At 38.7% G+C, this 122,686-nt stretch overlaps 3 protein-coding genes across 4 annotated transcripts; 2 read left to right on the forward strand and 1 right to left on the reverse strand.

Annotated features, from left to right (window-relative positions):
* Positions 1-9,386: 9,386 nt before the first annotated feature.
* Positions 9,387-32,492, forward strand: lhx6 (LIM homeobox 6). Its single transcript, XM_036595506.1, has 6 exons — positions 9,387-9,488; positions 23,446-23,663; positions 25,315-25,415; positions 26,404-26,499; positions 29,813-29,987; positions 30,595-32,492. Exons 1-6 carry the CDS (start codon positions 9,475-9,477, stop codon positions 30,672-30,674), a joined length of 684 nt encoding a protein of 227 aa, XP_036451399.1. The 5' UTR covers positions 9,387-9,474; the 3' UTR covers positions 30,675-32,492.
* A 2,542-nt stretch (positions 32,493-35,034) lies between these two features.
* Positions 35,035-65,817, reverse strand: morn5 (MORN repeat containing 5). 2 transcript variants are annotated; one of them, XM_036595351.1, is made up of 5 exons: positions 65,747-65,817; positions 63,850-63,997; positions 62,429-62,540; positions 60,524-60,655; positions 35,035-35,884 (listed from the first exon to the last, which is right to left on the reverse strand). In XM_036595351.1, exons 2-5 carry the CDS (start codon positions 63,994-63,996, stop codon positions 35,757-35,759), a joined length of 519 nt encoding a protein of 172 aa, XP_036451244.1. In that variant the 5' UTR covers position 63,997; positions 65,747-65,817; the 3' UTR covers positions 35,035-35,756. The 2 variants fall into 2 exon arrangements, with proteins under 2 accessions (XP_036451244.1, XP_036451243.1); XM_036595350.1 differs by lacking the exon at positions 65,747-65,817 and adding an exon at positions 64,307-64,393.
* On the forward strand, positions 65,030-71,940 carry ndufa8 (NADH:ubiquinone oxidoreductase subunit A8). The gene is made up of 4 exons (XM_036595352.1): positions 65,030-65,196; positions 66,466-66,629; positions 69,860-70,025; positions 71,618-71,940. The coding sequence occupies exons 1-4, from the start codon at positions 65,146-65,148 to the stop codon at positions 71,753-71,755; spliced, it is 519 nt and encodes a 172-aa protein (XP_036451245.1). The 5' UTR covers positions 65,030-65,145; the 3' UTR covers positions 71,756-71,940.
* Positions 71,941-122,686: the final 50,746 nt, after the last annotated feature.

Genomic DNA, 122,686 nt, shown 5'->3' on the forward strand with positions numbered 1-122,686 from the left:
AGGCAAGAACAGAGTCCCTCCATCTCCCACAAATTTGTTTGTAAATGCCCGCTCTTCCAGCTTTCCTTCTCAAACAAGGGCATTAATAGGCCTCTACTTTTCTGGGAAGGCTTTACACTAGACTTTCGAACATTGCTGTGAGCATTTGATTGCATTCAGCCACAAGAGCATGAGTGAGGCTGATCAGCTCTGGATCAGCCAGGTCATCCCAAAGGTGTCCATCACTCCAGAGAACACAGCTCCACAGCCCAATACTGGGGGCTTTAAACCGTTCTAGCCCACGCTGGGCACTGGGACTGGCATTAGACTCACGTGCTGCTGCACCCATTTCTTTGGTCAGTGCTTTCCTATGGAGATTATATGCAGTGTGAACGCCGCAACGGCTGCACCTTAAAGTCTCTAAATTCTCTATTTTTTTTCACTACTAAACTCATAATGTGCGTAAATAAAGGGGGTAAACGTGGCCCCAACTGGCTGGGGGTTATAAACGCCACCCCAAGCAGCACAATGGGAACAAACAGGGCTCCTAATAGCTGGTTTGAGGCTTCAACAAAAAGCCCCCCAGAAAAGCGACACGGTGGCATTAAAATGAGATGCTAATGGAATCTTTGACCCAAATGGGTTTATAAAGGAGGCGCTAACTGGATGGGTTGTTATTACACCTTAAACTACAGATTAATCAGAGACCACACTAGCAGCAGACAGGCACAGATGTAATAATAATAATAATAATAATAATAATAATAATATTTTGTTATTATACTTTTTATTGTTTTGTTATTCGTATCATTTGTGCTTTTATTAGGTCTGAGTTCGTGGACACGTTTAATTCTGCATCTCCACACAAGAGACAAAAAGTAGTTTAAAATGTTAAATTATTATTTTTAGTCGCTCTCAGTCTCTCAGTCTGATTCCCAGAGCGCATTTATTTCCTCTTTTATATTTTACGCGCAGAAATTAAGCTCAGGTTTACGCGCATGTTAATAATGTAGTAAACTTAGATGTGAGACGAGCTGAAGGAAAAAACAGCTCTGTTTTTGCCGTCATCACCTCAAAGATCAAAACTACGGCTCAGATTAAACTCTGTTAGAGTCTCCTTATTTAACCCGTTCGTGTCCGACCTCTGAGTTTACTCTGATGAGGAGGAATGAAACAGTGTTTATGCCTTTTAGGCACATCTTATTAAAATCTGTTATCCATAGGTTTGAAATGTCCATTGTTTTGTTTAAAAATCAGCAGTCCTTTGACAAAAACTGAATTTGTGATGATAAAATAGGGGATATAACGTACAATTTTGCCAAGTGATTTGATCGATTTTGAAAATTGCTACAGATTTGCACCAGCCAGATTTGCACAGTTAGTACCATAATGTACCATCATGGACACTATTACAATAAAACAGAATCAGAAAGAGTCTATTAGAGCTGATTCCTTGACTGTTCACTCGATCATCCATTACCCCCCTGTTAGCTCAAAACTAATCTATAATATAATATAATATAATATAATATAATATAGAATAAAATAGAATAATAATATAGATAAAATAGAATCAGAGTCGATTAGAGCTGATTCTCTGACTGTTCACGCCATCACCCATCATCCCCCTGTTGGCACAAAACTTATCAATATCATAAAATAGAATAGAATGAATATAGTAGAAATAAAATAATATAGAATAGAGTGGAATAGTATAATGTAGATAGTATAATACTATAAAATGAAATAGAATAGAATAGAACAGAATAGAATAGAATAGAATAGAATAGAATAGAATAGAATAGAATAGTGTAATATAAAAATGAAATAGAATAATAAAAACAGAATAATGGAATAGAATATAAATACTATAATACTATAACATAACAGAATAGATATATAACAGCGTAATATAAAACTAAATACAATAATATAGAACAGTAGAGAACAGAGTAGAATATAGATAACATAACAGTATAATATAAAATGAAATAGAATAATACAGAACAGAATAGAATAATGTAATTGAAAATGGATAATATAATACTATGACATGATACAGAATAGAATAGAATAGAATAAAATAAAAAATATAGATAATACAATAGTATAATATAAAAATCAATAGAATAGTATAATATAAAAATCAATAGAACAGAATAGAATAACAATATTACAGAGTATAGATAATAGACTATAACATGATACAGAATAGAACAGAATAGAATAGAAAAATACAGATAACAAAATAATATAATATAACATGATATAGAATAACTGAATGTTCACTCCATTACCCATCATCCTCTTCGTCAGTATCATCCTGTCTTGTATTTAGTGGTATTGTGACTCTTACTGTGTTTTTGTTTATTTGTTTCTTTCTTTGTTGTTGTTTTTTTCCAGCAGTCTCTCTGTACGTGTTAATGCACTTCCCTCTGTATTATTGTTCCTGTCATCTCTACTGTATTCAGTAACCTCAGATATGGACATTAATGTGTTATAAACGCCACTGAAGCGATGTGAAATTGTTTGAATTTTTGCAATCATCCTCACAGAATCACAGAAGCTGGAATGAAACTGTGCAGGTTTCCTTTCTGAACGTACAGCTTCAGTTAGCGAGCTGATGAGCGCAGATCTGCTGCTGCGGGGCCTCTGACTGCACTGCTGTGTGTTGTTTTCTCTGCTCCTTCGCACTTTTAGGCTTCTTCTGATTATTTCACTCGGTGTTTTATAGTTAATTTACATGCATATCTGCACAAATTTTACACTTCATTCGCCTGCGCTTATTTAATGTAGCTTTCCTTTAATTCACAAGCTGCTCATGCATTTATTTTGCATCCCATCCTTACGCATGTATGCACTTTTTTGCATTATATTCATCCACAAAACAGTCACTCTTCCCATTTATGTTGTTTTGTTCGTCCTAATCGCTTCATCCTAAATAAATGAGATGAACATGATAAATAAATGCATTTGGTTTTAATTAAAGGGAATGGAAAGACTGTCGGTAACCCACTTAAAAACATTTTAAATGCATTTTAGCTGCTCTGTGTGTTTAGCAGCCTCTCTCTATCCACGTTTACACACAACATGTCCCACCCTCACACTCCTCCGCCGAGCTCGCGGGACAAGAAGAGACGGAGAGCGAAAAAAGTAAAGGGAAAAAAAAAGAAAAAGCCTACCAGCCCCTCCATCTCATCCACTTCCTGCAGTCAGCAATTCCAGCCCTCCGCGAGAAAAAAGAAAGCAAGAAAGAAAAGAGAGGGGAAAAAGTGCACGAGAGTTTTTTTTTCCTCCACCGGCTCCGAACAAGCTCGCGCAGCTTCGCCCCCAGCCGGACGGACTGCACCCAGTTTGGGGCTTTTAAAGCCGATTTGAACGCTTTTACAGCTGTTTTTGGAGCACAGAAAGTCCCCATAGGAGTGGATCGTGAGGCAGAGGAGGAGAGGAGCGGCTGGAGGAGAAAGAGAAGCAGAAAAATGATGAAACTCTTCATCGGGGTGATCGGGTTTTGATCAGGGTTTGATCGGGTCTGGATGAGTGGGATCAGCTGTGTCGCTCCAGCAGGACCCCTACAAAGTCTCTGATCTTCTTCTGGACCTTTTCATGTTCTGGAAAAATGAGCTTTTGGCCCCGCTGGTGGAGGGAAATCAGTTTGTGTCCGAAGGAATCTCCTCTAAACAGGTAAGAAATCGACACTACAGACATTTAGCCTTTTATTAACCCCAGGAACCACTGATAAAGCTGATGGAGAAGTGATGTTCATCTGTACCATCATTTAACACCTATTTACTCCAATGCAGAGCTAATAATGAGCAGCACTGCTACTTTACAGCCATTTAGCCGTTTAACATTCACTTACTTCAATACAAACTGATAGAGAACTAATATTAAACTGTATAACTATCAATCACATTAATACAAACTAAGAGAGAACTATAACTGAACTGTATAATTCAATAACATCAATGCTAACTGATATAAAACTAATATTAAACTCCATGTAACTCAATAACATCAATACAAACTGATGATATTAAACTGTATATTACTTAGTCACAACAATACAAACCTAAAACTAATATTAAACTGTATAACTATAAATCACATCAATACTAACTGATAGATAACTACAGTTAAACTGTATAACTCAATCACAGCAATACAAACTGACAGAGAACTAATATTAAACTGTATAACTCAGTGATAACAATACAAATTGATAGAGAGCTAACATTAAACTGTATAACTATCAATCACATCAATGCAAACTAAGAGAGAACTATAATTGGACTGTATAACTCATTAACATCAATACAAACTGACAGAGAACTAATATTAAACTGTATAACTATCAATAACATCAATACTAACTAAAAGAGAACTAGTATTAAATTGTACAACTATCAATCACATTGATAAAACTGATAAAGAACTAATATTAAACTGTATTTAACTCATTAACATCAATATAAACTGCTAGAAAACGAACATTAAACAGCAGTGCTACTCTACGGTGATTTACTTCACCACAATCTGCAGGAACTAATACTAAACTGCATTTAACACCCAATTCAATAGAATTAAATAGATACTGCCAGAGAATTAGTATTAATCTGCACTGCTGCTTTACAGCCATTTAGCCGTGTAGCATTTATGTACTTCATTACAAACTAATACAGAACAAATGCTAAATTGCACTTAACTTTCACTGACCTCAGTACAAACTGCCTGGGCGCTACTATTGAACTGCAATGCTGCTAAATACTCATATACTTCAATCTATGCTGATCTAAAGCTATTTAGCCAAATAACATTCGATTAATTGATACCAACTGCTAGGCAGCTATTGTTAAACTGCATTTGACACTTATATTATTCAGTACAAACGGCTAGAACCCTGATAATAAACTGCATCGCTGCTTTGCTGCCATTTACGCTTTACATGAACTTATCCATTAACGCAATACAAACTGCTGCTGAACTGCGCTGCTGCTCTCCATCCATGCCTCAGCCATTTGTTTCTAAAGTAGCTGCTAAAAAACCTACAGTTAAATCAGTGTAAACCTCTTCACCCTCAGTGCCAGTGCGTCTCAATCTCAGTTGCCACCTGTGCCAACCTGCATAAAGCCTAAACCTCTCGAGTTAACGCTTTAAAGCCTTGTTGAAGTGTTTATCTGAGTGTCTGCTGGTATTTCTCAGCCTGCAGTGATGTGATCGGACTTGGTCTCGCGCTTATGAACGCTCTCGCGCGCATAGAGGCAGAGAGAGGGAGAGAGAGAGAATTAGATTTTAATTACTGCCATTAAAAAATCAAATTTGCAATTCTTTTAAAGGGAACGAGAAAAGGGGGGGGGGGGGGGGGGTCTCTGGCTCTTTTCTCTGACTGACAGCTGAAATTGACACTCCGAGCTCCTCTTATAGGAGCATTTGCGAGCTATTTGTAATTGCAGGTAGTTTATTCTTTTTATTTACCTCCACCACCTCCCCCGACTCTCTGCATCTTTTCAGCTCACTTTGGATTGCGTGGAAATGCGATTATCCAAAGAGGCATTGGGGGTTAAGTGTGTAAGTGTGTGTTGGAGGGGAGGGGGGTGCTGGGGTGGTGGGGTGAGATGAGGGGAAAAAAGAGGGAGAAGAAGAAGAAGACGACGACGACGAAGAAGAAGAAGAGGGAGGAAAAAAAAATCAGAGCTAGATTGATGTGGCTTGATGATGATCAGCTCTCCAGCGTGCGGTTTAAACGAGTTTTGGGGGGCTTTTATTGTTTTGAGCCGCTATAAAGCCCCTGCCATGGACTCACCAGCTCCCATCCTGTGGCTTTTTTTCTAGGTGATCTGCGCCCGCACACACGCACGCGCGCGCGCGCGCACGCACCCCCGCACACGCACCCACACACGCACACGCAGGAGGCGCGCGCACACGCACTCTCCGGCTCGGAGCGGAGGACGCGGCGCGGACTGGACATGGTAAGAGCCGATGGAGCGCGTTCCTGCATGCGGAGGGAACGTTAGCTCTCCTTCTTTCTCTCCTTCTGCTGTTTCTTTTCTTTTCCTTCCTTTTGTTAACGCAGTCTCGCGAATGCAGTGTGCACGTGCGTGTTCGGGACTTTTCGTCCTTCTTAAATGAACGCAGCGCTTTATTTTTTACAGTTTTGTGCTCATTAATACTTGATATTTTCTTCTTCTTTCGTGCAGCTCTTTTACTTCTTCAGCTGGACTTTCAGCGACAGACTCGTAGCGCTGATTTAGCGCACTTTTTGCACAGTCTATTCAAAACAGCGCTTTATTTTGCACTTCAGCTTGTTCGTGTTTTAAACGGGTTTTTAAAATTAAGCCTCCAAACTGAATAACTTTTTCAAGTTTAAAGATCCTCCACATTTCAAAACAACAAAGTTCAAATTATCTTTACTTACTTTTAAAAAGATGGTTCTTCAATAACTGCAATGGTTCTATTTAGAACCATGAGTTCTATCATGCTTTTTTGCTCGGTGAAATGGTTCTATATAGCACCAAAAAGGGTTCTGCTGCTGTTACGATGTCAAGCTTGTATACAATAGCAGAACCCTTTTTGGTGCCATGGTGCTATAGAACCATACACAACACATTCTCCTTCAATCTGAAGAACGATTTCACCGCGCAAAGAACCATTTAAGCAGGGAAATAGTTCTAATAGACTTCATGGTTCTAAGTAGAACCAATGCCTTTACCAAATAATTTTTTAATATAATTTTTAAAAAATATTTTTATATTTTTAATCGTGCAGCGGGCGAATAAGCGCAGTTTGAAGCTGGCTGTAAGTGTTTAAATCGTTGTTGGTAAATGTTTTAGAGTAGTTCAGATCTGTATCTGCATCGTGCGGAGCTGATTCTAGCCCCCCAGACCTCCAGCACGCGCGAGGGGCTTTACTCTCACTATTTTTTACCCGTGCAAGCAAATTTTGCGTTTTTGAGCCGCAATCTGCTACAGTAACACTCTGCTCTGTACCGCAGCTCGCACTTATCCCGCTAATATTGAGTGAGTTTAAAAGAGAGAAAGTTATGTTAATGTACAGATGTGTAAATTAGAACAGCTGCAAAACGTTCAGAACATTTGTTGTCTGTCATCTGTTCCTAAAGTAGTGGCTTTGAGCGTTTCAGACGTGCATCAGCTGCTGATCTAGTAAATCTGAGGTGCAGTTAAAAAGGTAATCGTGGTTTGCAAGATGTCTTTACTGTCTCATTCAAGGCGATCACGTTTACTGTCTTTTTGCGCCTTTTCGCTCCAGTCTGTAGTGGCGCTTTATTTGGCGCTATCCTTTGTATTTTGTTGTCGTTTTCAGTGGAATGAAATGTAACAGGCCCTTACTGGGGGCTCCATCTCCTGCTGTAGTGGCCGGTCTGATGATCACTGAAATGTTCTAAATCTGCAGAAGTACATCTGTTCACTGAACTGCGATCGATCCGAAAGTGACTCTTTTACACACTCACTAATTTGTATTTCTGAGGAGGGCTTTAATCTCACCCTGCGTTGCTGGTGATCGCCCCTCTCTCACTCTGGAGCTTTAGCCTTTTATTTTAACCTAAAACACAGAAGAGCAGACAGAGCTGCTGATCTTCAGCTCCTCTGCTGATGGATGCTGCCTTTAACTCAGTCCGTCCTTCATTACGTTGTAAAAATCAGTTTTTATGTTTTTTTTATATTTTGTGTCGATTTAGGCTTCACTATCCCCCCTTTATTATTATTATTATTATTATTATTATTATTATTATCGTCTCCACTTAAGATTTTCTTTTAAAGTGTAAAAAAAAAAGTGCATTAAACTGCATGAATGCCAAACAAGCGCGAGACTCTTTTTTTATTAGATTTCATCTCAACACAGAGCGCGAGCTTCTAACACACGCGCACACGTTTCCTTTTATATTTGCTATTTTTGTTATTATTTCTTATGTTATTCTTATGTTTATTTTTTAACAATTTTTTCAATGCCCATATCTATATCTCTATATGTATATCTATCTTTCTCTCTCTCTCTCTCTCTCTCTCTCTCTCTCTCTCTCTCTCTCTCTATATATATATATATATATATATATATATATGTGTGTAAATAAATATATATATATATATATATATATATATAGAGAGAGGAGAGAGAGAGAGAGAGAGAGATTTGTGTGTGTGTGAGCGTGATGGCTGCTTAATATTGTATTATAATACACTGTCAGAGTATGTGTACGTTATGTACATATAAAATATGATATGTGTGTATTTTGTTTTGTGCCGCCCTGCAGTCCCGTTGTGACAGTGATTCTCAGAGGGAGCCCCCCCGCTCCCCCTCCCCATCCTCCTCCCCCTCCTCTCCTCCCTCCAGCGCCTCCTCCTCCAGCAGGAACGTGTGCGCGAGCTGCGGCCTCGAGATTCTGGACAGATACCTGCTGAAGGTAAATAACGGCTCGCGCTGATCTGTGGAGCGTGCGCAAACAGCTCTCAGACTTTCCGCACTTTATTTACACATTTATACATTCGTTTAACGGGTGCGTGCTGATTTACAGGACAATTACACACAATTATTATATAGTATTATATCATTATTATATTTCGTTGTATATCATTATTTATTATGTATTATTATCATTATTTTATGTGTTATTTATCATATATTATTTTTTGACGTGCTGATTTGTACAGGACAGTTATTATTATTATTATTTATTATTATTATTATTATTATTATCAGTACTATTATTATTATTATCTATAACTACAAACACAAACATGAACTCCACATTTACACAATTTATTATATATGCATGTTATTCACTGACGCGCTGATGACGGTTAAAGAGATGTTTAACATATTTAACAGCTGCGCTCCTTTAAATACGAGCAGCTCAATAAAGTCAAATAAATGATAAAATAATAAATTATAAAAATATTATTAGAGAGAAGATTCGTTTTGGACTGAGCATCTCTGCTGCTACAGTAAGTAAGTAAATAAATAAATTAAATAAATAAGTAAATGGCTAAACTGTAAAATATTTTATGTTCGAAATAAAACGAGAGACAAAGCTGAAACGAATTAAACGTATGAAAAATAACTGCAGTCACTCGAAGCTCGAACGAAAAAACGAGGAACATAATTTTACTGAAATACAGCTCAATAAACGCGAATAAAAAAAGAAGGAGATAAAAATAAAGCTGTGAAAAAACTACTTTCAATAGTAAAAATTACAAATGGGTTTTGGAAATCGGAATATATACAATTAGCCAAGTATATAATAATAACAACAACAACAACAACAACAATAATAATAATAATAATAATAATAATAATAATAAAAGTATTATTATTATTATTATTATTATTATTATTAAGCTTTTTTCTTATTTGTTGTTTTTTCCCCCTCAGGTGAATAATCTAATCTGGCACGTGAGGTGTCTGGAGTGTTCTGTGTGCAGAACCTCTCTGCGTCAGCACAGCAGCTGCTACATCAAAAATAAGGAAATCTTCTGTAAGATGGATTATTTCAGGTAGGGTAAGTTTTTCACTTCATCTAAAACGCAGAACTGGGAAACTAACAGCTTTACTGTCTCTCATAAAGACACTGCAGCTCAGTGAGACGCTGATGGAGCATCTCTCCATCTCCTCCACTGGCTTTTGTTTTCATCTTTACTCCTCATTCTATCCTGCAGTGTGTGAGTTAAAAAGGCTGCTGGGAGGTGTGTCAGAGTGGTGTAGATGTGCTTCAGATGTTGCTTTAGTGAATCTGAGGTGCAGATTTGCTGAAACTGGAGTGCAGTGTCTGTGTTGTATGTGTAAAATTGGTGTTTGTTATTTCATATATGAAAGTAGGTGTGTTTTTGAGGCTTCTCTGAAGGCACTGCAGAAAGCACTTGCAGGATTCTTGCGGCTGTCGCTGCATAAACAGCCGGATTTTTACTGTTTATCTGGTTGCTGCAGATTGTGGCCTTGCTCGTTGACACTGCTAGGACTAAAGCTGATGTTCTGCATTGTTGTTTTTGCTCCAAAATGCAGTAAATGAGGTGTGGGGCCAAAGCTGAGCCTTCTCCTCTTGCTTATATGCTTATATGTGGAGGAATGCTGTTTGGAGTAGACTAATCACCTCACATATATACAGAATTAAGGTATAATAGCTTGCAAACGTGTACATAAATGCAGAATATGCCCCTATTTATGTACAAAGGCCCTTGTCACTGTAAAAAAAAGACTTATTTTAACTTAATAAAGTAAGAAACCTGTCTGCTTCAAAAAGTACTTCAAGTAATACCTAACCCTTTAAATGGCCAGAGCCCACCGGCAGGCCCAACATTTTATTACACACTTATATAACCTAAGAATAGCTCAAGCAGTTTGCATTGAGGTCCCTGTAGTTGCTAAATAATAAACCTTAGTGTGTAATAAACCTGGGATTTTTAGAAGTTAACAGAATATAAGACCTAGGCCAGTTACTAACCTCTTCAAGTGAACATATTTTTATTGTCGTACATCAATATCTCCACGAAGGTGTTAATATCGTAATAGTTATGGTTCATATATGTTGCTCGTTGACTTAATTAAAGTAATAAATGGCTTATAATAATGTAAAAAAAATGTATGAGAGCTTCTATAAACATTAACGCTCCGTAACAGAGACTGCACCCTAACAGTGATCTTTATAAAGCCTGAAAGTAATAAATGACTTGAAACAATGCAAATAAATGCAAAATGTGATCTAAATGGGCCTCTATAAACATCAATATCTCATGAAGGACATTGTACTCTAACAGTATTCGTTCATACAGCTCACTCTTTATCTGAACTGAAGTAATAAATAGTTTGTAGAAATGCAGCAGTCTGATAGACGTTAGTGCACCTTGGCACTGATTATATAATAATAATAATAATAATAATAATAATAATAATAATAAAAAGATTAGACTTGGATGTGTACATCAAATAACTGTGTTTGAGTTGGTTTACTTTTAGATTAGTGTGGTTTAGAAAACTGCAAATAAATGCAAAACATCACCCTGCTTATAAATATCAACATCCCATAATGGAGATTATGTCCTAATAGCAATGGTTCCTAGTAGCAATGCTTACTTTTCTTGTAATTTTATAAATTTATTAGTAATTGGCTTACAAAAATGCAAAATATGTCAGTGACTTTATTTAAGGCGGTTTATAAATATCAGAATCCCATTAAGGAAGTTATATCCTAATAATAATGGTATATATTTCACTTATTATCAGTGTTCAGATCATAAATGGCTTACAAAAAGGCAAATAAATGCAATGACCCTGTCTATGTTTGAGGGTCTTAACAGTATCAGTATCCTGTAAAGAAGAATATACCCTAATACCATTACTCATGCAGCTTGCATGTTTGTAAACTGAAGCAATAAAAGGCTTCCAAAAATGAAATGTAAATATGACCCTGTTTATCTGGAAAGGCCTTTAGCAATACAAGTGTCTCATAATGAAGACTGTATCTGAATTGTTTATGCAGCTTCAATTGTTACCTGTAAAATACATGCAAAATATGTAAAGGAATATGTATATGCCTTCTTGAATATCAGTATCCTATTTGTGCACCTTGATTGTTACCTAAAAAAATGCAAATAAGTGCAACATTTGTATGCATAAAAATAGCTTTCCATTATAGTATCAGTATCCCATAAAAGAGACTGTATCCTAATAGTAATTGCTCACATAGCTTGCTTATAATCTGATAAAGAAGATAAAGGTGATTTGTATTGTCGTTTATGCATGTTCCCCTCAGGCTCTTTGACACTGCTGTAATATGCGGGGTGCTGAGTGAAGGATGCGTGTGATCGTGTTCAGGATGCGAGGGTGTGATTGCAGGGCACTCAGCGCAGGCTCTGAATAGCAGAAGGATATTGGCCTGCCTTCCTCGTTCATTCACGGCGGCGTGAAGTGACTGGCCCCCTTTTTTTGTCGAGCTGATCCAGCGCTCGAGGAGGACGTTTGTTTTCGGCTTTAGGGGCCAATAATCTGAAGTGATGCTTCACATGATGGGGGTATCAATGCCGGGGCTCTGGGGCCGCTCTGGATGGCTCCTGCACACATCTGTGCAGATGTATTGTTGTGCGGAGAAAGGCAGAAGTGTCGGGGCGGATGGCAGCAGTCAAGGCCAGAGAGTTCTTGTCAGGGCATTTTGTTGCCGGATACGTATCACGTCTGGAGTAAAAGCTGCTCCCTTTCTTCATGTTTTGTGTCTAACCCAGGCTGCAAATATCCATCTCTTCTAAAGGAGACATGGGAAAAGGGAAAGCAGCAATTTTCTCTCAGTGTGTAAATACAAATTAGACATTATCAGGAAAGTGTTTACTGAGATAACAGTGAGACTGATAGCATTGTGTCTCCAGTGGGTTGTAGGTCATCTGATATCTACTTTAGTGCAGAAATACTCTTTAGAAAGTACATTTAGTCTTTACAGCATGCATTACACTTTGCTCTATAAATACAGTACTGTACAAAAGTCATTTATTTCATTTCCAATCAAAACGGGCATTCAGTACAAGCCATTCATTTTTCAGCATCTGCAACAAAAACAGAAAACATGTATTTAGCAGAAAATTACACCAAAGACTCGACAACTATTTATAATCACATTAACTAATTTTCAGTGTTCAGTGTGTCCACTCTTCGCTTACTTTTTCCTTTCAGTTTTTCAAAGAAATCTGCAGGGATGTTTTTCCACACCTCCAAAGTTCAGTCTTAGAAGTTGGTTTTGCATTTTCGGCTTCACATTCAGTGATGTTGCGGTCTGGGCTCTGGGGTGGTCAGTCCATTGTTCTGAGAACACCAGTAGCTTCTTTATTTGATTTGCAAATTTTCTTCCTTTTCTCAGTAAGAGCTTATTGACAGCTACACATCCTTTCAGACTCATAGCGCTGAGTTGTCTTCTCACAGTGGAAGGATGGTTGTGGATTTTGTAAGATCTGAAGCAGCTTGATGAAAGCTTTAAGTGCTGTTTATTTGATGGGGATGGTTTTCTTGGTCTACCAGGTCTTGCATGGTTGTTAGGAGGCCTGTTTTCTCTGTAGTTTTTAATCATTAACTCCAATCATAACTCCAATTTTGGAAACTTGTTTTCCTTTGACTTTTTCCTTCAAGGTGCATTGTTTTATACCTGATCTCCTCAGAGGTCTCTCCTGAAAATTTTTGCACAGTAATGCATGTTCATTCTGTTTGGGTGATTATATCATCTGTATTATTTTCACTATTTCTTCATAGACCTTGAATAATTAACAAAGATTTGTTTTACTTCTTTGCAAAAAAGTAGACAAGCAGGCATATTTTGTTTCTTAGGAAAAAAGAAAGCAGCCATGTTGACTTGTTAATATCATCATTGCCAAACAGAGCTCATAAGAAATGAGTGTACATATATATATATATATATGTACATATATATATATAGTACTTCGTGTGTATGGGGGCCTTGTATATTATAGCATCATGAGAACATTACCAGAGGCAAAACAGTGATTGACTGTATAAGATATTCATGCAGACAAGGCAAAAAGGGGTCTGTAATAGTTTCAAGTTGTCAAGGAGTCAGGAGCCTGGTAGCCCAGTAAACTTGCTGTAAGAGGCGTGTTTGTGTGTTTTGTCCAGTGGCAATGAAATCATACTGCAGCCTTTCTCTGTTCAGGTGATAAAGATCTTCTGATGAACAGATAAAGCAGCATGTATCCAAGACACTTCCAAAAAAAGACCATACTTAAAGAGGAATTTCACTTCATATTTGCCTTGATTGTCTGACTTAGTAACAGTAAAAGGCTGCATATGCCAGCATAGAAACTGCTTCATGGATTTGCCTCACCAAAGTGGACGATTCAGTGGTCTGAAAAGCTTTTCTCTCATTATGTCACTTGCAAATTTAAAATTGTGACTTTTCTGGTGAAAGAACACTTTTAGAGCACGGCTGGCTCAGAGAGCAACCCGATACGACGAGACCGTGCCGAGATTTATAATTAGCACAGTCCAAGATGGCCGTTATGAGCATAATTTTTGAAGGCAAATTCTGTTACATTGAAGTCGTATAGAGGGCTCTCTGTATGTGCGCTGGGTTCAAAAATCAAAGCTGCCACTGAGAAATATCTCCATCATCAGCCTTAATGTAGTTACTGGAGCAATGTGGGGCAAAGCTGCCAGTGTTATACCTACTATATAAACCCAAAGACATACGTTCTTAAAAAGGAGGTGCCAAAAAAGAGCCATTTTTATAAATGTGTTACGCAAGCATGAAAAGCTTTTTTAATATTTTAATCTTTTAAATCTTTTTAAATTTTTGCATTTACATGGCCCTTGTTGAGGTTCACCTCTGACTTTGTCTAAGTTCTTTTTTAAAGACTGTTTGTATTACTGTCCCTTTAAGACTAATGTACATAAACGAGGTCTGTTATGACTGGCTGCCCTGTATTGTGTCTGGATCAAAAAGCAGCCCAGGCTGAAACACTATGGGCTAAGCTGCCCTTGGCTGAATAAGGAGATATATGAAAATGCTTTTAAAATGAGTTTAAAGTGAGTTTTTGTGACATAAAAACAACTAATTTAAAATGCAGATTATTGTCCATGGACTGGGCAGTGAATGGTAGTTATCTGAACCTTTTACAGTGTTTACATACTATTTTAAACTTAATTAAAAAGAAGTGAGGAAACATGTGGATTGCTGTGATGTGGGCCTTTTAAAGAACACAACAAAACAATGTAAAGGTTCTATATTATTTTATAACATTGTATTTTTTAGGTGTGCAGTGGATACTTTTTGGATGTTCACTCTATCTTTAACTTACCTCATATAGGCATATAGAGAGCTCTCTGCATAAGCAATAGAGCCAGTGTAATACCAAACAGAATCAAACAGAGATATGCTATTAAATATAAAGAGTTCTTTGGTGCAATGCCGTAGAACCATTTTTGGTTTCCTCAAGAACCTTTCAGTGGATAGTTCTGTTTAAAGAACATTTTTTTTTTGTAAATGAATGTGTAACTGTGACAAACCTTTTTATGTTTAAAGAACCTCCACATAATGTAAAGGCTCTATATCAGTTAAGGGTTATGGTAGCTTTTATTTTGTGGGCCACTGTTGATGTTATGTCTTTAAAGAAATGGCTTGGCAAAAAAAAAATATTTACACTTTTTTCCACTTAGCCCAGATCTAGTCCATCAGTCAAGACATGTTTGGCGTCCAAATTTTGCCTCCTTAGTTTAGCAAAGGAGCTAAACTGGAGGCTAACGGTGCTAAGAAGCACCAGAAGTCAAAAGTCACCGAAATCTATTTTGTTGTTGTCTGAAGTGGCTGCCCCAGCTACACAGTGAATTTTTGTTCAGAGTAAGTCATATTGTGCCCTAAACCACATTAGCAAGTCAGCACAGCCTTAATGAAGCCCTGGGTGTGGTTAAAGGGAGGTTTTGAGGATGTATTTATGGAAAAATTTGGGTGCCTATTGACTTCTCTTGTTAGCAACATTAGCCTTATAGCTCCATTGCTAAACTAAAAAAGCAAAATTTGGACAGTAAACATGTCTTGGCTGATTGATTCCATGTGCCAAATTGTTTTCCACAAAGTGGAAAATTGTGTAAATTTGATTTTTTGCCGCATCATTCCCTTTCCTGAAAAGTTACCATTTTGGAGATACTTTTGTTGTTGTTGTTGTTTTTCCTTTTTTTGCACAGCTAAAAAAAGTTAAATTTAAAATTTTCTTAACCTTAAACCTAATTCACACAAGCTGAACCTAAGGCCTAACCCTAATCGTAAACCTAATGCTATTGAGCTTCACCAGATATTTTGTTAACCATATGAAGCCTCTGTAGAGCTACAAGGTACCACCAAAATAAAGTGTGATTATAACTTTCACCAAGCCGACTTCATGTACCACCAGAGCTTCTTCTGTGTATAAAGGGTTTCGTTTAGCATCATATCATCAAGTTTGTGCATGTGAGCCTCGGTTTACTTGAGTTGTCCATCATTAGTAGTGACCGCATGGAATGGAAATGATTTGTGACCACTACAGTGACGCATAATTCATGTTAGCATTATCTTTACTGAAACCAAGAGAGGCAGGAGAGCGAAGCAGTGTCTAAAATCATCTGCGTTTAATCTGAAACTAAAATGACATGCAAGCGGCCCCTCAGGGGGCCTGTGGCAGGATACAGTGAGCAGAGATTGTGTAAGCGGGGCAAGCTGAATATTTTCCATAATAATGTCATACATTTGTCAAAGGTCTCACTGATCTCCTGCCTTGCAAAATCACTAGTGTCAAATTAACACCTACGTTACACACTGGAGGCTGCTGTGACTCTAATCTAGGAGGCTGCTTTAGCTGTATTGAAGGTCTAGAGGATTTGAAGAAGCAGCACTAGCCTATAATCTGATTTGCTGTGGAGTACAGCTATGCGTTTTCCATCTCTGAGCAGAATCATGGTGTCTGGCAAGGAAAAAAAGGCAGGAGATGGATGTCGTGTTTGTGTCAGTCTCTCATCTGTGCCAGACTGACAGCTGCTCTAATCGAGCGTAATTGCAGGAAATCAGAGTGGGTTTACTCTCAGCTGGGGGGGTTGGATTTGGGTGGAGGGAACGGGACAGAGCAGAGGCTGTACCTACCCCATGTTGGGCCGAGTAACAACAAAACAGTCTCAGAAGCGTGAGTGGAGGGCCACACAGGAAGCCGGAGAGAGGCTGCTAATCAGAGAAGCCTAGAGAGCGGGACAGAAGGCCGGGGGAACCTGAGAGGACTGCAGGGAGTTTTCAGGACTCATGTTTTTTTCCTTATGTGTGTGTGTGTATATATATATATATATATATATATATATATATATATATATATATATATATATATATAAAGTACAGCTATACTACAAGTTTATTGGAATTGATAATTATACAGTCACATTTATTTTATTTTATTAGCTTGTTTTTGTACATATTCATCATTACATATAAATTTGTATATATAAAACTCAAGTACATTTAGACATAATATATTTAATATATTGGAAAAAAATCTAATATAAAATATAGTCTAGGAAAAGTATGTCACATTTTATATTTTATAATTTTATTATTTTCTGCCAAAATGTAAACTCAGTAAATAAACAGAAATGATGCACTAAAATTTGCAAAAAAAAATGCTATATTTAAGTGTATTCTCTGAAAAAGAAAAGTCTTAAGTTTACTTAGAAAATCAACAAAACAGGTAATTTAACCTGGGGTGTTCAAATATCTATATTAGTAGTACTATTAATATACTATAAAATAATATTGCATAAATATTATATATTTAGTTACTTTAGTACTGTGTATCAGCACATTATTATTGTTATTAATTGTAACAATTATAGATAAAGGAGTCTTTAAAAAAATAACAGCTGACATAAATAATATTTATATATGTAAATATATAAATATATAGAAAGATTTATTACAGGCAGTTTCATTATTATGAAACGTTTCACAAAAAAGAAGGACAACTGCTGTTTTTAAATAATAAAAAATAAATAATAATAATAAAATAGTTGCATGTTTGTTTTTTGACAGTGACAAAACAATTGCAGTACACTCAAAGCAGAGAACTACATAGTTTATTTTGATGAATAGTCATAAATTAAAGTGTAACGTGTAGTATACTAATAGTACCTAAAACATGTGATATGTTGATGTTGAGCACTATTTTTGTCCCAGTTTAGTCTGAAGCAAGAACAGAACTACTGCATGGATAGTAAACTTTCAGCAGCCTATATTTTCAGTGCAGTATGATATACTGTATGAGCTTAAAGCAATGGAACACTTTAAAAATGCACTAATGTATACTAAATTTTCATAAGGAATGTAATTTGAGAAATGGAGGAGGGAGAGGAGGTGAAACGCTCACTCAGAAAAACCCTCTGTTTGCTCCGCTCCGCACGCCGGAGGCTCCACTGCAATTTAGAAGCGCGCAGAGGTGAACAGGCCTAGAGTCAAATCTGATGTGGAGAGGCGTTTTAGTGGAATAGCTTATGTGTGGTTACGTCTACTTTCCATTGATGCTTATCTCTATAAGGAAGCTTCCAACCAGCACAGGAGAGCCTGGTTTCAGAACCTTTTAGCGAAAGCTTGTAATATTTAAGATGCAGTTAATGTCAAATGTGGAAGATGGAAAATGATTCTGCTCCAAAATGTTTTTCTACTTCCTTAAAACATAGTAAGCTCTGTAGCGGCCCCAAATCCCAGGTGATCTACTTTCTCTTTGAGCACATTGTTGGTGAAATCCCAGAGCAAACAGTTCCCAGATTTGTTCAAGATTAGAGAAGAGCCACAAGATTAAGCCTGCTGCCTTGTCCTGCTTTACTTTAGTCCTGTAGGTGCATTAGTCTGGAGATTTAGGCCTGGAATGCTTTGAGGATTCAGGACTTTCCCTTAGCAAGTTACAATCTGCAGGACAGAAGCAAATCCAGAACAAACACCAGGAAGTACAATCAGACGTTGCATAACCCACACTTTTTTAAGAAAATGCATTTCTGAAAGTGCGGTACGGCAAGATGCCGTGAAGAGATTTCAGCAGGGTTCCACGTCTCTTTCCAAACAATCCTCTGAAATGCATCATTACGCAGATGTTGTATTCTTTGTCTGGAATGACGCTGTCAGAATATGGTTAGTAAAGTACACAAAAGTGGCTTTGCAAACCTGCATGGTGCTTTCAGGCTCATTGTATGTAGTTGTATTGAGCAAATATGCAGTAAGCTGGATTTTAATCACTATTGCAACTCTCTTTAGGTGGCTGTGGGGTGGTGGTAAACTTTTAGATGAACTATGAAGCATTAAATTGGGATACAGATTAAGCAGTTGTTTCTTTAAATAGTCACATTTAAGTTTAATTGAACTACACTGTTTGCCAAGTACACTGTTAGTTTACTGTTAGAAGCACCAATAATAATATTATATGGACCATTCTACCAAACTGTGGTCCCTGCGGTCAAAAAAAAAAAAATGAAAAGTATTTAGACTTGTAAATTTACAAAGATTATGTTATGATCAGTTTCAACCCAAGACACTGAGATAGTAATAAGCTAATTATATATGAAATTATAATTTATACAGTACTTACTCTTGAAATGTCTGTGCCAAACTTAAACCCCTGAATTTAAACCAAAATTGTATTTTTAATATATGCAATATATATATATATATATATATATATATTTATTTTTTTTTTTTGAAAAGATCTTTTTGATTTCTTTTAAAGCTAAGTTAAAAATTTTAGACTTTTCATGGGTTTAATTTTAAATAATTTAAACTTTTTTCAAACAATGCTGTCCACGTTTTCATGTCACTACCGAAACACAGAGTTTTAGTATGTAGGTAGAGCCTTATTTCAGCCATGCCCCTGCATTTTAGAGCAGGAAGTAAGACTGCATCCCTGTCCCTCATGGCCACATGGTGAACAGTTAGATCCCATTGTTTTGAAATGAATGTGTCCAAAGTGTGGAAAATCAGTTAAAAACTGTCACCCCTGAAACACAAATTTTCTGCAATTAAGCAAACTTTTTTGTGTTTTAATGAAGATTATGATGATTTTATGTGTGTACAACTGTTCAAACCAGTGTTTAATAGTCATGCACTGCCTGATGTTTTTGGGTTCTGCTCAAAATTAGCTAAAGTTTTCACTACTGAAACAGTCACTACTGAAACATTTGGTGAAGTTATGACTTTTGAAAGTTATTTTAACAAAATACACATAATTAAGCTACAGGGTCACTTTAAACACAATGAGTTAAAAGTCTGAGTTTTCAACTCTGACTTTCAACCAATTTGGTAAGATAATTTATCTAATATAATTAAATAGGTCTTGTAGGTCTCGAATTGCAGATGCCATTGCTACATCTTAAATTTGTAAAGTGGGTAACCCGTTTAGGTCATAAGAGATCTAGAGTTATGCTTAACCCTTCTGGAAAACTTGTAAACATTCGTCAATAGTATAGTAGTAACTGCTAACTGCTAATTAGCTAAAATAATCTGCATAATATACATTTCAGCATTTAAAAATGTCGAAATTGAAAATGTAGCATACTTTAAGCAAATGTACTTAACATGTAAACATGAATGTTGGGCTCTTTGGTGAGGTGGTCACTATTTTAATTACATTTGTGTTTTTTGAGGATACATTAGCTGATGAGCACATTGTGGGATGTCATGAGGATCACACAGAGATACATTCAATATTGGGACACCCCAAAATTGAATGAATCTCCAGCTAGCTTTTTACAGAGGGCAACAACTGACCTATACATGCTCCACCCACAAATACAGTCTTCTGCACTGCAAAAATATGATATCTTAGCATTATGGCAACTAGCATTTTAAGCATAGTATAAGCAACTTGGTAGCATTTTAGACTAGAAACTCCTTGTTACGTAGCAAACTTGAACAAAGATTGCTTCAGTTATTTGTTACTTTGAACAAAATCCTTGCTAATGTTTCCTAAAGCTCGTCCACCTTCACAACAGGTGCCACAGAAGGCGGCATTTCTAGGTGGAGCATGAAATCAACTGGAATCAAACTGAGACCCTTATGTATTCCTGAATAGGTTAAGAAAAATCACCTCCTGCCTGGGAAATATAAGTCTCCAGCATTTTTCAGAGCTAACTGTGAGGCTCTCTAGCCTAGCATGATGTCATTTTCAGTGGACAGGCCCCCCTGCCCAGCCCCCTCCCCGGGGGCCCCTCTGCCTGGGATCCAGCAAGCAAGGCTAGTGTCATCATTCTTGGGACGGGGAAGGGAAAGGGGGGAACCGAAGCCAAATCAGTCAGTTTGATATCCCACATTTCTCTGCGGTCGGAGGAGGTGGTGTACGACACTTTGTTTACACAAGCGCTCCGTGTGCCAGAGGTGTGGTGGTGGTGGTGGAGGGGGGGTGCCGGGGGGCTTTCTTGGCCATCTGCAGAGCATTAGTCTCAGCCACTGCGCCAAAAGCCGCACTGACCCGCTCTCTCTGCCAGAACCCTAAAAACCCTCACTTGGTCACCATGTGATGTTTCGGCGCAGTTCAGTCCAGTCCCGTCAAAATAACACCTGCCTCAGCTGACCACATCGCAGCAGCTTCTGTACGTCTAAAACAGACTGTGTTTGATGGCTGAAGATCAATACTGTGTCACTGTTGTATCGAAACGTAACTCATACAGTCGTGTGCAAAAGTTTGTGCACCCCGATCAAATTACTGTTGTGAAAATAGGTTAACACATTTCTACAGAAAACACATTTCTGCACGTTTTAATACTGTTTATTTGCTGATTTTAACATATTTGAGAAAAGTTATGGCACATTTTTATTACATGTTTAATTTCTTTCTAATATGTTGAACTCCATATTTAAGTTTGTTTCCTGTAGATTACATGAATAACTTATTTTAACTTGGAAAATCAACAAAATAGGGGTGTTAAAACGTTTGTGCACAACTGTAACAACTTTTTTATGCCATTTGAAAATGTCAGCTGCCCTTCACGGTGTGGAAACATTTCATGACTAATAGAAACGGTCCAAAATTACTTGGAATAGAATCTTAACATTAACTTACAGTTGAGGTCATTGCCTTCTTCTCCTGTATAGCTACCATTTCGCTGATACAGTACTATGTTATGACAGCACTGATTTGTACAGCTTTGTGTTAAAGGAGTTTTATTATCAGAATAATTCAATTGTTGAGATGTAAGCAAAGTCAACATTCAGAATTTACTTACAGACTCAGATTTCTTTACAGTGGTGGTGATAGGAACCAGGGGTCGACAACACAAATGTAGACATTTTATTTACTATCCAAAACCACAAGTAAACCAACACAATTATTCTGAGTTTTTATCTGCAATGTAGTCTCTTTGGAGACTAATTTGCTTTATAAAGTATATACCTCTCTGCCTTAGAGATGAATTTTAAAAATACATTTTAGTGCAAAACCTTAACTTGAAACCTTCATGAAACAACTTCTCAGGCATTATGCAAAATATTTCATATGTAATAACTTTCTGTGAGGGCGCATTTAAAAGCATTAAACTCCTAAAATGTCTGGTTCCTATCACCACAACTGTGAACAATTCTGTCGGTAAGTTTCTTTATAACACAGCATTTCATACCAAAACACTCTGAATGACTTTGTTTACATCTTAACCACTTAATTATGCAGACCTTTTGAAAAATAGGCAAAATTCCGCTTTAAGACTGTCACACACTGAATAAAGTGCAGTGGATGGATCTGGAAAAATGGAGGCCTAATTTCAATACTGTGAAAAAACACATCAAATGTATTCCAGCTGGCACAGATTGGACCTCACTATGTTTGCTGGCAGAAATAACATATTAACAAAACCTGCTGGTCCCACTTGGTTCATTTCTCTGGTGTCCTGTCACAACCACTGTCATCGCCCTGCACTTAGTCATGAATGCAGGCCGGCCATGCTGGAGCATAATGTTGAAAAGCAAGTCTTCGTATAACAATTATGAAACCAATTTGAAATCCACTCAAAGCTGGTAAACGGAGAATATTAAAACATCATTTAAAGACATCATCAGGTCTGTGTAGAACGTATGAGGGCTGTGCTAACTGAACATTTGCTACAGGTTATGCATTCTGAGCGCTGCCACTGGATCTGCATGTGCTTTCTGCAGCGCTGCGGCTGCTAAATTGCTAGTGGGATGTTTATGCAGAGCTGCAGTCTGTCTGTAACGTTTAGCGCCTGTCACTCTGGAGTCCTTCTGGAGTCGTTCTAAAGACGCTACAGCTTTTTTTTTTCTTCAGAATTCAGATAAGATCCTTTTAATGATGAAAAGTTTGAGAAAGTGCTTTGTAAGCTGAGAATCTCATTACTCTGTATGTGCATAGAGTAATGAGTATACTTTCATTAAGGATTGAATCTTGTAATCTGAGCAACAATATTGCAATACTAATGCAACATATGCAATGCTTTCATTTTCATTTTTTCTGTGTTTTAGCCAAATGTATAGCTGTTTGTGCCCAAACCTTTTGTTGCCAGGGGGTCGGGGTGGGTTTTATAGAGTACACTTATATATATGAGTGAATACTGCACAATTTTCTAATCTGAATCCTCAGTGTTTTGATACACTAACAACAATATTAATAATGTTAACATTAACAGAAATATGACTAATATTGTCAAATTTACATTATAGCAATAACAACACAAACTTTTCTGTTTTAAGCATGTTTTTAGTAAAATGTGTAGAATACTAGTAGTTTCATAGAGAACTGAGGACTCACAATTACTGTACAATTACTCAGTCTGAGTACTTAGTACTGAGAACACTAACAGCCACAGTTTGTAGGTGTTCTGGGTATATTTTATAGTCTTTTAATTTGAGTACTCAGAAATCAGGTACACTAGCAGTTTTAGTGTGTTTTTGATGCAGGTTGACCGTAGGCTGCTACCCTGGTCAGGGTACTGATGCGGCAGGCCTTGTCTCTCTCACAGTAGGTTTGGTACTAAGTGTGCGCGCTGTGGCCGGCAGATCTACGCCAGTGACTGGGTGCGGCGCGCCCGTGGAAACGCCTACCACCTGGCCTGCTTCGCCTGCTTCTCCTGTAAACGTCAGCTCTCCACCGGAGAGGAGTTCGGCCTGGTGGAGGAGAAGGTGCTCTGCAGGATCCACTACGACACCATGGTGGAAAACCTCAAACGGGCAGCTGAGAGTGGTGAGTGAGTGTTTGTGCGTGTGTGTGTGTGTGTGTGTGTGTGTGGGGGAGAGAGAGAGAGAGAGAGAGAGAGAGAGAGTGTTAGTAGAATGAGCATAAAACCATTTCTTTTTCGGTAATAGGGTTATGTTATGATTAGTATTGGGTTTATGCATATGGGACATGTTATTTTTATACATAGGTACTCATATATTACATAAGTATTCATATAGTTATAGGTGATATTACATATGGGTACTTACATATATAATACATATAGGCCATTTTATTATGACGTAGATATTTGCTTAATAATAATAACAATGATAATAATAATAATAATTATTATTATTATTATCATTGTATAAAACTTGTATGTAATGGCCGTTTTGACTGGAAATTATATGCAATAATTATATATCCAATGAGACCATTATTACATATCTTAGTGTTTTGCACAGAACTGTAGGTATATATATATATATATATATATATATGTGTGTAAATATGGTGCATATTATTTATTTACATGCAAGTACCTGCATATTTAATACATTTTAATTTCATTAAAGACTAAAGCATAGACTTTCAAATATATGTATAGTTGTATGCAAAAAAAGTGAAAATAAATATACATTTATCCTCTACAGAGAACACATTTCTGCACATTTGAATGCACAATCAATTTAACATATTGGGCAAAAATAAAACATAAAATGTGTCCTGTGCAAAAGTTAAGTATTAAAAGCACATTTCAAATTTTGTGTTTTATTTTTTCCAATATGTTAAACTTCTGCACTAGCATTTGCAGAAAAAAGCCATATTAAGTGTGTTTGCTGTAGAGGGTGTGTTAACTTATTCTCACTTAGAAATTCAACAAAATATGTCATTTGACGATGGGTGTGCAAACTTTAGGGTACGACTGTATGTGTATTTTGATGTCTGTATCTACTGATGTGGTGTATCACTGTAAAAATCAGAAAGCATTCCCACATTTACATGGACAAGAAGATTTTAAAAAAAGCATCAGTATTAGGATATTAGCCTGTAAGTACTCTGCATTCATGTGAAATGACAGAAGAGGGAGTGCATGTGGTAGAAACAGTGAGTGTGTGTGTGTGTGTGTGTGTGTGGGAGAGAGAGTATAAGTGTGTGTGGATGTGGCAGATGCGTGTATATGTGGGTGATGGATCTGTAATCATCTCGGCTCAGGCCTCGTATTAATACTCTGAAAAAATGGTCCATTGGATTTACATGATTCAAACATGCCACTCAGATCCACATGAAAAACATGCTAAATCGAAACAATTGCTGTCTTTTGCTTTGGCAAGAATTGTGTTATTGTAACTCGGTTGCACATTTTATTCATGTGCAAGTGAATGACATTTGAATCATGTAAATTCAAAGCACTGTTTTTTAAGTGTGGCATGTAGGCCAGCACTTTGATAGGCATGCATTCAAAACCATTTCTGTATCTAAAGGGGCTCCCTCTCTGAGGAAATTTAAATATTTACACTCTGTGGAGGTGCAGCACTATATATTAGGCATTATGCACTGTTCCTACATGTCCCTACACTACATATCATCATATGCAAAGCCCTGTATGTCCCTATGTATTGCTCTAAATGTAAGATAATGAGAAATTTGACTGGTTATTCCTTTTTCCTCTCAGGAAGTGGTCTGACGCTGGAAGGGGCAGTGCCATCAGAGCAGGACAGTCAGCCCAAACCGGCCAAACGGGCTCGGACCTCCTTCACTGCCGAACAGCTGCAGGTTAGAATGCAATACACCCCAAAAATGCACTCATAGCACCAAATTAAAGGTTTCACAATCTGAGGGATGTGAAATTACAGTAAGATTGATTCTCGTGCAAGCAGGTAACTTCGGAATCACAAATGGAATTGTTTTTAAAAGGTATTCTTCAGAACGTCTGCAGTGAGATGTAAACAAAGTTATTCAGAGTGCTTTGATGTGTAGTGGTTAATTGTAGAGAAACTTACCAATTCAGATTCAGATAGGAACCAGGGGTCACAATGTGCACAACACAAATTTTATGTACTATACAAAACGACTAGTGAACTACACGTGTTTTATTTGTAATGTAGATGATGGTAAAATAGTCATAAATTTGAAAAAAATTGGTTTTCTTTGGGGACTATTTTGCCTTACAACACTTTGCATAATGAAGTAGAATAAGGTCTTAAACATTAGGCAGCAAATTTATATTTATTTCATGTCGATCCTTTCTGTGTGGGAGCTTTTAGAGGCATTAAGACGTCTGGTTCCTATCACCACCACTGTGAACAATTCTCTAGAACACAAAAATTACATCAAACCACTCTGAATGCCATTATCTATATCTTACCCATTTAAAAAATGGAAAAGCAGTGAAATTCCTCTTCAAATTAACTTTCTGCTGCTGGGTTGACAGGCACATCACCGTGGCAGCTTTTTCCCATGTGCCACTTTACTTAATTCACTACAGTTATTAAGTTATTGCATTCAACAGCACTAACATCACATGTGGTTTCATTTGTTCCACAATAAACAGACACCTACTGACTTTTTGCATCTTTAAGCACTTGATTTGTATATGTTACATGTAATATGGTTATAAATCCTGTGTGGTCTACGTTTTTTGCATTCTAAATGCTATTTGCTTTATGTACCAACACTCAAATTTAAATTCTGATGCAACGTTGTCCTGATTCTGCTTCTGAAAAACGCTCATCAGTGTAACTGTTCTCTATGCCATGTGCAGGTAATGCAGGCTCAGTTTGCGCAGGACAATAACCCTGATGCACAGACGCTGCAAAAGCTGGCGGACATGACGGGACTGAGCAGACGAGTCATACAGGTGAACGCATTACAGCGCCGCTCACTATGCAGTCGCATGCAAAAGGTTTAACTACATGTTTGTAAAAATAAATTAACGCATCCTCTATAGAGAACACACTTTTTAATGCACAGTTACTGCTTATTTGCTGATTTTAACATAGTGGGGAAAAAAGTAAATTATACAAAAGTTATGGCACATTTTGTATTTTATGTTTTGTTTCTAATGTTAATCACTGTAAATAAACAGAAATTGTGCAGAGTAAAGAAAAAAAGTCATATTTACATGTGGCTTCTGTAGAAAATGTGTTAACTCGTTTTCACTTAGAAAATCAACAAGGCATGCCCAGGGGTGTACAAACTTTTGCATACGTCTCTCTCTCACTATCTTCCTCTCTTTCACTTGCGTTCTCTCTCATTTACTCTCTTTCTCCCTTTCTACTTTGGTATCTCTCTATATGCGCCCCATCACCGCCCCTACCAATTTTGCACACCTTCAATATTCCATTTTTTGGAAATTTGCTTGGCGTTTCCTCCAACAACTGTCATTTTCAGCACAAGCTAAAATTATGCAAATAAGTATACCATCATTATTGAAATAAATGTAAGGCTTTTTCATTGCACCTGCGCCATGACATGATAAAAAATTAAACGACAGATCAAAAAGAAATTTTACATCAACCTTCTTTCTTTTTATTTTGTGAGCTTAGTTCAGTCAAAAGTTCTCCTAGCTTACATCTGCATATAAGTTAAGTCTGCCAAATGCAGCATAAGTTCAGCTTACTCAGAAAAAAACAAGAGTTAACGCAGTTGCCCTGTTATAAGCTGAAATTCAATTTTTCGCTTAAACATTTTGTTGGATTTTTACTCAGTTCATTCCCTCAATTTAGTCATTGCCAGTTCCCACCCACAGGCTATGACTCGGGGCTGAGGTGTCACCAGGATTCAAACTTATGATCCCTTGCCTCTGGATGGTTAGGCAGTTAGACAATTGCACCACTCTGAAGCCATAAAACTACAACAAGAAACTGTGAAAATGTTTACTAACACAATTTTAACACTTTGCTGCAGTGAATTTATTGATTTGTGCAAGTAACTTTTCTTTGCATAAGTACAGACAGTGCTCTCTGTCTGAGCATAAGGAACTATTTAAGCACAGGTCCCAGTTAATTCACCTTTACACTCTTTATTGGACACTTTGTGGTAGAGCTTCATTTGTCCAAACCCAACAGGACCTGACTGACAATGTTCAAGTTTGGATATTCAAATATGTGTCAGGCTCAGCTCAGGTTTAAATTTCATGTTCCCGTCTCTCATTTTTTAACAGATCTTACTCAGATTCATCAGCCTGCTTTAGATTTACTCTTTGCTTTATTCTTTCTCTGTATGTTCACTACCTTAAAACGTTTTTTTAATCTGGCACACTGGAGTCACTCATTTAAGTGGTCCACAAGGCTCAAGCAATGCTTGATAAATTTGTTAAACTTAATTTTGAACAGCTGATTATTTAATCATATTGTATCATATAATGGGTTTGTTCGGCCATGGATGTGCAAAGCCTCCTGGGAAAACACCAGACTCCCACTGACTCCCCAGGACATTATTACTGCAACATGCTGGGTGTGTTAAATCGGCCTGGAAAGGGTGGGCTGTATGTGTGTGTCTACCCTCCCCCTTCATTACCATCGGCCTCTTTCGTGTTAGGGTTAGTGCTGGGCGGCGATGCTCCACTGCTGCCGGTTCAGTAAAAGAGCCTTTCCTGAAAGCGCTATGTTTCCCGCATCTCCTTCTTCGCCAGACGTCACAATATTGTTTATGGCTATTATTATTATTACAGTGACGCTATCCCGTCAGGTTTTATAGAACATTTTGGGTGATGGGTCAGTTTTGGGCAGAATTTTATTCAGCTCGATCAGTCAAAATTTGATAATGTGGTCCAGGTCAGGTTCAGACAACATTTTGTCAGACTCAGGTCAGGTTCAGACTCAAAATGTGATGATGTGGTTCGGTTTGGGTCGGGTTCAGGCAGATAATTCTCAGACTGTATTTGGGTTCAGACCAAAATTTCAAGCCCAATTAAAGTTCTACTTTGAGGATATTAAGTGGCGCAACTGTCTAACCTTCGGCTCATCAAGAGGTCATAAATCCCAGAGAAGCCACAGCCCTCCATCATCAGACGTCTGAGCTGAGGAAATCCTCAACCCCCCCGCCACCCGCCAACAGGTTGTAGCTTGTGGGTGGGAATTATGACTAAACTGAGGGAATAACTGAGTAAAAATCCTCCAAAAATGTAAGTGATTTCAGCTTATAAGGAGGCAACCTCATGTATCTTTTTTTACTTAACTGAGACTACAATACACACTTAAAAATAATGGTTCTTCAAGAGTTCTTTAGTAAAGAAAATGGTTCTATATAGAACCATGAACACTCAAAGAACCCTTTGCATGATTAAAGTGTTTTTGCATTGTGAAAGGGTTCTTCAGATTGATGGAGAATGTGTGGTATATGTTTCTATATAGAACCTTCTTGACAAGGGTTCTATGTAGCACCATAATAGGTTCTTCTATTGTTATGATATCAAGCTTAAAACAATGGAAGAACCCTTTAATCATGCAAAGGGTTCTTTGAGTGTCCATGGTTCTATATAGAACCATTTTCTACTGAAGAACCCCTGAAGAACTGTCATTTTAAGTGCGTACAACTTATTATTTTTTTTTAAAAGAGAACTTTTGACTATAATTGGAGCAATAACCATTGACATCTGTAATTTTAATCCTGTATGAATCTACAGTGTACACAGTTTTTACAAATCTGCTAAGTAATAATCCCAGATAACCTATAATTCATCAAACTCAGAGCTCCTTTAGTAATAGCAGTTCTGTTCAAATCAACTCCAATAATAAATTATGGGAAAAGACACAGTACCTCTGTTTTTTGGAGAAAAGACTAACCATAAAAACGAGTCTGACTTAAGGCAGTTCCTTTATCCTCAGTTTCCAAACAGGACTGCTGTAATTGTTCATTTTGTTTTGTTGTTGTTGTTTTTTGTTTGGATCTGTTTAATTCTAATGTTAATGCTGACGTGAATGTAAGGCCTATGATATTTAGATCCGGGCTATCTAAGGGTAATTTATCCCATACGAATCGCCCAGTCGAATCTCTTACAAATTATATTACTGGACCCCAAACGAATCCAACTTGAATAGGGCATAAATTAAGAACATTAAAACAAACAAACAAACAAAAAGCTACACAGAGTTGAGTTTTTAGAGTTGACCTGACTCTTCACTTTTAACAGTGTAACCTAACAGCTGTTCATGCGGCTTTATTTGCAGGTTTGGTTTCAGAACTGCCGAGCGAGACACAAAAAGCACACTCCCCAGCACAACGGGCCTCCACAGGGTCACCCGCAGGCACGTATGCCCCCCTCACTGCCTGACGAGCTGCATTACTCGCCCTTCGGTAGCCCGGAGAGAGCACGCATGGTGGCCCTGCACGGCTACATCGACAGTGAGTGCGACCCTCACCACTTCTCATATATGGGTGTGAAACCACTTTTTTAATTAAGCATATTAAAGGCATTGTTTGTTTTCTTTTATTATAAATTCTGCCAAGACATATTTGATGTCCAAAGCTGGCTTCTTTAGTTTTACACTGAAACTACAAGATAGGTAGTGAAAGCTAACAGGTACCAGTTAATATTTTCAAATAGCATTGCGCTACCTGCAGGCCTAAATTATCATATAATTGCCTCAAACTGTGTGGAGTTGTTAGGTAATGTCAAACAGACTTGCTTATGTGGTTTCTGATACAGTGTAATATTCTGTTATCTAAAAAAATGGCTTCGTTTTATGGATAACAATAAGTATGCAGTGTCAGAAACCACATAAGCAAGTCTATTTGAGATGAAATATAAGCTTCCATTACTTGTTTGCTATATTCATATATATATATATATATATATATATATATATATAACTTCAACACCAAACATGTCTTGGCTGATCGACTACATGGTAAAATTTTGCTAATTTGATTTTTTATGTGTCATGCAATGTGTATGAACGTGCTGGAAGTACATGTTTGTACTAATCTGCCCATTTTCTTGTGTCCTTAGGTCATCCGTTTTCAGTGCTGACCACACAGAGTCTCCCCCATCAGGCCATGTCCCTGCCCCAGCTGCCCCTCAGCCGCTAACACCCCAACCACCGAGACCCCCAATCCCTCGATCCTGACCTCCACACTTCCTGCCCGCTTCTACTCCTCCGCGGCCCCCCTGGGGGTCATGAAGCTCTCGGCTGAAGGACAGGGTCACGGTCCCTCGTGCTCTTGACCTCTGACATCCCAAGGAGAGGGAACGCTTCCTCTGGCCTTTTTGTCGGGACAGGATTTCCCTCACCTGCGGGCAGTGGAGCTGCACACCTGTGAGCGGTTACAGGAGGCCTGAGTGGTCACCTGTCAAACTGACTGGACATTGTGTTGAGACTAGGAGACTAGGATTTGGACCTTCGATGTGACCCGGTCCCTAATCACACACTGAACGACATTATGAGAAATGGCTTAGCTCAACTGCTCTCATTGCGACTGACTCTCTCTCTCTCTCAAACACGTTTTGGGGAACGTTTGTTGCTGTGGGACTGCAGTATGGCCTGCATCACTGCTCAAATGACATATTTATAATGTTGGGAAAGCTGTGGAAGAGGAAAATGAGGCCTAGGACCAGTTGGTAAGAAAAGTTTTTATCTTGCTGCACTGCAAATAAGGAATGCATCGAACTGACTTGACTGAAATGTTTACATCATTTCCATATGAATAAAATGAAACACAGTTAATGCCAGAAGTAAATAAACTACACTCTCAAAAATAAAGGTTCCTAAGTGGTTCTTGGCTTGGACGTACGGTTCTATGAATGCCTATAAACATTCGTAAGACATTACAAACAAGACTATAAACAATAAAAACGCATTACACTTTAAAACTATGTTTATTACACATGGCTAAGCATGTGTTTATGATAGGCTGGTTTGGTAATACCCTGTGCACGTTTGCTTGGCACTGTCAGTATAACACTACTCATAAAGAATTATGTTTACAATTCATAACAACAATAAACATGGGTATAAAATGTCATGCATTTTTGTTAATATTTATAGCCATTTTTCTAATGTGTCTTATGGGTCAATTATAATGTGTCATTAATAGTTTATTAAAGACACAGCATTCTTAGAAAGTCTTTTAAAAATGATATAGAAAAGTAACATTATGAAGAGGTTCTTTAAGCTTTAAAAAGGTTCTCCACGCTTGCACACTAAAAGGTTCTTTAGGGAACTGAAAGCAGTTATTTTAGGCACCTTTACTATTGACAGTGTAAAAGACAAAACTGCGCTTATTTTATTATTTTTTATTCATGTGGAAATGATGTGCAGATTTAAATCAAGTAAATTGAATGCTCTCCATTTTCTCCTTCAGCGCGTATTTAACAAGCACCGTGCTGGGTCTGTGTATTTTACTCAAGCGTTTATATGGATCTAAAGCACAGATCTTAGTGTGCTGTGAATGGAGTGTCCATCTCTCTCTTCATCTGCCCATCTGTCTGTCTGTGGGTAAAGCATGCAGTCCAGCTGTAGGGTTTATCAGTAAAGGCCCAGTCTCATCACCCACTAGCATCTGCACTCTCTCAGGCGTATTAAAAAAAAAAAAACGCCTGATCACTATATAATGTCCAGCCCAGAGATGGAGTTTCGGCTGAATAGCCAGACAAAATTAAAATGTGGCATTTTTAAACCCCTTAAACTCGTGTCATAGTAGTTACAGAATAATATGTTATGTGGTTGTGGTCATGGTTCGATTTAAGAAGGGGATGGAAGAGGATGCAATCCCCTATTAAAAAAAAGACTAAAATCGCCCCCCTGCCATCCTCGCTTCCATCCATTTTGGATTAATATAGCGCTGTTGTCGGAAGAAAACCTTGTATCTCCATTTTTGACATTTTTCAGTTTTTACAAAATTTGAAAATACCTGTTACCTTTTGCATTGTATGTAAATTACATGATAAATGGACTAAAAGAAGTGACCCAAATTGGCTTGAAAAGATGTCTGGTTCCATTGACTTACATTAAAAGTATGTTTTTTCCTTCTCCTGTAAAGTTTTACCTGACAACAGCATATAGTTATCTGAATTGCTATCATAGTAATTTTTTTTTCATTTTGATAGAAAGGCTGACTTTCTAATCCCAATAAAATAATGAAGAAGTAGGTAGAGTTGCCATTCATAACCTCCCTGTATCTTGAATCATTGCTGGATTATTGCTTAAGTTTATGGAGGTTCAGATCATTTAACACTACAGCTATTATTATATCTGTAATAAAGTTAATTGTGCCAAATACACAATTAACAAAACAGAAAAGTTTTTTTCTACAATTCTACAATGTTGTTTATTGTTTTAATCAGCAAACTGTATCATTTTTCATAGTCATCCAAAAAACAGTAAAAAAGAGTGAGTAAATGAGGAAAAGTGAATGAGGGAGAAGAATAGAAAGAGAGAGAGAGAGAGCGAAAGAGAGCATCAAAAAGAGGAAAAGAGAGCATACAGGAAAACATAGATGACTACATGTAAAGAAGAAGAAATGTACATGTATTTTTATTTAAGCAGTGTCCTGACGTTATGTGGGATCAGAATGTGCGTGCGTGTTTCTCTGTTTTCTGTTTTATGCTGATTTCTGTGCGTCCTGTAGCCTGTGCCTCAGCCCCGCAGAGAGAGAGGGAGGCTTTACGGAACTGATGAGGGAGCAGCATTTGTCCCAACAAATGCTGAAAGTGTGGGTTACGACATAGACTCCTGTGTTCTGAGTGGGGGGAAGGGGACAAGGCCTCTACGTTCTTGTATTTATTGAAACAGATATTAGCCTGTAAAGCACTTTTCCCCATGTCGCATTGTTTGTTTTGTAAAGAAAATGAAATAAATAAATAAATAAACAAAACAAAGCAAAAGATTGTTTCTTTGGGTGTATCATGAATGGTTTTTGTGGGAAAAATGCAATAAACACACCTCCGTCTTGATACGATGGGTATTTTTTTTCGGTAACTAGAGAAAGACAAATTTCCTTCAGAGAGGAACCGAAGACCCACAGCTCATCAGCTAACCTGAACTAAATGGAAACCTTCTGCGGCAAGAGTTCAGAGACACACTTAAGCAGCATTTGGTACTGAGCAAAAGTCAGAGACCACCCTTCGTTTTCTTAATTTCCAGTCAAAACGACCATTAGGTAGAAGTTATACATTTTTCAATGAAATTTTAGAGAGAATAGATATAAGATATTCCATGTGCATAAATGATAAAATATAATAAAATAAGTGAGTTTCCAAGACTAGAGTCAAAAAAATGATTAAAATCTACAGAGAAAATGGGACTCTTAACAACCATGCAAGACCTGGTAAACCACCAACACTGTCCTCATCAGATAAACAGCACTTAAAGCTTTCATCTTTGAGAACGAGGAGAAAATCAAGCTGCTTCAGATCTGAAAAAAATCCACAGGTGTTTCTGTCCATCCTTCCACTGTGAGAAGACAACTCAGTACTATGGGTCTGAAAGTATGTGCAGCTGTTAAGAAGCCTCACTGAGAAAAGAAAACAGATAAAAAAAATTTAACAAAGAAGCTGCTGGTGTTCTCAGAAAAATAGACTGACCACCCCAGACTCCAGTCGTTGGATGTGTTTGGGAATACTTGGATGGCGAGAAGCAGAAAATGCAACCAACTTAGACTGAACTTTGTAGGTGTGGAAAAACTGAAAGTGAGTCTCCTGAAAAGAATGGGAGCTGTAATAAAGGTAAAGAGTGGACACACCAAATACTGAAAATATTGACTTCATATTCATTTGTTGAGTCTTCATTTTCTGTTAAATATGTTTTCTGTTTTCTGCTGATGTTGAAAAATGTATACCTTGTACTTAATGGCCGTTTAGACTGGACACTAAACAAATAAGGGGTGAACACTTAAGTATTGCTGAGAGAAAACATTTATGTTAGAGAGTATACATTTCTGTATTTGTGGTTTGTTTAGGTTTTCAGTCTATTTGGGCTCTGTGGGTGCGTGTTTGTGTGTGCGTATGGCGTATAGCAGGAAGTAATCACAGGCCGATGGCGGAGCTGCCGGGCCCTTCACGGGTCAGTGTGTGCAGTAATGACTCAATCACTGATTCCAGCACCATCACACACAGGAAGTGTGTGTCAGTCTGAATAACCGGACTGATCTCCGTCCAGGGTCCAGTTACACAGGACACACTGACACACAGCCTGCACACATGCACACACAAACCTGTGGGGAAGTTTGTGTCTATTTTCACAAATAGATCAGGAGTTTGATTAACTTGCACAGAAAATACAGAGATGTCGCAATTACTATGAAAACATAACAGTCTAAAAGCTATTATAAGACAGATCATTTTGGTTCTAAAATCTGATTTGAAGTCATTGTAAAATATTACATATACACACATGATAGCACATCTCAAGTGAATTCTGTATTAATGCATCAAATATATCGGGAGTTTGAATGACATATAGAAAATACAGAGAACTTCTGAGTATACTGAAAATTGAAAAAGCAAATTATATCAGTTGTGTCCTAAGAAAAGGTATTATAAAGTTTATAAGTTTATATTACATCATAAAATATTATAAGTTATGAAAAACCATGTGCTGTTCATGAAATAATCTTTGACCGTTATGTTGCTTGGCAGCTGCAGCCTACTGTTAAACCACATCGTTTGCCAGAAGTAACTATAATTAAAAAGAAGTGATTAACACAGTTTCTTGTGCCTTATTGCTTTAATAACACATGGTGGAGTGGAGTCTAAAACTGAACTACTTGCAATCTTACAACCTATTTCAATATATGAACTTCTATTTGAACTTTTGAAACCTTCAAGCATGCAATTTAAACACTGAATCTGAGTGATTTTATGTTTTATGTTATATTACATTATAGTTAGGTATATTACTAAATTATTACTTCAGCCTGCATTTAGAACAGGTCTACTTTACCATGTGTGATCTGCCTATTTGTAAAATGCATTATCTAGAAATTCTCCTAAGTATAGCACTGCTCATAGCACATAAATCAATTACCCCACAAATGCATATTACCCCATATGAAATTTTAAAAACAAAGCGGGACAAATGCAGAGCTTTATCATGACAGCCTGCTTTATTGCAGTGCCATTATTATGTTGTGGTTAGTTTAAGTGTGTGAAATTAAAGTGCATTGTAAATCAGATCAGACTGAGGACAGGCCTGTGTGTGAAGCTCCCTGTTCCTCTGGGCTGCTGTTGCCAGAAAAACGCCCCACAAACTCGTCCCAGCTCTTCCGGCAGCTCCGCACTATCCACTCATGCTCCTCTTTGTCTGCAAACACAGATGTGGCACAACGCCCAATTAGTCTTTGAGTACACTGTAGTTCACAATAGAAATGTACTATTGCGCAATCACATAGACATCCTTATTTGTTATATTATCCATATTAATGTCTTACAGATTTGTATTGTGACTGACACAAGGAAACCTTATATCTACGAAATGCCACTTTATAGAAGTGGGGAAAAAGCGTCCAAAAAGAAATTCTGGGTCACTTCTATTGGTCCAGTATCCAAATGTAGAAGGCAGCTAGCATTTTTAGAAGATGTAAATAGATAGATAAATAAAAATACCAGCAGTAATTACACAGTTGACAGCAGGGACATATATTTATGAAATGATCCACTAAAAAAATGGTGTAACGGAGTTGAAAATAACCTCATTTAATTTAATGTAAATTCAAAACTATACTAATATTCAGTATTTGTTCTTGATAATTATTATCTTTTATAATAGTTCACCCTGGTAATTATTTTTTTAGTTTTGCGACTGCAACTTCCTGCAGGTCAGTTGTGCAGCTGTTGTTTTGCACTTTTTGTACCTCTCACCTGCGGTACTCTAGCAAAGTTTCTCATGTGCTTTGCCAGAAGTAAGCGATGAAAATAAGCACCAGGAAAAATTTTGCATTGATAAAATGAAATAACAATGCACCAGCTTGCAGATTCAACGCATACTGTTTCTTAACAGTAATAACATCTAACCAGTATACGTGGTGAAGCATAAGCTTTTCTCTCTGACCACGTAACACTAGCCGTTTCTGCTGCTGTCTCCGTGCATCATAGCTAGAAAGCAATACACATGCTGTACAAGATATTATTCACTACTTTATATATTCTTTTATCAGTTTTAGGGAATGCACCTGCAGCTACTAAAAACATAGATTACAGTACTAAGAGTTACTGTGCTGGACTAGCTTTAAAAACTCATTGAATGCTGTTTTATAAGTCATCATCAATAGCAAAACTTTACCATATGACCACACAGCATTGTTTCATTACATTATTTTTATTATTATTTTCATACTATAGCTTCAAATAACAAGTCTGTTACAGTAAAAGATCTACAATGTATTGTAGCACAGTAAACTATGCTGCATTACACTGAGTGTGTGTTGAGAGTGTGTGTGCGGTTATGAACATGTATCGTTTATTAATTGCAGAAAAAAAAGTTTCACATATGCTTTGCCAGAAAGAACACCAGCAGTTGCAAAAAACCTATATTCCGGTACTGAAAGTTACTGTCTGTGTGCAGAGAGAGAATAAAGAGAAAGAGAGAGAGAGAGAAACCCAGAGAGCCGTCTCCGTGTCCTTACTCAGATACATGCACACACGTGGTCACGCTGGTGCCGTGACCCCTTGGATTCTGAGATGAGCTCGATGCAGATTTTCGTGCAGCATGAGATGTGGAGACCAAACAAGGTCATCTAACCTGGTCAGATTGTGTCAGTTAATCAATGGACTGTTGGCTACTGACATTAGTAGTATAGAGAATTTACACTTACACTAAATATTCCTTTATGTTCTGTTGCGCAAGCTTATAAGTAGAATATATTATGCAATATAGTCCTGTTGGCACTTATCTTAGATTTGGATTGTTCTTGTTTTCCTAAATAAGTAATCTCCTTCATTTGTGACAATGGCACAAAAACTCTCTTCAGGGCTCCAAAGTGATGAAGTATGCAGTCCCTTTGCTCCAAGAGGGAGGGGTGTTTTGTGGGTTAGATGATAGTGATGTCATTTCCAGTACTTTTCACAGTGGTGTGGTGTGAAAGACTGACAGGGCTGGGAGTGCTGGGAGCACCCCAACCCTCCATATTCGTTGTGTCAGAGAAAGATATTATGGATGTCACACGGATATCACGGATGAAATATTATCTGTAAATGGACTGATATGACAAGAAAACAGAACTGTCCAGTATCTGATCAAGCTTAAGAGATAATGAGCAGACTGGTGGGCAAAGCCAAAGATGTTGTAAAAACTGGCTTGCGGAGTGATGAGTCCCTAGGTGTGCAGCAAAACTCAGAGTTAATCTACACTCCTCTCCTACAATATTTCAGTGATGCACCACCATTTTTAACCCATGCAGCCCAATCCTAGAAAGAACCCAGTTGATTATTGGATCAGAATAAATCAGCTGATCTAGCTGATTATGCCCCATGCAGACAAGGTAGGAGAATGGAAAATATTAGCGAGGAAGTGGCCCATATGTGTGTTAAACAGTGTTACGATCCAGAGTTGTCCTCAATTTTAAAATGCAAGCCCATCAGTGACTAGAATGCAAAATACATCCCGCAAAGAATAGATGAGTACCAGTGAGAGCAAAGAACAACTGCAAACCATGATAGGTTTCATCAACTCAAAAGCCATGCCACAGCACCCAGACACTCAGTTCACACATTATAAACCAGCATTATGTGGCATGTCTGCCTCCTGCTTCACCGTGCCTGCCCTCTGCCTCACTGTGCTCATCTATCATCTCTGCCCAGGCTCTCTGCCATGTGCTGTATTCACAACCAGCTTCTTATCTGGCCCAAAATATGCAGCAGTCAGACGAAAAGATGTTAACCCATATGGTGGGTACGTTAGAGCAAGTGCTAGAGAAAATGCAGCAAAAAACTAATCTTCCAACTAGAAGTGAAACAAAATCCCATCCTGGTTCTGTAAAAAGCATGCAGAGTTTACAAATCAAACACACACACTACACTCACTGTCTCAGAGAGAGATTGTGAATGTTTTGGATGTTTTACACCCGGTAATTCTCGTGATGAATGCAGCAGACTCCCACCAAAGCCAATTCCACATGAGGAGCTACAACTCAACTGCAGAGTTACAACTCATCAATGCTGGACTGACAGATGTGCAAAACCAGGATGACTTAGATGTTATGCTTGAAGTTTGTGGAGGTAATCGAGGCCCAAGTCTGCTTATGACATTGAAATAGAAGTGTATGGCTGTGAAATTATTGTTCCTACTTTGGTCATTCAGGGCCAACATGATGGTAATGATAAAGATCCTAGGGACTAATGTGACAAACACATGCTTTGTGTCATAACTACGGAACAGCTGTGTCAGAATCCAGATCAGAACACAGATCCAGAATCTGAGCAGTTCCTGTCAATGTTAGCTGGTCTGTGCTGCTGGAGAGGTGATATAATCCCTGACAAAATAGGTGCAGTCAGATCCAACTCTGCCATGTGTCTTGACTCTGGCAGGGAGTATCTGGTTTGCAAAAAATTGCTAAAGAACTCTGTAGTTTCCCCAGGCAGCCCTGTATTGCCTGAGCCCACCTCTTCCTGTTCAGCTCCTAGAAACATTCTGATGGCACAGGTCATCACACCTATTTTGGGAGACAGGTTCCATTCAAGCCCATGTCAGACCCTGACAATTAACTGCAATGCAAAGCTTGCTGATGTATTGCACTAGAAGACAAAGATGATGTTAGCCCCATACATTCTACTGTTTCTCTTAAATGCTGTTCTCAGGTGACTGCCTTGGATGTTTACACAATAAACGGGTTCAAGTAACCAAGAACTCTAGCAAATTGGACTAGGTGCACTGGATGTGACCTGTGACATGTCTGAGTAGTGTAAGTCTGAACTGATTGATCTCATTATGCACTATGAAGATTTTTTCTCTCACCGCCTCCTTGACTGTGGGGAAGCAAAGGGATTATTGCATATAATTCACGTTTCTGACCATAAGCCATTGCACCTTCCATTCAGAGGAGTACGCTCTAGTCAGTACCAGAAGTTACGTCAAGTCCTAAATGAGATGGAGGATTGAGACATTATCCTCATAATAAGTCATAAAAGTGAATATGCATCTCCTCTAGTACTAGTCTGAAAGAAGAATGGAGATTTAGGTGTTCGCACAGACTTCCAGTGGCTTAATAAAAGGACTCTGAAGGATACACATCCTCTAGCAGAATGTGTGGCAGCACTTGGTGGCAATTCTCTGTTTAGCACGATGCACGTTATCTCAGGATTTTACAAAGTGCCACTTCATGAAGAGGACAAGAAGTACTCAGCTTTTGCGACACGTGTGGGGCTATATGAGTACAGTCATCTTCCTCAAGGACGCTGTAACAGTCCAGTGAGCTTCAGGTGTATGATGACAAGCATTTTTGGAGACCAGAATTTCCTGAGCTTACTGTGCTGGTTGAATGATTTACTTGTTTTTGCACCAAATGAGACAGTTGCCCCGGAATGCTTTGAGATGCTGGTTCTTCCTCCAGAACTCTGTTAAGTTTCTTGGCCATGTCATCAATGAGGATGGTGTCTCTAGTGAACCTGGAAGGGTTGAGAGCATCGCAAAGCTGACCAGTGCTAACAGAGCAGGACTGTGTGACATGGTGCCAGAGATGTATCAGATCATTTCTTTATATAACAATTACTACTAACATTATGTGCAACACGACTGCTTCACTGCCAACCCACTGTCTGAGTAAGAAAGCTAAAACAGACGTCACAGTACAGGAAGCTTTGCCCCACTGCCTGGACACCTGAGCATCAGGAGGCTTTTGATAAGCTGAAATAATCTCTTGTTGATACTGTTGTCCTGGCACACCCTGACTTTACCTGTCCTTTCTTGCTTTCAACTGATGCTTTACAAGATGGCATAGGTCCTTTCAGAGATTTAGGATGGGAGAACTCAAGCAAGCCCATAGCATTTGCTAGTGTCAGTGAGTCTCATAGAGAGTGGGAAACTGGCGTCAGATCTCATGCTGTCAAAGTTTTGCATCACTTACCTCAGATAATTCACATTGGTCATGACTCCTTACCTGCTTACTCTTTAAGAGCTCCATTATAAACAACTCAAGAACAAAATCCTGTCTAGAGTGCTGATAGATATAGAGAGGCACCAGACCTTCTAGACATGACAGGGTGAGAGAGCCAACATCTGTCCTAAGATACTTGAAATACTGGGAGTAAGTCAGTGATAGGATTCTCTACAGGATCTTCAGAGATCAGATATCACGTCAGTGTGCTGCTCACTGACCTCTTTACAAGGCTAGCACAAGTCTTTACCTGCAAAAACTAGTCCACTACACAGGTTGCCAAAGTCCTGTAGGATAAGCACTTCTGTGTGTATGGTTTCCCAGAGAGAATTCACTCTGATCAAGAAGTGAGTTTTGAAAGTCAGTTGATCAGTGAACTCCTCAGAGTCTCTCGAATAAGAAAAACCAACACAACCCAACACAACACAAACTGAAAGGTGGAAGAGCAAAGTTGCAGATTGCTGGGAGTTGACAGTTTACACAGTGCTGGATAAAAATCCTCAAACTAGCACATTTAGGATTTGTAACACAGACACTGGGCAAGAAAAAGGTGGTACATCACAACCTACTGATGTTAGCAAACCTCCTGCCAGTAACTAAAGACAGTGTGCTGACTGACTCATGCCCATTCCTAGTTCAGATGAACACACTGACCATCAGACAGACAGAGGCCATGACTTTTCTGTTCCTGACCAGGCTGTGGTTTCTGCAAGTAATATGTGTGTTGCAAAAGCTACTACTCACTGCCTTATATATTCTTTTACCCCTTGTAGAGAAAACCTGCAACTGCTGAAAACATATAATCCAGTACTGAAAGATACTGTTGTAAACACATTTTATTTTTTTTTAGAATGTTATATTTGTGTTCTGAGCTAACTTTCTCATGAAAAAAGGGGTTCTCTCACTTTACCACCATGTTGCACTAGCTTTAAAACCTCACAGAATACTGTTATAGTCCTCAGTAAGTCCTCAGCAATGGAAAACTTTATTACAGGATCACATAGCATTGTTGTATTACATTATCATTTATCATTTTCACACTGTAGCTTCAAAAAAACAGTCTGCTTCAGTAAAGTAGTATTTACATATTCAGTAATTTTACTGAATATGTGTGTGTGCGGTTGAGAACATGTATTGTTTGATAATTGCAGAGAAAAAAGTTTCACATATACTTTGACAGAGAGAAAACCTGCTACTGAAAATCTATATTACAGTACTGAAAGTTACTGTCTGTATACAGATAGAGAATAAAGACAGAGGGAGCAACCCAGAGAGCCATCTCCATGTCCTTACTCAGACACATGCACACGCCCCATCACATCAACAAATACAGCCCATACAGTAGGGCATGATAGATCCAAAGGGCCCACTACCAACTACTTTTATTTCATCAGACTCAGATTCTTATATATTTTTCACAGCTTATACAGCATATCTGCCATGTCTTACATTGCACATTTTCAACTGTTAAACATATATTCACCAACAATTTGGTTAATACCACACTCTAAAAATGATGTTAAATAAATACACACCTTTTATGTTTTAAAGGGCCCATATCATGGAAAACCACATTTCCTTCACTTTTCTCAAATGAAACAGTTTGAAGAAATATGTAAAAATTGTCAACGGTTCAAAATATACTATTCACTACCCTCTCTATACGGTCCATCTATAGAAACTCTGCTGCAAAAACATACAGGTTCATAAGTATTTGGACAGTGACAATTTTTTTTTTTTTTGTAATTTTGCTTTGTACACCACCACAATGGAATTGAAATGAAGCAATCAAGATGTGACTGAATTGTTGACTTCCAGCTTTAATTCAAGGGCTTTAACAAAAATACTGCATTAACTGTTTAGGAATTACAGCTATGTTTTGCATATTTTCACAGGCTCAAAAGTAATTGAACTAACAATATAATTATAAATACAAGGTTTTTATTTATACTTGGACGCAAATCCTGTGCAGGCAATGACTGCTTGAAGCCTAGAATCCATGGACATCACCAAATGCAGTTTCCTCCCTTAAGATGCTTTGCCAGGCTTTTACTGGTTTTTACTGGTACTGCTTTCATGATTTGTTTTGGATCATTGTCCATCTATCAGTTTTGTAGCATTTGAGTGAATCAAAAGAGAAAGCATAGTTCTATATATTTCAGAATTCATTCAGCTACTTCTATCAGCAGTCACATCATCAATAAACACCAGTAACCCAGTTCTGCTGGTAACCATACATGCCCTTGCCATAATACTTTTTCCACCATGTTTTACAGATGATGTGGTATGCTTTGGATCATGAGCCCACCATTTCCTTCTTCATACTCTTCTTTTCTCATCATTCTGTTACAAGCTAATTTTGGTATTATTTGTCCAAAGAATCTTGCTCCAGAACTGGGCAGGCTTTTTTAGGTGCTTCTAGTAGTGCCTAATCTGGCCTTTCTGTTCGTGAGTGTTACCGGTGATTTGCATTACACTCATGAAGGCGTCTCTTGACTATAGACTTTGACAATGATATGCCAACCTCCTCTACAATGCCATTGACTAGAAGTTGTGAGGTGTTCTTTCTTCACCGCAGAAAGAATTCTGGGATCACTTTAGTTGTCTTCCGTGGTCTTCCAAGCCTTTTGATGTTTCTGAGCTCACCAGTGCATTTCTTCTTTTTAAGAATTATAAATTGTTGATTTGGCCACTCCTAAAGCTTTTGCTATCTCTCTTATAGGTTTGGTTTGTTTTTTCAAACTAATGATGACTTCACCTCCAACTACTTTTGAGTCTGAAAATGGAGGGGCTATGTAAAAAATGTCTGTAATTCATAATAGTTAATTCAATATTTTTGTTAAATCCCTTGAATTAAAGCTGAAAGTCTACACCTCAACCGCATCTTGACTGCTTCATTTGAAATCAATTATGGTGTATAGAGGCAAAAAATCGTGTTACTGTCCAACTACTTATGGACCTGGCTGTATATCCACCTATTCAGGTTACAGCAGGTTAGCCCCACCTATTCACATTGAAGGTAGTGTAGGAGCCAGCCAGAACATAGCTCATTTTTCTTATATTAGTCATGTACAAATGAATTATGACCATTTTTTTTACATAACACCACCCAAATGTTATAAGTGGACCTCAGGGGAAAACAAAACAGAAGAAAATTATAGGATATGGGCCCTTTAAAACCTATAGTGTTAAAAATAACACAAAACATGCTGTCCTTAAATGGACACACAGATGTGTCTAATTAAGGACGCATTGTTTGTAACACATCTGTTTTAGAAGCCTATGTATGTTTAGTTTACAGGTTGCAAATACATTTACATTTAACTACTGCACATATTTACATTTTGTGGCACCCAAATGTGCACCTTGTACAGTCCATCATTATATCTACAATACTGTGCAAAAGTCAGGGACCACCATTTATTTATTAAACCCCTTAAATGGCCAGGGCCCACTGGCAGGCTCAAAGTTTTATTACACACTTTTATAAAGAATAGCTCAGCCAGTTTGTATTGAAGTCCATGTAGTTACAGATTAATAGGCCATAGTATGTAATATGCCTAAGATTTTGCAGGGAGTAATTTTCAGTCAAAACAGCCATTACTCATTTTTCAGCATGTGTCTGCTCTTTGCTTTTATTACAGCTTTCATACTTTTCTGAGCCTGGCTTTCAGTTTTTAAAGAAATCTGCAGGGATATTTTCCACACCTCCAAAGTTCAGTCTTAGAAACTGGTTGCATTTTCTGCTTGTCATGATCCAAGTAATCCCAAATACATTCAGTGATGTTGAGGTCTGGACTTAGGGCTGGTGTGGTCAGTCTATTGTTCTGGGAACACCAGCAGCTTCTTTGATTGATTTCTTCTTTTTTGTCTGTCTCCATTTCTCAGTAAGTTCTTAACAGCTACACATGCTTTCATAATGCTAAGTTCTCTTCTCACAATGGAAGGATGAAGAAAAACACCTGTGGATTTTTTCAGATCTGAACCAGCTTTATTTTCTCTAAGTGCTGTTTATCTGATGGAGACAGTGTTGCTAGTCTCCCAGGTCTCTCAGGTGGTTGTTAGGAGTCCTACTCTGAAGTTTTGAATCTTTTTTTTAACCTTCATTCTGGAAAGTCCTGTTTTTTCACATCTTTTACTTTGACTTTCTTCTTCCTTATGCAAGTGGATTATCCTGTATCTAATCCCTCAGAAGAATGTCCTGAAAAATGAATAACTTGTACCTAATGTCTGTTTTGACTGGAAATTAAATAAATGAAGATTGGCCTCTGACGTTTGCACAGTACTGTATTTTATTGTATACATTTAGTTTCTGTACCATGTTTTTTTTTGTTGCATACATTGTGCCTGTGCCTTTGCACTTAAGCTTGTTTTTATATTTTATATTTTATTTGTTTACTATTTGCAGTCTGTATTGCCAATTTATGCGATTTAAGCCCAATTACATTTCTCTAGATTACATCATTCATCACTAATATTTACAGCATCTCAAAATGTGTTAGTTCTTGGTATGTCCACAATTTGCCTTAATTACAGCTTGAACATATCAATTCTCCAAGTTTCCTTTTTTATGGTATACATTATTCCAACTCAATTTCATACATCATAGAAAGTTTGGGCTTTTCTCTTTTCAAATCTTCTTGAAGATGTTCAACAGTGTGAAGATGTTCAGCTGTTTTTCCAAATTAGGATTTTTCACACAGCTTGAAAAATATTTGTTTTAATGCTTCTGAAATAATACATTCTTGAAAAATGATTAAACAAAAAAATGCATAACATTGACGACATCAGTGCAGAGCAGATTATATACAGCAAGAGTCACACGGTGCTGAATAATCACTTGTATAGTGTGAATAGTATAGTATGAAAACTGAGGATAATACATTTTAAATAATGCATTCTTGAATAATATAAGTTTGTTCCAATAACACAATATGACTGGCTAAAAACCTTTCCAGACAGAGGATGGGAGAGAAAAAAAACAGTGTAAAATGTCCATCCCCCTTTTCCATCCCCTTTGAAGTAATATAATATCACTTAAGATGTCTCTTATTCATATTTTCTGTGAGATTTACACACAATGGGAGTTCTTCATTTTAAACAAACATAAGAATATATGCACCTACAGAAGAGGTTTTTATGTAGAATTGCACGTGTTTTCACTGGTTATGCTGTGAAGTGTTTGGCACTTGACATCAGGCTTGCCAGATTGACAGTTTCCCTCCAAATTGGGCTAATTTGAAAATGCAGTTGTAGGAAAACATTTTTCCAAAAAAAAAAAAGTTTCAGCTACTGGTGAGCTTTTAAGCAAATGTAAGGGCTGGAGATTTTTGCAGGACCTGGCAACCCTGCGTGTCATAGAAAACACTAAAAACACAGCAAGATCTGTGGTCTCTTTAAAAAAGAAAACCAGGTATGATAACCAGCATTACCCAGTGAGCGATGTTTGAAGTTAATAAACTAAAAAAATAGAGCCTAGAATACGTTTTATCTCCTCAATCTTGAAAAATATTCTTATCTTAATATTTACTATTTAAATAAAGCATAAAATAACTCAAAAGTACTGTCTGCTGCATCTCCAGAATTAGAGCTGCAAAAGCTACGGTCATAGACGTTAATGTCATGCCTGATTTTCTAAATGTTGTTTGTAATTTCTGTGGAGAGTTTTGTTAAAATGCCCATTAAAGAACAAACTAACCACCTCCCCAACCCATTGTTGGTTTAAATCACCATCCCTCCTGAAATTCAATCACTGGTTCCACCCATGTTGTTACATCTGGTAAAAGTATATCAGGTCATTTTTCACCGTAACTGTATAATTTCGCTGACCACTAGTTGCTCAGTAACCACAATGGTCATGTTACTCAAAGCTGCTGGAACTACATTCTTAAAAATCATCGTTCTTCAAGAGTTCTTTAATAAAGAAAATGATTCTATGTAGAACCATGAACACTCAAAGTACCCTTTGCATAATTACAGGGTTCTTTACATTGTGAAAGCATTCTTCAAATTGATGGAGAATGTGCTGTAGATGGTTCTATACAGAACCTTTTTAAAAAGAGTTTTATATAGCAGAAGGGTTCTTTTACTGTTAACATGTCAAGCCTGCAACAATAGAAGAACCCTTATAAAACACATCCTCCATCAATCTGAAAAACCCTATCACAATGTAAAGAACCCTTTAATCATGCAATAGGGTCTTTGAGTGTTGATGATTATATCTAGAACCATTTTCTTTACTGAAGAACCTTTGAAGAACCATCTTTTTTAAGTGTGTACGCATTTTAGTAGAAGAAACTGCCAGTATTAAAACCATATTTCAAACAGTGTTCAACGATTCTTCACTTTATTTTTTTCTTTACTTTGAGTAAAAATGACATATGAAAGCAACAGAACACTTAAGGTCGTGGGTTATTACAAACATCATGGCAGTGATGATCACTCGCTTTCAGCTCAAGTCACACAGGGGAATTCCCACTATTGAATGGACTCTCTCAGTGTTCTCTCAGCTCCAGCTGGATTTGTATGAATACTCTGTGTGTTACTGCAGTGGCGTGTATGTTAATGTGTATGTTGATCCTATGTGCTTTAGCTGCTTTCCAGACTGCAGTCAGTATAGTTTAGTCTCCACTCTCTCTCCCTCACATTATTCATATGCAGTTAAAGGCAATTTACATTTTTCATGTGAAGGATTAAGGCAATTATGAAAATTTGTTCTCTACTTGAAGCACCAATCGCACCCTCCTTCCTTTTTCTTTTCTTCTCTATGCATCTTGAGTCTGGTGCCACTCTCTCTCTCTCTTTCCCTTCTTTCTCTTTCCCTGCCTTTCATTTTCTGTTTCTCTCTGTCCACTCTCTTGCCCTTTCCCTCACTTTGCTTCTTTCCCTGTTTCTCTCTGTCCACTCTCGTTCCTTGTTCTTACCTTTTTCCTGCCCATTTATCTTTTTTACTCTTTTACTATGTCTCTATCTCTCACACTGTCTCTCTCTCTCACTCCACTCTCCTTCTCTTTCCCCCTTTTCTTTCCTTTTTTCACTATTTTCCTCCCTTTCTCTTTCCCCCTTGCATTCTTTTGTCTCTTTCTGTTTCTCTCTCTCATTTCACCCTCCTTTCTTTTTTCCTTTACTATTACCCTACTCTCTTCCTTCTTCTCTCTATCTCTCTGCTTTCTCTGCATTTTTCTCTTTTCTGCTTTTTCTCCATCTCTCTCTTTCTCTGGTTTTCTCCTCTTTCCCTCTTTCTCTTTCCCTGTTTCCCTGTTGCTCTCGCTCCTCTCTCATTCTGTTTTCCTTTTCCCCAATTTTCTCTCTCATTCTGCTCTCTTTCTTTTTCCTTCTCTGTGTCACTCCCTCTCTTTCTCTCTTTCTTTCCCCCTCTTTCTTTCTCTATCTCTGTAAGGAGCCTCTAATTATGGGCAGCAGTGGCCGTAGCGCTGCAGCTGCATGTACTTCAGTTTCCCCCCCTCATTGTCGCAAGCGCGTTCTTAAACCCCTCTCGCTCTGATTGTGGGTAATTGCGAGATGCCCCCCCACCAAAACGAGCCACTTCTACCTGCCTCTCATGCATGTCTTGTGTCCATCCACGGCACACATGGTGCTTCCTCACTATTTCTTATTTCATATACTAAGAATGGTGCTAATGATGAATGTGAGATCTATTGTGCTTTTCTCAAGACCAGAGCACTATTCGGCAATCCAGTCAGAAAAGTTAGACACAGGACAGCAACATATTTGAACAGAACTGCAATAGCACAGCACATAGCTGTAGTACATGAGACTCCGCACCATAGTCCAGCATGCAAACATAATTATTTATTTATTTAAAGCAATTAAATGCCTCTGTGTGCTTGGCCGTTGGCTGGTGAATGGACAGACGCGCTCCAGTCGCAATTATGCTCTGGTAATGACAGCAAATTTCGCACATTTTCATATTTGTGCCCAAATTGCCCTCTTGAGCCTCCTGATCGCTAATACAATCACACCCCCCACCACACACACGCACAGGTGGCAGCAGCAGCGGCAGCCTCAAGCATCCTGGATTGGTTTTTTATTGGCTGCGTTTAACATGGACACAAAATGGCCTCTAAATAGTCACTTTCTGACATGCAATTTCAATATCAATGGTGCTTTTTTTCCTGAAAGTGCTAAAGTAATAAGCACGATCCTTCTACAGTCAAGAGAGAAAAAGTGAGCGAGAAAGAGAGAATGCAGCCTTATAAATGCATTACATTTACTGTATGAACGCAGTATAGCCAATGTAAAACAGTACAGCAGGTAAAAATACAATACTGCTAGAAAATGACTTCTCTTTCCATTTACATGAAGTCATGTCATTTCTTTTCAGATGAGTCAAAGCATGGTTTCATAAAGACTCTACTGAAACATTTCTGTCTCCCACACACTTCAGTACACTCTTATGGAAAAGAGGTTACAGGGTTCTTCAAGTACACTTATAGCTTACAATGCCTTAGAGAAGGTTGCTGAACATAAGCATGGAGTATATGGAACATCGGAGTACGCCTGACGGGAGAAGGTAGTGATCATACATGTGAAAATGTCTAGAAGATGGAAGCTAGGAAAGGCCACAAAGACAAGAAAGGCCTTGAAACTGGAGGAAAAGAAACACAATCGAATGAAAGGAAAGGAAAGGAAAGGAAAGGAAAGGAAAGGAAAGGAAAGGAAAGGAAAGGAAAAAAGAAAATAAAAGAAAACACAAAGACAGGAAAGGCAGTGAAAGTTGAGGAAAAAGAACACAAGGAAAGGAAAGGAAAGCTAAGGAAAGGAAAGGAAGTGTGGCAAAAGTAAAATGAGAGGAAAGGAACTAAAACATGAGGAAAGGAAAGGAAAGGAAAGGAAAGGAAAGGAAAGGAAAAAAAGAAAATGAAAGACAAGGAAAAGAAACATGAAGAAAGGGAAGGAAATGAAAAGGGAAAATAGGAACGCATGACAAAAAGGAAATGAGAGGGAATGAAAAAGAAAGGAAAGGGGACAAGACAAGAAAACAAGTAAGTAAAAGAAAGAAAAAAAATTGAGGAAAGGAAACGAAGACAGGGAAGTTGAGGAACAATCAGAAAAAAGGAAAGGAAAGGAAAGAAGAAAGAAAATGAAAGAAAAAAGGAAATGAAAGGAAATACAAAGAAAAAAAGAAACATGACGGAAGGAAAGGAAATGAAACATGAAAGGAAGCATGACAAAAAGGAAATGAGAGGGAAGAAAAGGAAAAGAAAGGAGGGGAGACATGAGACAAGGAAACATGAGGTAAGTAAGGGAAAGAAAATAAAATGTGAGGAAAGGAAAGGAAAGGAAAGGAAAGGAAAAAAGAAACAGGGGAAAAGGATGTATGGCAAAAGTAAAATGAGATGAAAGGAACTGAAACATGAGAAAGGAAAGGAAAGGAAAGGAAAGGAAAGGAAAGGAAAGGAAAGGAAAGGAAAGAAAACACAAAGAAAGGCATGACAGGTAAGGCGAGAAACAAACAGAAAAAAAATAAAGAGCCTTTCCAGTTTTTATTAGGCTTTTGGCATCAGATAAATGTATGAAAGGGTTTCTTTAGTTCTACAGTTCCCGGGACCAAAACTGGTGACAAACAATGCCAAAGCGGATCTGGATTTCAGAGGATGTTTGAGTGTACAGGCCTGAGCGTACTCCGCTGGCTTTTCTTTCTCTGCTTAATGCTGATCCCTCATTCATGTCGTCTAATAATTCATCACTCACTCAGCCCGCCGGCCAGAGGGGAAGCTCTAATGGCACCTTGTTAAAAGGTGTTTATCTTAATCCCTAAAATACACCCGAAAGGAAAAGTGCTTCCTTCCAAACAGAGCCGCACTGGTGTTAATGGCTCTGAGATCAGGATGGCTACTGATTCGAGCACAAGGAGGTTTGAAGTGTTGGCTGTGGGGCTCGTGCATTGAGCATTTGATGCAGCACTGTAAAACCTTTTGGGGGGGTTTACAAGGGAGCCTGATTGTGGTTTGCTGGTGGTTACATCAGTTATAATGTCTCCTTTGGCTATGACCTGTCCTGGAGGCAGGTCTTGTTTTCACTGGCACTGTGTGTTTTGAACGAGACCCTTTCGAGCATTTCAGAGGAACAATTACTCCAGAAGCAGGAAATGTGGACAAAGAGCACAGCAGCAGAAGTTCTGGCCACAAGTGAGGTTATTCGTTGCCAAGGAGAGAGGAGACGGAGGCTCTAAACAGGATTTCAAAATACATAAATCAAACCCCTTATTAATACATTGATCTTTAAAAATATTACACTGCTATTATTGCTCACAGTAGCTCCACACTCCACATCTAACACGGAACACTGTCGCCTTTATGCAAAAAAGTTAAAAGACCAAGCTTTTTAAAATTTCATTTCAATGAAAATTTTTAATCACAATATTCATAGCTGTATTGGAGACAGTGATATCTTGGGAATAAAGCCAAGCTCTGGCAGTTCATGCCCTTGTGGTGATGTCACCACTCATCAGCATTCAAACCCTTCAAGTGCTGCAGGCCAGCTTTGATCCAAAAAAAAATCTATCTGTGCTTTAACAATAGTTTGGAAAAGAAACCCTCAAATCATTATTAGGACAAAATCTGCTCTTCATACCAAAGAACATACTGTAATGAACGTGAAGCTCAGTGTTGAAGCAAAATATACTCAAATAATTACCTGCTTCATTTTAACAAAACCTCTACAGGTACACTGTATGGCACTGTCATAGAATGCCACACATGCCACAAGTCAGTTCTTGTAATTTCTGCCCTGCTAGATCTGCCCCGGTCAACTATAAGTGCTATTATTGTGAAATGGAATCATTTAGGAGCAACAACATCTCAGCCACTTTGCGTTACATGATGCAAACTCACAGAGCAGTTCACAGAGCATGTGGCATATAAAAATCACCTGTCCTGTTGCATCACTCTCTATAGAGTTCCAAACTACCCTCAAAGCAACACACCAGCACAAGAACTGTGCTGGGAGCTTCTTGAAATGGATTTCCATGGCTGAACAGCTCCACATAAGCCTAAAATCATTATGCGCAATGTCATGCCTGACCTCATAAATGCTCTTTTGACTGAATGGCACAAATTCCCACAGACACACTCCAAAATTTTAGTCAGGCCAAGTCTAAGTTTATTTATATAGCACTTTTTACATCAAGCTTTTTACAACACAAAGCAGCTTTACAGAAAAATCCAGGTCCAAACACCCATGAGCGTCACCAATGGTGACAGTGGCAAGGAAAAACCATCTAAGTGCAAGAGGAAGAAACTTTCAGAGGAGCCAAGACTCAAAAGGGGAACCCATCCTCCTCTGTTCGACACCGGATAGCAAACAATAACAGAAGAGCAATATGAGCAGAGAATAAGGTTAATTGAGGGTAAAAATGTAGTGGAAAGCTTTTCTAGAAGAGTTGGGGGGTGTAACTTCATATTTATGCCCATGGTTTTGGAACAGGATGTTCAACACGCTCATATAGGTATGGTGTCCATATACTTTTGGGGTAGATTTTACTTAGTTAAAAAGTAGCAGGTATTCTCACACAGAGAACAGCTTCTCAGAGTAATAGTGTGATACGTTTTGGCCATTATTTAGCCTGAAGGTAGGTGATTCAATCCTAGCACGGTGAGATGTTTGGTGAATATGAATTGCTATGTCTGAATGAACCTGAGCTTTGCTGTCTATAGGCAATCTGCTCGTGGTCTTGAGAGGAAGGCATGTCGATCAGCGCTCAGCCTCAGCTCTGCGCGGTTTGCTGCCATGCGTGGCGCTCTGTGAAGCCCCTAAACCCTCTAATCCGAGCACTGGGCCAGGCCGGGCCTATTACGCCCGCTCAGTATAATGACGGGATCTTGGCAGCAACCCTCCTCCCATTACAAAGCCTTTCTGCTCAGGGAGGAACCAAAGCAATCGTCCGGCTTTCCTCTAAACACCTCTCATTTCAGAGGGATAGCAAAAAAACATGGAATGTGTCATTATGGGTGAACACTGAAACAAAAAGTTATTTGTTGATGGAGATACATTATGGTGCTGTCTTTAGATTCAAAGATTTAAAAGTTCTGAAGCATGAATATGGCTTAATACTCTGATCTACACACTTAAACAGATGGTTCTTTAATAAAGAAAATGGTTCTTTATAAAACCATGAGCACTCAAAGAACCCTTTGCATAATTAAACAGCTCTTTGCATGGTGAAAAGGTTCTTCAGATTAATGGAAAGTGTGCACGAATGCCATACACTGTTCTATAAAGAACCTTTCTGAAAAGGGATCTATATGGCACACAAAAGGGTTCTTCTATTGTTACAAGTTTGACATTGTAATAATAGAAGAACCCTTTTCGGTGCTCTTTCGATGTCTACAGCACATTCTCCATCAACCTGAAGAACCTATAAAACAGGAGACATTAAATATAAAAAAAGTTCCCTGTATTAAAGGGTCCCATATCACAAAAAACTGATATTTTTTTTTGCAATTTACAAATAAAAATTTAATGTTCTATGTAATGTAAACTGTTCACTGCCCAGTCCATATATGGAAACAGTCATTTTTTTTATTGTTACTGTTTTATTTTGCTCTCCTGTGTCAACAAGAGGAGGATAGGTTCCCTTTTGAGTCTTGGTTCCTGTCAAGGTTTCTTCGTCTTGCTCTTAGGGAGTTTTTCCCTGCCACTGTTGCCAATGGCTTGCTCATGGGGGCTTGGGCTTGGATTTTTTCTGTAAAGCTCCTTTTTGACAATGTCTGTTGTAAAAAGCGCTATATAAATAATGACATTGACATCACAGCAATCAACATGAACATCTATTCAGCCTACAGCAGTTCAGCCCAGCCCACTCAGGTTGAAGCGATGCAGAGTGTTGTTCCTGCAGATGGATAGAGTTACTGGAGCGAAAGATGCAGGAACACGATTAAACGTTGTGTTGTTCCTGGCTGCCAGGAAGCAAATAGATCGTTGCAGCCTTCCACCTTCTATCTACCTGTTGTTTGTATGGTGTGTCTCCTTTTCAATTACCTTCTGTTTCATTTTTTCGGTCATTGATCTGGTACAATTAATGGATGTAGTTTGATGTGTTCATGTGATGCGTTATTAACATTTTAATTGGCTGTTCCATGAAATTTGTTTTGCAAAGTGGAAACATTTGCAAATGTTGCAACTGAGTTTCAAGTGAGTTGCAGGGTGCTTTACATTATGTAACTGAAGTGAATTCTTTTTTTTTTCATGTAGATTTCAAGCAACTAAAGCTGCAAGAAAGGAAAAAAGTAGAGCTGGAAATGGTCATGCAAAAATTAATTATGATTGTTTTGATACATAAAACCAGACAAATTTCAGAAGTGAATTTAAAAAAAAGTAAAAAATAAAATTCAAGAATATTATAGAATATAGGCCCATTAAATGAAGCCATGCAATATTATTTTGGCCCAGAAGGCACTAATTGGTGTGCTAATGATTTCACAACGCAGGGAGCGATATTAGGCAGAATAATTCATGTCCCAGAGTAAGTGACTACGAAAGTCTGGAATCTGTCCATAAGCAACAGGTATGTGAGTGACTCGACCCTTGCACGATTCTCCTCCCGGAATGGTTCATGTCCATCTGACCCCTCTGGCACAGGCCACTGTGTGCAGAGATTCCTCAGGGCTTCCTCCGTCCTGCTGCAGCGTCTGGCCCTCAGCCGGGGCATTTCCTCGGGGCTTCCTGCCCAGCCCAGGCTGCTGCTCCCTCGGCCGCTGCCTCCTGTCATCCCTGCCTCTCCCCCTCCCTCTGGAACCCCTCTGCTCCACCATCCCTCAGCCATAGCCACCCTCTTTCCTCCCCATTCTAAAGGGTCGTGGTCTGTACCCCCCCTGTACTGTCCCTCATCCTGGAGGGAAGCCACTGGCAATAAATTCCATCTTCACACCCATTTTGACAAATGGACCTTCACCTTTTAGTGATAAAAATAACGGAGCGCGTCGCCGCATCATGCCTTCTGACGCAAAGACCAGGGCCTGACGGAGAACTGGCCACAAAACTCCATTGCAAATATGCCACTCAAAGAATAACAGAAAAAGGCTTTAATAAATTAAAGGATAAAAATACACAAGTGACTACCATTAAATCCTAAGTAGTCTTTATTTGAAAATTTTCTGCTCTCTTTATTTTAAATTTTCTGCTCTCTGTGGATGCAAATGTATGTGATTTTTACTGAGGTTGATTGAATTAAAGTGTTGTTTTAGGGAAAATCACTTTTTTCCATAGAAGGAGCATAGTCGATCAACCAAAACTTTGGTTTGGTGTCTGAAGTCTGCGCACTGGAGCAACAAGCTCACTGTAGTATACAAGCAATTGATGCTTATAACTTAGCATTTAACAACAAGTTAACTACATGCCTCATCACATGCTTGCTTCAAACCATGTGTTAAGAGTTGTTAAGTGGACATCTTGAAACATGAATTTTGTCAATACTTTTGCACAGTTTCCTTAGTGATAAACCCTCAAAGCCTTCAAGGCCGTCTAATGATTCCTGTGAACTCAAAAATGTATATATTGTAATGTTTAGATTTTTATTTAATACAATCTTCATGCTTGTTGTATTACCTCTGCAAGTATTCTAGTACTACTCTCATCTCATTGTAAAGTTTTTTGTAAGAAACACAAGCGTTAAAATCCTGAAACACCCAACAGAAAATTATCCAATTAGGATTTTTTCCCACGGTATCTAAATAGTCAAGCGAACTCTCACCTTGGTTAGGCTTTCAGAAGCTGAAATTGTGCATTAGATTTAAGCAGAACTAGGTAAGTTTTGGGGATTTGGAGACCTCTCTGATGGAAATATCTACATGCAATGTGTGAAAGTGGTGATATAGGCATTTGATGTTGTGCTTCTTGTTAGCTGAATGAGCCTTGTAGCTTCGGTAAAAAACTAAGGGAGCAAACTTCAGACACCAAACATGTTTTGGCTGACTGACTAAATTTGGAGTAATAGGAAAATTGTATACATTTGATTTTAGACTGAACCATTGCATTAAATTCTAGCCACACAAAGTAATACTCAAAATAAAAAAGAACATTTTGTTTCCAACTTTAGACATCAAACATGTCTTGTCTGATTAATTATATCTGGGGTAAAGAGAAAATTGAGCAAATTTGGTACCAAAATATAGCAGCATTTTTGCTTCCTCTCTCCTCTTCCTGATCGTCCAGCTCATCCAAACCCAACCATCAGTTCAGCTTCTGTAGCTGCTTGAATCTGTTGAATCTGACAGCAGTGGGTAGACATCATGCGCTGAGTAGTCTGAGAAGTGAAAGGCCATTGGCTAGCACTTCTAAACCCACAGACAGGCAGATGGGCAGATAAGATATACAGCGCTGAGCACACAAATCAAATCTGTGTGTAGATACCCACCTACATCAAAGCCACATGCACTGACGTAGGCAAACGCACAGCATTGCTACACTGTATAAAGCGCTTGCTGAATAAGAACAGCTGAGAAACACACCCTGTTAGCATTAGCACATTGCTGATAACGCATTAAGATGTGTTTTTGTCTCCTTGTGTTTCACTACCAGCAGTTCCAGCAATTGTACCTCTAATACAGCTAAAATGCTAAGGATGAGCATTTCAGCCTAACTTCATATTCAATCTATTCAGTCTATAACTCTGCGTTTCTTTTAAGGAATGTTAACATGTCAACATGGTCTAGGTCGAGTCGAGAATGAGTCTGGTTCCCTGCACTGGAAAACACTCTCTCTGACAGCACATAATTGGCATGCAAAAGTAGGTTCTTGCTAGCTGCGCTAGTCACAGATATTAGTTCTTATTTGCTTTGTACCAATTCAGGGGATCCATGTGAAGTGTTATGTGTTTCACTACCAGCAGGACTGTAACATCTAATACGGCTAAAATGCTAGGGATGAGCATGTCAGTCTAACTTGATATTACATTTTTGGCGGCATTTTCTGAATAATTCCTCCACCCACATTCCAAAAAAATATACATTTTGTTCAGAAGAGCTTGATAGCAGCAACACAAAAGACTGCTAAAAAAACAGGAGAGTTTGGGAAAAACTACAGTTTCTAGAGTTCAGAGGACAAGGTGATTATGGTTGCTTAAGAGTGACACAAGAGGCTACGCTAAGCTGGAAGCTAATGTTAGTATGTGTTTAGGGTGATAATGATGATTCTCTCTGACCAATCAGTTGTCTGCAGTTTTTCCACGTCACCTTTTGATATCAAAAGTGTCTGGGCATTCATGTGGGTCTGGGCATTCATGTGGGGGTCAGTTTGACTCGTGTCACTTACCGAAACACTTTGCCACACTGCATACATTTTTCCGGAATGGTTTGAGGAACATGACGGAACATGACAGAGCCTGTGGCTCTGAATTCCCAAGATCTCAATCCGATTGAGCATCTGTGGGATGTGCTGAAACAAAAAGTCGGACACATTGCAACTTTAGCTCAAATTTGCAGGACTTAAAGAATCTGCTGCTAACATCTTGTAGAGTCCATGCCTTGTGGGTCGGAGCTGTTTTGGCAGCACACAGAGGACCAACAGCATATTAGCCATAGTGTTTTGGCTCATCAGTGTACAGTGGTGTCTTTATTGTGTTTAAAGGCTATTCATATTGTGGCAGTTGTACACCATTTGTCGATATCTAGAAATCTGCAGTTGTGCTGTTTGTTTTATCTCGGCATTGCAGTGTCCTTGTGAGGAGGTGTGAATAGTTTTCACACGATCATTGCTCGCTAGCAGCTAAACAGAGTCACAACCTTTCACCCAGAAAGAGCCAACAGTGTCCTAGTTAATCTGATAACACAGTTACAGTGGAAAAAATTTTCTTTGATTATACTGATTTAAAATATCCAAGTCGATTTCCTTTTCATTGGTAGAATGGCCACTAGATACTGCAGGAAGAGGCTACTTTCTCTCATTTACAAAAATAAACTGGGGAACCAAAAGTGGTTCCTCTATGGCACTGCTCCAAAGGAATCCATTGGGCACCTTTATTTTTAAGAGTGTATGAAACATTTTAATTTCTCTACAATAGGGATGGCAGAAAATGCTGGATATCAGAGGGCGAAAAAGAACAAATTTGGTCCAATCCTGTAACAAATCTTTTTTGAAACAACGCACATTATCATGTTGTTAGCTATGTATTTTGTACCGAGGAGTAGTAGAGATCATTTTAAAGCTTAATAGGGTTTTAAAGAAAAAATATTGGATTGGTATCCGCATTAGCTGACACTCAAGGTTTCAAAATAAGTACCAATACTGGGAAAGAAAAAGTGATATTGTACCATCTCTATAATCTTTGCATGATTTAACTGGTATAGAACCTTTACATTATAGCTTAAAAAGCCTGCAGATCTTATTTGCAAAAACAGTTCATTTGCATGAACTAAGGGTCCCCTATTAAAACGGTTCTTTAGGGAAAGTGGTTCTTACATAGCATTGTGTCAAAGATCCCAGTTTGACACCTTTATGTTTAAGAATGAAGAGAGCTAGTCTAGAAGTAGTCTAGGTATTCTAGACCACAGATCTCCGTGTGTTTCACTGCTGTAATGTCTAATACAGCCAAAACCTAGCGGGGTGATTTCAGCCCGTAATTCCCCATACATGTTTAACACACATCTGCTCAGGATGCGCATGTCTCTCTGTGTTATGGTAACCACGCAGATATGAATTAGATCTAAATGCTGGGAGTCAGTGTGTGACGATAGGAGACTGGTAATGTGTCTCATGTTGCATGTAGTTACTCCAGACAGAGCTTACCAAACTATGCGTCTCACATCACTGGAAAACACAGCTAGCTGCCAAGTCATTACAAATGGAAAGAAAGAGACCCATCCAAACACATACACGTACCTGGACATGTGAGCAGATCAAAGGGAAAAATGATGAGTATCATATTTTCGTTTATTGAGTTGGTCTATATAAGGCAAAGGAGACCATTCCATCAATGTAATACTCTGTTATGTAAAATCTTTAAAGATATGTTTTATTAAGAGCATATGTTTCTTGCATATACGCACAAGCCTCTAAGCTGAGACACATATAAACATTTGCTCACTCATACATGAGCACAAACACCTACGCTTGTTTCTACAATGCCAAAATGTGGGTTTATACATGTGTAAGTACCAATTTGTAATAATATGTATAATATGTATTATATATAAGTACTTACATGTAACAATAATATGTATTACATGTATTAGATAGATACCATTTGTATATAAGTAATAATAATACAGTACTGTGCAAAAGCCATAGACCACCATTCGTTTACTTAATTCCCAGATAAAACGACCACTAAGTACAAGTTAGTAATTTTTCAGGGTCAGGAAAAAAGCTGAAAATATTTTTAATACCCTCAACAACTAAATATCACATTGGATTTTTTAGTATTTAGCATGCCCACCTTTACTACAGCTCACATTCTTTTCAGGAGACTTACTTTCAGTTTTTTAAAGAAATCTGCAGGGATATTTTTCCACACTTCGAAAGTTCAGTCTTATATGTTGGTTGCATTTTCCGCTTCTGATGACTCAAGTAATCCCAAACACAATCAGTGATGTTGAGGTCTGGACTCTGGGGTGGTCTATTGTTCTGAGAACACCAGAAGCTTCTTTGACTTGCAAATTTTCTTTGTTTTTGTCTCAGTGTAGCTTCTTGACAGCTACACATCCTTTCAGACCCATAGCGCGGTGTTGTCTTCTCACAGTGGAAGGATGAACGGAAACACCTGTGGATTTTTTCAGATCTGAAGCAGCCTAATTTTTTCCTCTCTCTCAAAGATTTAAGCTTTAAGTGCAGTTCATTTGATGGGGATAGTGTTGGTTTCTACCAGGTCTTGCACGGTTATTAGAACTCTAGTTTTGGAAACTCCTGTATTTCACCTATTTCCCTTTGACTTTCTCCTTCTTTATGCAAGTGGATTATTTATTATCTAATCTCCTCAGAAATATCTCCTGAAAAATGAATAACTTGGAAATTAAATAGTAAAGGTGAGCTCTGACTTTTGCACAGTACTGTATTCACATTTCTAAGATTAACCCTAAACCTAATCTTAACCTTGGTAACCAAAAGGAATTGTTTCAACTCAATCTAAAAAAAATAAAGCATGCAGGTTTGGTAAAAAAAAAAAGCTTTTGTTGGTCCTTCAGGTTAAGCCTGTTTTTTTGGCTTTCCTACAAAATCAGAACACTTTTATCCTAGAAATGTACAAAAGCACACACACACGTTACACTCAGAGACCGCGTATCATATTTAATCCGCAACCTTTCCTAATCCATGACACTGTCTGGTGGTGTGCCGATTCCAAACTCCTGGCACAGCGAGCGGAATTCCTATCTGCAAGGCTGACATACCGAATTCACGTCAAATCAAAGATCCCGCACTGGGCATTGTATGGGAGTAAAAATGTGTTTTGCATTTTCTTTTTGGAAACACAACTCAAATGACAGCAGTGGGGAAGCATTTCTGGCTAAGAGAAAGGACCTACCGACGAGTTATCGTACCATCACAGTCTGCCTGCCCAATCTCTAATTCTACATGCATTTACACTAATCTATTTATGCCACTTTAATGCTCTTTCTGTTGTCACGTTTTCCAGGTGGTTGCTTGGAGGAGACACAAAACGTTTTCTCTGAAGTGCAGCACAGAACATGTTCCAACATTAAGGCCAGAAAATATGTGTTGTGAGAGAATAAATTAGGAAATGTGATGCAGCTTTGCGGAAATTGCTGGAAAATGTTGGCCAAATAAGAAACTTTTTACTGAGATTAAGAAAAAGAGAAATATAAAATTTCTAGTAATTTATTCACTATGTGTGCACAGGCACATAGTCACTATAGATCAGACAACACAAAATCTCTTACCAGCATTTCTAAGAAAGTTCCCCTTGTAGTCACTGACCACTCTGGTGTTAGGATTGTAGAATCCATCTCCGCAGTCATAGCAGCCGTCAGGAATGAGCCGAGGGGGGTCCTTATTGGTCAGCTGAGATTCTCCTACAAAAAGGCATGTTCACTTAACTGAATGTGAGTAGACAAAAAATATCATGCTATATTTTATTTTTGGGAATGTAAGACTGTGTATAACGAGAATTTAAAATGACACTTTGACCAAAAATAAAAACGACATCCCTTATGTAGTCAATAAGCGAATATCTTTGTTATCTGAACTTTGTAACTAATGTATCTAGCAAGTAATGGAATCTTATAGCTACTCGTCATGCAAACTGCATGTCTTAATTATCGCATATTGCATATATATTGCAAAATCACTCTGTATAACATACTGTTATCAACAAAGAGGTTTAAATGGACAAAATCAGGCTTCGTGATGGCTACTGTTACTGTTACAGAATCACACATCAGACACCAAACATGGCCAACTGAATACATTTGGGGTAAAAATGTTTGCCAAAGCTCTTTAACTGAAGGATAAAGCATAAAATGAAGGCCAGTCTGGGTCTCTAAGTGTTGTATTTGTGAAGCCCACTTCTTGGTCATATTATTTTGTTTGCAAGAAAGAAAAAAAAATATTATTTAATTCCTTTTTGAGGTTAAATCTGTGCATATAAGCAAATTAAATAAATATCAAATAAAATAAATAAATATTGCATACTCGCAGGACCTTAAGCAACTGCTTATACTGCTTATAGTAAGAAACAGCCTTGGAAATGAATTGACAAAAAGAAAAATAAGTGAGAATATATATATATATATATATATATATATATATATATATATATATATATATATATATATATATATGATTCACAACTTTAAGGTAATCAGATCGAAAAATCAAATGTACACAATTTTTCACTTACCCAAATTGTAGTTAATCACCCAAGACATGTTTGAAGTCCACATTTTGCTTATATAGTTTAGAGTCTAACATTGCTGACAAACACTAGAACTCAATAGTTACCCAAATAGCCCACATTGTTTCTGTAATAATACATTCCTAAAACTTCTCTCAACTCACTCAAACAGCATAAAGGTCTTCTTTAAGGTCGTACAGACTTGTGGATGTTGTTTAGGACACAGTACGACTTGCTGTGAGCCACAAAAATGGACAAAATTGCAGGCAGCCACTTTAAACAACAGGGTCTCTATTCACAAACCACCTCAGGAGCAGGAGCGCTGCTCTAGATGACTGTCATAAATCAGAAGAAATCTGGTCCAAAATCAGACCTGCTTTGTAAATACCAGGTCTAGTGTTGTGTGAAATGGCTGCCTGTGATGGAAAGTTTTGTTCATTTTATAGCTCACAGGACGTCATACTGTGTCCTGAACCATATTGACAATTCTGCGCAACGTTAATGAAGACCTTTGTGCTGTTTGAGAGATTTGAGAGAAGTTTTGGGGATGCATTTTTACAGAAAATATTTGAGTCATATGGGTGACTGTTGAGTTCTAGTGTTTGTTAGCAATATTATCCTCGCAGCTCCAATTCTATACTAAAGCATTTGCATTCCACACATATCTTGGCTGACTGACTATACCTGGGGTAAGTGTGAAATTGGGTATTTTCTATTCAATGAACTATTCCTTTAAAGGCATCTAGGTGTGTTCCCAGAGATCCTCCAATCCGACTCCTGGAAATCTACAACAGAAATTTGTTCCAACTGTAATTTAACAGCCCTGGCTGTAATATCTACAGGATGCTGACAACCTTAACAAGCTGGACTGGGTGTGTTATGTCTGGGATGGAATGAGTTAATAAGCATGGACGAGCAGACTGGGAGCTCTTCATCTTCACTAACACTATACCTGCAGGTTTCAGCCCATGGCATCTCTCAGTGTAGAAGCGTCGATCATAGCCATCACAGTAATCCCAGTCTGTCTCCTGGTACTGCAGTCCATCTGAGAAGGTGTAATTGCCCTGGAAGTTTTGGAAAGATTTACAATATGTATTCCATCATTCTAATCGTGTCTTAAAGAATCTTAAAACAGATGTTTCATTAAGAGTATAGTGTTGCTGTCATACCATTTGTTTTTGCTTTTATTTTATATTTTTTACAAAATTCAAAAAACTAACTGTCATATTCATATTGTGTGAACAGTTCATGATGAATTGACAAAGAGAAAGGACCCAAATTTACTTGGAAATAAATCTTGTTAGATTAACATACATTATACCTGAGAATGTTTTTTTTTCTTCTCCAGCAAGTTTGGCCTAAAACTAGCATTTAATATGCCATTTGTGATGTTATGTAATATTCTGTAGTGCAGCGTTGCATCACACAGCCTTATCAGTTTTATAGAGCTCACAATTTAAATGCTTTTTGTGTTTTCATCTATCAATGTTCTCTTACTACAGTCCCCGGTATGCATTACTAAATCGCGCCCACTGCAATAAAGAAATATTGCTAGAATAGCCACTGATGTAGAGGCCAATAAATACAGATGTGATTTGGCTTCCTAGCAGTTTTTTAGCTTTTTGGCTTCTCTCTGCATTAGCAAGCAAGCGAAAATAAAAGAATGTTTCAACATTTCATTCTAGAAACTACTGCAGAGTTACTGTAGGAGATGAGAGAGCAAGTGTACAACAGATGTAGCGATGGTTACATTTAAAATTTTTGGCCAGAGTGCTCCTTTAAATACAATGTCTGTATAATAACAGCACACACTTAAAAAAGATGGTTCTTCAAGACAATGGTTCTATTTAGGACCATGGGCTCTATAAAAAAAACACTTAATGATTAAATATTTCTTTGCATGGCAAAACAGTTCTTTAGATTGATGGAGAATGTGTTGTACATGGTTCTATACACAACCTTTTAGAAAATGGTTCTTTCTATATTGCACAGAAAAGTGTTCTTCTGTTACAAGCTTCACATCGTAACAGTAGCAGAACCCTATTTTGTGCTTATATGGAACGGGAAAATTTGAACTAGAAGGAAGCCAACTTCAGCCTCGTCTGTTTGCTGTTAGCAGCTAGCAGGCTTACAAAGGCAAAGACTGTGTTTGTTCTGTAGTTGTGCTTTAGCAGGTATTAGAACCGTTTCACCATGCAAAGAACCATTTGAGCATGAAATAATTCTATATAGAACTCATGTTTCCTAAATAGAACCATTCCTTTTACTAAGGAACCATCTTTTTATTGTGTGGTGTTTATGATTCAGTTGAGATCCGTTGAGATTCAGCTGAGTTGTTATAGCAAACAGGCGCTAGGAGGGAAACAAAAGCACCTGTCTGCATATTCCTTTTTCCCATATTCCCTCATATTTGCTTCCGTTGGGAAAGTATAGAACTCCTTTTCCGTGAAACATGCCATCCTTCATCCCCCCTTCATATCTGGTCTGTGTGGGGAGCTTATACTCTCCTTTCCCCTCCATCCTAGAAAAGACAGGAAAACTCAGGTCTATATTTTATCATGGAAGACCATAAAGCTCCAAAGCATGACCTGAAGCCTTCACTAGCAACAGTAATGACTATCATAAACAACAAACCCAAAGCTTTTTACAACAATCAAAATAGTAGCTAGCCAGAAACAGTAAAAGAGACCGTATGCTAGTGTTCCATGTAAGTTATGGGCCTAACAATTGCACAGCTTAACAAATAAACTCACCGAGTCTATATCAGTTTTGGCAGAAGAGATATTAGTGAATTAGAGACCTTCAACGGGGAAAATATAATTTATTTTACCTGCCATTTCTGTAAGAGCCGCAGTAACTGCTGCCTGTAAACTCCATTGCGACTAGCAGCAGCGTTACAGCGTTTCCATGGAAACGAGGCAGAGACAGCCGGATGTCAGCGACGTTTTATTCAGATTAAATAAAAATGTGTTTTATTAACACAATTTCACTCTTCAATTTAGGGACAATGTGACATAGAAAAAGCACAGAAAATATACTGAGTTTGATACCGTGTTTTTAAGGCCAACAGCACATAAAAAAAGCCACAGAAAAGTGTCAATGCCCTTCACACAGAAAGTACGTTAGTGTTATTTTTATGTGTATAACAACGTCAAAGGAAGAACCAGAGAAGAGGGAAAACAGTTCGCTACAAGCCTTAAGAGCCTTTTTTGCTCTTATTCAGAATTTTTATATTGATTAAAATAACTACATTTCTGTAACACTAGCTTCATTATTCTTGCTTCATACTTAAAAAAATAAATACAAACATTGTAGTGTATTATTATTATTATTATTATTATTATTATTACTACTACTACTACTACAATACTACTACTACAAAAAGCAACGGTAGTAGTGGAAAGAACAAAAACGAACAAACAAGTAAAGTAGTTATATGAACACTTTAACCAAATATTATTTGTTGTTTTTATATTTTAATGTTCTTTATTTATTTTTTAAAGATCCTGCCTTTGCCGCTTTGAAGGCGCGCGGTGCTGCGTCATGTAAGTGCGACCGAAAGCAGTGGCGCATGCGCCTTGTGCTGACCTTCCCTCGTCGCATTTCGGGACCTTGAGCAAACTCCAGACAGAGCTCTCAAACTGGTTTTCCTGAGTTGTAGACCGCACCATGCCCGGTGAGGTTGAGATTCCGACACTGTCGGAGTTGAACGTTGAGGAGGTATGTGTGTGAGGTGTGTGAAATGTGTGTAATGGTCAAAACAGGCGCTCTACTTCTAACCGCTCAGTGCTGCAAGTTAGCTTTTACAGCTCAACTGTGAAGATCTACATTTACTCCCTGTGGAGGAGACGTCTGTCTCTCTGTCTGTCTGTCTCTGTGTGTGCTGGAATAAATGCATATTTCTTTGTCGTGTGCTTTGTTTATGCATTGAGTGGCTAAATACTGTGTTCTCCTTTCTCCTTTTGCTGTTTGCTGCGGTGCTGAACGCAGCTTCTTGTTCGAATTGTCTTGTTCCACCTTAAATCAGAATTAGATGGCGCAGCTGCTATAGTAACATCTCAAGCGCGAGAATGTAACTGCTGCACCATTTAAGGTGGAACGGGAAAACTTCGAACTAGAAGGAAGCCTCGTCTGTTTGCTGTCAGCAGCTAGCTGGTTAGCAAAGGCAAAGTCTGTGTGTTTGTTCTGTATGCAGTTCTGTAGTTGTGCTTTAGCATGTAGTAAAACATCAAATGCAAGATCTGCGTTTCTTCGAAAATGTACAGATTACCTTTTGTTTATCCCTGTTCACTTTTTCCTTGTGAGGTGGCATAACACTGTTTTGGTCTAACACAACTCACTCGGTCACAGAAGGACCTTGATCATTAAAGGGAAATTCCACCATTTTTCAAAATTTCTGCATAGTAGAATCGTTGGGCTTACTCTTTAACTAATGATCATGTGACTGCAGGATAACACAAAAAATGCCCCGTTTAAACAGTGGCAGACACTGTTCTATACCCTTTTATAATGTCTTACTGAGTACTCTCCCTTTAAAAAGATAAGCATGTCATTGGCCATGCTGAGGAGCAAACCTAGCTTTTTTTTTTATTTTTTTATTTATTTATTTATTTTTTTAAACAGTTTCATACTTAAGTCAGTCTTAGGTAAAAATTTGGGCTCAGGTCACTTTTTAGAATCATGTTTATAGAACTTTTGCCTTTGTCAGTTTCAGCAGTCATTCTGGCCCATTAAAGAACCTGTAGACTTATGAATAGGGAATGCTGTAATGCATTGGGGACAAACAGAATATACAGTTTGTTACCTCAGACAAAGTCAAATGTGTTTAAACATTGCATTTTTAAAAATGTCTTGTCAATAGATTGGTCCATAAGTATATGTCAGATGAATATTTCAGTTAAATTAGTGATACACACTGATATAGACTAAAACATGGTAACTTTTGTACAGTGTCTCAGTGTTTTTTCCTGTTGTTCTGTCCTGCAACAGGTCAGTGTATCATCGGCCGTACTGAAAGCAGCAGCACATCACTATGGCTCACAGTGCGACAAGGCCAACAAGGAGTTCATGCTGTGCAGATGGGAAGAGAAAGACCCTAGGAAGTGTCTGAATGAAGGGAGGAAGGTCAACGAGTGTGCACTTAACTTCTTTAGGTACTTGTTCTGCAGCACACTTGAGGGTGCACTGCACTTTAAAGCTGTTTGTCTCTGATTTAGTTCCTTTTGCCGCATAGCTTCTAAGGAGAATGTTTTTTTTTTTTTATCTATGTAGGTGACTTGAAAGTGATTGTTGTTAATGAACATTTGCTGTGTTCATACATTAGGTCTAGTTGCATGTTTTGAGAGACTTTTTCCACTGCATCTAACCAGCTCATTATCCGTCCTGACAAAGCTTTGAGAAAACAGAAACATATGGAGTTAGCAACCCAAAATGGCCGAACCTTGACATACATCCTTTGTGGACATTTTGCACAAACAGGCTTTAGTTTGTGTAAAAGAAAATTAAAGCAGGCCTCTTTTCTTTCTGAAAATGTCATGTTCACACTGGAAAACATTGCTGCTCTGTGCCCACTGACCTTCACTGATACTCTTCCTGTGTCTTAGGATGGATTAAATATGTTTTTAAAAGATTTTAATGTTTTTTACGGAGAATATGAAGGGTAGGCAACAAGATTCCAGTAAATCTTTCTCGGCTAATTTCCGTGACAAGTACCGTTTTCAGCTTTTTGTTTTACTTAGACTTAGTGATGCTTTGCAGTCAATAACACAGCCTTGTGTATGTGGTCCTGCAGTCCTTTTTTATTTATGCAGCCCCAATCTCACACATGGTTTGATGATTCTGAAGACCACATTTAAAACATACTCAGCAAATAACATCGGCCAGTATTTATTTATTTAATTAATTTTTATTTCTTTTTAAATGTCATTTTGCTTCTGGTGATTGTAGCATATATGTTTTTGTTAGCTAGCTGTCTGTCTGTGCAGTTAGTGACACACAAGCTTCAAAGCTGTAAGCTACTGACTTTGTGTTGATTGAAATATAAATATGAAATTATATTGACTGATATCATCGGTTATTGGAATTTGTAGCCTCTTTAAACCAGTATCCGCATTGACCACAAAATGTCTGTATCGGTTGGGCCTTAGTGTGTTTGTGTATACGTGTACATATATATACATGCAATATTGTGCAAAAGTCAGAGACCACCCTTCATTTATTTTATTTCCAGTCAAGATGGCCATGAAGTACAAGTTTTTCATTTGTCAACAATAGGAAGATGGCAGAAAACAAATATTTTGCAGAAAATGACGCAGAAGCCTCAATAACTAGATATAATGTCAAATTATCATTCACTATTTAGGGTGTCCACTCTTTTCCTTTATTACAGCTTCCATTTCCAAAGAAATCTGCAGGGATATTTTACCACTCCTCCAAAGTTCAGTCTTAGAATATCAGCAGCTTCTTTGGTTGATTTGTAATATTTTCTCAGTAAAAGCTTCCTGATAGCTACACATCTTTTCAGACTCGTAGCATTGAGTTGTCTTCTCACAGTGGAAGGATGGACAGAAACACCTGTGGATTTTTTTCAGATTTGAAGCAAAAGTGGAGCTTGATTTTCTCCTCTCTCTCAAAGATGAAAGCTTCAAGTGCTGTTTATCTGATGGGGACAGTTTTGGTGGTCTCTCAGGTCTTGCTCGGTTGTTGTTTTGACTTTTCCTAATGCAAGCAGATTATCTGATATGCAGTTAATCAGAAATATCTCTTGAAAAATGAATAACTTGTACTTAATGGCTGTTTCAGCTGGAAATTAAATACATAAAGGGTGGTCTGTGACTTTTGCACAGTACTGTAGATATGCTTTTTTTTATTTTGGCACATTTAGCCACTTTAATTGGAGTATGTACTGGGTTCAAAACTCTGCTTTGGACTGTGTAACTGAACAGGCATCTGGATTTATACATGCTCTTGCAGTGCGTGGCTAACATAGTAGGCAGTGAAAGTAAATATTTCTGGATATTTCAGGTTTAAATAAACAGTTTCAAACTTGGGTCAGGCTTGGTTAAAAATTGGGCTCAGGTCAGGTTCAGAATCATGTTTATGGGCAGAACATTTGCCTTTATGTCATTCCAGCGGTCATTGTGTCATTCTGGCCCATTGCAGAACTCCCAGGCTTGTGAATACAGAACGCACTAATGTGTCAGGGACCTTGAACCAAACTAATTTAAATAAAGACGAAAGTAATTAAAGTTTACAGCTGTTTCAGTTTTAAACTCCCATCCAGGCTAAGTTCTTGCTTTTTTATCTCTTATCGAGTGGTTGGTCTATAAGGATATGTACAAACAGTTCAGTTAAACTGCATTATGTAGTAAGCATTTCCTCTCCTATTGAAAGAGCTATTTCAGCAAATTCCGAAGCAAAAACGTCCATTTTAACCCACACAGTTCTCAACCATGCTGGTGTGACATTATCATGATGCATGACTAAATCTCATAATTATGCGTTGACCCTCCAATGTCTGGTTGCTCTGCTTACATCCTGAGTTGACCATAGAGATCTGCCCCCTGGTCGATTATGTGTAGGAAGTGGTCTGGTTCATTTCAGTCTAGGTAATGGCAGGCGCTTGGCTCTAATAACACAGTGACGCCTCTGCACGGTGACTGGTGTCTGTCATTAAAACAGAAAGCAGCTTTTGGGGACCTTTTGTTGGATGTCCACAGATCTCTTAACCGCGTACTGAGGAGGCTGGAATAAACTGTTCTGTCCACAGTGTAAACATGAAGGAATAGTGAGTTAGAAAGCGGACGCAAAGCATGAGGGGACCTCCGTGACTTTGAAAAATGAGCTCTAGAGCTGAGTTATAAGAAGAAAAAGCCATGGCATAGTAAATGGACAAATTTAAATGGATTGTTGATATTGGTTGTTAATAACAACTGACAATATGTACCATTTTTCCACTACTTGATAAACAGCTAAACAATCAAGTTTAAATTAGAAAGAAAAAAAAACTATTTGCAAATGTCCTAGTGCTCAAATTGACCAGGGTGGTACAACTAGTGAACAGTGTGTAGGAGACTAGAAACTATCTTGCTGTAGGATTCAGACAGATGGTCTTTATCAAGGATGCATTGTTTTAAAGGTGAGCATACCCGTGATTAAATATGTATGTCATCTGAAACGCATGAAGGAAAATAAAGCAGTTTGGGATTTAATGACGTCCAGCTTAAGTGGAAATGAAAGTTTTTATAATAGTTAATTTCAGGGCCAAAGAATTTATCTTTGACACGGCCACTTACGTAATTGTGAATAACATTCTTAAGAGAATCTACATTAGTAAAACAAACATTCCCTAATACCTGTTCTTATGTTGCATTGTGTTTTACAGGCAGATTAAGGGGAACTGTGCCGAGTCCTTTACGGAGTACTGGACCTGCCTGGACTACTCCAACCTGGCTGAGCTTCGACACTGCCGTAAGCAGCAAAAGGAGTTTGATAACTGTGTGCTGGAGAAGCTGGGCTGGGAGAGACCTGCTCTGGGGGATCTGTCCAAGGTGAGGCACACTTGCACATTCCCAATGCGCCCTTTGGTCATACTTGCATAGCGTGCACACAGGCATTTTGGTGCCTGTGATGTCATATGTTCATCATTCCCTTCCTTTTCTATTTAAAAGATCTGTTAATGGCTCTCGAGTGGGGCAACTGTCTATGCGTTGGCCCTGTCATCAGGAGATCTTGAATTTGATCCCTGTTGATGCTACAGCCATCCTTGGCCGGGAGTCCAAGAGAGCACAATTGGCCTCACTCTTTCTGGATTGGTAGGATGGGCCTTCCTCTCCCCCATCACCCACGGCGATGCCTGCCAGCGCAGGCGTCTGTTAGCTGATGTAACAGAACTGGTGGTTGCCGCTTTTCTCAGAGCGTGTTCAGCTGTCCAGTGACATTGTGTTAGCAGCAGTTCGAAAAGATGCGGTCTCGCTACACAGCTCTCGGAGGAAGCCTGTGCTAGCCATGTGCTAGCCCTCCTTACACCGGTGGTATTGTGTGACTAGGGGAGTCCTGACTAGTGGGTGAAATTGGGTACTTCTCAATTGGAGATAAAATTGGGGGAAAACAAAGATACATGTCCATATTTTTAATAAAAAAATTGTGGAAATGTACTTGGATTTGTTACAACAGGTTATCATATCCTTTGGTGTTATGCTTCAGAGACTTGTGGCTGTAGAATTAGCATTAACTAGAAAACATTTGCTAATTTGGCCTAGTTATGGTAGTCATTAGGTCAGCCGCAATTGAGAAGTTGTACTTTGCACCATTCACGATGGGCCTCATTCACCAACCGTTCTTAGGGATACATTTCTTCTTAAACCCCACTTATGCAGTTTTTATGAAGATTCTGATATTCACCAAGGTTTTAATATTTGGGATTTGTTATTTGGGATTTGGTCTTGGGCAAGAACAGAATCTACACACACTCAAGAGCACAAAGGTGCGAACAATACTGCACCTTAAGAACGTCATGAATTTGACATAGACTTTTTCTTAAGATTTTTGTCAAAAATAACTTGAGAACAAACTTAGGAAGATATTGGAGAATGAGGCCCATTACTCGTGTATGCTTATAAAATGTTAGGCTGAATGGTTGTTTGAAAATGCCTTCTATTTGCATGTTGCAGACTACCGCAAACCATAATCATTTAATATGCAATGTTAAATAAAACTACTAGATTATAGGCTATTAAAGGCATTTAGGCTATCAAGTATAATTTAATAATGTAAGCTCTGATACCAGATTAGGCAGAATTGAAGCAGAGTGCATTATGTATATTACATTATTTAAGTGTAAATATGAAGTAAATATTCTACACTGCTGGTGTTGAGTTTTGTGGTTTTGTAGAGCAGGGCTTCCTGATCTTGGCCCATTACAATGTTTGATTTGGCCCACCAGAAAGTCAGCCTCACCCCATCCCTTCACTTAATGAGAAAACTCATTTTCATATAAGCGATTAAGTACATTTGAAGCATCAACAACTCTCTGTTTTTGACCTGTGACCTGCACAAATGCCTCCTTAGGAAACCCTGATAGACTGCAGCAGTTTGATCCGTTTTCTTCTTCCATAAACCTTCGGTCTCTGTCTTCTCTCAGGTGACCAAGGTGGCCACCTCTCGGCCTTTGCCTGAGAATCCCTACCACTCAAGAGCAAGACCAGAGCCCAACCCAGTCATCGAGGGCCCGCTGGAGCCCGCCAAGCATGGCAGCCGCCTGTTTTTCTGGAACTGGTGAAGAGGGACTTTGAACTGGCCGTTGAGGCCCACTACACCTGCCGCTGAAACCCTCTCAGACATTTCTAAACCTCGATGGACAGTAGCAGATTCAATGCATCACTCACAGCACTGGTCTGCTATCCTTATCCGTAGAAAAATATTGAGTTTATTGATGTGTTATTCATTAAATGGATTTAATTTAAACTGTTCTTTGGGTTTTGTTTTATATCCCAACATCTTAATAGTGTTCTTAATAGTAATTTCAGCATCTACTTTGTTACCAAATGATTAGTATTCTCTGACTCTTAAAGTTCAGACACACGAGTAAGATTTGTAAGGGTTTTTTTGTGAAAATTAAAAGAAGCAGCATTACATTAAATCAGGAGGAAAAAAAAACAATATATATGACAAACATTTTTGGTGGAATTCTTTGATACTTTGATACGCTAACCATTATGTTCATCTGCTCTGGGGAAGGGGTCCAAAGCACAAGTGACGTTACAAAATGTTCTTCTGCATGTTGCGTGCAATGGCTTTAATGTAACACAGGCAGTATACGTTTGGAACCTGTAGTGTAAAACTGCACAAAAAACGTTTATTAAAACATCACTGTCCAAAGAAACACATGTCTCTCCACAATGGTAACTTTACAGGAGACTGCAATACCATTCTTTTCATTTCAATGTAATTTAATGTGAAGAGATTTTATTCTGAGTCATTTTGGAGCATTTCTGTTGGTCCATTCATCACATTAAAAATGGAAAAACAATGAAGGAGTGTGAAAAACACTTAGAGTGGTGGAAATAAGCCTTTATAGAAATACAATGTGTTTAGAATGCTTCTTAGATTATCTTAAAATTGAGAGCTTTCATTAACAGGAAACCTCTTACTTGACGGCCAGCAATAGTTTTTCAGGGGCATGTTTTATAACAAATAACTGCAGCTGCAGCTTTTCTAAACAAATGCAACTGTGCTTGTTTTACATCGGTGGTTGAGTATTTTCTTTGGTAACACAGCTTTAGATACTCAAAGCTATTCTAAAGCCTCATACGCATACAAGGGCAGTCTTTGCACTTTGGGCCACATAAAATTGCAAATTAGATATTAGAAAAAAACATGTTTTTTGCAAGTGTAGTGATTATTTCCAAAAATGTGAAGGCAGCCCCACCCTCTGCTCACTGTTGTTCTGTGATGACAAAACTGCTTAAAGACATATTTGCAAGGACAAGGCAATTAGATAATCTACGTTATACAGAGAAGGTTTCTTGGTGTGATTTTCTCGCTGTTGGGAGGTAAATTCAGTTGATAAATTCAAAAACAGAGAGTGCTGCACAAGCTCAGCAGACGGTACATAATGCTAGTGCTGAATATTACTATAGATAGCTCCAGAGTTGTGGAGTAATAAAGTAATAGTCCATGACAAGTTACTAATTACTTCTCTTACATTATTATTTCTTGGGATAAGTAAAATGTTACTACTCATTACATTACTCTGTACCAAAATATCTCACTATATTAGTAGATAATTTTGCTTGTAACAAGCATTATTTCTGAAAATAATTAAAATGATCTGCCAATATAGAAAGATTACATGTCTCAAAATGAGAAATATTACACCAGATGTCCAGTTGTTTTGAGATGATTTCACTTACCAAGATCTGTTTTTCAGTGTGCATGTATCCACTTGGCCCCATTCCTGTCTTTTGCCTAGAACCCCTAAATCTGTCCCTGTGAGCATGCACATGAAAGCTTGAATCAGCCTATTGTGTGAAACATGAGGAAGGGTGATAGTGTTCACATGCTTGACACCCCGAATATCACAAGGGAAAAAAATTGTTCATTGCCATCAAAAGTTTGGCCCTGATTGGTCCACACTGCAAATATATATATATCTTAGCATGTGAAAACATGTTATATTTAGTCAAAACATCTAATATTTCTCATTATAAGACTAATGTAAGACAAAATTATTCAACCTGCTTTTATACACTTTTGCTTGTTTAAAGTAACTTTCTAAAGCATCTTATTTCATTGGCAAAATTGTTTTGAGAAACAATGCAGATAATTTTGCATTATTTCTGAGAAAGTGAAATTATCTGCCAGTGGAATAAGACACATTTATTAGATTAAATTGACTAAAACAAATAAAAAATGTCAAATAATGTGTAATTCTTGCAATCTCATTATGAGAAATATTAGACATACTGACTAGATTTAATATATTTTGACTATTTTTTTTATTTTTTATTTTTTTATTTTTTTTTTTTAGTGAAAGAGATGTTAACAATCTGAAATCCCAAACTTAACCTGCTCTGGAGTGGGTTAGACATGCAGCATAAATTGCTATGGTGATGTAGCCCAGTAAGATTAGATTGAGCTCAGTTAAAAGTTAGCTGGCTAAGTGATCCTGCTTTGTGAGACAAATTTAAGCCTGTAAAGCTTCACTGCTTGTCAAATGTATCACTATCTGCAGCATCTGCACCATTCACTTGATTACCATTAACCCCTTAAAAGGCCAGAGCCCACCAGCAGGCCTAAAGTTTTATTACATGCTTCTATAGCCTAAGAATAGCTTAGCCAGCTTGTATTGAAGTCCCTTTAGTTACTGAATAATATGCCTTAGTATGTAATAAGCCTGGGACTTTAAGGTATTTGCTTAGTAAATGAGCAGAAAACCTGCTGACTCCAAACTCACTTTATTGTGGAATCCAATGGGCAGGTGCCGAAGCAACTTCCCATTGGCTTCCGTTTGGAGGTGATTGAGTTTCTGTATTTTTTAAGAAATTATTGTGCATGGTAACTGACCTTATGTTACAGATTCAACAGATAGTGCTTAGGTTAAAGGATCCCCTTAAAACATCAGTTCCTATTCCTATCATCCATCCATGTCTATGGTAAAAAGCTTCTTTCACATACAAATCAAGTGCCTTGGAATCTCCCCCTTCCCCTGCTTCTTTGAGCTCATTTTAAAGGTGCAATTTTTCATGTGCAGTCTGTTCTGCCAGCCTGCTGACTTAACACAGCCATCATAGTGGTGTATGTGTAAAAACCAGACTGAGACTGCGTAGTCTCATGGACCTTTGGGTTTGGAGGTTTGGTCCCTTCAGGCCGAGGCCAATTTCCTCCAGCTCTCCGCTCTCACTTCCTGTTTCGAGCGCTGCGGCAGGAGAGTCTGTGCAACACAACTCCAGTTCAAAGAGTCAGAGCAGGAGAACAGACCTGCTCTGCCCTTCTGTTCAACTGCAGCACAGCAGACCACCTCAGGTCAAATGGCCCCACAGGCTACACACAGAACACAGCTCAATATAAATAAAACTAATGGGCAAAGCTCTGCTTTTCAGCACGTTTGATTAATACATGGAGTAAGTGTGAGGACTCTTTGGGTTTGTTTCTGAACACCTATTTTGAGCCTTGATCTAGATATTGGATTGAATTTTATAATTAATACTTTTTTATAGGCCAGGATGTGCTTAATGGTGCTCAAAAAGAATTCTACTAACTTTTCTTGACACTTTTCAGGGACGTTCTTCGAGCAAATACTCTGAACACCAAAAGTCTGGGGACACTTTGCCTAGGAACTGGCCATGGGGCAAAAATATGACATCACAAAACTAAAAATGTAACTTTTTAGCATTTGCAAAATACAGGAGGAGAAAAATCATACAACTGGTAAAAATAAAATTAATAACAGAATAAAGGTATAATAGGCATTCAAGCAGTTATTGTTACTATGCAGTTTATGCTCCCTCTATGTGTAATCAAAAATAATTATACCTGTACTCACACACTCTCATGCTACTATCATGTTGGTATCGCTCTTCTGTGCTCAGAATGGCCTACTACCCCGATAATATCTGGTCAGTGGTGGTCCTATGGTGGTCCATTTCCACTGATGTATGGGGTAGAGGGGGGCTGATAAATTGTGCACAAACAGATGGGCTGTATTCAGTAAATGTGAACCTATAAGGTAGGTGTTTTAGATAAAATGGCCAGTGAGTGTAAGGAAATGTAGTGTTCTGTTTTAGATTGACCTCCATCTGTATTTCTCTTTGTCTATCTGTCTATTTTATCACATCACTGTAACATATTTCCAAAGGTCATTGCTATGGTCTCTCTCACTGATATTAGAAGATTCTTATAAAACACTTATATATATATGGATGGATGCATATGTGAATCTATATTATTGTGTTCCATACGTACTACTGTATATATAAGTGTATGTATAAAATATTACGTATAGGTACTTACACATGTTTAAATTATATGGATCATATTGCATATAGGTACTTATGTATTGTTGCTATCAAAAAACACATGTATCTCCAAAATGGTAACTTTTCAAAAGAGAAGGCAAAACAGTTCTTAATTTTTCAATATGTTAATATAAAGAGGTTTTGCTCTAAGTAATTTTGGAGCATTGCTATTGGTCTATTCACCAGGAAATGTTCACTCAGAACATTTGGACAGCCTCCATATTCATGTATTAAAAAAAAAATTAACAAAAATGGAGATACACGTTTTTTTTGTACGATTCATGTACATAACACATCTGGGACGTATATGACTTGACATTGTCTAAAAACTGCCCTCTGTGTGTGTGTGTGCATGGAGGCTGTGGGCAGGGCCTGAGGGCTCGTGGCAGCCCCAGCTCAGACCCCCAGCACAGGAAAGTGGGGTCAGCGTGGGTCGACACTGCCCCAGCGCAGGAAGCTCACTCTGGCAGAGGAAAGAAATACAATACAGGAGTTTCACAAAGAGGCAGCCTGTCCCGAGAGCCCACCGCGCTAAAACACTCAAACAAACCAGCTCATTCGAGCCTCTATACTGTCAATATTCCCATTGTTCAGCTCCCACTCTGACAGGTTAAAAATAAATATTTGAACCTCCATACAGGCACAAACAGATCCTTGCCTGACTCTCTTTATCTTGCAGCCCTGAAGGTCACCAGTGCTGCATGCCCTGAGACTGCAAAGGCCTGTTTTTCCCAGCAGCCCTTTGGAACTGCTATGAGTGATTAGTTAAGTGAAGGTGTGGATTAACCTTTTCACAAAATACTGAACAGCAGAGGTGTGAACTTTTGACCTCACTGTGGGTTAATTTGATTCTGATTCTTTAGCAAATGATTCAAGGCATTGTTAAATTATAATTAAAATAAATGTCAACATGATTTATGATTCTTAATCATTTTACTACAATTCAGAATCAATTTTTAAAATAAATAGGACACATATATTTCAGTTATTTCTTTTTCTTAACTATTTATCAAAATTTTATTTTTTTCAATTTACACTCATATAAATAGCCAACAAATTTTATTGCATTTTAATCGCATGTTATATGTTTTTCTAACATACAACTTTGACACAGCTGAATTGCCACCTCCAGCTGGATGAATTTTTACACCACTACTGAACTGTAAGCACACAGTCATGTGTAAAATGCTTTACTTTCTACGTACTAACGCAGATTTCTTTTTTGAGAAATATGTAACTTAACTTCTCCTTATGTTTTACGTGATTGGCTGTTCATCATAAAGTCATGCTTTCATGTGCACTCATGGGTTAACAGAGAAAGTTGTTAGCACCATTAAAACAAAACTATGAGCTAACTCAGGTTCAATTTGTTAGGCTAAGGTTAAGCTAAAACCCTGTTGAATGTGTTTATGAGATAGTCCCCATATCCAGGAGTATGCCTGCTCTGTATATTGTGGTATTTTGCCTGCTCTAACACACCAGACTCAGCAAATCTAATTAAAGCTAATTAAATTGCTGTCTATTGTAAATGGGTTTGGTAGCACTTTATTTGGACTGGTCCTTTGTAGATGATTAATAAACTCTTACTGAGTATCAGTAACACATCAACAACATATCAGTGAAGCAGCAGTAGTGAAGCATCTGAATCCAATAAGGTAAATATCCTGAAGGTGTACTGTTGGTACCTTAATTACATTAAGAGTTATTATTATGATACATGAAGTAGACTTTATATGGTACTTCCATTAAGCAAAACCTAACCTTACCAAACCTTACCCAAAACCTAACCCTGGCCTTAATTCTAACCATAATTTTAATCTCAAAACAAACTCTAATCTTTATCCTAACCGTGGCCCTAATCCTGACCATAACCTTAACCTCAGCCCAACACCTAATTCTAACCCTCACCCTGGTCCTAATCCTAAACCTAATCTTAACCTCAGCCCAGAACCTAATCCTAACCCTCACCCTGGCCCTAATCCTAGCCCTAACCTTAACCTCAACCCAAAACCTAATCCTAACCCACACAGGTGTCAGTGTGTCTATATCACAAGTGAATTCAACATATTATGAACAAATTTTATTTACGCAGTCAATTAAAAGTCTCTTGATAATATATTAAATGTATTCACTGCTGCTACATCGATTTGTTGCTGATATGTTACTGAGAGTCTGTTGAGTATTTAATCTAAAAAAGGACAACTCAAAATAAGTGTCACAACATGTTAAAGTCAACAAGTTTTCTGTTCTCTAAGTGCAGTAAAACATGTTGGAATTACTGTCTGTGCTAATTGATCACATGCTACAGATGCAGCTGACAGAGATTGGGTTGAAAAATACTGGAGCATTCCTTTAAAAAACTGAAGCGGTTGCTTTAGATCAGGGAAAATGTTGGTCTGGTTCCTGAAGGTAGCTGTAGTTGTACCAGTCCTTGTGGCTGTCGATGTTGAAAGAGAAGAACAGCCTGTGAGTGTTTCCTTTAGCTTTTTCCCTCTCTGCTGATCCACAGTGTTGAGAGGTGCTTTCATGTTTCCTTTAAAAACGTCCACTCGCCAGAGAGGCTTTGAACTCGCATGCAGGTCGAAGTCAACCACGCGGCCCGCCGCAGCCTGCAGACGTAACCTCCAGATGGCTCTCCTCGGAACAATGCGTGCATATTTTGGGCTAATGCAAAGTTTGATCTGTACCATATGTATAATGAAGCTTGCATTTTAAATGAGATTAGCGTCAGGCAGTTTGACAGGAGAGAATGACTTAGTCCACACAGACACTCAAAACCACAAAACCACAGATCTCCAGGCAGTCGGAAGAACCTGCGAACCTCTGAAGCAGCGTGAATTTCTTGATCATACAGCACACCCCAGAGGCCTTTACGTTCCTGCAGCATTCCTTTAAAGCAATGCTTTTTTTGGCCACAAATCAAATGTACACAAATTCCCCAGACCCTAAATGTGTGTGGTGCTCTTTGCACCATCACAAAATTAAAAAAATACTTTGGTCCAATACAGCATTAATGAGAAATTGTGCCTTAAAGTACTGAGAATTATAAAAGTACAACATCTGAAACAAACTCTGTGCCTTACAGTGTCCCAATCTAATGTCATAGACACGTTAACAGAAGCAATATTAGCAATGATACAACTGCAGTACAATTTGATACAATGTGATACAGTGTATTGGTTTAGTTTTGCATTAGAGCTATGAATCTAATGGAGCAGACACTGGAAGCTCATTCAAAATTGGTCAATATAATGTGCATGCCTAAATCTCCATGCAAGTGCCCCAAAACATGTAGAGTTGTTGAATATTCTCAAATAGATCTGCTTATGTAATTTGTTTACTGTTATTTATTAAAATGAAAGGGGGCCCTTCTGAGTCCTGATTTGGTTCATTTCAGGGTTTCTTCCTCATTCTCTTAGGGAGTTTTTTTTCCTTTGGAGTCTTGATCCATCTGTGTTTCTTCCAGTGGTGTGGGTGTGGTTTTGCCAACTGGTGGGCGGTGTTGCTATTTTTCACTCAAATACAATGACCTAGACTCTGCTGCCTTGACCTATTCACATTGTGTGACTTTTAAGCTCCACTCTTCCATTACACCCCTACCATTACGCCTGATTTTTTTGCCTGTAATCATCCACAACCTAGCTGATGAAATGAATGTTATTCATTTCATAACCTTAATTGTTTCTGTAACCAGTTTTATGCAACTTTCTCCATTCTAATGATGCACATAATAGCTTTGTGAGCGCTAATAGCACCCCCATGACGAGAACCTTCAGTCTGCTAAACTTAAGTGAGAGCTGAGTTACAAACCAGGGGTTGTATTACAGAAACTCCTAACTCTGAAATCTCTGAAATCTTCTCTGTTTAGTCACCATGATACTTCAGTTAGGACTGAATTTAGGACAAAATAATCAAAATACATATAGCAGTAATGAACTTAACAGATGTGAAAGTACAATAGCATGCATGTTATAAGTGTGGAGCCTGAAATGTTCAATACATTCTTAAAGTAGATGTGTTGAAAACAACAACTGTGTTTGGTTGCCGTTGCTGCTTGCTTATTTCTGGTACAGCAGTCTGTTTTCGCACATGCGCAGACTGAGAAATCCAAAATAAATCAGAGTAAGAGTTTACATGCACTGAGAAATCTGATTACTGAGCTAAAATCCAGCTCTCTTTATCGAATTTCTTAATTGGATTTCCAGACCTTCCTCCTATCTGAGAAATCAGAGTATACTGTTTACATGACCATTTGAATAATCTGATAACTGCAGAAATCTGATTATGATTGGATTATTGAGTGCATGTAAACGCACTCACTGAGTTCAGTTAAGGAAAACTGTGTAAAAACAGAAAACAATAACACATAAAATGTGTTCAAATAGGTGAAACTGGTAAATGTATTGGAATCTAATATGTCACTGTTTAGTGTGTAAGGAGAAAATGTGACCAATCGTTTTAAAGCAATGTGTTCATTTTGTCTAGTAATGACCCCGTGATTGTCCCAGGATGTTGCCTGAGACAGTATTCTTTTGCACTGCTGATTGGCTAATGGCAGGGCACTGGATCTAATAGAGAGTTGAATAGCTACGGCTTCTAGCTGTTGTTAATATGGCTGGAATTCTGGAATTCATTTTATAGTGCTCCAGACAGTTTCACAGAGAAATACCAAACTAATACTTAAAGTATTTAATAGAAAAATAGTTTGGCATTTGGGTGGCGCTCCAGCGCCCATAGTGTATGAAACACCCCTGGTTTCTTCCTCATGTTCTTAGGAAGTTTGTCCTTTTGAATCCCGGTTCCATTCAGTGGTTTTTCCTCATGCTCTTTGAAAGTTTTTCCTAACTTAGGCTGGACCCACATTTCTGACCCACAGTAAGACAAAGTCTAATGTAAAAAATGCTGTGCAAATAAAACTGAACCGAGCTGAGCCAGCACAGTGGTTAAGCACGGCCGAGTGACCAGGATACATCACTGCATGTTCGACGGCATGACAACACCCACAGGCGCACATACTGTTTAGACAGCTCATGTCATAACACACTGCCCCACACCAGTCTGGACAGACCGATGAGTGGAGTTTCAGAAAGACAAACAGTTCTGTTTTGCGAAAACAAGGTTTACAAACACCTTCTCCTTCAGACGACTATGTAATATCTCTTTTCATTTTTGCATATATTTCAACAGTACGACGTTTCTGAAGGTGTTGCCAAACAATGCAAAGACTTGGAAAGCCCTAAGACATTAGGCTACAACAAATACATGCTGTACAGTATTTCCCCAGTTTATGCTAAGAGGACACCACACAAAGTCATTCAGGTGTTTCAGAGAGACCTCTTCACCTGTGCTGTCTTGACTCTCAGCGATAACACCTTATTCTGCCTCACTAAAACACAACTGCTACACTGCAAATCTGTCACAAGCCTTTTCAAGCACAAAAAAGCTTTACACGGAGTGTACTGCATGGAATGCAAACAGCTAGCAGTGCGGTGGCCATCAGCAGCCAAATGCCCTACATTCTCTCTTCAGTGAGGTGCAGTACAGCGTAAAACAGGGTAATATGGGTATTTCAGGCATAACGGCATAATACTGCAAGTTATAATAAAGGTATGCTGAAGGAAATCTCAGAGGGAGGTCTGAGACACTCGTGAAACACTCAAAATTCACTGGCCCATGTTTATCAGCACTCTTAGTGTAAGATCTAGAACTCGTCCTTCCATCTGGTCCAATAACTGCATACATTAGGATATAAAAGGCAATAGGTTAGTATCCTTACTCGGAAATCCTTGGAGCAAAAGGCCCATTGTAAGAGCAGAGTTAAGATTCTACCTTGCAAGGATGTAATTTAAGGTTTTGCCTGATCATCCAGAGTCAGTGACAGTGGGAGTTACATGTTGAAAGTCTTAAGATCTTACACAACTCTGAACAAAGACAAGTTCTGTGTAAAGTGCAATTTTACTTTAACTCCAAATATAGTAAACCTGCCAAGATACGATTGCTGTCTGAAGTTTGCTTCATTAGTTTTGCACTGGAGCTAAAAGGCTAATGTAGCTAACAAGTAAAAAAAGCCTGTACACAATCATCTATCACTGTGCAAACTTCACGCCTCAATCTACTGGCCTGAAGCTGTGTGATGGTGTTAAGTAATCTCAAATACACTTGTGTATGTGGTTTCTGACATCGTATGACGTACTATTATCTATAAAAATAGTGGGGGTCAAGCCAAATGTCATTTATTGGCACAATATCCCACCAACCAATCATTATGTCTCACTGAACCCACCATTTTGTACATGCTTCTATCACAGCAAGCAGCAAAAAGCACTTTGTGTCCACTGCTGTATTGCTTGCCACATAGAGGCAGTACAAGATGCTACATAAATGAACCATAAATTGGCAGACAGATATCCTAAACGTGCAAACCTTTGAAGATTAACTCTAAACATGGCTGTTCTGTTGATTCCTTCCTGAATGTGTGGCTCCCTTGGACTGATGCATGGATGCCCTACTCATGATTTAGTTCTAATGCTAGGCATGGGCTAAGAAAGTTAGCTAGACGTGTTATCCAGAGGATAGGACTGGAATTATAACACAGTAACACTGTAGCCAAGAAGGACATGATATTGCTGCCCTATTGGTAAGCTGGTGTCTGTAGCAAAGTCCACGGTAAGAATCATTACTGTAGAGTTAAATCCCCGGCAATGCCACAGTCATCCATGGCCGAGCGAACATATTTGGTCTCACTCTCTCTGGGTCACTCAGCACTATGCAAGCCAACACAGGCATCTGCTAGCTGACATAACAGACTTGGAAGTTAGTGTTCTCCTCCAAGCATGTTGAGCTGTCTAATTATGTTTTGCTAGTAATGGTTTGAAAAGATGTTGTGGCACTTCAAATGTCTCAGAATAAGCATATGCTAGCCTTCACCCACCTAGACCTAGCCAGCAGGTGGGAGTTGTCTATGACTAAATTGGGTAAAAAGAAAAAAAGAGTATTGCTATAGTATGTATATGAAATTGTGTGAACAATAACATGAGACTCAATATAGCTTTATAATTCCATACACTGTCAAAAATAAAGGCTCTGTGCAGGTACATTTTTTGTTCATCAAGGTCCAAACAATGTAGATGTACCCTCAATGGTGCAACAGTGGTTTTAAGGTCCAATTGTGTACCTTAAGTATGTTTTTCCCACTGGGAAAGTACATATTTGTATCTTTTCATAACCTAATGTTTTAATACAGAACAATAAAATAAAAGCCCGGAGACAGGGTGTGTGGAGTCAATACAACTTAGAAAATATAATTTCAGCGAATTATGGTACAATTATGTTCCCTGACCAGAGGTACTCTGATGTACCCTTGAGAGTACCACCCCAGTGACAAGAACAGTACTGCCCCAGTGACAGTTTCATACTTTTTTTCTGAGAGTTTAGTGCCCTCCCAACTTCTACTGCACCTTTAAAAGAGGAACCAGTCCTATCCAGTACCTGGAGTAATTATGGTGATATAAAATTTACAAGAAAGAAGAAAAATGAAACAGAAGCCCTCAAAGGAAAGACCTGTAATAAAGACTAGTGACCCATACTGAAGTTAAGACTGTTAGGAGCACATACTGGTCAACACAGGCCATGTATGACCAGTGTAGTGTCAGCAGAGACCGGAGCCTCACTATGACCCAGCTTGGAATAAGGAAAGCACTCACATCAGAGATGCCGCTTTACAACATGAAGGATATTGATGCGCGCTGCACACAAGGAAATACTTGCTATAATAGACTTGTGAGGCGAGTGTGCTCTGCAGTGTTTGGTCTGAATTGCCTCTCATTGTTTATATTTTATGTATTGTTTATCTTTGCAGAGGCTGAAAAACATTAGTCAACATTTTGGCAACATGTTTCATTATCTCACACAAGCTTCTCACTAGAGGCTCATGGGTAAGCGTGAGGCGAATACAAGGACCCTTGCTGGAAGTTACTTCAGGCTGTACTGTAGATAGATAAGTAAACAAATAGAGGCAGTGATTGATTGCTGGTTAGAGGAGGGTCCAGTGAGTGACGGCCCAGCTGCTGACAGCTAAGGGGGGGTTGCAGATGATGGTGGGTAGACGGGGGTGTGGGTTTGAAAAGGAGGAAAAGAGGGTCCAGCGGAGCGGATCCTCGCGGGCCATCGGCTCTGTTTGTGTTGGCCCGCACCCAGCCCTTCATTACTCCTCCTGAGATACAGACTACAGCACTATTTACAGCCCAGCCTTCACTGTTCGTGCGAGCTGCAAATCCTTCTCTATCTCTCTCACTCTCTCTCTCTCTTTCTCTAGACTCTCGCTCTTTGGTCTCTTTTGCTTTTTCTCGAGTCAGTTCAATTCAGTAAGCTTAATTTAGTCTCCAGACTCTCCCTCCTTGCTCTTTCCCTGGTCTTTTTCATAGACTCTCCCTAGACTCTCTCTTTCTGTTTCTAGACTTTTTCTCACTCCTCCCCACTGTTCTCTCTGTCTCTGGTAACACTCTCTCTCCCTCTCTCTCTCTCTCACTATCTCTGTCTATAGACTCTCACTCTAATCCCCCCATCTCTCTCTCTCTCTCTCCCTCTCGAGTCTCTCTCCATCTAGACACTATCTCTATCTCTTTATATATCTCTGTTTAGACTCTGTTTTTTTCTCTATCTACACTGTATCTCTCTCTCTAGACTGGATCTGTCTCTCTAGACTCTATCGCTCACTCTCTCTTTATGGTCTCTTTTTCTCTGATCTGTCTCTCACTATACACTTTCACTCTAATGTTTTTCTAAAGTCTCTCTCTCTCAAGTCTCTATCCATCTGTCTCTTTCTAGATATCTCTCTTTTTAGATCGTGCTTTTCTCTAGACTCTCTCTCTGCAGATTCTCTCTAGACTCTATCTCTCTCTATCTAGACTGTATCCTTTTCTAGATTCTCTTTCTCTCTATAGACTTTTTTCTACATTTACATTTACATTTACAGCATTTAGCAGACGCTCTTATCCAGAGCGACTTACAAAAAGTGCTTTGTCTATCCAGAGAAAGTATCTTTACAAGTTATCAATAGGTTAGAGAGAAAGCCAGTCCTGAGCTCAGATACTGCTAGAATCAGAAAGTCGTTATTGACACCTAGAGAAAAAGGAACAGAGTTAAACACAGAGCAGTGCAATACAATACAATACAATACAATACAATACAATACATAAGTGCAGTACAATACATTACAATCAATACTTAATTCAGTGCTCATTTAAGTGCTGTATAAGTGCTTATTTAAGTGCTGTCTGTCTCTTTAGACTATCTATTTAGAGTATCTCTCTCAAGACTCTCTATTTTTCCTTAGTCTTTCTCTCTCTAGGGTCTCTCTCTAGCATGTCTCTATCTTTTTCTTTCTCTTTTCTCTAGAGTCTCTTTCTCCACCAGTTCTTTCTCTAGACTGGATCTCTTTTTAGACAGTGTTTCTCTAGTATCTATCTAGACAGTATCTCATTCTCTTTCTAGATTCCCTAGTCCTTATCTCTCTAAGCTCTCTCTCTCCCTCTCTCTCTCTCTTTCTCTCTCTTCTCTAGACTCGCTTTCTAGACTCTCTCTGTCTTTACCATTTCTCTCTCTAGATTGTCTCTGTTTTTCTCTGGTCTCTCTCTCTCCAGGCTCTATCTCTCACTCTTTAGATTCTACTTCTCTCTAGACTCTTTGTTTTTCTCTAGTCTCTCTCTCCAGACTGTATCTCTCTTTCTCTAGTCTCTCTCTCTCTCGACACTCAATCTAGTCTCTCTCTCCGTCTAAAGTCTCTGTTTCTGAGCTTTTTATTGTCTGTGACTCTGGTTTTCTCTTTCTGTAGACTGTCTCTTTCTAGACTCACTCTCTCTCTAGATTCTCTTTCTCTCTATAGACGTTTTTCTAGTGTCCCTCTTTAGACTCCCTCTCTCTCTCTCTCTCTCTCTCTCTCGAGATTTTTCTTTAGTCTTTCTCTCTCTAGGGTTTCTCTCTCTAGCACGTCTCTCTTTTTCTCTCTTCTCTAGACTCTCTTTCTAGACTCTCTCTGTCTTTACCATTTCTCTCTCTAGATTGTCTTTCTTTTTCTCTAGTCTCTATCTCTCACTCTTTAGACATTCTCTCTCTCTCTTTCTCTTGACTCTTAATCTAGTCTCTCTCTCTCTGTCTAGAGTCTCTCTCTCTCTAAGCTCTTTATTACTCTTTAGAATCTGTTTTTCTCATCTCTTTTGGTAGACATTCTCTTTCCAGAATCTCACTTTCTTTCTTGTGATTCATTCTCTAGCGTCTCTCACTAGACTCTATCACTTTCTATCACTCAATATCTCTCTTGCTAGTATCTCTGTCTCTATATACTCTTTCTTTAACCTTTCTCTTTCATTTTCTTTCTCTTTTTTCTTTTTGTTAACTCTTTGTGTAGTCTCGTTCTCCAAGCTTTTTCTCTCCAAGCTCTCTCTCTCTCTTTCCTTCCGGAATCTGTCTTTCTGTAGTTTGTTTTTCTCTTTTGCTTTTGTGTCTCTCTATATGTTTCTGTAATCTCTCTCTGTCTCTGTCTCTGTCTCTCTCTCTGTCTCTCTCTGTCTCTCACTCTCTCTGTATCCTCCTGGCCCTCGCTCGCTCCCTGTCTAAGAGACAGTGTCATAAATACTCCTCTGTTTGTTGAAACTTCAGTCCTGATTGATCGCTTTTGCTCAGTGCAGAGGCGAACTGCCCTACCTCTCCATCTCTCTCTCTCTTCACCTCCCTTCCTCTCTCTCTCCTCCCCTTCTCCACATCTTTCTTCCCAGCTGCCTTACTGACGTCATGGACACTGATGCACAGGGCAGTGCTCGTAATCCTCTGCTGGCCTTTCAGGTTCGTTTCCACTCACTCCCTTTGTTGCTGCTGTGCCTTTGTTTCCATGCTGTAAGGCTCCTGTCTCGATTTCTCCAAACGTCTTGGCATCAAGATGCTTGTCTCAGATTTGTTTGTCCAAGAGAAGTGTTCTGTACACAGTGACTGTCCTGCCAGCTTTCCACTCTACTCCACTCTTCTGGTGATGTTCGCTTAAGTTCCCATGGCTTTTCTCCTCTAAAGTGGTAGTGCGTGTTTGGGGCACTGGAGGAGAGACTACAGCTATGTACGAATGTGAGATTATTAAGTATATAGTTATATACATCACTATTACAGCACGCCAACAAAGCAGAGCAAATGCTGGGACAAGCAAGCATACCTTATGCTGGTCAACCAAGTAGACCAACTTTTTCCATTTGAGTTTGAAGGTTTAGCTGGTTTGGTCATGCTGGTCGACCAGCTTGCTATTCATGCTGGTCAACCAACTTGGTCATGCTGGTCTAACCAGCTTGAGCTTTTTTAAGCAGAGTTAAAGCAGCACTGTGTAATATTTTTGTTAAAACTGTAAGAAGTAGCATTACTAAGTCTGGAGAAGGAAGAACACTCTAACATTTGGTTCATTTATCAGTCAGAGGTACTGGGAATTTTTCGAACCATGTCATACATTTTTATGTATTGACGTCACATGCACAGGCCCAAAAAGAAGTCTGACTTAATGTTTAGGTCTCAAATGCAAAATACACATTATGATGCTGATGACGATATGATGACCAGAATAATTCACTCACATCCTTGGCAAACACGTCCTTCACCAAGTTTTGATTGAGTTCTCATTGAATACATTTTCAACACACTTGCAAAAGTCAGATTCCCCCATGTGGGGTACCAAAGCACAACCAATGTTACAAAAAATGTTTTTCTGTGTGTTGCATGCAATTACACATTTCCACCAGAGAGGTCTCCAAATCACCAAATCCTGAATAGTGTTGCTTTAGCAGAGCTGCCATATGTAGCCTTCAAGTCATGTTGGTTCACATTTTAAAAAATGAGAGCACATGAATGGCTCCACAATGTTGTAATTACTTGTGAAATTTTGTTATTTTTGATGAGCACTGACTTTCTGAGTTGTCAGAAAAAAACAATGTTAGCTGCTGATAACTGTATAAAAAAACAGATATGAACACATGATATGCATGCTTATAACTGGATAAAAACAATACTTGGAAAAATACCCTTATTAAAAAAAATAACCTTATTCTTTTTGATGAGGGACAAAGAAAATTAAATAATAAAGCATTATTCCCAGCATGTCCACCTTGATTCTGACCAAAACCACTTGAACACATATCATGTTGTATTTGAAAGCAGCAATATTAACTAGCTAGCTAGTCAAGCTGTATTTTTTTATTTTCCTGTGCATTAGTCTAACACATTAGTTGGTTCAGTGTTAGGGTACTAGGGAGAAACTGTGCCCCCAGGTAACACATTTAATTTCTGTACTAGTAAACAAGATTAATAACTATGTAGCTTTATACAACAGTTAGTTCTGGCCACGCAAGCTGATTTGTTGAGAAGCGTTCTAACAGTGCTGATATTTCACTATAACATCACGTTTTTTTCACAAACACTGTATCACTCCGCTAAGACGCCGTTGCTAAGCAACGAGTTTGACAACTGTAGGAGATGTAAATTCCCAAACTGTCATCACCACTGAGCAGCTTTTCAAGCGGCAACTGTGACAGAAGAAAACCTAAGCAACCTGGAATTAGCCAGAAATTAACTGAATACCATTCGCCAAACGTGTCTCATCTTCAGAGTCTGACCAAATTGGACTGAGCCATAAAACTGCCGGCATAAAAAACAAAAAAGCTGCTCAGCGGTGATGACAGTTTCAGAATTTCGTGTAAGGAGCTGGAGAACGAACTGCCGGCTGTGCAGGAGTGAGCGGAGCTTGTTACTCTGACGTAGCAACAAGCTGCTTGTTAATGAACTTTAATTTGGCGGAAGGAATTGCTAACATTAAAACATATTAAATGACACGTTTACTGCCCAATTTATTAATTTCTTACTTTATTTATTTAACTGTTGTATAAAAGCAATAGAACACTCAAGGTTGTGTGTGACCGCATATAACATCACGGCCAAATCACAGCCGTGATGTTATTTTCCGATAACACACTCCCTCTCGTGTTCTATTACTTAAATATAATTGGCAGGCTAACAAAAAAGAACAAACCCTGATACAAGCAGCTGCTCAAACAGTCTTGTTAACATTAGGTGGATAGGTAGCTTGTTAAGCTAATTGGTTACCAGAAAACAAGTAATCTTACACGTTAAGGTTCACAAATCTTTTCTCATGTGCGTAGTGTGTGAGGTTTTGTTATACTGGGAGAGAGACTGAAGCTGTGTTTGAAACTGCGCAATACAGTTGATTCCACCGCTAGTTAGCAAGAGTCACTCCTGAAAAAACAGCATAGATCAGAATGCTTTATGTTGGCCTAAACTGATTTTTGCTGGTTTATACTGGTTTGATGTTGGTTTAGCTGGTCATCCAACATGATCATGCTGGTTGACCAGCATACCAACATCCAGAACACAACATATGCTGGTTTGCTGGTGACCAGCTATGCTGGTCTATGCTGGATTTTTTTAGCAGGGTTAGAAGCTGTGTAGATTATGATAACAGCAGGCTAACAAAGCTGAACATGCAGCTGGAAAAAGTAGCTGTTCAAAAAGCTATTGTGTTATTGTGTGATGCCTCCTGGCTAGCTAAGCTAACTTAGCTAGCAAGTTAAGCAGTGTTTGTTCTGTTTAGGAAGATATTGGTGAATGAGGCCCAATGTTGTTAGGCTTCACAAAGCGTTCTTGTATACTTCACACTATTGCATTAGTGAATGCATGTGATTTTGGAAAGTCAGGAGAGAGACTTTGGTTCACCCTGCTGAAAAAACAGCCCAAACCAGCATACATTCCATGCTGGTATAAGATGGTTTATGCTGGTCTAGTGTTCGTCTGGTGCTGGTTTTGCTGGTCACTCAGCATGACCAGCATCCAAAACACATATACAACATATGCTGCTTTTGTTGGTGATCAGCAATGCTGTTTTCACTATAGTACACTCTTTTGGGAGCCACTTTGAGCTGGGATGTATCAAAATTTCGGCAACTGAATTTTTTCAGCTGAAAATGATCAGAAGTGGCACTTCAGTGTAGACCTATTTAATCTTTTCAGTTTTTTTAGGCCAAAATTTCCTCACTCTAACATGATCCTCTGCAGTTGTGTTCAGTTTAGTGTCTTACATGCTTTTTAACAGAACCTGGATTAATTACATTATTTAATGGAAATCACATAAAGAATACTGATTGACTCAATATCTACTAGTTATAAATTGTCATACCAGCCTGAAAGTTGTGCAAACATGCACAATTGTTAGGTTGTGCTTTATGGCTGTTTTTCTTTAAATGATGAGCACTGATGCTTGTGTACTAATAGCACCCTCTGCTGGAGAAACTTCAGGCTGCTACGTGTGAGATCCTAAGCCACATCCACTTGCTTTATATATTAAAAAAACTAGGGATTTTCTGTCATCATTGCAAAGGTGCTCTGGAATTCTACTTCAGATGCCTTTGGGAAACCATGAAGTATTATGTATAATATTATTTAGCAAGTTGTTTAAAATTGAGTCCTGTAGTTCTCTCAGTCCTTCGTTATACAAGTTTGCTCATCACCTTTCAATAGAATACGCATTTCCAGCAATGAGTACATAGTGAATATGGCACTTTGTAGAGTATGAAATTGTTTACTTGAACCACAAATTATGTTTTCTATAATAGTGTTATATATAGTGCTGCTGACTGTCTAATGTAGAGAGTAGAATAATGAATAAGGGGCCTTTGAGCAGAGCATTAGAGAAGGAGGAGCAGCATGATGGAGACATTCCTCCCCAGTGTGCTCATCTAAACAGACCGAGTTAAAAGCCATTCTGTGCACTGTGGGGCAGTCGGGCTCCTTTGGTGGCAAACGTATCTCACCGGGTTTACCGCTGGGCTTTAGTTTCCTGCGCATGTCAGGGATAGTTACTTTCCCTGCTGCTCAGATTTCCGAGGCCATGGTGGGCTATCAGTCACCGTGGGCTGGCTGCCCACCCTCACCCTCAATACACACATGCTGCAGAGGTCTGACGCTGGCTTTACAGTCATACAACTAGTTGCAGGTTGCAAGATGCATTTGATTAGTCCTATAGTTGACAAGATTCGTAGCTATGTAACTATGTAGATCATGATAAAAGCAGTTTGACAAAGATGAATAAATGCTGAGAAAAGTTAGCATGATTATTAGCTATGTAGCTATGTATATCATCATAACAGCAGGCTAACAAAGCACAATAAATACTGAGAAAGGTTAGCAAGATTATTAGCTATGTAGCTATGTAGATCACCATAACAGCAGGCTAACAAAGCAGAAAAATGCTGGGAAAGCAGCTATTAAAGCAGCTGTCATGTTAGCATTAGTTGTCTTTCCAGCCTGTTATGCCAATGTTAGTTATTTTATTCATTAAGTTTCTAAAAGCATGTGTTTGTTGTTATAGCTCAGAGACCCTCCTTCACAACAGTCCAAGAGACATCTGTTTAATTTTCTTATTCATCATGCAAATTTCAGTTGAAATCTTTAGGTTGAAATTATATTGTTTGATAGACATCAGTTGGCATGTTAACAGCATTTTGATTGGCCGTTTCGTGAAACTTGTTTGTTACACTATGAAAGTATACTATGGGCAGGACTGTTTTTGTGCTTTAATATCAGCAGTTGCTTAATGTATTAAAATCCCAGGCTTATTATGCACTAAGGCTTATTATTCAGTAACTAATAGGACTTCATTGCAAACTGGCTGAGCTATTCTTATATTATAGAAGTGTGTAATAAAACTCGAAATTTAAGGGGTAAAGGCCCCCAAGCTAAACAGTCATATGCAAACGTTTTGGTGCCACTGGTCAGATTTCATGTTTTGTTGGCTTTCTAAGTGAGAAAGACCACACTCTGCACATTTTAATGCACAGTTACTATTTTTTGCTGAGTTTAATTTTGGGGAAAAATACACAAAATGCGGCCTGTGCAAAAGTTATGGAACACCTTTTATGTTTCAAAAAGTGTACTACATATACATAAGCAAGGTATATATATATATATATATATATATATATATATATATATATATATATATATATATATATATGTCATTGATTACTTCGCTTTATTGTTCTATTGTATTTATGTAGCGTTTGTTAAATCTTTTTTTTTCAGATCAGAATTGCTTTAAATTAAGTATTTAAATAAGTGTAGAATGTCCCCAAATGTTCAGAAACAGCCCTGTCTGTAGATATGCAATTACAGCATCACTTCTCAATTAAGAGTGATCAGCTGAACAAGAATATAGAGCCAAGAGCAGCTCTGTGGTCAGAAACTGACCATTGATGAAGGGCTAGAGGATGGCTAACACAAACTGTGCACCAACAGATGGACTATAGTCTCTATCTGTACACCAGCAAAGTGGAGCTACAATGGAGGGGTTTTTGACAAAGGAAAGGAAAAGCGTATGTCTCATTTTAGCTGTTTGGAGTTTATTGGAGAGTGAAGCAGGTTTGGATTGTGGAGGCACATGTGATTCAAGGGCACTTTCCTGCTCTCCAGTTTTCTTCTCTGTGGAGTGAACCTCTTCATTTCTGAAAGCTCCAATGCACTGACATCAACCTCTGAGCCACAAGTTGAAGTGCTTAAAAAGATGTGTATGTGTGTCCAAGCAACCACAGGATAGTGTGGGTTAGGAACAATCCTGTTTACTGTGCATTACCCCAGAGGACCAGCTGTTCTGGGGAAGTAAAGCGTGCTTAGTCATCCATCAGACAGCACAATGCATCCTCCGCTGCGGTCACTCTAGGGGATCTGGCCTGTCCAGCTCTTTGGGTGGAAATGCCACGGTTCCCTCCACTGGAGTCATCCGAATTCTTCAGCTGATGACACTAACATCGGCCATCCTGGAAGTGCTTGAGTAGGATGTGTGGATTAGGTCATCCTGGTCAGTGTAGCATGTGTAAAGGTGTGCATTATTTTAGCAGACCACACACACAGGAAAAGCTGGAAATGTTTAAACAGCAGGGGAGCATAAACTTAATTCAATTTTCTCACCCGCTGCGAAGGTCAACAGTTGTGATGTCACTGCTACTAGTTTGGTAACACTTTATTTGGATGGTCCATTGTACACGTTTTATCTTTATGATGTCTTTAGAAGTTCACCTTGTCAATAGGGAAGGAAAGGGGTCAGACCGCCCCCTGCTGTTCGCGTTCAAATCGTAGGTTAACAATGAATTAGAGGTGCTGCACATTACAGTTGTGCCATATGGGGGCTCTGTTTTATATTATTTTGATACAATAAAAGACAGAAATACTACAAATACAGTCATACAGATAATCACCATCACACGCACCTGTGAAACAGCATCTGGCACCACAGCTAGGTAGCAGTGCTCACTTCATGTCCACAAGTTTACAATGCTGGGATGCTTAAAACAGACTTGAGGTAAAATCACTGCGATGTACAGCCTCAAGTGGCTTTTTGCTTTTTATCGAACAGAGATTTTCTAAAATCTGATTGGCTGAGCTGTGTTTGAAACCATTAAAATACATATCACTAAAAACTTTTGTGCTGTTAATGGAATAATCTTCGACTACAATACTTTTCGCAAATATTATGACGGGTAAGGGGGCACTGATGAAGTCAGAACCTGGTTTTGTTTAAACTGAGGAGCTAACGAGTTCTTTTCTTACTTTCTAGCTAACAGGTTAAAAGGTAGCTAGACTAAGCTAATCTTCCACTAATATCACAGGCTTAAATTAAAGCACTATGCATTTCACTGTAAAATTGCAACATAGAAAAGTAAATAATGTTTCTTTTAAAGGTCTTACATGTTTCAGATGTGTTTATTTCTTCCTTGAAGGAGCAACAACAGGCAGAGTCTCAAATGTCTCTCTCCTTCCTATATAGTGCCCTATGTTAGTTATGAAATTCAGGTTTCTATTTGCAAACAATCCAGCACACGTGTCTGAATCCCAAACAGCTATTAAATGGATATATTTTGCACTGATTGGATGCTGGAGTGAGTATTTTAATGTATGTAGTATTTTTACATAGGTAGTATAGGGAGCCATTTGAGATTCAGCACTAGCATGGGAAAAAGAACATAGCTTGGTGCTAAATTTGACTGGAAATTGCATAAAGGTGCTAATAGAAATTGTAGCATTGTAGTCGTGGTGGTAATTTGGTAAGCAAAACTACTTACAAAACAAGGTTTCTGCATTAAACCGAGCTGAACTGAACGTTTTTGCAGTCTATAGTTCTGCAGTCTATAGTTACTTAGTTACTATAGGTACTACATTTCAAATTGGAAGAATTGTTTAGTGTGATTATTATGAATCATAAATTATTGAAAATTTGTGTATTTTGTCATAATTTATGTTGTCTGCTGTGTTATAAAAGCAATAAGCCATTTGAGGCCCTGCATTACTGTGATTTTATCACAGGTAAGGGGGTTTTAGACACTCCCCATACTAAATATCTTAACTGCATGTCTCGTAAATCCAGCTTTTATAAAAGAATCATTTTTAAACAAATTTTATGTGTTAAAGTAACAAGTTGTTAAAATTTGTTGTCTTACTCATGGACCTCATAATTCTGTAGTTGGCATTATGCCCATATTAGGAACTCTAGGTCTAAGATTTTTCTCTATGGAAAAAATTAACAATGTTTTCAAAAAATTGCTTGCTTTGTGCTCTGTTGTTCTGTGTACACTATTTTTCTGATTCTCTGAATTACAAAGTCTTTAAGTAGTCCAAATACAAATATTGCTACGCGCAAGCTAAGTGTGCTTTACATTCACATCATGACTGACAACCTCACAAATATAGCCAACGCAGAACTGCAGACTTCAAGTGTGATATTTAAGTTGCTTTGGCAAACAAAATGGCCATAAAAAGATGACAAATGGCCGTAAAGGTGATTCTACTTAAAGCAAGAACCAAGTTAAATCTGTCCATCATGCTTGTTTCAATGCAGCCCCTAAAGGAAAGATGACTTAATTCACATTGTTTTCTGCCAAAATTTTGTAAATGCACATAACATTTGTGGAATATTTGAACCCGAAACCCGGCCAGTCTCCCTCTCTCTCTCTCTCTCTCTCTCTCTCTCCCTCTCTCTCTCTCTCTCTCTCTCTATCTTTCTCTCTCTCTCTCTCTCTCTCTCTCCCTTCACAGGTGCACCTGCTTTGGCCATCAGTCGCGTGAGGAGGACCTCTAACCAATCAGAATTCCGGATGGTGTAATGGGGGAGGAGCCTAATCCTTAAAAAGCTGCATTCAAGTTGCCTAAGAGAGAGGGGAATGCCATCACACGTGTTTGTTTTTAATTTCTTGGTTTAATTTGTGCGGAAGAATGTTTTGTATTGTGGATAGTGCTTCAGACCCCTTCCCTGAGCAGATGAATCTGATAATTGCAAGCGCGTTTAAAGAGAACTCTAACTTGAAACTTGGTGAATGACATGTCTTCCAAGAATCTACTATTGTTAGCATGCCTTCATCAATGCAATGTTGATTTTGCATTTGAGACCTAAACATCAGGCCGGATCTTCTTTTTGCATGTGACGTTAATACCTAAAGATGTATGATGTGATACCAAAACGTAAGAAATCCGACCCGTCGCGTCTGAATTTATTTTAAAATATTATTTGAGACTTTACAGGGCGACTCGCAGCAGCACACACACAACATATTTTAGCCTTTGTTTCCCTCTTGATTCAGCAAAGCTATTTATTTCAAATTAAACAAAAAGCCTTGCAAGCTTCTTTAAATTGTTAGTGTATTTTATCCTATTGTACTTTGTTGCCCCTTTGTAGAGTCGGTGTCATTTGCAATCTAACCCTAACCCAAATCACAATCTAACCCTAACCCTTCCTCTACCTTGCTGTAACACTGATGACAATCAGTTAGATTGCACCAAATGATTTTGAGCATTTGTACATAAGCCAGTATGTCCAAATAAAGTAAGACACCAGTTTTTATCAGTGTGCACAGCATCATAGTTGGGTTTCGTGAACCTACAGACTCTTACCTTGAACTTGCATCACCACCAACTAATGTTGAATGACAGTGGACCTTACAGCACACTTTGCAGTAACTACAACCAGAACACAATTTACTGAATCAAGCCATCCTGGGTGTTTAGTTAGAGTAAGATTAGTTCATTCATGTGAAATAGCAAACATGGTAATCAAAACCTCTATTATCAGAGCATGTTTCATGACAAGGAACAATTTAACTGACACACAAACATAGACTGAATGCATCATCATCATCATCATCATTGTCATCTCCTGAACAGTTCTGGGGGGCATTAGTTAACCAGTTTTTAGACATGTGGATTGCAGACAGTAGCTGGGGGTTAGAACCAGAGCTGCACCTTGTCAGAAGGTCTGCAGTGCCAGGCCCGGAGATACGAACTGATGTGTCGACTCATTGAGAGAAAAAAAAACTCCAGTCCAGCCGTCCGGCTCTCTGAGCACAAATAAACAGCTCACTTCCACGTTTGCCTTGCCTGTTAGAGTCAGACGCTACAATTATAACCCCCCCTGCTTTTGTCGTTGTAATTGTGAATGCAGCAAGTTTTTGCGAGTCCAAACGAAAATAACTTTTTTTCGTGAAAGGAAAATAAACAACGAAGGATTTTTCCTGAGAGGAAACCTTTAGTTTACTATATGACATGTTTCTTAATAGTGCTAAAGTGTTCTGTGTTCTTTAAATAAACAATGGGGAGTTTTGCATAGAAGGGCATGAAAGAATGTAGGATTTCACCAGGCCTCACACACATGTCAGCAATTTGGCTGCCTTGTGTATTTTGGATGTTAAAAAAAAAGAAGCATTTCAAAGTAAACGAAAGAGTGCGAGTCTTATCCGCCTGGCAGCTGCGCTCTGTACCCAAATTGCTTTCAGCTGATGCTGCGCAGCTCCAGCTTGCTTGGGTAAAGTCAAGTGATGCATTGCGATACTGAGAAAACAACACGGACAAAAATAAATAAGCAGGAGAGAAAGTCCCTCGGCCTGTGCTCGGCCTTCACCTCTCGGACCTCTGCCCCACTCCCCAGCTCACCCCAGCGCACGCACAAGCACACTAACTCCCAAACACTTCTGATGTCATGGATGAATGTCCACGGACGCTGTATTTCTGCACAGATGTTCAGTCAGATGTATCGTGGCGACACATAACTGTGACAATTGGTCCCAGAGAGTGTATAAAAATGTTGCTTTAAAGTTCAACATCAGGTAGTTTTTGTGGAACATCCTTCCAACAGCATCACATCACAAAGATTACCATAAGATTGTTTACTAAACACTTTCTTTAGCAGTCAAGATGATGGTAAATCTACTGTATACTTTCCATAAAGACAGAGATGATCACAAATCTACTGTAAACTCTCCATAAAGACCAAGATGATCACAAATCTACTGTATACTCTCTATAACAACCGAGATGATCACAAATCTACTGTATACTCTCTATAACGACTGAGATGATCACAAATCTACTGTATACTCTCTATAATGACCGATGATCACAAATCTACTGTATACTCTCTATAATGACCGAGATGATCACAAATCTACTGTATACTCTCTATAATGACCGATGATCACAAATCTACTGTATACTCTCCATAAAGACAGAGATGATCACAGATCTACTATATACTCTCTATAATGACCAAGATGATCACAAATCTATTGAATGCTCTATATAATGACCAAGTTGATCACAAATGTACAGTAAACTTTCTATAATGACCAAGATGATCACAAATCTACTGTAAACTTTCTATAATGACCAAGATGATCACAAATCTACTGTATACTTTCTATAATGACTGAGTTGATCACAAAACTACTGTACACACTGTATAATGGTCATGATGATTATGTATCTACTGGACACTCCATAATGATTACGATAATCAAAAACCAACTGGACACTCTCAATGATACTTTGATAATCATAAATCTACTGGCAAATCTCTGTAATGGTCAAAATAATTATGATTATACAGTACATTCTATATTAATCAAATTGATTATGACAATACTAGATACCCACAATAATTATAAATTTCTTTGAAAACACTCTAGATAATGGCCAAGATCATCATCAAACTACTAAACACTCTCTAAAATGGTCAAGGTAATGACAAAACTACTGGACAATCTCTGTAATGTTATAATTAACATTAAAATAATTATACATCTACTGAACACACTCTATAATGGTCAAAATAGCCATAAATATATTGAACTGCCTCTATAATGATCAACATAAACACAAATCTACTGGACATTCTTTACAATGGTGAAAAAAAAAAAAATTCAAACCTCTCCATACAATGGAGTCAAGACCATCATAAAACTGCTTGACACTCTATGATGTTCAGGGTAATCTTTAAAATTACTGGACAATCTTACTGGACAAATAATGGTCAAGATAATCATAAAGCTACTGGACGACCTCTTTGATGGTTAAGATAATCATAAAACTGACACTGTAACAGTCTAATAGTAATAAGTTCTAGAGTTACTGAATGTTTTTTTTCTGCAGCAGTAAAGATAATCTTAAAGCCACTAAACATTCTCTCTAATTTTCAAAATTAAAAAAAAACGCCTGTAGAACAACTGTATAGTCAGTAAAACAGCCTTGACCTGCAACATCAGGAAAAGTAAGCTACGAAGTCTGTAGATCAGTCTGTCAGACAGTCAGGTGTGTTCATCAGAGACCAATTTACCATCAGAAATGTTGGTGATATTTTGTGGTCTAGCTGTATCACAGTCTGAAAGAGGTCTCTGGCACATCACACCCACCTCTACTTCTCCATTTTCATTTCAGCCTAAACACCATTCTTTAAAAACGTCTCCTGAGATTATGCTAAAGAGCCCGAGGCCTGCAGGCAGCCTGACTGCTCAATTCTGACAGCCTCTCATCCATCAACATATGTGACTTGTTAGAAATAACACAACAAACACGTCCTTTGTTTGATTTGAGCTGATTTCACCCACTTATATTTCAGCATGGGTCATTTTGCTATTGCATCATGATCTGAATGGTGCATCAGTAAGCATTCTTGAAGTAGAGTCACCATTATTCGATTAAAAGTGTAGAATTTGGCTGTCTCAGAGGTCATATAGGATCTTTAAAAGGCCCAGTAAAATGTTGCATATGCAAAACGTTTCCTGTGTTCATAATTTTACTTTTGTCCTAAAATCAGTTTTAATATTAATAATTTATAGATCAAAACAGCGGTGGAATTTTTACATGACATCAGAGACATTCATGTTGTCCATATGGAATTAACACAAATGGTAATTCAGAAGACTGAACATGTGTATGTGTGGTGGTGGGGAGGGAGGGGAGGGTGTGTAATGTCCTGGCCTGAACCACAGTAATGTGTCTTAATACCTTTTAAAACATTTTTCATGTGCTCTCTCTCCACCTCCTACCCCGGCCAGGCCACAGTGGAGCTTTCTGATGCAAATTGGCCTGAGCGCACACAGCTAACACAGCGGCCCTCAACGCATCTGCTCTGGCTCTTTCAAATGTTTCGTTTCCACACGGCCAAGGCCACGTTCAGGCTGAGAAGCTGTCAGTGAGCTCCACGCATGCTGCTCAGAGAAAAATATAAAAAATTGCCTTTGAGGCCATCAGTATGTATTAGCAGAGTCTGAGTTGATTTCAAATTGGAAGTCTTAGAGGAAATGATGCGTTTAGAAGTGGCATTTGGTGCGTTTTCAGAAGGTTTGGTTCATTTCAAGTAGAATAGAGTTGTAGACGTTTTAAAAACGTACACTGAAAAACGTACATCAACACCATTACTAAGTATGTAAACAGAAAGACAAAATTAGGTATATTTTTATTAAAGCTACACTATGTAAGATTTGGGGATTTGGAGACCTCTATAGTGGAAATATGTAATTGCATTCAATCAGCAATGTGTGAAAAACACTTTGTAATGCAGGTTGTGAAGTGGACTCTTTCCCTGAGCAGATGAGTCTGATGATTGCAAGCATCTCAAGCAAACTCAGTCAAAACTTGAAGGATGTGTCTTCTGAGGATGTGAGTGAATGATCTACTATTGTCATCATATCTTCATCAGTATAATGTGATTAAGCATTCAAGACATAAATATCACGTTGGACCTTTTATTTGAGGCTGGGTGTATGACATAAGTATACAAAGATGCATGACGTGATTCAAAAAGCTCCCACAAAATTAGAATTTTAACAAAAATATTTTACAGTAATGTGGAAATGATTACACAGTTGAATCAAGTGAATTCAGTGTATCATTCTGTTTAGGGTGGGACTGGGTGGGCTGCAGGTGAGGTGCCTGTTCTGTGCTATTGCAGTGACGCCGAGCTGGAGAACAACAGGTTCATAAATTGGTTCCCACTATGCTCTTGTTTACATTGTCAGGGTGGGGAGTCTGGAAGCATTTGCCGGCTTTTTGCTCGCTGGGAACTATCAGCCGATTTCTTTTTAAACTATTTTGATATGGACTCTGCAGAGAGCTGGCCTGCGCCTGAGAAACGAACTCCTCTGGGCTCCAGAGCCTGGCTGCACTGCAAGAAGAATAAACACAACGACAGCATCAGCCCACAGCGGCCTGAGAGCCTACACGTCACACAGCAGGCAGCCAGTCACACACACACACACACACACACACACACATATATATATATATACAGATATATATATATATATATATATATATATATATCTGTATATATATATATATATATATATATATGTGTGTGTGTGTGTATCACACAGAGTCCTGCAATACTATCTTTATTGGAACTTTCAACTAAACTACATATAAATGTAGCTAAATGTGGCTATAATGAAAAGAATTCAAGGTGACTTACATGTTTTTAGCTATAGGTAACAGTATTTCATACAGTGTCAGAAACCACATAAATAAGTCTATTAGAGATTACTTTAATAAATCAACACAGTTTTAGGCAGTTGTGTGATTTAGGTCTTAAATATTAGCATATAAACTACAGTTGTACGCTAAAGTTTGGGCGCCCCAGTCAAATTACATATTTTGTAGATTTTCTAAGTGTGCACATGTGTCAAGCTCCAGTCCTCACAGGCCAAAACACTGCAGTCTTCAGCATACTACCTCATTAAACACACCTGATTTAGCTCAACAGCTGATCACATTCAGAGCATTAGATGAAGGTAAATGCTAATCTCTGGAGCACTTTGGCTCAGAAAGTCCCCAGTTTGACATGCCTGCTCTACAGTAATTGTCACCAACCCTTGTCCTGGAGATATACCTTCCTGAGTTTATTTCCAGCCTGTATCTACAATGATGCCTCTTCCTTACCTGATGTCAATGTATCTGATCAAGGACTTCTGAAGAAGTGTCATTTATTTTAGTTTATTTAAATGTGTTTTCTTTAGATGATTTATTAGCATATTTGCACACAGAAAATCATGTGTATGTATCACAGTCATCAACAAAATGTATTATTTGTCCGGGGTGTCTGAAGTTTTGCATACAACATGCATATGTACATTAGCCTCATGGCTCCAGTGCAAAACCAAAGAAGCAAATGTCAGACACTAAATATGTCTTGGCTGATTAAATGTTTGGAGTAAAGCTGAAATTGTGTTTGCCAAACCATCTCTTTAATCTCAGTGACTGAAAGTCTTAACTTTAAGTCTTTATGTCTGGAAATGGAATTATGTAAAATACCCTCAGGAGAACCTATCAAAAGGGGATTCCACAGATTCTTCTAAATTCCTGCATAGCTTAGTCATTAAGATGTTCACAAAGTCACTCTGAATGGTTTTATGTGCAATGCACCATTTTAGAGAAACTTACTGAGTCAGAATTGTTCACAGTGGTGGTGATAGCAACCAGACATCTGAAGACATTAATGCTTCTAAAAGCTCTCTCACAGAAAGTTATTACATGAATTACTAATCAATACGCTCTCTGATGCCTGAGACATTGCTTTACGATACATTTTACAATACAATGTTTTGCAATAAGGTTTTGGTCATAAACATATTTTTAATCTGTTCATGGTGGAGGGATACATGCAGACCATAAGGAAAAGTAGTACCCAAAGCAAACATAGTTTTTCAGATTCACCAATAATTTATCGGATTGACCAGTATGAGGTTTGTGGGCCAATGTCTGATATCCGATCATTTTCAGAAACATATTTGCCAGTTTTGAGCAAAAAATCTCTCTCTCTCTCTCTCTCTCTCTCTCTCTCCTCTATATATATATATATATATATATATAAACCTGCCACTGCTGATGTGATTCAGAAATCATTGTGTATTTATTACCAACATTACACATAAAACACAAAGAAATGTGTAGGTTCACTGCTTATTTTGGATAGTAAATAAAATGACTATTTGTGTTGTAGATATGGTGACCCCTGGTTCCTATCACCACCAATATAAAAGGTTTCTTACTATTAACCATTTCACATCAAACTACTCTGAACAACATCTCAATCGTTGAATGTAAAAACTACAATGGAACAAATTCCCCTTTAAATGTCCGCACAATTTAGCAATACTGGCAATACTTCTAAAGTGAAGTCATGAGGAGGAGGAGCCAGAGGTCAAAGATCACTAGATTTTTATAAAAGGGGGTGGGGGGTTGTAGCCTGAGGCAATTAGCACTGCATAAACTCTCACCACCGCACATGATAGGAGGTACAACAGACTCAAAATGACGATCGGCCATTTTCCCCACCAGCTATTACCCAAATGTGTTTGCTCTGGGAGCCACCATTACCCTGGCTATGATCCCACCGTGCAGCTAATGGCCAAAATTCCCTGCGTGCATGTTTTTTTTCTTTTTTGGAAAATAATTGATCGCATGTGAGCACGGCTGGTGCACGTTTCCTCCATTTTGGAGGTGATATCACACAGTCAAGAGTGTTCCTGTGATACAGTGATTGCTTCCGCTAGCCAGGGAGATACCATATTACTGCGAAAGAACCCATGTTTTCATCAAAGTGCCGCCGTTATCACCAACGCAAAACGGGCCTGGACGCCGGCCACACGGACTCAGCAGCAGTTCGGCTTCTGCTGTTCGCTGGACATGGCCAGGAAATTTGACTACCATTAGATGTGAAGGGTTTCCGAGATCTTTTCAAGACAAACAGTGAATGAAATCCTGACAGGAACTGTCAGATCTTTCCACAGGAATTGACGTTCCTACAGTTTTGCAATTAAGATTGCACATGTAGCCCTTGGATGCACTTTGTACATTAGTTGAAGGTGTCCTTGGGCTAGGTCAGGGTGCTGAGAAGTTCTCACAGACTTATACCAACTAAATATGCTGAAATAGTGCTCAGAAAAGATGAACATGCATTTTGAGGCTTGTTCACTATAAACGCTCCTCAGAAAGAGTTGTCCTGTTTTCAGTCACTTCAGTGTCTAAACAGTTCCTTGAATGAGAAGAATTTGTCCCCACAACCCCAACCCCCCCCCAAATGCCATCATATATAGTCTCCTTGGGAAGAAAGTTTTGCACACGTCAAACAAAGCCGTGGAGCCCCAGCCCAGCCTTGGCTCTTTGCCAGTGTGGAGAGAAAGGGCCCTCCGCATTAACCTAACTGCTTTATTTTTCGTATTTTGACAAATTTGCGTTTCCAGGAAGCAGCTGAGGTCAGCGCAGCATCTGTTGCTACTTATGTCCAAGATGCATGCGCTGCTTTGTGCACGTTGCCATGGCAACCAAGCCCTTGCAATCAGATCTGAAAGGCAGCATCTTCAAAGGCCTCACGACTCATAAGAGTGTGTGTGTACGCTTGTGTGTGTGTGCACGCGTGCGTGCATGTGTTTGTTTGCTAATCCTTTTAGGTTCAGTCATGTACCTGCACAATACTTTCCTGCTGTAAGCCAGACATCTTACCGTACACTCATTTGTTAATTAAATATGAATATGAATCATAATCAACAAACACAATTTTCTTTACCAAATATGGAGCAGGCAGCACTTTCCCGCTACTCACACTTCTGCGAAACTTCAAAAGAAAAGGGAAAAACATTAGGAATCATGATGTATGGACACTAGCATGAAAGAAGCCAGATATTTCAAGACCATTTCACAATGACAACAGAAATGACAGCATCCACTCTTCACAAGCCAAGCCCCATATGTGGACTGATAGATTTTGGGCAGATATTATTATTATTGGGAAAATTCTGAGCAACTGTTACAATGTTGCTGTCCACCCCTTCCCGTCCCTGTCCTGACTCCTTGTTCTGATCTGTCAACTTTGTGGCTAAAAGTCTGCATGATGCATGATGTCATTTTGTTAGACACCATTATCTTATTTTGGTGATGTCATGTTATTTTTTACTGTTTTTTTGTTTGTTTGTTTATTTTTTTGTTTATTTTTTTTACTGATACTGTTATTTTTTGAATGCTGTGCTGATTGTGTTTTTGACTAGGCTGTTTATAATAGGGCTGGTCTTGTGTGCTTTATTACTAGGTTGATGTGATGTGCCTGATGCTGAAAATATACACTGTACAGCTGATATGTTTTCATCATAGACATCTCATGAACCTGGCTTTTGTGTGCATCATTAGAATGGAAGAACCTGCGTAAATAACAGGGATGGAAACAATCAGGGTTATGATATGAGTAACACTTGTTTCATCAGTTAGGTTGTGGTCAGTTTTGCAAGCCAGAATTCTTCAGAGTCTGCTGCTTTTCACCGCATAACATTTTCCAAAACTTCCTTCCTTGCCATTTAGAGGCTGTTTGAGTGACATGCGAAAAGACCAATCACAGCACAGTGAGTACACTTTCAGAGAAAAGGTATGAAGCTGTCACTGGGGCAGTACCCCTCTTGTTACTGGGGTGGCACCCTCGAGGGTGCATCTCAGTACCTTTAGTTAGGGAACATATTTGTATTAAGTTGTAATAAGTTGTATTGACTCCACACACCCCATCTCGTCTCATTTTAGCGCTCTTTTTTAAAACATTAGGTTACGAAAAGGTACAAATATGTACTTTTCCACTGGGAAAACTTATTTAAGGTTCACAATTGGACCTTAAAACCACTGTTGTACCTTTGAGGGTACATTTACATTTTTGTACCTTGATGAACACAAATGTAGCTGCAGAGAACCTTATTTTCTAACAGTGTAGGGAGAGGTGATTGTAAAGAATCTCATGGATATATTTTGCCCTAAAAGGCCCAATTTTCATCTCAGCAAACAGTGCAGGGTGACTAGAATTTAGCTGAAAAAAAACACTTTGTTTCCAATACTAATGAAAAAAATGATACACAGACAGGCATGTAGTCAATCAGAATGTAACTGATATTGTCCCGATAGCTGTGGGCAGTATTGTAAGCAAAAAAAAAAGACTCTGTTTCAGTGTGGGTGGAGTGTCTGAGGCAGAGATGTAGTGGATGACCACAGGAAGCTGTACGGGTGCTACAGAAGAGTAGAACTTTAGCTTCACTAAACATGTGTGAAGAAGAAGGCAAAGCAGCAGACTCCAGTATGAGACTGGGTCGCTGTGTTAGAGTGATGAATAATGGCACACCCACCCTCACCCCACCACGCAGGCTCCCACCTTTGGGCAAAACCAAGCCATGCCACAACACTGAGCACTTGTGTTGCCTTACTGAAAAATTGAAAATGTCTCAAATGTCAATGTATGTGGACCTCATGTAATGGTGGTGTGCCCTCAGACACCCTTATGTTACCTGAGTTTATGAGTTGCGATGCTTCAACAGCCAGAACATACTATGTGAACAAAATAGAACAAGCTGCTAGTGGTCCACACAGACTGTTGATATGACATACTTGCCAGTTGCTGATGACCACCTGAATGCAAACAACGGGTACAGTTTTCTGTGTTTATGAGTTGACGAGGGCCCTCAGAATATGCCGATGTAGTCCTTGTTTTCCTTCTGTTTTTGCTTATTTCATCGCTAGTTTTGAAGGTTAGTTCAGTTCTGCCTGAGGATTAATTGATTTTGTGTGTACTTCCCCGCCAAGTTTCCTAGTTTAGCCTACCGCAAAAATATCTGCCGATATAGAAAGATAATTTGTTATAAAGTGACACAGTAGGAATGTAATGTAATTTTTCCAGATAATTAGTAAGTTAATCCCATTACAGTTTGACAGAAGTAATTAGTTACTTGTATTGGGTTACTTTTTTAAGTAATTACCCCAACACTGGAGCTATCTATACTAACTTTTTAATGCTAGCATTGTATACGGCCTGCTAAGCCTGTTTAGCACTCTGTTCTGACTGGAAAAACAAAGTTAACTTTGGGAATGTAGCGACGAACTTTTCACATTTCTCTTCTCTATAATGTAGCTTATAGCTTAATTGTCTGGTTCATACCAGTCTGTGTTTAAGCAGTGGTGTCCTCACATAACACCATGGAGGAGTCCATTATGACCATGACTGAGGGAGGCTCTGCATTGAAATTACTGAAAATAATAACTACTGCAGAGACCACAGGAATAATAAGAAAAAATAGATTATTTTCATTTAAACATGGAAATAAACAACAAAACATTTTACATTTTTTTATTTAAAACTTAGAAAACCAATATGAAAAAGAAGTATTGAAGATTCTGCTCTGTTACTCAAATGTAAGTAAACCTGTGACCATGACATTGTGGAGACCTTTGTATGAAAAGGTCTTTTTTTTAGTGTTATCTTCTCCACTGAATCTTGTGTTTCTGCTCATCAGAAGCTTTTGCACAGACTTGTGGAGTCACTGCAGCTCGAGTGCAGACTGCCATTGAAGCAAAAGGACATATCAAATATTAAGAAATTCTGAAATTCATGTTAAATATTCTAGTTTATTCAAAGTATTATGCTGATGATAAAGTTTGTAATGAAAATCTTCCTATAATTACAAAGAAATGCATAATAAAAGCATTTTCCCTAGTGGTCTCAGACTTTTGGACCCCACTGTATATATTTTGGAATAGGTTACTAAATATCAACACATACAGTATATCTAATTTTTATTTTTAATGGGGCCTTTGGCTCTTGAGGTCCCTCAGTAAGACCACCCCTCCCTGCACTAAAAAACAAACCTGTTTCCATCTTCCACACCTGATAATGACTATGGCCTTAGAAAGGGTCAAGTTGTCTGCAGACACTTTTTTCAGATGCAAAGATTTCTGTCAAGAAAAACAGGCTATCAAACACAATATCTCAGTCTGATGAGGGTGTCCCATTCTGCTGTTGCTGTAATTCTCTGAGATGTTTAACTCCAGTGACGGTGCTCCCTCCCTGCTCTTTTATTTCGCCTCTTGAACACGAGTATACATTTATGCACTTCCATTCAGGAAAGCCTTCTGGCCTCTGCCAACACTGTCACTAAGGGAGGTTCCCAGGCCTGGAGTGATGAGCTTTGGCAGCCGAGTGTGTCTCGAGGAGGTACATCTGTGCTCCCCCTCTTGGCACACGCTCCCTACTGTATCCTGTTGAAGGATAATGAACCTATTAATCAATTTGACAGGCGTGCCTTCAATTGGGATGCTGCCATTGAGTTTGCTTTTTCTGATCAATAGTCAGAACGTGACTAGCAGCTAATGCTAATTTCAGGACCCGAATGACACAAACACCTGTAGGTCACTTATTTTTGGGTGGACAAACTGTACTGAGGTGCATTGTACAAACAGGACACTTTCTGCGGTGAGAGGACCACCCTGCACCAGTTTCCCCCCCTAAAACTCAACCAGATGTGTAATGAGCTTGTCCGTGCTGGTAGTAGTAATTATTTTCACCTGTCCCGTGGCAGTCTCCCATGTAGATGCTAATGCCTGCAACCCCTCCTGTTCTGCAGAGGCCTAGTGGACCTTCCTGGTTCTCATTTCCATGCATTCATTGGCAGACGTAGGTAGGGCCGCCTGAGGCCACACTCTGGTGCAAGTCTTATTACTGCAATGAAATAATGACTCAAGTTAAAGTAGCTACCAAAAACTAACTTGAGTAAAAAAAATAAAGCTATCAAGAACAAGACAGTTCCCCATAGCAACTTCTTACAGTCTTTTGGGTACAAGTTTAAATGCTAAAGCTCCAAAGCAAGAGGTGTGAGCAGCAGCGAAGCAGTCCAGGAGCTGACCCAGTGCAGCAGAATTAAATTAAACCCAAAAAATACAAACAGGAAGTAAATTTGAAGGACTATACTGGCAAACACAACATCAGAAGAGAAAGAGCCATGCTGGTTGTTTAAGGTAGAGTAATATCACAGAATTTTATTAACAGGATGTTGAAAACTTTCAAGGCTCATTTGACATGAAGCTGAAAGAGACTGACCACTTTTTGGCGTGAGATGAATTTATTTCTTAGCATACTAGGCTGAATCAGGACTGAAGTTAGATGACTTTTGGCATCTGAAAAATACAAAACTCTGTGAGACAAATGAGGTTACAGTCTACATCACAATCTTTCATAAATAACATTGGCAGGGATGAACTCTCTGCTGACAATTTTTTGTTGTTTTCCCAGAAGCCTTGCATCCTTTTATCTCTATTAGCTCTTGCCAATGAATAAAAGCCTGTCTGGTCACTTGCTCGGTTACTCTTTCTCTTTCACTTTCTCGCAATGTTTTCTTTGGTCTGTTCAGTGTGTGACATGGTGCCGTAAAGCTTTATGCAGTTCGCGTGAGAGTTCTCATGCTCACTCCTCCAAAGTTACATAGTGCTATAGCAGACATTTTGGACCTGAAAAGTCAGTTTACCAACAAAATGACTTTGAAGCTGTTATTTTAAGGTAATGTTTATGTGATGTTACTTTAAGCAACTTAAGCGCTGCTTAATAAAAAGAAAATAAAAAAGAAAAACATAAAAACAAAATGTTTTTCAGAATGACTCATTATTTTGTATCACCACTCCATCCATCATCTAAACCGCTTATCCTTCTGGGTCGCGGTGGGGTGCTGGAGCCTATCCCAGCTGTCATTGGGCAGAAGGCAGGATACACCCTGGACAGATCGCCAGTCCATCACAGGGCAGACAGACAGACATACACATTCACACCTAGGGCAATTTTGCATGTCCAATTGGCCTGACTGCATGTTTTTGGACTGTAGGAGGAAACCGGAGTACCCGGAGGAAACCCACGCAGACATGGGGAGAACATGCAAACTCCACACAGAAATGACGCTGGTCACCCGGCCGGGAATCGAACCCAGGCCATTCTTGCTGTGAGGCGACAGCGCTACCCACTGCGCCACCGTGCCACCCTGTATCACCTCTCCCTCCTGTTTAAAAAATGTATTAAGCATACTGTCATGCTTAAATGCAAAAGATGAATCAGGTCAGTTGTGCAAATTACATCTGTGAGTGTATCTGACCCATCCCCTTTTTTAAGCACTGCTTAACAATTGATCATTTGCAAAATAATGCTTGACACTCTCAGCCAATCATTGTATATCAACCATCTCCGAGCACTACTTTCTCCATCAAGTGAAAAACAAAATGTGCAGTGAGAACAGCAATGACAGTAAATTAGTCAAAACTGTATGTCTAAAAAATACGAAAAGATGCAACTGAGGAACATTTTTATTTCATTTCTGAAGCTAAAAAGGTTTTGGACTAAACTATGTGGAAGACCACAGCTCAGTGCCACTACTTAAGCTATGGCTTTATCTAGGTTACTATATTTGCTAACACTGATTTTAAAATGATGTCTGATGTTAAATAACTCATTCATCAGATCATTAGTTAGCTAACTAAGAAAGCTTTTAATAACTTAGCTGTTGATAGTTTGATGAATCTACTTGATTAGATTAAACAGGACTGTGTGATTAGAAAAAAAACATTTTGTGCATTAATGAATCAAATCAAAATCAAATCATTTTATTGTCACATCACATTAACACAGGTGCAATCCGAACAAGCAGCTTCATCAGCTTCATCACTAAGGCCTCCGCAATTCTTTCTGCTTTAAACTGGCTTTTAGTCATTATTTTTTTTTAAATTAATACATTTTACATTCATATTCCTGAGTTTCATTTATCATTTTCCCCATTCTCAGATGTCAGCACTGACATTTGTGTCAATTTAATTTATGTGTAAATAAAAAAAATCTAATATACTTGTTATTGTGCTACTGGACCTTATTCTTTTGCACAACTGTCATAGATACTAACATCCTTTCTTACACATTTGCTAATTTTGACCCTGTCGTGACGCTTAACAGTGTCAAACCATGACTAAATAATCTCGGTCAAAAACAAGTGAAAAAAACTTTACAATAATGCTAACTTCTACTAGCACACCTTTGGGATTCTAGTAGTGTGTAAGCGCAAAGCTAACAGCAGTGCACTTAAACATTTTTTGCCCATTCTAGATTTGAAGCTTGTGAAGGATATTTTCTGTTTTATTTGAATTGTGTGACAGCTATTAACATATATTGTCCTTTTATGTATCAGTTTTACAGTCACTCTTTTAATAAAAGCCCTTGTACAGAGCTGCCACTGCTGTTTTCCATTTCTAACAACTACCTTAAACCTGCTTAGACTATGACTTATATTCGTAGTCAGTGATGTATCAATGTCTTCCGGAAGGCCTAGAGGGACCTTATTCTCACCAAACTGGTCCCACCCATTTTAATATCAAACTGTGATTGGATGATTCCACTGTCTTCCTCTAATTATGTCAGTGGTTAATCTAATACATTAGATCTTTAGTTCAGCTCTTGATATCCTAACCAATGGGATATCCTGCTTGGCTGTATTTAGCTAGATACTGTAGTGGGAAAAGTCCTGATTGGACAATTTTCTTTTGGGTAAAATATTTGCCGGGTTTAACAAAACAAGCCTGATGATTCAGTAAAGAAGCTAAGAAATGACACATATGATTTTTATTACACACAAATGTTTTATTTGCTCTGTATATGCTTACTACCCAAACTTTACCACCACTATCAAAAAATGTACAAATTAAGTGCCTCTTCTGTAGACCAGCCAAGCTAATTCTGTCACTGACACAGGTTCAGTCCAAAAAAAAAAGGTCTGTGTTGGATTTCTTTGTTTTGTTCTTTGTTTCTTTTTCCTTTCTTTCTGAAAAATGTCTTTTTTATCCGTTAGTTTCCATTTCTTTCGGACAACATACGGATTTCATTTCACTCCCAATACCTCCCACCCCCACCCCACCCCCCACACATTTTCATACTCATTTCTACCTTTCAGCTGTTGTTTTGGATTAGGGAAATAACTGCTGTCAAATGAAATGAGCCTTCTTACTCGCCACCCACCAAGCCTCTGGAAAAGACAAGTGCGTGTCAGGATGATGCCTTACTGGGTGGGATATCGGGGGCTTTGCTAAAGAGGACAGTCATGTGCTTTTATTCGATGTCGGCCAGCAAGTCCGGGCCTGCGTGAGTTCTCACACCTTTCTGCCATTTTTTGTGTTATTTTACAGGCAAAGGAATGTCGTAAGTTCCCACTTCTTCCGTGTCCATCAATTCTCATGCCTCCTCACACACTTTGCCTTCTTTGGAGCGAGAAAGTGGAACACGAGACAATAGAGGTTTCGACAGCTCCGACACGCTGCCAACATAAAGTCACGCTGCTAACATGTTATGAAATCCACGTCAACCACATAGTGCTCAACGTAATGAGTTAAAAGCGGTTAGAGGTGAAAACGTGAGAAGGGGGAGCGGGAGCAGAGGAAGGGTCCACTCGACTAAGCACTGGTGTGATCAGAGGAAGCAATACATTATTGAGCACTTTTTAAGAGTTTACGACATTTACACCGAACTATTCCAAACAGCAGCTGTGCAGCAAATGGAATGTTTTCACTGAACAGCCCATTTCACACGTGCGTAAACTCTAAACATCACGCACATTAGCCTCCCCCGGATCATAAAATAAACACCAGGGCAAGAAAAAGAGTCAAAGCCCTTTAATCCGGTAGCTTTAATCAAGGAAAACCATGATGAGCTCTTACTTTTACTTCTGTACTCCCCCCTCCCCCCGGTTATAATCTGTTGCAGACCATATACACCTCAGCATGGTGAAGTTGGAGATGCCTGCCCAGCCGGAGGGAGGTTATTGATACTTCTCCTGCCTTTCTAGGTTAATCTTTTTCCACGTTGCTACCGTAGACGTCCTGTGGTTGATGTCCAGCTTGTTTGTTTTTGGTTCTCGGTGGCCCCAGCACAACAAAGTGACATGGAAGCATATTAGAAGGAGGAGATGATTGGAGGGGTGATGGAGGGCCTCAGCTGATGGCTTCCAGAGGAGAGCTGAGATCGGATCGAGCTTCAACAGACGAGAGGGAACGTAACGGAGGACCACTGAGGCCTTTTTAGAGAGTAAGGGAAAGACTGGATTATGGAATGGAGCCAACTAGGATGAAGCACTCACTAACACACACTAAAAGGGCCATGTTAAAAAATCTCAACAAACCTGTGGGCCAGAGAACACCTAAATTATTATTTAATTTTTAATTAATGTTGTGCTATAACCCAAACTGGCCATTGTTTATTCAAATATGCAAACACTTCAACAGTAAAATACAGACACTTATAGAACTTAGTATAACTTAGTAATAGAACTTGAAATATTACATGGACACTTGAAATATTCAAAATTTAAATGTCCCCAGGAGCTCAGTCTTTTAAACCTACTTATTTGCTTGAACTAGACACCTGGCATCCTTTCTTTACTGCAAGTTCATTAATACTTGGGGTCAATTTCTGAGCTGCTGAGCTGACGTTAGGTGTTTATAGTGGTTGAACTGCAGCTGAAATACAGCTAGTGTGTTTAGTGATATGACTAGTGTGGAATTGTGGAATTAAACTGAAAACTGTCTTAGGACATTACATATCCAAGAGCATCCAGGCGCTCTTCTAATTAATAAATTTGACTAGAAATTTAAAGTAATGTTTTAACTAAAAAAATCTACACAATTTTGCACTTATCCCAGATGTAGCTGATCAGCCAAGACACATGTGGAGTCCTGGTTTAGCTTCTTTAGGTTAGTGCTGGAGCTACAAGGTTAACGTTGCTAACATTAGATGTCAATAGTCATTCAATGTCAACCCGCTCAGACGTCATTTGGGTCTTCATTGAGGTTGCATAGACTCATGTGGTTTAGGACACAGTATGACCTATTGCGAGCTATAAAAATGAACAAAACTTCAACATGTGGCTGAATAGTCAAGTCAAGTCAAGTCAAATTTATTTATATAGCGCCTTTTACAACAGATGTTGTCACAAATCAGCTTTACAAAGAATCCGGGTCCAAGCCCCTAGTGAGCAAGCCTTGGCGACAGTGGCAAGGAAAAACTCCCTCAAAAGGAGGAAGAAACCTTGAGAGGAACCAGACTCAAAAGGGGAACCCATCCTCCTCTGGTCGACACCGGAGAACAGCACAGACACAAAACAGTATAAGTGGATACAGTTTAACACCACTGTGCAGTGCACCGGCCGCATCTCAGGTCAGACCCTCTTAGGACAGGCAGCTGCTCAGCTCAGGGAAAGAGAGGGGGAGGGGGAAGGGGGGGGGGAGGGGGGAGGGGGGATGAGAGGGACATAGTTAGAAAAACAAATTAACCAAAAGCTCGACTAAACAGGTAAGTTTTTAGCCTAGACTTAAAGATGGAGGCTGTGTCTGAGTCCCGAACACAGACTGGTAGGCTGTTCCAAAGCTGGGGGGCGTTGTATGAAAAGACTCTTCCCCCTGACGTAACTTTATTAATTCTAGGTACTAACAATGAGCCCGCACCTTGTGATCTAAGTGGGTGTGTCGGTTGATAATAGGAAATAAGGTCACTGAGGTACTGAGGAGCAAGGCCATTCAAAGCTTTATATGTCAGTAGAAGAATTTTGTACTCAATGCGGAATTTAACTGGCAACCAATGTAAGGTACACAAAATTGGGCTAATGTATAGTGACAGCAGTCACTTTACACAGCAGGTGTTGTGCTGAATTCAGACTTCTTCATGTATGTCATGCAGCCAAAGATTACTGTAAATATAAGATTATAAATAAAAACAACAGAGATCACCTATGTTATCTACTTATATTAATGTGATACACATGAACAAAGTCAGCTTCTGCAGGAAACACAAAATTTGGCACAACAAGTGATATGACTAAGATGACTGCTTCTGGCGTTTAGCTACACTGTAAAGTTTTGTTTATTTTTATAGTTTACAGTCAGATTGTGTCACAAACCACATCAACAAGTCTGTGCGACCTTAATGAAGACGTGAATGTGATTTGAGTGAGTTGAGATTTGGGTGACTATTCACGTCTAGTGTTGGTTGGCAACATTAGCTTTGTAGCTCCAGCACAAAACTGAAGAAACTATATCTGGACACCGTATATCTTGGCCGATTAACGACACCTGTGATTTTGCCATACCGTTCCTGTGCAAGTCGCACACATTGCTGACTAAGATGGTCAATTGTGGACACAGGTTGAATAATCTGCATAGAAAAGCACCGTCAATTGAATGGGATGCTCTAAAGCAGCTCCACATGAGCCTCAGATCACCATGCTTAATGCAGCATCAGCTAGAGGGGTATAAAGCCCCCCAGCACTGGGCTGTGGAGCAGTGGAGCTGCTTTCTCTGGAGTGATGGAACTCCATCCGATACCTTTGGGATGAGTTGGAGTGATCGAGAACTAATCATCCAACATCAGTACCTGACCTCACTAAAGCTCTTGTGGCTAAACGCAATCAAATCCTTACAGCAATGCTCCAACATCTAGTGAAAAGTCTTCCCAGAAGAGTGGAGGCTGTTACTACAGCAAAATGGGAACAAACAGATATTATATCTTATCATTTTATCATAAATCTCAAAGTAATGAGAAGCCCTCCACCCAGTGATAACCATAAGGCTTTATGATCAGGACAATAACTCACTGTGCTATATGTGAGCCGTAAACTCATATCCTTACAGCACTTGAACTTGAGGAAGCGTGCTTGTTGTTTATCTGACCAACTCCAAGCGTCCACTCCACTCTCTCCTGCTGCCCTCCTGCCCTCTCTGGGGGCCAAAGACACATCCAGGCCTCCTGCCTGCCAAGGTTTCCTCTGAGAGACAATGGAGGGGCAGCGTGGGGACGCTCCTCCACCCGTGGGGCAGATTTATTGCTGAGGAAACTGCGGCCCGTGTCAGAGTGAACAATAGAGGATCCACAGAGCGTCCCCAGGACACACGCTCTGCACACACTCTCCCCCAAATCCCCCTTTTTCCTCCCGCCGGGAACTCCCTTCCTGAAGTGTGGGCAAAGAGGCCCAGCCGCCTCTTCAGAGACATACACGGAGAGAGAGAGAGGGAGAGGGAGTGTATTACAGAAGAGAGAGAGAGAGAGAGAGGGAGAGAGAGAATGTTTTAAAATTATTTCTTCTGGTCTTATTGGTCAACTGATTTGAATTGAATTGACACTGAAGAAATTATTTTCTGAGTGTGTGTGTGTGTGTGAGAGAGAGAGAGAGAGATAAAGGGAGAGAGAAAGAGAAGATATTACAGACATAAAAGAAAGAAAGAGAAAGAAAGAAAGAAAGAAAGAAATGAATGAATAGAGGAGAGAAAGAAATGGGAACACAAGGAAAAAGATGTTGGTTTTCTCTGTGTGTGTGTGTGTGTGTGTGTGTGTGTGTGTGTGTGTGTGTGTGTGTGTGTGTGTGTGGAGAGAGAGAGGGAGAGTGAGAGTTTTCTGATGCATTCTGATACCCATCTTTGAAAGTTAAAGCGGTTGCTTAAGTTAAAGCCATGTGTCAATGAAACTTATGCTCACTTTTTGGCTAAAATAACATTCTCAAGCCAATGTTAAACTAAAAATTCAAAAAAAGAACTCATCTTACTGTTCATATTCAGCAACAGTGTAAATACTTCAGATTTCAGTGTTCACTACATTTAAAACTGTGAATCATATCAAAATAGTCAAATTAAATAGTGGAGAAATTTCCTCATGAAATAAATTATTTTCTAAAGAATCATAACTGAATTAAATTGTTGAGAGATTAGATATTCACATCCTTAGTCATTACCAATAACTACCATAGAATCAAAGTCAGTGTGCCTGATCTAGATAATTCAGTATGACTTCACACAGTGTGCAGAACTTTGGTCACAGATTTTGAAGATTCACAGGTAAGAAAACAAAAACAGTGAGCAGTTTATCAGATGGTTAGTGTGCTGACCAGGACGAGAGGTGTACTGAGCACAATGTGCAGGACCATGGGTTTCTGTGTACTGAAGAATTGTTAAAAGGTTTTCTGGTGTACTTCCCGCCTTCTTCTTGCACAACTCCTAAAATCTTCAGCCGTCATCTGCTGGGTTGACTGCAACAGCACCCCTGCTGTTAGATGCAAGAAATGCAGTCCATGCATGTGAATGCATGCAGTACACAACATGTAGAAACCCCAACAATACTCTGCCTGATACATACACTACCATGTCAGTGCCAATGCTTTGCTGAGAATGGCCCATGGTGGTCTTACAGTGGTCCCATTACACATCTGGTCTGCAGTGGTCCTATGGTGGTCCTTTTCCACCTAAATAATATCTGGTCAGTGGTGGTCCTACGGTGGTCCCTTTTCACTTAAATAATATCTGGTCAGCGGTGGTCCTATGGTGGTCCCTTTCTACCCAAATAACCTCTGGTCTGCGGTGGTCCTATGGTGGTCCCTTTCCACCCAAAAATGGGATGAAGGGGGCTGATATTCAGTCCAATCAGGAATTGTGCGCTTGTGTACAGCTTTTTGATTGGATGTATTGTTTCCGTACAGTCATTATTAAAAGACTATTTTTTCCTATAGGAATGAATGGGGGGCAAAGGTTTGTGCATCCAGCTTATATAACAATGATACAAATCTATTTGCAACACCCTATTAACAATGTGGTTTGCTATAGCAGTGGCCTAGCAACACCCTAGCAACCATCAGGGCTAAGGGATACCATAGCAACCATCTAACAGCCAATTGGGATACCATAACAACAGGATATCATCATCTTAATAACCATGCAAAATGATAGAAACCATTTGTCAGCTCCCTAGCAACCATCTGGCTAGCAAGTCCCTGACTGAACTCATCTGCTTATTAGTAAGACTTATTGAGTTGAACTGGGTTTGTTCAAGTGAAGAAAGCAATGCTTGAAATGAGCCTTATTAGAAATATTCTATCATGTCTTTATCACAACAGTTTGTGCTTTTTGTGTAGATTTTTTTGTAAGATTTCTTCTTGTTTTCTTTCAAGCCGAAATAAGTTGTAATGCAATTCTAAAGATATAATCTTACTTACAAGAAAGGCACCTCTATAATGCACACCATTCATTACATCCCATTTGAATGGTAACAACAAATTCCAATGAGCTGGTAATATAAAGAATATTATAAAAGATTTATTGTACATAAAGATCATTTGAGATCATTTGATCACCTGAGTTTATTTAGTCATCTGTACATACTGAAGTGCCATTCAATAGACTATTGTTTACCACCACAGTAAATTGTCCCAAGTATTTGAGCCACATCAGGCCTTGTTGTCCTCAAGGCCCCTCATAATCAAAGTAGCCTGGTCTATTTCTGATTTTATAATATATATAAAAATATACTTTTAGGCAAATTAGAGAAAATTATCTTTAAAAAACTATTTACCCGAACAGTAAGCATATATTTGCTCAGACAAACACAAATATTACAATAAATACAAAAAGTAATTTATGCATATCCAAACATCTCCTCAAGGAAGCCCAGTACCAACTGTATTCGTCATCCAATACCTGGTTAGGCTAATAAATCATTATTGCTGGCGTAGACTGGTGGCCAAGGACATTGATGAGAAATGTGAAACTAAAACTAAAAGCCCTCTGTCTAGCTCTTGAAATATCTACTATTTTTAAAACAAGAAGCTGTCGTTACTTTTTACTGCATTTTTGTATGTTTTGTTTACATTTATTTTGATGTTTTATTCTAAGTGTTTTTCCTAAACAAAAACACACTTATTGCCCAAATAAATTTGCTTTGGTCCCTAAAACTTTTGCATAGTACTGTATATTATGTATGACTGTAGTAATGTACAGTCTTGTGCAAAAGTTTGAACACCCCTGGTCAGATTGCACGTTTTGTTGATTTTCTAAGTGAAAATAAGTAATAACACATTCTTTAAACAGAATAAACATAAACATGATATTTTTCGGCATATTTTAGTGGACAATTTCTATTTACTTGCAGAGTTTATTATGTTTGAAAAAATATTGCATAAAATGTAAATGTAAAATGTAAAGTTCTCTGTAGAACTTGTAGTGTGTTACTTTATTTTCACATAGAAAATAAACAAAGCATGGAATATGTATATATATATATATATATATATATATATATATATATATGCATCTATTTACTGCAAAACACCCTTTAAAACGTGTGCATTGCAGTTAAAGATATAAAAGTGCTTTCCTGACTTGCTCACTCACACACACACACACACACACACACACACACACACACACCCCTCTCAAGAGCCCATGGAATGAGGCAAATAAGACAAAAAAAAGCCCCTCGTGCCCCCCTGGGGGGTAGGTTTAGGGGGTAATTGTTGCTCTGCTGATCCGAATGCATGAGCCGATGTTGTTTCATTAAGTTTTGCCTCCCTGTTAGCGGCCATTCAGCGCGCGCGGCGCAGCAAATGCGCTGCTTCTGCCCCCTAATTGAAACTTTTCTGCTGTCGCCTTTTCTCTGCCTCTCTCTTCTCTTTTCTCCAGGCCTGCGCGCGGGGTCTGATTGGCAGGGCTCGAGTGGCCGCGGATGCACGCGGCTGCGGTGTTAATGAATAGCGCGCTGATTGCAGGATCCACGAGCTGCCAATTTGCGACGCAGCGCAATTACCGGCGCCCCGTCATGCATATTCATCACGCTCATTTGCATATTGATGGCAGCGACTTCGCCGACGAAGCGCGAGAGACTTTCCGAAGTCCGGAGGTGCGTGCGGGGCAAGGGTAGGTGTCTCAGCACCCCCAACCACCACTCCTCACCCAGTGCTGGAGGACTCACCTCTATAAGCCCCTCTAAAGGCCGGGGCTGCTGGAGTCTGCTAATGTGGCCGCTATTGTAGTTCAGTGTTATTACCTTCACACACACTGCAATTTATTTAAAGATGTGAGCACTTGAGAAGCAGCGCAGTGATTCAGCTTTCCATTTGCATCACAATAACATCTAAATAGCATTTTGGTGCGTTTATGGGGTCATTTGAAGTCACAGTTTAAAAAGTTATTCCATAAAAATATCTGTGTGTGTGTGTGTGTGTGTGTGTGTGTGTGTCTATGTGGGTAGCTATACTACACAGAAATAGATTGAGAGCTTTGTATGTAAAGGTTTAAAATAACTTGGAAATGTGACTTCCTAGAAGGTAACTTTATTAAGTTAATGGAGAAATGCTTTATTCCAGGTAATTTTGCACCATTTCTACTGGTCAGACAAAACAACAAACACGATTTTTGTTCTGACAGCTACTTCATACCGTACTGGTCATATATCAAAGATTTCCCTTCATTTATCTAATTTCCAGTCAAAACAGTCTTTAAGTACAAGCTATTCACTTTTCAGCAACAGAAAAAAGCTAATTAAAACAGAATATTACACAGAAGCCTCAACAAGTAAATACATCATTTTTCCAGTATTTCGTATGTCCACTCTTTACCTTTATTACAGCTCACATTCTTTTTTAGGAGACTCTCTTTCAGTTTCTCAAAGAAATCTGCTGGGATGTTTTTCCACACATCTAACGTTCAGTCTTAGAAGTTGGTTACATTTTCTTCTTCTTACAATCCAAACAATCAAGCACATTCAGTGATGTTGAGGTCTGGACTCTGAGGTGGTTAGTCCAGGAGCTTCTTTGTTTGATGTGTCTGTCTCCTTTTCTCAGTGAGGGCTTCTTGACAGCTACACATCCTTTCAGACTCAGTGCTGAGTTGTCGTCTCACAGTGGAAGGATGGACAGAAACACCTGTGAATTTTTTCAGATCTGAAGCAGCTTGATTTTCTCCTCTCTCTCAAAGATGAAAGCTTTAAGTGCTGTTTATCTGATGGGGACAGTATTGCTGGTCTACAAGGTCTTTCAGGTGGTTGTTAGGAGTCCCAGTTTCTCTGTAGCTTTTAATCATTTTTTGACCTCCAATTTTGGAAACATCAAGTAATTTGACTGGAGGTGTTCAAACTGTTGCATATAACTGTAACTTTTAAATAGTCATCTAGTACATATACAATAACATTAATTATGTTTTGGCGTTATAATGATGCAGGTTAAATAGGCCAGCAAAGGAATTATGGTTTATCCCAAGCATTTATTTTGTGGAATAGTATCTAATGATGTTTCAAAAAAATAATAAAAGTGATTATATTAATGCATTACTGTTATTACTAGTAGTAGTAGTAATTATGAAGTATTATATAATTTAGTAATCTTCCAAATGGCATGTAGATTCAATAAAAAATGCAGATGACGTTTCATGAAGTATGTTTCATTTAGGACAGACGTGTATTTGGTTTAGAACGGAGTGAAGATTGCATGTGAAGTCCAGACTGCAAAGAGGATTTATAATCTGTAGAAAGAGCAAAATGAATCCTGAAAGGACTCGCAGCAGAGTAGATGAGGAGGACTTCTCTCATTCTCAGATAAACTGTTAAAATCCTGCACACGTATTTCTCATAATGTATCCAAACAAGAGATTCTTTTCTCAATTCTTCTCTCACACACTGCTTATCTCAATCTTCCTCTGATACACTCGTTCTGTCATCTCTGTAAAGAGCTTTGCTCTAAACACGCTCCAAATCAAGCAATTAAGCACAGCCATTCATGCCATGATTGCATTATTCTACTTCCTTCATGAAGCTGAGCACTAAGGCTCACACGCTCCTGAAGTAGGCCACAGGCTGCGTTTACTCGAGCGCAGGGACATGTGCAGGAATATCACTAACAATGGAAACTCAGCCACAAAGGACAGAAATAACGCTGCAGCCAATAGCTGATGTTTGTGCAATCAAGGCACGCTGTGGTAAGTGGAGCCGTAACAGTAGGTTCAGAATTGGCTTTAAAAGAGTATGATTATAATTACTGTTATATCCTTCACTCATGATTAGATTATTTTCTTCTGTTTCTTTTGTCACTCAGTCACTATCTCACTCCATTCCAAGTGTTTTTTATTTATTTATTTATTTATTTATTCCCAGATCGCACTTTATCGTAAAAACAACTTTAACGTAATTTTCAGATCGAAAGTATTTTTGTTATGTCCGTTATATGTGAAAGTAAATCATGTGAAACTGCTTCTATTTCAGCTCTAAATGCATTTTTTCAACTGCAAGAAATACTTGTTTGTTTCTAAAATGCAATTTTTAATGGTTAATTGGGGAAAGAAAGGAAAAACTAGAGGCCATAGGAGACACACACATCAAACTAAGAAGCTGAAAAACAGACTGACCACTCAAAAGTCCAGGCCGCAACATCACTGATTTGGGGTTGTTTGGATGGAACCAACTTCTAAGACTGAACTTTGGAGGTTGTGGAAAAATATCCCTGCAGATTTCTCTGAGAAACTAAAAGTGAGTCTCCCGAAAAAAATGGAAGCTGTAATAAAGGTGAAGAGTGGACACAATAAATACTGACCAAAATGAAATGTAATGCTGTGTTAAATATTACTATAAAGTACTGTCCCTTTTATGGCCATTTTGGCTGGGACTGAAATAAATGAAAGGTGACTTATTCACATCACGGTAAATATACATACAGCTTTGTTTTGAATTTCCTTGTTCTGTTTATTATACATGCTGTTTTACATGTTTGTTTTATCTCTGTTTTAAAAGGCTAACTCAGGACTAGGGTGGCAGATTAGCTGCGGCTAGAAGCTCTACGCCTGTTACATCTTTATGTAAAATTGTCTGTATTGTCTCTGTCAGAGAGATTTTCAGTCCATTGGAAGTCAGTGCTCTAACTGGGCCACTCTGAAGCGTTCATCTTTTTATTCTTTAGCCTTCATGCTATAAAATACAATCATGTGCTCAGTTTCTGTGGCAGTTTTAGCAGGCTTTTCTTCAGTATGTATTCACTGGCCTTTACTTTTCTTGTTTCTCAGTAGGAATGCTTCTCTTTGGAAGACTTACTCTACCAGCTATTCACCAGATGTGGCATTTTTTCATTGACAGCAAAAATCCCAAACATTTTTCGCTAACAAACTTCAACAATTTGTGTTTTTCCGCCTTGTGGCTCCAGAACCTCATGAGTGTTTGCTCAAGTGCTCGAAATAAAACTCAGTGTGTACGTTATGCTGACTGTTTTTTTCGTGTGTGTGTGTGTGTAAGTGTGCAGCACCCAGATTGGTTCAGAGCTTGTGATGATGTTGTGTCGTTTGCAAATGAACCATTGTTTGACATAAAGGCCCCTGTAGCTCCTTCAGAGCTGCCACTGGATTGTGGAAACGCGATTAGCTTCGTTTTTGCGTACTTATCCAGTCCGGAGGGTAGCGAAGGCCTTGTTTGGGCCTTATTTTCTCCCGCTTCCACAATGGCCTTGACGGCTTTTTGTAGCTACCACAGTTGTCATAATGTTTCTTCTGTTGTTCCTGGCGGATTGGGTGCAGGAGCAAAGCGGCTTGGGTTTCTTTCTGAACCCGTTCCATTATTTATCCAGGACTTGCTTTTTTTCGCAGCAGTGTTTTATTGATGTGTATAGAATGCGTAAGTTGACATCGGCCGGTTTATACGCAGCTTAACATTAAACAACATCCTGATTGGAGCTTTAAGCCCT

This window comes from Colossoma macropomum, unplaced genomic scaffold, assembly GCF_904425465.1.
Source record: "Colossoma macropomum unplaced genomic scaffold, Colossoma_macropomum, whole genome shotgun sequence".
Lineage (NCBI taxonomy): Eukaryota > Metazoa > Chordata > Actinopteri > Characiformes > Serrasalmidae > Colossoma > Colossoma macropomum.

Excerpts from the sequence above, each read along its gene's own strand:
- lhx6 (XM_036595506.1), top strand. Across the intron at positions 25,416-26,403 it reads TCACTGCCGAACAGCTGCAG|GTAATGCAGGCTCAGTTTGC; the intron begins GTTAGAATGCAA and ends TGCCATGTGCAG. Across the intron at positions 26,500-29,812 it reads TGAGCAGACGAGTCATACAG|GTTTGGTTTCAGAACTGCCG; the intron begins GTGAACGCATTA and ends CTTTATTTGCAG.
- morn5 (XM_036595350.1), bottom strand. The coding sequence starts at position 64,353 with ATGGAGTTTACAGGCAGCAGTTACTGCGGCTCTTACAGAAATGGCAG. Across the intron at positions 63,998-64,306 it reads GGCTCTTACAGAAATGGCAG|GATGGAGGGGAAAGGAGAGT; the intron begins GTAAAATAAATT and ends TGTCTTTTCTAG. Across the intron at positions 62,541-63,849 it reads AAAAAGGAATATGCAGACAG|GGCAATTACACCTTCTCAGA; the intron begins GTGCTTTTGTTT and ends CAAAACTTCCAG.
- ndufa8 (XM_036595352.1), top strand. The coding sequence starts at position 65,146 with ATGCCCGGTGAGGTTGAGATTCCGACACTGTCGGAGTTGAACGTTGAG. Across the intron at positions 65,197-66,465 it reads CGGAGTTGAACGTTGAGGAG|GTCAGTGTATCATCGGCCGT; the intron begins GTATGTGTGTGA and ends GTCCTGCAACAG. Across the intron at positions 66,630-69,859 it reads TGTGCACTTAACTTCTTTAG|GCAGATTAAGGGGAACTGTG; the intron begins GTACTTGTTCTG and ends TGTGTTTTACAG.